We start from the raw sequence: 144,179 nt of genomic DNA, 5'->3' as shown, positions 1-144,179 counted from the left end.
GAGAATTTGCATCGAATATTTGCTGGAATTCATACTCACATTTGCTCATATTCACATACGCAAAGATCAAGATTGACCAAAAGTTGACCAGATTTAACCACGGTTGACTTGAGTTGACTAGTTTTGAGAGTTTTTTTGAAATAATTAAACAAAATTATTTAAGTAAATGGAGTACTTACTTCTAATTAATTAAACAAAGTTATTTAATTAAATTAGAAGCCATTCTTATTTAATTAAATGAAGTGATTTAATTAAATAAGAAAAGTGTCTCTAATTAATTAAAGATTATTTAATTAAATAGAAAAAGTAATTATGACAGCATATCTCATTTTATTAAATTAAATATCTCAATAAAATCTCTCTTCAGTTCAAAAAGAGAAATTTCCAGTTCACTATTGATCAAAAATGAGTTAAATCAGTTAACTCCTTTTTCTACTCAATTGAATCAGTTAACTCCTTATTTTACTCAAATTAAATCTGTTTACTCCCTTTAATTTGAAAATCTCCCTTTATGACTGAACTTCACCTTTAATCCTGACCGTTGATAGAAATCAATCTCAACTGTTGATGAATTCCAGGAAAGTCTATTTAAGAGACCCTCATCTCTTCATTTTGAAAGGTTGAATGAGAATTTGCATCGAATTGTTGTTGGAATTCATACTCACATTTGCTCATATTCACATACGCAAAGATCAAGTTTGACCAAAAGTTGACCAGATTTAACTACGGTTGACTTGAGTTGACTAGTTTTAAAAAGAATTTTGAAAAAATTAAACAAAATTATTTAATTAAATGGAGTACTTACTTCTAATTAATTAAACAAAGTTATTTAATTAAATGGAGTACTTACTTCTAATTAATTAAACAAAGTTATTTAATTAAATGAGAAGCCATTCCTAACTCATTAAATGAAGTTATTTATTTAAATAAGAAAAGTGTCTCTAATTAATTAAAGATTATTTAATTAAATAGAAAAACTAATTATGAGAGCATATCTCATTTTATTAAATTAAATATCTCAACAAAATCTCTCTTCAGTTCAAAAAGGGAAATTTTCAGTTCACTATTGATAAAAAAATGAGTTAAATCAATTAACTCCGTTTTCTACTCAAATTGAATTAGTTAACTCCTTATTTTACTCAAATTAAATCTGTTAACTCCCTTTAATGTGGAAATCTCCTTTTATGACTGAACTTCACCTTTAATCCTGACCGTTGATTTAAATCGATCTCAACCGTTGATGAATTCTAGGAAAGTCTATTTAACAGACCCTCATCTCTTCATTTTGAAAGGTTGAATGAGAATTTGCATCGAATATTTGCTGAAATTCATACTCACATTTGCTCATATTCATATACGCAAAGATCAAGATTGACCAAAAGTTGACCAGATTTAACCACGGTTGACTTGAGTTGACTAGTTTTGAGATTTTTTTTGAAATAATTAATCAAAATTATTTAATTAAATGGAGTACTTACTTCTATTTAATTAAAAAAAGTTATTTAATTAAATGAGAAGCCATTCCTAACTAATTAAATGAAGTTATTTAATTAAATAAGAAAAGTGTCTCTAATTAATTAAATATTATTTAATTAAATAGAAAAAGTAATTATGAGAGCATATCTCATTTTATTAAATTAAATATCTCAACAAAATCTCTCTTCAGTTCAAAAAGGGAAATTTTCAATTCACTATTGATGAAAAATGAGTTAAATCGGTTAACTCCCTTTAATTTCAAAATCTCCCTTTATGACTGAACTTCACCTTTAATCCTGACCGTTGATTGAAATCGATCTCAACTGTTGATGAATTCCAAGAAAGTCTATTTAAGAGACCCTCATACCTTCATTTTGAAAGGTTGAATGAGAATTTGTATCGAATTATTGCTGGAATTCATACTCACATTTGCTCATATTCACATACACAAAGATCAAGTTTGACTAAAAGTTGACCAGATTTAACCACGGTTCACCTGAGTTGACTAGTTTCGAAAAGAATTTTGAAATAATTAAACGAAATTATTTAATTAAATGAAGTACTTACTTCTAATTAATTAAATAAACTTATTTTAATAAATGTGAACCCATCCCTAATTAATTAAATGATGTTATTTAATTAAATTAAAAAATTGTCTCTAATTAATTAAAGATTAGTTAATTAAATAGAAAAAGTAATTATGAGAGCATATCTCATTTTATTAAATTAAATATCTCAACAAAATCTCTCTTCAGTTCAAAAAGGGAAATTTTCAGTTCACTATTGATAAAAAATGAGTTAAATCAGTTAACTTGTTTTTTTACTCAAATTGAATCAGTTAACTCCTTATTTTACTCAAATTAAATCTGTTAACTCCCTTTAATTTGAAAATCTCCATTTAGAAGGGAATAATGTTTGGATGGATGGCGTCTGCAACTCGTTGCCGAGCTAGGGCAGTCGTGCCCTAGCTCCTTTTTGTTGTGACTGTGACTGCGTAGGTGGGGGGTGGTTGATCGAGTGTGGGGGGGAGTCATTTTCTACTGTCTATGGTTCTGGGTATCCTTTTCTGGTCACTGTTCTGTGCTGAGACAATTTTTTTTGTCTGTGTTTGCGTGAGGGGGTTTTGCGTATGTGTTTAACAGCTCTATTCTCACCTTTTTGGCCTGTGAATCTGTGCAACGTTTGTGATTTGATTGCTGTGTTGTTGTGACAGGTCGGGGCTGTGCTGGGCCCGAACGGATCCCATTGTTGTGGGGTGTCCAAGGCTAGGCAGGTTAATGGCCAAAGGAGAGCCCTCTAGTGTGGTGCTTGGTACAAAATTTAAAGAAACAATGGGTATGAATATGCGGGGTCCAGAAGCAAGGGTTTTTGAAAATGCCCTCTTCTCTTAGAATACAGGGGCTACGGATCCAGGCTCGCCTGTTGGATCTCGGATCATGAAGATTAACAGATGTCTCGAAAGGTGCAAAGATAGACCCAAACTGGTAATTCCCTTTGAAATGATTGTTGAAGATGTTGAATATTACTCTAAACATTCGTTGTGTTGCAAGTTCTTGGGTTTAAGAGTTTCCCTCCAATTTCTAGAGAACTGGGCTCAGAAAGTGTGGGAACCAGAGGGCGAAATGGAGGTTACGCTACTAGCAAACAATTTTTTCATGGTAAATTTTGTTTGTATGGCTGATCAGAATAGGGTTTTTGAGTGTGGACCCTATTTTTATAACCAAGTAGGGCTATTTGTCAAACCATGGCATGCAGACTTTAATCCTTCTGAGGAGCTTCCAAATCGGGTTTCAGTGTGGGTTCGGTTACCCAGATTTCCTATAGAATGTTATTGCGAGGATGTTCTCCATATGCTTGCATCGATGCTCGAGAAGTCGGTGGGTCCTTCAACACAAACCTTGGGTAAGAAAGTTATGACTTTTGCTCGAATTTGTGTGGAACTTGATTTGAGTAGACCACTGCCTGATGCGGTGGAGATGTGTGTGGGCTCACATTCCTGGGTGCAACAACTGGATTATGAGACGCTTCCTTTTCGATGCCACCTTTGTCATGAATATGGCCATCTTGTGAGAAGATGCCCAAAGGCCAAGTCAGTGGAACAACAACTTTCACCTCCTCCTCGTGATATTCCTGGTGCGAACAAAGGGAAGAAGCCTGTTGTTGGGGAGGGCAAGGATGCTGAGGGCTTTGTTCAGGTTAAGAATCGAAATTGAAATAGAGGCCAGAAGCGGACTCTAAGGGAGCGACAGGAAGAAGATACCTTTAACAGGTTCGAGATTTTGGATGAATTGGGTCAGCCAGAAGTTAATCTTGGATTAATTATTGAGGATCAACATGCAGAGGATTCTAGAATGGAGACTACTTTGCCCATTCCTCCTGTGGATTCTAATGTGGAGCCTTCCAGGCCTATGGTCATGGATGGGCAGATAGGGGTTCAGATGATATTAGAGCCAAATGTTGAATTGGGACAGGGGGTAGAGAAAGTTTCTATTCTTGCACACACTCCAGCTCCAGATTCAGATAAGCAAGGTAAATCTTCTCCTCATTTGGGCATTCTTCAAAAAGATGGTAAGAAGGGGGTCTCAGAGAAAAATGTTAAGACGGGACGAAAAAAGGACCTAGAGAAGATTAAGATGATCGGGGAGACATTGGTGGAGTCAAGTTCTGTGAAGGCCTTGGATTCCCACTTTTTGACTCCTTCGAAATGATAGTTATTTCATGGAATGTAACGGGCTTGAACAGCAGCCCTAGACAAAAGGCTGTTCAGGAATTAGTTAGGAGTCATTCTCCTGATGTTCTCTTCCTTTAGGAGACTAAGGGTTCTATGGAATGCATGATGAGTATTGCATCTAAGCTGTGGAGGAATGGTCTATGTCATTGTATTGGAGCTCAGGGATCTTCAAGGGGTGTGGCATGTCTCTGGAACCCACAAAAGATCCATCCTGTGTCCTGGATTTTCTTTAAGTCCTCCTTATCCTTGGTTGCTCTGTGCACTGAGTCAGGGGAATCTGTCCTTTTTTCTAATATCTACGCTCCTATTGATTTCCAAGGTAAGCTCCTTGTTTGGAATAATATTTTTTTGGTTTGTAGTTTATTTCCTTACTTGCCATGGATTATTGCTGGGCACTTTAATGCTATTCTTGATCTCGCAGAAAAATGAGGAGGTAATACAAGACTGGATCCATCTTCTTTCTTGCTCCGAGATAATATCTTAGCACTCAATCTTGTGGATATCAAGCCTAACAATGGCTGCTTCACTTGGAATAATAGAAGGGAGGGTGACAGGTGCATTGCGGAACGCTTAGACTGCTTCATGGTTTCCTATTTTTGGGTGGGTGGATTGTGGTCTTCCAGCTCTAAGATATTAGATTGGAGAGGCTCGGATCATTGGCCAATAAAGCTTGTCATTTCTTCACCTCGCTTGCCTTAGAAGCCACCTTTTAAGTTGAATGAGAATTTCCATCGAATTGTTGCTGGAATTCATACTCACATTTGCTCATATTCACATACGCAACGATCAAGTATGACCAAAAGTTGATCAGATTTAACCACGGTTGACTTGAGTTGACTAGTTTTGAAATGAATTTTAAAATAATTAAACGAAATTATTTAATTAAATTTAGTACTTACTTCTAACTAATTAAACAAAGTTATTTAATTAAATGAGAAGCCAATCCTAATTAATTAAATGAAGTTATTTAATTAAATAAGAAAAGTGTCTCTAATTAATTAAAGATTATTTAATTAAATAGAAAAAGTAATTATGAGAGCATATCTCATTTTATTAAATTAAATATCTCAATAAAATCTCTCTTCAGTTCAAAAAGGGAAATTTTTAGTTCACTATTGATCAAAAATGAGTTAAATCAGTTAACTCCTTTTTCTACTCAAATTGAATCAGTTAACTCCTTATTTTACTCAAATTAAATCTATTAACTCCCTTTAATTTGAAAATCTCCCTTTATGACTGAACTTCACCTTTAATCCTGACCGTTGATTGAAATCGATCTCAACAGTTGATGAATTCCAGGAAAGTCTATTTAAGAGACCCTCATCTCTTCATTTTGAAAGGTTGAATGAGAATTTGCATTGAATTGTTGTTGGAATTCATACTCACATTTGCTCATACTCACATACGCAAAGATCAAGTTTGACCAAAAGTTGATCAGATTTAACAATGGCTGACTTGAGTTGACTAGTTTCGAAAAGAATTTTGAAAAAATTAAATGAAATTATTTAATTAAATGGAGTACTTACTTCTAATTAATTAAACAAAGTTATTTAATTAAATGAGAAGCCATTCCTAACTAATTAAATGAAGTTATTTATTTAAATAAGAAAAGTGTCTCTAATTAATTAAAAATTATTTAATTAAATAGAAAAAGTAATTATGAGAGCATATCTCATTTTATTAAATTAAATATCTCAACAAAATCTCTCTTCAGTTCAAAAAGGGAAATTTTTAGTTCACTATTGATAAAAAATGAGTTAAATCAGTTAACTTCGTTTTCTACTAAAATTGAATTAGTTAACTCCTTATTTTAATCATATCAAATCTGTTAACACCCTTTAATTTGGAAATCTCCCTTTATGACTGAACGTCACCTTTAATCCTGACCGTTGATTGAAATTGATCTCAAACGTTGATGAATTCCAGGAAAGTCTATTTAACAGACCCTCATCTCTTCATTTTGAAAGGTTGAATGAGAATTTGCATCGAATTGTTGCTGGAATTCATACTCACATTTGCTCATATTCACATACGCAAAGATCAAGATTGACCAAAAGTTGACCAGATTTAACCACGGTGGACTTGAGTTGACTAGTTTCAAATTTTTTTTGAAATAATTAAACGAAATTATTTAATTAAATGGAGTACTTACTTCTAATTAATTAAACAAAGTTATTTAATTAAATGAGAAGCCATTCCTAACTAATTAAATGAAGTTATTTAATTAAATAAGAAAAGTGTCTCTAATTAATTAAAGATTATTTAATTAAATAGAAAAAGTAATTATGAGAGCATATCTCATGTTATTAAATTAAATATGTCAACAAAATCTCTCTTCAGTTCAAAAAGGGAAATTTCCAGTTCACTATTGATCAAAAATGAGTTAAATCAGTTAACTCCTATTTCTACTCAAATTGAATCAGTTAACTCCTTATTTTACTCAAATTAAATCTGTTAACTCCTTTGAATTTGAAAATCTCCCTTTATGACTGAACTTCACCTTTAATCCTGACTGTTGATTGAAATCAATCTCAACCGTTGATGAATTTGAAAAAAGTCTATTTAAGAGACCCTCATCTCTTCATTTTGAAAGGTTGAATGAGAATTTGCATCGAATTGATGCTAGAATTCATACTCACATTTGCCCATATTCACGTACGCAAAGATCAAGTTTGACCAAAAGTTGACCAGATTTAACCACGATTGACTTGAGTTGACTAATTTCGAAAATAATGTTGAAATAATTAAAGGAAATTATTTAATTAAAAGGAGTACTTACTTTTAAATAATTAAACAAAGTTATTTAATTAAACATGAAGCCATTCGTAACTAATTAAATGAAGTGATTTAATTAAATAAGAAAAGTGTCTCTAACTTATTAAAGATTATGTAATTAAATAGAAAAAGTAATTATGAGAGCATATCTCATTTTATTAAATTAAATATGTCAACAAAATCTCTCTTCAGTTCAAAAAGGGAAATTTCCAGTTCACTATTGATAAAAAATGAGTTAAATGAGTTAACTCCTTTTTCTATTCAAATTGAATCAGTAAACTCCTTGTTTTACTCAAATTAAATCTGTTAACTCCCTTTAATTTATAAATGTCCCTTTATGACTGAACTTCACTTTTAATCCTAACCGTTGATTGAAATCGATCTAAACCGTTGGTGAATTCCAAGAAGGTCTATTTAAGAGACCCTCATCTCTTCATTTTGAAAGGTTGAATGAGAATTTGAATCGAATTGTTGCTGGAATTCATACTCACATTTGCTCATATTGAGATACACAAAGATCAAGTTTGACCAAAAGTTGATCAGATTTAGCCATGATTGACTTGAGTTGACTAGTTTCAAAAAGAATTTTGAAATAATTAAACAAAATTATTTAATTAAATGGAGTACTTACTTCTAATTAATTAAACAAATTTATTTAATTAAATGAGAAGCCATTCCTAACAAATTAAATGAAGTTATTTAATCAAATAAGAAAAGTGTCTCTAATTAATAAAGATTATTTAATTAAATAGAAAAAGTAATTATAAGAGCATATCTCATTTTATTAAATTAAATATCTCAACAAAATCTCTCTTCAGTACAAAAAAAAAAATTTTCAATTCACTATTGATAAAAAATGAGTTAAATCAATTAACTCCTTTTTCTACTCAAATTGAAACAATTAACTCCTTATTTTACTCAAATTAAATCTGTTAACTCCCTTTAATTTGGAAATCTCCCTTTATGACTGAACTTCACCTTTAACCCTGACCGTTGATTGAAATCGATCTCAACCATTGATGAATTCCAGGAAGGTCTATTTGAGAGACCCTCATCTCTTCATTTAAAAAGGTTGAATGAGAATTTGCATCGAATTGTTACTTGAATTCATACTCACATTTGCTTATATTCACATATCCAAATATCAAGTTTGACCAAAAGTTGACCAAATTTAACCACGGTTGACTTGAGTTGACTAGTTTCGAAAAGAATTTTAAAATAATTAAACAAAATTATTTAATTAAATGGAGTACTTCCTTCTAACTAATTAAATAAAGTTATTTAATTAAATGAAAAGCCATTCCTAATTAATTAAATGAAGTTGTTTAATTAAATAAGAAAAGTGTCTCTAATTAATTAAGGATTATTTAATTAAATAGAAAAAGTAATAATGAGAGCATATCTCATTTTATTAAATTAAATATCTCAAAAAAATCTCTCTTCAGTTCAAAAAGGGAAATTTCCAGTTCATTATTGATAAAAAATGACTTAAATCTGTTAACTCCCTTTAATTTGGAAAGCTCCCTTTATAAATGAACTTCACCTTTAATCCTGACCGTTGATTGAAATCGATCTCAATCGTTGATGAATTCTAGGAAAGTCTATTTAAGAGACCCTCAACTCTTCATTTTGAAAGGTTGAATGAGAATTTGCATCGAATTGTTGCTAGAATTCATACTCATATTTGCTCATATGCACATATGCAAAGATCAAGTTTGACCAAAAGTTGACAAAATTTAACCACGGTTGACTTTAGTTGACTAGTTTCAAAATTTGTTTTGAAATAATTAAATGAAATTCTTTAATTAAATGGAGTACTTTCTTCTAATTAATTAAACAAAATTATTTAATTAAATGAGAAGCCATTCCTAACTAATTAGATGAAGTTATTTTATTAAATAAGAAAAGTGTTTCTAATTAATTAAAGATTATTTAATTAAATAGAAAAAGTAATTATGAGAGCATATCTCATTTTATTATATTAAATATCTCAAAAAAATCTCTCTTCAGTTCAAAAAGGGAAATTTTTAGTTCACTGTTGATAAAAAATGAGTTAAATCAGTTAACTCCTTTTTCTACTCAAATTGAATCAGTTAACTTCTTATTTTACTCAAATTAAATCTGTTAACTTCCTTTAATTTGGAAATCTCCCTTTATGACTGAACTTCACATTTAATCCTGACAGTTGATTGAAATCAATCTCAACCGTTGATGAATTCTAGAAAAGTCTATTTAAGAGACCCTCATCTCTTCATTTTGAAAGGTTGAATGAGAATTTGCATCGAATTGTTGCTGGAATTTATACTCAGATTTGCTCATATTCACATACGCAAAGATCAAGATTGACCAAAAGTTGACCAGTTTTAATCACGGTTGACTTGAGTTGACTAGTTTCGAAAAGAATTTTGAAATAATTAAACGAAATTATTTAATTAAATGGATTACTTACTTCTAATTAATTAAACAAAGTTATTTAATTAAATGAGAAGCCATTCCTAACTAATTAAATGAAGTTATTTAATTAATTAAGAAAAGTGTCTCTAATTAATTAAAGATTATTTAATTAAATTGAAAAAGTAATAATGAGAGCATATCTCATTTTATTAAATTCAGTATCTCAACAAAATTTCTCTTCAGTTCAAAAAGGGAAATTTCCAGTTCACTATTGATCAAAAATGAGTTAAATCAATTAACTCCTTCTTCTACTCAAATTGAATCAGTTAACTCCTTATTTTACTCAAATTAAATCTGTTAACTCCCTTGAATTTCCAAATCTCTCTTTATGACTGAACTTCACCTTTAATCCTGACCGTTGATTGAAATCGATCTCAACCGTTGATGAATTTCAAGAAAGTCTATTTAAGAGACCCTCATCTCTTCATTTTGAAAGGTTGAATGAGAATTTGCATCAAATTGTTGCTAGAATTCATACTCACATTTGCTCATATTCACATAAGTAAAGATCAAGTTTGAGCAAAAGTTGACCAGATTCAACCACGGTTGACTTGAGTTGACTAGTTTCGAAAAGAATTTTGAAATAGTTAAACGAAATTATTGAATTAAATAGAGTACTTACTTCTAAATAATTAAACAAAGTTATTTAATTAAATGAGAAGCCATTCGTAATTAATTAAATGAAGTGATTTAATTAAATAAGAAAAGTGTCTCTAATTTATTAAAGATTATTTAATTAAATAGAAAAAGTAATTATGAGAGCATATCTCATTTTATTAAATTAAATATCTCAAAAAAATCTATCTTCAGTTCAAAAAGGGAAATTTCCACTTCACTATTGATCAAAAATGAGTTAAGTCAGTTAACTCCTTTTTCTATTCAAATTGAATTAGTTAACTCCTTGTTTTACTCAAATTAAATCTTTTAACTCCCTTTAATTTGGAAATCTCCCTTTATGACTGAACTTTACCTTTAATCCTGACCGTTGACTGAAATCGATCTAAACCGTTGGTGAATTCCAAGAAAGTCTATTTAAGAGACGCTCATCTCTTCATTTTGAAAGGTTGAATGAGAATTTGTATCGAATTGTTGCTAAAATTCATACTCACATTTTCTCATATTGACATACACAAAGATCAAGTTTGACCAAAATTTGATCAGATTTAGCCATGATTGACTTGAGTTGAATAGTTTCAAAAAGAATTTTGAAATAAATAAATGAAATTATTTAATTAAATGGAGGACTTACTTCTAATTAATTAAACAAAGTTATTTAATTAAATGAGAAGCCATTCCTAACTAATTAAATGAAGTTATTTAATCAAATAAGAAAAGTGTCTCTAATTAATAAAGATTATTTAATTAAATAGAAAAAGTAATTATAAGAGCATATCTCATTTTATTAAATTCAATATCTCAAAAAAATCTCTCTTCAGTTCAAAAAGGAAAATTTCCAATTCACTATTGATAAAAAATGAGTTAAATCAGTTAACTCCTTTTTCTACTCAAATTGAAAGAATTAACTCCTTATTTTACTCAAATTAAATTTGTTAACTCCTTTTAATTTGGAAATCTCCCTTTATGACTGAACTTGACCTTTAACCCTGACCGTTGATTGAAATCGATCTCAACCATTGATGAATTCCAGGAAGGTCTATTTGAGAGACCCTCGTCTCTTCATTTAAAAACGTTGAATGAGAATTTGCATCGAATTGTTGCTAGAATTCATACTCACATTTGCTCATATTTACATACGGAAATATCAAGTTTGACCTAAAGTTGACTAGATTTAACCACGGTTGACTTGAGTTGACTAGTTTCAAAAAAAAATTTGAAATAATTAAACGAAATTATTTAATTAAATGGAGTACTTACTTCTAACTAATTAAACAAAGTTATTTAATTAAATGAAAAGCCATTCCTAATTAATTAAATGAAGTTATTTAATCAAATAAGAAAAGTGTCTCTAATTAATTAAGGATTATTTAATTAAATAGAAAAAGTAATAATGAGAACATATCTCATTTTATTAAATTAAATATCTCAACAAAATCTCTCTTCAGTTCAAAAAGGGAAATTTCTAGTTGATTATTGATAAAAACTGAGTTAAATCTGTTAACTCCCTTTAATTTGGAAATCTTCCTTTATGACTGAACTTCACCTTTAATCCTGACCGTTGATTGAAATCGATCTCAACCGTTGATGAATTCCAGGAAAGTCTATTTAAGAGACCCTCATCTCTTTATTTTGAAAGGTTGAATGAGAATTTGCATCGAATTGTTGCTAGAATTCATAGTCACATTTTCTCATATTCACATACGCAAAGATCAAGTTTGACCAAAAGTTGACCAAATTTAACCACGGTTGACTAGACTTCTCTAGTTTCGAAAAGAATTTTGAAATAATTAAACAAATTTATTTAATTAAATGGAGTACTTACTTCTAATTAATTAAACAAAATTATTTAATTAAATGAGAAGCCATTCCTAACTGATTAAATGAAGTTATTTAATTAAATAAGAAAAGTGTCTCTAATTAATTAAAAATTATTTAATTAAATAGAAAAAGTAATTATGAGAGCATATCTCATTTTATTAAATTAAATATCTCAACAAAATCTCTCTTCAATTCAAAAGGGGAAATTTCTAGTTCGTTATTGATCAAAAATGAGTTAAATCAGTTAACTCCTTATTTTACTCAAATTAAATCTATTAACTCCCTTTAATTTGGAAATCTCCCTTTATGACTGAACTTCACCTTTAATCCTGACCGTTGCTTGAAAATGATCTCAACCGTTGATGAATTCAAGGAAAGTCTATTTAAGAGACCCTCATCTCTTCATTTTGAAAGGTTGAATGAGAATTTGCATCAAATTGTTGCTAGAATTCATACTCAGGTTTTCTCATATTCACATACGTAAAGATCAAGTTTGACCAAAAGTTGACCAGATTTAACCATCGTTGACTTGTGTTGACTAGTTTTGAAAAGAATTTTGAAATAATTAAACAAAATTATTTAATTGAATGGAGTACTTAGTTCTAATTAATTAAACAAAGTTATTTAATTAAATGAGAAGCCATTACTAATTAATTAAATGAAGTTATTTAATTAAATAAGAAAAGTGTCTCTAATTAATTAAAGATTATTTAATTAAATAGAAAAAGTAATTATGAGAGCATATCTCATTTTATTAAATTAAATATCTCAACAAAATCTCTTTTCAGTTCAAAAAGGGAAATTTCTAGTTCACTATTGATCAAAAATGAGTTAAATCAATTAACTCCTTTTTCTACTCAAATTGAATCAGTTAACTCCTTATTTTACTAAAATTAAATCTGTTAACTCCCTTTAATTTGGAAATCTCCCTTTATGACTGAACTTCACCTTTAATCCTGATCGTTGATTGAAATTGATCTCAACCATTGATGAATTCTAGGAAAGTCTATTTAAGAGACCCTCATCTCTTCATTTTTAAAGGTTGAATGAGAATTTGCATCGAATTGTTGCTGGAATTCATACTCACATTTGCTCATATTCACATACGGAAAGATCAAGTGTCATGCCTGACCCTACTTCTTCTTGTTTCTCTTTATTCACTTTAGATGTTTTTTTTACACAAGTTCTGTCGCTAGGAGATTTTATATTTTGAACATTGTTTTGTTATATCAGATAGGTTAGTTTTCGTTTTATGAGATACATATATTTTGGATACTGCTTTTGAATTGCAATTGGACTATTCTGTGGTTTACAGCTGATCTGTTTTAGTTGTAGTGTTGATTTTGAAATACATCATTTGATCTCTGAACTGAATCAGGTTTTAATTAGAATTAATGTTTTGATGGAATTCTTGTTACAGGATTGTAATTGTAGAATTTCTAGTTATGGCTATGCTTGTGAAAATCAAAATTGGTATCTTCAAGTTGATCTGGTGTAACTTATGTATTGGTACATTTGATTTTTATATTCTTTTGTAGGTATATTAGATTGTGAGCATAATGTTAAAAGGATGTTTGTAAAACTCTTTTTTGTTTTTATGTAACTGTGTATATGGAAAGAAAACATATCTGGTACATGTATGACAAATGCATTATGGTATTATTAGGAATTTCTCATGTATATTGCTATCTTTATTATTTTCGAGAAATTCATTCCATGCCTTTAATTTTTTGACTTGTGAATATATTTATATAAAGGGATAATTTGATAAGTCACACACAAAATTGATATAAATATAGGTATGAGATATTCGCATATATATTCACATAAATTCTTATGCTGAGTAATGGTTTTGGGAGCTTGCAATGTTTAAATACTATGGCAATAACCATTGGGGGTGATTTTGTTATGCAGTTATTATTTAGATTTGAGTAAAACCATTTACCATAAAACCCTAGAGGGTTTTGCATGATTTGGTAAAAAAAAATGTTTATTATTTTTTTCAGGCTATTAGGAAAGGTGTATGCACAACTCTTTGGGAGTTGCAGATTTATTAAATGCTCTTTTATGGAAGCTTTATTATCCTTGAAGGAATGTCATCCTTTTCTTTTTGAAAGAGGATTTCGATGGAAATGACCTGAATTTGGGCCTTTTTCCTCTGTTTCGAGTAACACCTGTGTGTGTTGTTGCTGGGTTTCAAGCAAGATGTGGGGTTTCTATTGGAAGGATTTTCTTGCTTATGTAATTGAGCAAAAGGGAACTCAATGAAAGTTTTCTTGCGGTTGGAAATTCAGTATCAGTTGTTTTACATTGTGGAGATTTTGTTCTGATTGGGGCTTCGAAGTCGAGTAGAATTTTGGAACTCTAAGTTGAACGTTTTTATTCATCTGCTGAGTTTTGAGGTAGGGGGCAGTTCCTAACCTTTACCCTTTTACTGTTATGGGTGTTAATTTTGTTTTAAGGAAATTGGGAAGTTCAGTTTTAAGTTACACTTGTCGATACCCAAGTGTGGGTATATGTAGGGTTGGACAATTGGAGTCAACCTCTGCACGTATCCGTATTTGGATATCGAGCAATATGAGTTTTCAAACTTTGTGTTGTTGGGATTTTGTGTTTATGTTATCCATGAATTAATACGATGTTCACCGTATGTATTTAGGATGTCAAAATCTTAGTGCATAGCGGTTATAGTCCATTCGTAGATGGTGAGGTTTTGTTTTTGAATTATTATTAGTAGGAATTGAAGGCAACGACATTTTGTCAAACATTTTTCTTGTGTCGCAAATGAAATTTGATTTGGAAATTCTATTATTAAATTGAGGTTCGATGATATTGTATACAGTTGGTTTTAATGTCAATATGGAACTATAGGTTGTAGTTAATTTCAATAAGAACAGTCGGCAGTAAATATGTTAAAAGCATTAGTCAATCTTTGTTAAAGATTTTCAAAGGAAGTTTTATTCTGTTCATTTTTTATCACTGACAGGAATAATATTTTGACATAACGTATAAATTGTAATTTTGAAAACAAACATATATATATAATCAAGGTATTGACATATTGTTAAATAGTTGTGCAAAATGCTAAAAGATTTACATGAAAACTTTTTGTGAAACAAAATAATTTGCATTAGGATGATATATATATATAGATGTTAAGTCGACATCATTGTCTTTGATCTCTGTATAAATATTGAATAAACCTTGAAGATAGGTAATCTGTCAAGAATGCGTAAATGGATAAGAATTATTTCATTAGCTTTAATACATTTTCGTTGAAATTAAATGTTTTAAAATAGAAGTCTTTTATTTCGAAAGATGTAATTTGTTACATATTTGCTTACAGAACTGTTAGAATTCATTGTTGAACAAAAAGTTGTTTTCAAATAAAAAGGTGAATTTATGATATTTGATTAATGAAATTTCATTATTATCATAAATTACTTTAATATCTTAGTCATTACAAAGGATAAGTTAGTTTGTTATATCAGCGGTATTCAATTGTATAGTATTAAGGTTCGATAAATGTCATTAAATGGTTAAGTCAGTTTAATTATATTTATGAGATCTTCATATTATAATTTTTGTTTCTGTTGTTGTAATGACCTAAGTTTACTTTTGAAATTGGCAGAAGAGGATGTGTTTTGATTTGATAAGGAATGTAGTATTACAGGTTATATTGAATAGTTATTCATTACATGTGCATTCTTAGTAAATCTATTTGAAGTGTGTTTAAGAATAGCTGTGATGAACGTATATCGAGGTGGCTGAATTTGGTTTATCCTATTCAGTTAATTAATTCAGTGATAACTTTAAAATAAATTGGGTGGGTTAATTTCACATAAAAGATAATTGGCCTTACCTATGACTTAAACCTATATGGTTAAGTACGGAGAAAAGGCATGTCTCTATTCAGTCAATGACAAGTAAAATAGAGAATACCATTATATGATGACTAAGTGCATACCATATTTGGATGCAGAAACTTAGTCCCATAACGATGATACCTCAGAATATATATGTTTCATTTATGAGTTATTCTTAGTGTGGGTTTAATTTAGCAATGCAAAGTAATTGTTTACTTCTTGCATATTATTACCAGATTTGCACTATGTTAGATGGATTAGAAATCTTTTTTTGGATATCTATATGTTTGTACTAACATGTATGCAGATGGATTTTGCTTTTAAACTAGGTATGTACTGAGACCCTGTTTGTGTTATGTTGCTTTCTAGGTGGTTTTCAGGTGCTTCGAGTTTCAAGTAGCTAAGGATGTTTATCGAAGTTACTTTTTGAATCAGCATTTAGGATTCCTATATTGGACATAGGTGTCAAGAAATGAAATTGTATTTCATTATAGTTCTGAACTCTTTATGTATTCTTATTGTAATGAAAATGTATTTGGACGATATTCTCTTTCATTGGGACCTTTTTTGTATAAGAGTGATTCAGTCCTTGTATTGGAACTTGTGTTGAGATGATTTATAAAAAAAAATTATTGCGTTTATGGAATTGTATTTTGTTTTAGATTCTTTTAGTTATGTCTTGTGTGGCATTACATTTGGTATGAGAGCAAGGTTTAGAATAACCAGGACTTTTGGGTTATAGGGTTTAACCCGTCATCGATGCGTTATTTATATATTTTTGCTTTTAGGTTGCTATCATGCCTCCTGCCACTAGAGGAATTCGAGGATACGATATCCCTGAGGATGACCTTGCTGGCAGAGGCAGCGGCAGGGGCCGTGGTAGAGGTCCTAGGTACCAGAATGATGCTGGAAATGATCAGTTTGATGAGAATGCTAGGGTTGGTAACAACCAGAATAATCACGTAGACCAGGCTTTGGTACTTCAGAGAATTCTAGAATGTCTTGATAATATTGAGGCTAATAACCAGATTCCTAGTGGGGGAGTGAATGATAGGAGACCTCTTGTGCAGGGCGTTAATCTTCTTGTAGAAGAAGATCCAGTGGCAAGAGTTCAGCTCAAGGACCTATCCAAGATGAGAGGACCATTTTTATATGGTATAGAACAGGGTACAGTGGTAGAATCTTGGCTGCTGAATATTGAGCGATGTTTTGTCTTACACTAGTACCTGAGTAACATGAAGGTCAGATGGACAGTTATGCATTTGAGAGGATTTGGTTCCTTGTGGTGGGAACAGGAGTTGGAAAAGCTTGGCATTGATATCTCCCTGGTCACATGGGAACTTTTTGTTGAGCACTTCAAGGAGAGATTCATGTTTGAATATTGTGTTAGGCCTGTGCTGAGGAGTACTTTTAGATCATGCAGATTGGCTCTATAGTGGAAGCTTACGAATGAAGGTTCTTCGAACTTAAGAAGCTTTTTGGGTGGGCTGAAAATGATAAGGCCATGATACAACATTTCATCAGAGGGCTTATGCCCAAAATTGGGGAGGAAGTGAGAACTTTCCAACATTTGACTATGCAAGAAGCCTTAGAGCGAGAAAAGTTAATTGAGATGAAGTCTGGTTATCATGGGGTTGCTTACAAAACCAGCATGAATTCACCTACTCTGGATGTCAGTAAGAATTAGAAGCCTCCACAGAGTAGTTCAAAAACTGGATTTTCAGGTGGAAAATTCAAGAAGAGGAAGTTTGATAAGAACTCCAAAGGTTCAGAATAGCCTAAGCAATCCCAATCACCTCAGATTGTGCAGAGTAACAAGCCATCTCCTAAACCTTCTAGTCAAAATATGGGATTCAGGAAATCTGTTGAGTGTTTTCATTGTGGATAGTTAGGGCACTATCAGTCTCAGTGTCCTAATTGGGATAAGCTGAATGTTGGACCTAAGCCAGCTAGGTCTGAAGTGACAGTTGGTGATTCTGCCAAGAACCATCGTATCTTTGCAATTTTGGATCAGAAGCAGGCCGAACACTAGAACTTGGTTATAGAAGCTTAAGGTAATACTCAAGGTACGAACGTTTCTATCTTATTCGACTCAGGAGCTATAGACTCATTCATTTCTTCTGCTTTAGTTGCACATTGTGATATACCTATGGTTAAGGCAAGGAATAGATGGCAAGTGGAGTTAGCGTCAGGGTCTAAGGTAAACGTTGATATTATTGCTCCTGACTATAAGATTTGTATGAAATCTTTCTCAACTTTAGTGAACTTTAGGGTTATACCTTTAGGATCGTATGACACAGTTTTGGGTATGGATTGGTTAGAACAACATCAAGCTATTTTGGAGTGCAAAGATAAGTCAATCTATTGCGTTGATGATTCTGGATCAGCCAGAGTTATCACAAGAATCAAGAGACCTATCTCTTTGCGGACAATTTCTGCCAAGCAATTGGCAAGGTGTGCTCGGAAAGGCTATAGTTTGTTTGCCATTTTGGTAAAAAACTTAGAAGATTCAGTAGTTAAGTGTTCTTCTCTTGATCATCCTATTTTGTGGAACTTTTTAGATGTTTTTGTTAAGGAGATTCCTGGGATACTTTCGAAGAGAGAAATTGATTTTCAGATCGATTTAGTGCCAAGAATGGAACCAATTTCCAAGAATCCTTATAGAATGACAGCTCAAGAGCCAGTTGAACTTAAGTTTTAGTTGGAAGAGCTTTTGGAAAAAGGTTTGATTCATCCTAGTGTTTCACCTTGGGGTGCTCCAGTGATCTTTGTCAAGAAGAAAGATGGTTCTTTAAGACTTTGTATCGATTATAGATAGTTGAACAAAGTCACTATTAAGAATAGGTATCCTTTGCCTCGAATTGATGACTTTTTTTGACTAGGTCAAGGGTGCCCGAGTCATTTCTAAGATTGATCTAAAATTTGGATATCATCAGCTGAGAATCCAAGAAGCTGTTATCCATAAGACAGCTTTTCGCACCAGGTATGGACACTTTGAGTTCACAGTGGTACCTTTTGGGTTAACTAATGCACCTTCTGTGTTCATGAGTCTGATGAATGGTGTGTTCAAAATTTATCTTGACAAGTTCATGGTGGTTTTTCTGGATGATATTTTTGTTTACTCCAACTCTGTTGAGGAGCACAAGCAGGATTTAGAGCAGGTTTTGGAATGCCTTCGTAGGAACAGATTGTATGCCAATCCTGAAAAGTATGAATTCTTCAAATCGAAGATTTGTTACTTAGGGCATATTATTTCTGGTGATGGAATTTCTGTGGATCCATCCAAAATTTGGGCTATTGTAGATTGGTCAGCACCTACGAATGTATCTAAGGTTCAAAGTTTCATGGGCTTAGCAAGCTATTACCATAGATTTGTATTAAATTTCTCCAGAATAGCGCATCCTATCACATCTCTTCAGAGAAAAGGGAAGAAATTTGTGCGGACAGTTGAGTGTGAGGCAACATTTCAGAAATTAAAGGAATGTTTGACCAGCGCACCAGTTCTAGTGGTCCCTAATTCAGCTAAGGAGTTCGTGGTTTGCACTGATGCATCATTGGATGGCATAGGGGCAATTTTAATTCAAGAGGGATGTGTTATAGCTTATGAGTCTAGAAAACTTAAGAGTCATGAGGTGAATTACCCTACTCATGATCTCGAACTTGCTGCGATTATGCATGCTTTTACCAAGTGGCAGCATTTTCCTCTGGGTCAACATTTTGAGTTACATTCGGATCATCGAAGTCTTCAATATCTTTTGATGCAACCAGACCTCAATGCTAGGCAGCAAAGATGGATGGAATTCCTGTGTGAATACGACTTCGAGATTAAATATGTGCAAGGGAAGGAGAACGTGGTTGCCGATGCTCTTAGCAGAAGGCAACATGAACTATCTTCTTTGATTCTTTCAGTGGATCTTAAGGATAGGATCTTACAGAACCTTTTCGAAGATCATTGGTTTCAAGATGTTAAGGCTGTTATGGATAGTGGCAGCGTCTTGGAAGGACGTTTTGAGGGGTATTCTATGAATCCTAAAGGTTTGCTACTATATAGAGGGAATGTGTACATTCTTGAGCTAGGGGATTTGAGAAATCTAATTATGGTTGAAGCACACAAGGCACCATATTCGGCTCATCCGGGTGTCAAGAAAATGCATGCTGACCTTAAGAAGCATTATTATTGGCCTGGAATGAAAAGAGACATAGCAGACTTTGTGGCTAGATGCTTGGAATGTCAGCGTGTTAAGGCTGAACATCAGCACCCTACAGGTTTATTGCAGCCACATAATATTCTAGAATGGAAATGGGACACCATTTCGATAGATTTTATTACTGGATTGCCTATGAAAGCTCGAAGGCATGATGCTATCATGGTGGTTGTGGACCGTTTATCTAAGGTTGCTCATTTTATTCCAGTTAGATCATCTTATAATGCAGTAACAGTTGCCAAAGTATATATGGAACAAATAGTTAAGTTACACAGAATTCCTAAAAAGATTATTTCTGATAGGGATCCAGTGTTTACTTCGTCTCTTTGGAAATCCATGCAGTGAGAGTTAGGTACTCAGCTGAATTTCAGTTCAGCCTATCACCCTGAGATGGACGGACAAACTGAACGTGTCAACCAAATTTTGGAAGACATGCTTAGGATGTACTTAATGGATAGAAAGAATAAATGGGAGGAGTATCTACACTTGGTTGAGTTCGCGTATAAAAATGGATATCACAATTCCATAAGTATGGCACCATTTCAAGAATTGTATGGAAGACCTTGTAGGACTCCTCTCAGCTGGGACAATTTGGAGGATAGGACTCTTCTAGGACCTGATATGTTGTTAGATTTGGAGCTGCAGGTTAAGAGGATCAGAGAGCACCTTATTACTGCTTAGGATAGGCAGAAGAAATATGCTGATAAGCATAGAATCGATCGTCAATTCTTGGTTGGTGATAAAGTATTTCTCCGAATTAGACCGCGTAAGAGTCCGATTCGTTATGGAAAGGGGTCCAAGTTAGCACCACGATTTGTTGGTCCGTTTGAAATTCTGGAAAGGATTGGACCTATTGCCTACAAACTTGCCTTGCCACCGAATCTTTCATGCATTCATAATGTTTTTCATGTTTCAGTTTTGCATAAGTATATTCCTGACATTGCTCACGTGATGGATTGGAAACATTTGCAGATTTTGGATGGGTAGGTCATGCTGGAACCAGTGCTGATCACGCAAAGTAGAACTATGAGTTTAAGAGGAAGAGAAATAAGGCAGGTAAAAGTCTTATGGGACTCCAATGATGAAGCATCTACTACTTGGGAGGATATTGAAATGATGAGAGCCGCTCATCTACATATATTTGCTGACTTCCAGGAGAAAGTCGAACCTTAGTGGGGGAGGGTGTCATGCCTGACCCTACTTCTTCCTGTTTCTCTTTATTCACTTCAGATGTTGTTTTGACACAAGTTCTATGGCTGGGATATTTTATATTTTGAACATTGTTTTGTTATATCAGATAGGTTAGTTTTGGTTTTATGAGATACATATATTTTGGATACTGCTTTTGTATTGCAATTGGACTATTGTCGGGTTTACAGCTGATCTGTTTTAGTTGTAGTGTTGATTTTGAAATACATCATTTGATCTCTGAACTAAATCAGGTTTTGATTAGAATTAATGTTTTCATCGAATTCTTGTTACAAGATTGTAATTGTAGGATTTCTAGTTATGGCTACGCTTGTGAAAATCAAAATTGGTATCTTCAAGTTGATCTGGTATAACTTATGTATTGGTACATTTGATTTTTATATTCTTCTGCAGGTATATTAGATTGTGAGCATAATCTTAAAAGGATGTTTGTAAAACTCTTTTGTGTTTTTATGTAACTATGTATATGGAAAGAAAACATATCTAGTACATGTATGAAAAATGCATTCTGGTATTATTAGGAATTTCTCAGGTATATTGCTATCTTTATTATTTTCGAGAAATTCATTCCATGCCTTTAAGTTCTTGACTTGTGAATATATTTATATAAAGGGATAATTTGATAAGTCACACACAAAATTGATATAAATATAGGTATGAGATATTCGCATATATATTCACATAAATTCTTGTGTGGAGTAATGGTTTTGGGAGCTTGCAATGTTTAAATACTATGGCAATAACCATTGGGGGTGATTTTGTTATGCACTTATTACTTATATTTGAATAAAACCATTTACCATAAAACCCTAGAGGGTTTAGCATGATTTGAATACGTAAAAAAAAATGTTTATTATTTTTTTTAGGCCAAAATGGTGGAGGCTATCAGTAAAGGCGTATGCACAACTCTTTGGGAGTTGCAGATTTATTAAATGCTCTTTTATGGAGGCTTTACTATCCTTGAAGGAATGTCGGCCTTTGCTGTTTGAAAGAGGATTTCAATGGAAATGACCTAAATTTGGGCCTTTTTCCTCTATTTCAAGTAACACCTGTGTGTGTTGTTGCTCAGTTTCTTGCAAGATGTGGGGTTTCTGTTGGAAGGATTTTCTTGCTTATGTAATTGAGAAAAAGGGAACTCAATGGAAGTTTTCTTGTGATTGGAAATTTGGTTTCAGTTGTTTTGCATTGTGGAGATTTTGTTCTGATTGGGGCTTCGGAGCCGAGTAGAATTTTGGAGCTCTGAGTTGAACGTTTTTATTCATCTGCTAAATTTTGAGGTAGGGGGCAGTTCCTAACCTTTACCCTTTTACTGTTATGGGTGTTAATTTTGTTTTAAGGAAATTGGGAAGTTTAGTTTTAAGTTACACTTGTCGATACCCAAGTGTGGGTATATGTAGGGTTGGACAATTGGAGTCGAGCTCTACACGTATCCATATTTGGATATCGAGCAATATGAGTTTTCAAACTTTGTGTTGTTGGGATTTTGTGTTTATGTTATCCATGAATGAATACGATGTTCACCGTATGTATTTAGGATCACAAAATCTTAGTGCATAGCGGTTATAATCCATTCGTAGATGGTGAGGTTTTGTTTTTGAAGTATTGTTAGTAGGAATTGAAGGCAAAGACATTTTGTCAAACATTTGTCTTGTGTCGCAAATGAAATTTGATTTGGAAATTCTATTATTAAATTAAGGTTTGATGATATTATATATAGTTGGTTTTAATGTCAATATGGACCTATAGGTTGTAGTTAATTTCAGTAAGAACAGTCGGCAGTAAACATGTTAAAAGCATTAGTCGATCTTTGTTAAAGATTTTCAAAAGAAGTTGTATTCTGTTCATTTTTTATCACTGACAAGAATGATATTTTGACATAACGTATAAATTGTAATTTTGAAAACAAACATACATATATAATCAAGGTATTGACATATTGTTAAATAGTTGTGTAAAATACTAAAAGATTTACATGAAAACTTTTCATGAAACAAAATAATTTGCATTAGGATGATATATATATATATATATATATATATACAGATGTTAAGTCGACATCATTTTCTTTGATCTCTGTATAAATATTGAATAAACCTTGAAGATAGGTAATCTGTCAAGAATGTGAAAATGGATAAGAATTATTTCATTAGCTTTAATACGTTTTTCGTTGAAACTAAATGCTTTAAAATAGAAGTCTTTTATTTTGAAAGATGTATTCTGTTACATATTTGATTACAGAACTGTTAGAATTCATTGTTGAACAAAAAGTTGTTTTCAAATAAAAAGGTGAATTTATGATATGTGATTAATGAAATTTCATTATTACCATAAATTACTTTAATATCTTAGTCATTACGAAGGATAATTTAGTTTGTTATATCAGCGGTATTCAATTTTATAGTATTAAGGTTCGATAAATGTCATTAAATGGTTAAGTCAATTTAATTATATTTATGGGATCTTCATATTATAGTTTTGGTTTCTGTTGTTGTAATGACCTAAGTTTACTTTCGGAATTGGTAGAAGAGGATGTGTTTCAATTTGATAAGGAATGTGGTATTATAGGTTATGTTGAATAGATATTCATTACATGTGCATTCTTAGTAAATTTGTTTGAAGTGTGTTTAAGAATAGCTGTGATGAACGTATATTGAGGTGTCTGAATTTGGTTTATCCTATTTAGTTAATTAATTCAGTGATAACTTTAAAATAAATTGGGTGTGTTAATTTCACATAAAAGATAATTGGCCTTACCTATGACTTAAACCTATATGGTTAAGTATGGAGAAAAGGCATGTCTCTATTCAGTCAATGACAAGTAAAATAGAGAATACCGTTATATGATGACTAAGAGCATACCATATTTGGATGCAAAACCTTAGTGCCATAACGATGATACCTAAGAATATATATGTTTCATTTATGAGTTATTCTTAGTGCAGGTTTAATTTAGCAATGTAAAGTAATTGTTTACTTCTTGCATATTATTACCAGATTTGCACTATGTTAGATGGATTACAAATATGTTTTTGGATATCTATATGTTGGTACTAACATGTATGTAGATGGATTTCGCTTTTAAACTAGGTATGTACTGAGCCCCTGTTTGTGTTATGTTTCTTTCTGGGTGGTTTTCAGGTGCTTCGAGTTTCAAGTAGCTAAGGATGTTTATCGAAGTTACTTTTTGAATTAGTATTTATGATTCCTATATTGGGCATAGGTGTCAAGAAATGAAATTGTATTTCATTATAGTTCTGAACTCTTTATGTATTCTTATTGTAATGAAAATGTATTTGGACGATATTCTCTTTCATTGGTAACTTTTCGGTATAAGAGTGATTAAGTCCTTGTATTGGAACTTGTTTTGAGATGATTTTATAAAAAAAAAATTATTGCATTTATGGAATTGTATTTTGTTTTAGATTCTTTTAGTTATGTCTTCTGTGGCATTACATCAAGTTTGACCAAAAGTTGACCAGATCTAACCACGGCTGACTTGAGTTGATTAGTTTCGAAAAGAATTTTGAAATAATTAAACGAAGTTATTTAATTAAATGGAATACTTACTCCTAATTAATTAAACAAACTTATTTAATTAGATGAGAAGCCATTCGTAATTAATTAAATGAAGTTATTTAATTAAATAAAAAAAGTGTCTCTAATTAATTAAAGATTATTTAATTAAATAGAAAAAGTAATTATCAGAGCATATCTCATTTTATTAAATTAAATATCTTAACAAAATCTTTCTTCAGTTCAAAAAGGGAAATTTCCAATTCACTATTGATAAAAAATGAGTTAAATGAGTTAACTCCTTTTTCTACTCAAATTGAATCAATTAACTCCTTATTTTAATCAAATTAAATCTATTAACTCCCTTTAATTTGGAAATCTCCCTTTATGACTGAACTTCACCTTTAATACTGACAGTTGATTGAAATCGATCTCAACCGTTGATGAATTCCAGGAAAGTCTATTTAAGAGACCCTCATCTCTTCATTTTGAAAGGTTGAATGAGAATTTGCATCGAATTGTTGCTAGAATTAATACTCACATTTGCTCATATTCACATACGCAAAGATCAAGTTTGACCAAAAGTTGACCAAATTTAACCACAGTTGACTTGAGTTGACTAGTTTCGAAAAGAATTTTGAAATAATTAAACGAAATTATTTAATTAAATGAAGTTATTTAATTAAATAAGAAAACTGTCTCTAATTAATTAAAGATTATTTAATTAAATACAAAATGTAATTATGAGAGCATATCTCATTTTATTAAATTAAATATCTCAACAAAATCACTCTTCAGTTCAAAAAGGGAAATTTCCAGTTCACTGTTGATCAAAAATGAGTTAAATGAGTTAACTCCTTTTTCTACTCAAATTGAATCAGTTAACTCCTTATTTTACTCAGATTAAATCTGTTAACTCCCTTTAATTTGAAAATCTCCATTTATGACTGAACGTCACCTTTAATCCTGACCATTGATTGAAATTGATCTCAACCGTTGATGAATTTTAGAAAAGTCTATTTAAGAGACCCTCATCTCTTCATTTTGAAAGGTTGAATGATAATTTGCATCGAATTGTTGCTGGAATTCATACTCACATTTGCTCATATTCACATACAGAAAGATCAATTTTTACAAAAAGTTGACCAGATTTAACCACGGTTGACTTGAGTTGACTAGTTTCGAAAAGAATTTTGCAATAATTAAACGAAATTATTTGATTAAATGGAGTACTTACTTCTAATTAATTAAACAAAGTTATTTAATTAAATGAGAAGCCATTCCTAATTAATTAAATGAAGTTATTTAATTAAATAAGAAAAGTGTCTCTAATTAATTAAAGATTATTTAATTAAATAGAAAAAGTAATTATGAGAGCATATCTCATTTTATTAAATTAAATATCTTGACAAAATCTCTCTTCAGTTCAAAAAGGGAAATTTTCAGTTCACTATTAATCAAAAATGAGTTAAATCAGTTGACTCCTTTTTCTACTCAAATTGAATCAGTTAACTCCTTATTTTACTCAAATTAAATTGGTTAACTCCCTTTAATTTGGAAAGCTCCCTTTATGACTGAACTTCACCTTTAATCCTGACCATTGATTGAAATCGATCTCTACCATTGATGAATTTCAGGAAAGTCTATTTAAGAGACCCTCATCTCCTCATTTTGAAATGTTGAATGAGAATTTGCATCGAATTGTTGCTGGAATTGATACTCACATTTTCTCATATTCACATACACAAAGATCAAGTTTAACCAAAAGTTTACCAGATTTAACTACAGTTGACTTGAGTTGACTAGTTTCGAAAAGAATTTTGAAATAATTAAACAAAATTATTTAATTAAATAGAGTACTTACTTCTAATTAATTAAACAAAGTTATTTAATTAAATGAGAAGCCATTCCTAATTAACTAAATGAAGTTATTCAATTAAATAAGAAAAGTGTCTCTAATTAATTAAAGATTATTTAATTAAATAGAAAAAGTAATTATGAGAGCATATCTCATTTTATTAAATTAAATATCTCAACAAAATCTCACTTCGGTTCAAAAAGGGAAATTTCCAGTTCACTATTGATAAAAAATGAGTTGAATCAATTAACTCCTTTTTCTACTCAAATTGAATCAGTTAACTCTAAATTTTACTCAAGTTAAATATGTTAACTCCCTTTAATTTAAAAATCTCCCTTTATGACTGAACTTCACCTTTAATCCTGACCATTGATTGAAATCGATCTCAACCGTTGATGAATTCTAGGATTGTCTATTTAAGAGACCCTCATCTCTTCATTTTCAAAGGTTGAATGAGAATTTGCATCGAATTGTTGCTGGAATTCATACTCACATTTGCTTATATTCACATACGTAAAGATCAAGTTTGACCAAAAGTTCACCAAATTTAACCACGGTTGACTTGATTTGACTAGTTTCGATAAAATTTTTGAAATAATTAAAAGAAATTATTTAATTAAATAGAGTACTTACTTCTAATTAATTAAACAAAGTTATTTAGTTAAATGAGAAGCCATTCCTAATTCATTAAATGAAGTTATTTAATTAAATAAGAAAAGTGTCTCTAATTAATTAAAGATTATTTAATTAAATAGAAAAATTAATTATGAGAGCACATCTCATTTTATTAAATTAAATATCTCAACAAAATCTCTCTTCAGTTCAAAATGGGAAATTTTCAGTTCACTATTGATCAAAAATGAGATAAATCAGTTAACTCCTTTTTCTACTCAAATTGAATAAGTTAACTCCTTATTTTACTCAAATTAAATCTGTTAACTCCCTTTAATTTGGAAATCTCCCTTTATGACTGAACTTCACCTTTAATCTTGACCGTTGATTGAAATCGATCTCAACCATTGATGAATTCCAGGAAAGTCTATTTAAGAGACCCTCATCTCTTCATTTTGAAAGGTTGAATGAAAATTTGCATCGAATTGTTTCTAGAATTCATACTCACATTTGCTCATATTCACATACGCAAAGATCAAATTTGACCAAAAGTTGACCAGATTTAACCACAATTGACTTGAGTTGACTAGTTTCGAAAAGAATTTTGAAATAATTAAACAAAATTATTTAAGTAAATGGAGTACTTACTTCTAATTAATTAAACAAATTTATTTAATTAAATGAGAAGCCATTCCTAATTAATTAAATGAAGTTATTTAATTAAATAAGAAAAGTGTCTGTAATTAATTAAAGATTATTTAATTAAATAGAAAAAGTAATTATGAGAGCATATCTCATTTTATTCAATTAAATATCTCAACAAAATCTCTCTTCAGTTCAAAAAGGGAAATTTCTAGTTCACTATTGATAAAAAATGAGTTAAATCAATTAACTCCTTTTTCTACTCAAATTGAATCAGTTAACTCCTTATTTTACTCAAATTAAATCTGTTAACTCCCTCTAATTTGGAAATCTCCCTTTATGGCTAAACTTCACCTTTAATCCTGACTGTTGATTGAAATCGATCTCAACAGTTGATGAATTCCAGGAAAGTCTATTTAAGAGACCCTCATCTCTTCATTTTGAAAGGTTGAATGAGAATTTGCATCAAATTGTTGCTGGAATTCATACTCACATTTTCTCATATTCACGTACGCAAAGATCAAGTTTGACCAAAAGTTGAGCAGATTTAACCATGGTTGACTTGAGTTGACTAGTTTCGAAAAAAATTTGAAATAATTAAATGAAATTATTTAATTAAATGCAGTACGTATTTCTAATTAATTAAACAAAGTTATTTAATTAAATGAGAAGTCATTCCTAACTAATTGAATGAAGTTATTTAATTAAATAAGAAAAGTGTCTCTAATTAATTAAAGATTATTTAATTAAATAGAAAAAGTAATTATGAGAGCATATCTCATTTTATTAAATTAAATATGTCAACAAAATCTCTCTTCAATTCAAAAAGGAAAATTTTCAGTTCACTATTGATCAAAAATGAGTTAAATTAGTTAACTCCTTTTTCTACTCAAATTGAATCAATTAACTCCTTATTTTACTCAAATTAAGTCTGTTAACTCCCTTTAATTTGAAAATCTCCCTTTATAACTGAACTTCACCTTTAATCCCGACCGTTGAATTAAATCGATCTCAACCATTGATGAATTCTAGGAAAGTCTATTTAAGAGACCCTCATCTCTTCATTTTGAAAGGTTGAATGAGAATTTGCATCGAATTGTTGCTGGAATTCATACTCACATTTGCTCACATTCACATACGCAAAGATCAAGTTTGACCAAAAGTTTACCAAATTTAACCACGGTTGACTTGAGTTCACTAGTTTCGAAAAGAATTTTGAAATAATTAAACAAAATTATTTAATTAAACGGAGTACTTACTTCTAATTAATTAAACAAAGTTATTTAATTAAATGAGAAGCCATTCCTAACTAATTAAATGAAGTTATTTACTTAAATAAGAAAAGTGTCTCTAATTAATTAAAGATTATTTAATTAAATAGAAAAAGTAATTATGAGAGCATATCTCATTTTATTAAATTAAATATGTCAACAAAATCTCTCTTTAGTTCAAAAAGGGAAACTTTTAGTTCACTATTGATCAAAAATGAGTTAAATGAGTTAATTCTTTTTTCTACTCAAATTGAATCAGTTAACTCATTATTTTACTCAAATTAAATCTGTTAACTCCCTTTAATTTGGAAATCTTCCTTTATGACTGAACTTCACCTTTAATATTGACCGTTGATTGAAATCGATCTCAAACGTTGATGAATTCCAGAAAAGTCTATTTAAGAGACCCTCATTTCTTCATTTTGAAAGGTTGAATGAGAATTTGCATCGAATTGTTGCTGGAATTCATATTCATATTTGCTCATATTCACATACGCAAATATCAAGTTTGACCAAAAGTTGACAGATTTAACCACGGTTGACTTGAGTTGACTAATTTCAAAAAGAATTTTGAAATAATTAAATGAAATTATTTAATTAAATGTAGTACTTACTTCTAATTAATTAAACAAAATTATTTAATTAAATGAGAAGCCATTCCTAACTAATTAAATGAAGTGACTTAATTAAATAAGAAAAGTGTCTTTAATTAAATAGAAAAAGTAAGAATGAGTTGACTAGTTTAATGGAAATCTCTTCATTTTGAAAGGTTGAATTAGAATTTGCATCGAATTGTTGCTGGAATTCATACTCACATTTGCTCATATTCACATACGCAAAGATCAAGTTTGACCAAAAGTTGACCAAATATAACCACAATTGACTTGAGTTGACTAGTTTCGAAAAGAATTTTAAAATACTTAAACGAAATTATTTAATTAAATGGATTACTTACTTATAATTAATTAAACAAAGTTATTTACTTAAATGAGAAGCTATTCTTAATTAATTAAATGAAGTTATTTAATTAAATAAAAAAAGTAATTATGAGAGCATATCTCATTTTATTAAATTAAGTATGTCAACAAAATCTCTTTGCAGTTCAAAAAGGGAAATTTCCAATTCACTATTGATCAAAAATGAGTTAAATTAGTTAACTCCTTTTTCTACTATAATTGAATCAATTAACTCCTTATTTTACTCAAATTAAATCTGTTAACTCCCTTTAATTTTGAAATCTCCCTTTATGACTGAACTTCGCCTTTAATCCTGACCGTTGATTGAAATCGATCTCAACCGTTGATGAATTCCAGCAAAGTCTATTTAAGAGACCCTCATCTCTTCATTTTGAAAGGTTGAATGAGAATTTGCATCAAATTGTTGCTGGAATTCGTACTCACATTTGCTCATATTCACATACTATCAGAGCCTAGTTTTCAACACTAGGAACCTTAAACCATTGTGCTTCCTAAACTTAACTCAAACTTTTAATTGTATAGATGCCGCCTGTTACTTGTAGCTCACGATGCAGTGGTCGTAGGGCTAGGGGTGGTAGAGCAGGACAGCAGGATGGACCACCTCCACCACCACCACCTCCACCACCATTGAAACTGAACCAGGACATTATAGATGCACTTCAAACTTTAATCGGTGTAGTTCAGCAGAGAGTAGTACATGTAGTTTAGTCAGTTCAGCAGATTCCAGTAGTGGAAGCAGAGGGACCCGGAGGAGGCAGGCCCAGAGTCAGAGAGAGGACTAGGAGTCCCCCACCGAGGTAGTTAGAGGGTCAGGGTGAACACAAGGAAGAGTCCATACAATAGAGAGGACCCCCATTTGACAGACCTCCTAGACATGTAGGAGATGATATTAGGGAATTGATTCGACTTGGGCCACCATTATTTACCGATTCCACTAAGGGAACAATAGCAGAGGCATGGTTGCAGAGCCTACAGCAGTGCTTTGGGTTACACCCTTATAGGAGTAATGTAAAAGCATGCCTAGCAGTTCATCAGTTGAGAGGGGATGCCTCCAACTGGTGGCATCAGGAGGAGATCATAGGTGGAGTGAGGGTGGACACCCTCACATGGGAATATTTCTTAGAAATATTTCGAGAGAGGTACTTTTCAGAGTATTTTTGATAGAAACAAATTGAGGAGTTCCATTCTCTTTATCAGAGAGGCCTTATAGTGGCACAGTACAAGAGCAGGTTTCTCGAGCTCCTTCCTTATGTGGAATACATGAAGGACGAGAAACTACGGGTGCATTGCTTTATCATGGGGCTGAATTTCTCTCTTCAGGGACCAGTTCGGATGGCCTTCCCTACCACCTTTAGATAGGCAGTGGAGATAGCACTAGTTGTTGAGGATACTTGAGGTAGGCAGGAGTCATGAGATCGGTCTCAGTACCAAAACTCCTCCCAGCAAAAACATCCTTGGAAAGGGAACTAGAACTATACAGCAGGGTCCTTTAAGGGCCAACAGTCTCAGGAGCCAAAACCCCAGCAGCAGTAGCAATAGAAACCTTCTCAGGGTTATCAAGGCTCCAAGCCCAAGCAGTGGCAGTCACAGGGACCTAGGCAGGATCAGAAAGTATAGGCCCCACAGTCACAGTCAGTGAAGACTCAACAGTCTTCTAGGGGTGGATACAACAGATCTACTAGGTCAGGAGGCCCACAGTAGTATGGGTCATAGGGTGCATGATCTTATACTCACAGACCATTCTACACTTGTGGTGGCATGGGTCATATGGCTAGGGAGTGTCCGCAGGGACAGACATCTAGTGGTTAGAGCAGGGCTTTTTCAGAGCTGACAGTTGGTGACATGGGTAGATCCCATAGAGTTTTCTTAGTGGTTAACAATTTCTAGGCTGAGCATTAGGCCATAGTTATCGAGGCTACTGGTATTATATAGGGTCGTATGGTTGTAGTTTTATTTGATTCTAAGGCTACTGACTCTTTTATATCTCCATTTGTGGTGGAGCGTTGCGGGCTAGTGGCAGTTAGACAAGATGTTAGTTGGGAGGTAGAGTTAGCCTCAGGAGCCAGAGTGCCAGTTAGTTCCTTGGTGCAGAGTTGTCAGATACAGATTAGAGACATGTCCACTAGGACTGATCTACACATTACCCCTCTAGGTTCTTATGATGTTGTTCTTGGCATGGATTGGCTTTATGCCCACAACGCCAAGATGGATTGTCGACAGAAGAGGGTGGAATGTGTGGATGATGATGATATCTTTAGGGAGATCTTTAGAGTGAAGAGGCCAGTGTCCCTTCGTATAATTTTTGCTATGCAGCTTAGACGGTGCATGCGAAAGGGTTGTCAATTGTTTTCTATCACTATTAGTGACAGAGAGGAAGATTCAGAGATGGAGCCATCCCTTGATGATTTTCCAATCCTTCAGGAGTTTGCAGATGTGTTTCCTTTAGAGCTTCCTGGTATGCCTCCACCTCGAGCAGTGGATTTTCATATAGACCTAGTGCCAGGAGCCGAGCCAGTTTCCAGAGCACCGTACAAGATGACTACTCATGAGCTTAGTGAGCTAAAAGCTCAATTGGAGGAACTCTTAGATAAGGGGAATATTCAACCTAGTGTGTCACCTTGGGGTGCACCAGTGATCTTTGTAAAGAAGAAGGATGGATCACTTAGGTTGTGTATCGATTATTGGCAATTGAACAAAGTGACCATCAAGAACCGATATCCTCTTCCCAGAATCGATGACCTCTTTGATCAGTTGTAGGGTGCCTGAGTATTTTCAAAGATTGACCTAAAGTCGGGTTACCATCAGTTGAGGATTATGGATAGTGATATCCTGAGGACAACTTTTCATACTAGGTATGGCCACTACGAGTTCATCATGGTACCTTTTGGCCTTATGAATGCTCCAGCTGTATTCATGAGCCTCATGAATGGAGTATTTCATACCTTTTTGGATAAGTTTGTGGTTGTGTTTCTTGATGACATTCTGATTTATTCTCATAATGAGAGAGAGCATGAAGAGCACCTGAGACAGATATTGAAGAGGTTGAGAGAGAATTAGTTGTTTGGTAGCTTGTCAAAGTGTGCATTCTTCAGACCTGAGATACATTATTTGGGTCATGTTATATCAGGTGATGGTGTCTCAGTAGACCCATCAAAGATTAGGGCTATCATGGATTGGCCAGTACCCACCAGTGTTACTAAAGTGAGGAGGTTTATGGGGCTAGTAGGATATTACCGACACTTCATTTTAGGATTCTCTAGATTGGCACACCCCATCACATCTCTTCATAAAAAGGGGAAGAAGTACTAGTGGACAGAAAAGTGTGATAGAGCTTTTCAAGAGCTCAAGAGAGCCCTCACGAGTGCACCGATTCTTGCAGTACCAGATCCTATTGCAGATTTTGTGGTGTGCACCGATGCATCTTTAGATGGTTTAGGGGTAGTCCTTATGCAGGAAGGACGACCTATTTCCTTTGAGTCTAGGAAGTTGAAGACTCATGAACTCAATTATCCTACTCATGACCTAGAACTAGCGGCAATGGTTCACGCCTTGGTGAGATGGTGACATTTCCTTCTGGGTCATAGATTCGAGCTTCATTCCGATCACCAGAGCTTGCAGTACATATTTTCTCAGCCGAACTTTAATGCTAGGCAAAGAAGGTGGATGGAGTTCCTATGTGAGTATGATTTTGATGTTCATTACATCAAGGGAAAGGAGAATGTGGTTGTAGATGCCTTAAGTAGAAGGCACCATGAGCTTTTATCTGTGACTAATTGCACTGACTTGAGAGAGCGGATCTTACAGCACTTACCAACTGATGAGCTTTATGCAAAAGTTAGTCAGTTACTACTTTCTCAGAGACCCTTGGAAGGGAAGTTTGTAGAGTATTCCTTGGAGTTCGATTGACTTTTGCGTCATAGGGGACGTATGTATGTAACTTCCATTGGGGGTTTGCGCGAGGTCATTGTACTGGAGGCTCACAGAGCACCTTATGTAGCTCATCCTAGTGTTAAGAAGTTACATGCAGATTTGAGGGAGTTATATCATTGGCCAGGCATGAGAGTTCAGATTGCTAGCATAGTTGTGAGATGCCTTGAGTGCCAAAGGGTGAAGACGGAGCATCATAACCCTAGTGGGCTTCTCCAGCCGCATGAGATTGCAGTGTGGAAATGGGACACTATATCTATGTATTTTATTGTTGGTCTTCCTATGTCATCTCGTTGCCATGATGTCATTTTGGTTATAGTTGACACATTGACCAAGGTTGCCCATTTCTCACCCATGCATACTACATTCACAGCACAAGATATAGCCCAGGTGTTCTTGCAGGACATTGTTAGACTTCATGGTGTTCCCCATAATATCATCTCCAATAGAGACTCATTGTTGACTTCTTCATTTTGGAGAGAGTTGCAGTTAGCTTTGGGCACTAGGCTCAATTTTAGTACAGCGTACCATCCTCAGAATGGTGGCTAGATCAAGCGAGTGAATCAGGTTTTGGAGGACATGCTACGTATGTATGTGATTGATCATCAGGTCAAATGGGAGGAATACCTACATCTTGTCGAGTTTTCCTATAACAATGGGCATCATTCTTCCATAGGAATGTCGCCTTATGAGGCCTTGTACGGGAGACCATGCAGAACACCCTTGAGTTGGGACAGGATCGAGGATTAAGTATCTATTGGTCCCCAGTTAGTAAAGGAGATGGAGTAGCAGGTGGCCTTGATTAGATAGTGCCTGAGAGAGGCACATGATAGGCAGAAGAAATATGCTGATTCGAAGAGGACATATCAAGAGTATCAGGTTGATGATAGAGTGTTCTTGAGGGTGCGACCACACAAGAGTCTGATTTGATTTGGAAAGGGTTCTAAGTTGCACCTTGTTTTGTTGGGCCGTTCGAGATCCTTGAGAGGATAGGACCTGTTGCATACTGTTTAGCTTTGTCACCTAGCCTGTCATGCATCTACGATGTGTTTCATATTTTAGTACTTAGAGGATACATTTATGATGAGTCTCATATTATAGATTGGGATGCTTTATAGGTGGAGTCAGATGGACAACTAGCACTGGAGCCTATCCACATTATTGCCCGATGGACCCTAGCACTTCAAGGCCAAGAGCTAGACCAAGTTAGGGTTCAATGGAATTGTTACGATGAGGTCACAACTTCATGGGAGGATGTAGCGCATATGCGATCTCAGTACTCATATCTTTTTGATGAACTCCAAGAGGAAGTTCATGCCTAGTGGGGGAGGATGTGAAGCCTTACCCCGACCCATCGTAGCATAGTGATACATTACTATTATTTTGATATTCATGACTCGAGATGTCGAGACATTATCTGATGCTTAGAACATACTTTATTATTTCATGTTGTGTGATGTTACTTTCAGATATATTTGATGATTGTCATTTAATGTTTCATGTATATGTATGTTGATGAAATCAGTAAATGTAAGATTGAGACTTTGATTTAAGAGATTTTAAATGATCAAGAATTAAGTAGGATGAAGAAACCCTTATTGATGTATGTTTTAATTTATGTGAATTTCTGATACGTATACATTATGTACATGTGATTTTACAGGACTAATGATGTATGCATTGAGTGTATAGATATTTAGCCAAGAAACCCTACGGAGGAATAGAACTGATCTGCTTGTGCTAATTTTGGAGACCTTGTTGTTCGTAATTCACGTATTGTCTTGTGAGATATATGTATGTATCTTCTTTGTTCAGTGAATGTTAATGTTCGTGATTATGTTCTTTTAGTGTTGCTTGACACTCATAAAATGTTTATGTGCTTTAGTGTGCTGTTTAGGGTTAGTTGTTTAACCTTTGGACCCAAGTTGGTTTAGTTGGTGTCAGTTTGCTATTGGGTTCTTAATCGAGGTTAGTCATCCCTTAATCCAGATTAGTGTTTAATCTGCAAAGTTAGAGTAGTTAGATGGTCCTATTTTATTCCTAAATTTTATTTGGCTCTAAACCTCTTTCCTAAGGCTTAAAACTTGATATAATTATGCCCAAAGGGTATGGGTATGGGTTAGGGGTCTTTTCCAACCCCTAAGCCCCTTTTATTGACTTTTAAGGTCACTCAAAAAGTCTCTTTTTGCCTTTGTGCAAAAATTGACCATGGTTATCTTGAGTTACTTCACCTAATCTCCACTTAGGGTTTAATCATAGTGTAGGTTGAGTTAGGAGTTTCTAGAATTGCAAGTGGGTGGGGTAGTTATTGAGCCCTTGGGTGGTTGAGTTGGAGGCCTATTTAGAGGCCCTTCTTGGTCTTGTGGAGGTTGTTACCCAATCTCTACATTTAGAGAGGAGTTTTGAAGATTGAAGGAAGGAAGTGGAAACTCTACTCAAACTTGTTCTTTGCCATTACCTCTTTGTGAAGGTAAAAAATTCTCATCTCCCTTATTCAGTTTTCATGTTTGTTTCATGCTTTTGCTACTTTATTTTTGTTTCAATGTTTGTATGTTTGTGGGTATGTTGGGAAGATTTGAAAACCTTGTTATTGTGGATGTTTTCCTTTCTTGTTTATGTTTGCAATTTTGAGATTTTTCTTGCATGGGTGTTTTGGTATTACTCACCCTTGGAGAGGGCAGAAGTGAACAATTTTGCGAAAGGTCTATTTAGTTGGACTCCAACCAGTGCAGAGTCTCTTCTCAGGATGAGAAGAGGGAGAAAGGATAGGGTTTTATTAGCCCCTACCCGTCAACACAAACCTCGTATGAGTATGGCATTTTTAAATGGAAGAACGGAAGTTCTTGGTTAATAGCCTCGATTGGGCATCTGATTTGGTGTTGTGCTCGACTTCTCCTAGTTGGAAGAATCCACCTTATTGTAGATCTTGTTGTGAAAACCTTGTATAAATATGCATGTTTTGAATTGTTCTTGTTCATGCTTTTGGTCACCTGATCAGATTTTGTTTCCTCCATGGTTCTAGAAATGAGTTGCAAAAAACTTTATAAATCCCTTGAATAGGGTCATTAAGAAAATTTGATTTAATTGTTAAAATTTGGGATTGAGATCCTATTGTAAATTGTATTTTAAACCTTGTTGTAATTGGCAACGAAGCCGGGTTTTCTTCCTGATTCTTTCTCGGCTGAGCCTTGAATCAGGTTTGCCAATAAAATTGGTGTTGAGTATAATTGCTTGTCATGTGATGTAATTTTGTAAACTTTATTTTGGATGGATGTACATCAAAATAAGATGGAAATGGTGTTGATTTAATTAGGCAAATTTCAAGTTTACTTCTATGTTGGAAACGAAAATTATATCATGGATGTAGATTTAGTTGGATTAAGCAAATTTTTTATTTCTTTATATGTTCCTTATATGTTCAAATGATAACTATGTTCAGGAAAGGAATTAACGTCTATGGTTGTTTTATTGCAATGCAAGTTACATAGGAGTTCATATTAAATATGGTTTTAATATACCTTAAACTTTTGTATCAATGTGTAAAGCCTTTCAAAAAAAAAAATATACACCCTTGAAAAAAAATACATGGCTTGAAATCTATACTTAGAAATTCTCATCAAAAAAAAAAAGTGTTGCAAGAGAGTAAAACTCTCTGCCTTTTGTATGGGAGGAAATTTAAATGCCTCCTTGCAACAAAGAATATTCCCCAAAATATTCTTATTTTTAAAATTCAAAATAAAACAAAATAAAAAGAAAATATAGATATTAATGTTCAAAATTCAAAAGAAATTCAAGGAAAACATATATATAATCATCTAACTAAATATCCTACTCTTACCAAATTAACTTTTAAATTTAATACTTACCTCCCATCCTACTCTCCCTAGGTGATGGGATTGACAGGGTCATCATGTCCATCGATGACGTCACCTGTCCCCATAAATGTTTCACCCATCTCCTTTATCCCTTACTGAGCGCTCACGTTGGTTGGTTTGCTTATGGCAAGTTGTTTAAATTAAATCAATGCATTTGACCTTGTTGTTTGGCACCTCCCTTCCTCTTTGGGTCTGTGCTCATCTCATTTGGTAGAGCGTTGTCCCAAGGAAAACTCTTGGGAAGTGCTTCCTTGGGAAGCACTGCCCAAGTGGGAGGGTTGGTAGGTGGGGTTTAGGGTAGAGGGTTAGTTTGGAGTAGGGTTTAAACTGTTGAGTTATGTTTAGTTAGTCTGTTAGTAGTTTTTTATTAAATGTAATTTGTGTTTTTTTTAATGTTAAAAATAAGATAAGTTTAGTTATTTATGTTAGTTAGTTTATTGGTTATTTTAAATTGTGTTTTATTAAATGTTTTAAATGTAGTTAGTATTAGATGTTAGTTTATATTAAGATAAGTTAGTTGATTTGTTTTAATTTAATTATTTTATTCTTGTCATGTAAATTGTTAAGTTATTGTTTACATTTTATAATTATATTTCTTCATGTAATTATATTTATTTTGTAATATAATTTTATAATTATATTGTTTACCTTTAATTTAAGTCTGAGATTTATGGTTTGGTTTTAATTATTAGAATTGTTTTAGTTCGTTCTAAGTAGATAAAGTATGAAAGGTTAATTGGCTATTTTGATATAGGATTAAAATCAGGTTTATTGATTTGGACTTTCCGATTTATCTAAACCCAATTTCATTTGGATTGTTATTAAAATAATTTTCACTTGATTGTTTAAGCAATATAATAATGAATTAAGTAAACATTGATTTCAATCTAATAACAAAGTACTTCAAAATCCTGATGATGCATTCCTTCACAAAAGTTTTAAACTAAGATGATGTAGAGAACCTTTACTTAAACTCTAATCAATCATTTCAAAACTTATAGCAATCTAATTATTTAAAAAAAAAAAAACTGTGTGTTTTTGCCCTCCTAGATTGGGCGTGACACATACGCAAAGATCAAGTTTGACCAAAAGTTGACCAAATTTAACCACGGTTGACTTGAGTTTACTAGTATTGAAAAAAATTTTGAAATAATTAAACGAAATTATTTAATTAAATGGAGTACTTACTTCTAATTAATTAAAACAAGTTATTTAATTAAATGAGAAGCCATTCCTAATTAATTAAATGAAGTTATTTAATTAAATAAGAAAAGTGTCTCTAATTAATTAAAGATTATTTAATTAAATACAAAAAGTAATTATGAGAGCATATCTCATTTTATTAAATTAAATATCTCAACAAAATCTCTCTTTAGTTCAAAAAGGGAAATTTCTAGTTCACTATTGATCAAAAATGAGTTAAATTAGTTAACTCATTTTTCTACTCAAATTGAATCAGTTAACTCCTTATTTTACTCAAATTAAATCTATTAACTCCTTTTAATTTGGAAATCTCCCTTTATGACTGAACTTCACCTTTAATCTTGACCGTTGATTAAAATCGATCTCAGCCATTGATGAATTTCAGAAAAGTCTATTTCAGAGACCCTCATCTCTTTATTTTGAAAGGTTGAATGAAAATTTGCATCGAATTGTTGCTAGAATTCATACTCACATTTGCTCATATTCACATACGCAAAGATCAAGTTTGACCAAAAGTTGACCAAATTTAACCACGGTTGACTTGAGTTGAGTTGATTTCAATTTAATAACAAAGTTCTTCAAAATCCTGATGATGCATTCCTTCACAAGAGTTTTAAACTAAGATGATGTAGAGAACCTTTACTTAAACTCTAATCAATCATTTCAAAACTTATAGCAATTTAATTATTTAAAAAAAAAAAAAAAACTGTGTGTTTTTGCCCTCCTAGATTGGGCGTGACACATACGCAAAGATCAAGTTTGACCAAAAGTTGACCAGATTTAACAATAGTTGACTTGAGTTGACTAGTTTCAAAAAGAATTTTGAAATAATTAAACGAAATTATTTAATTAAATGGAGTACTTACCTCTAATTAATTAAACAAAGTTATTTAATCAAATGAGAAGCCATTCCTAATTAATTAAATGAAGTTATTTAATTAAATACGAAAAGTGTCTCTAATTAATTAAAGATTATTTAATTAAATAGAAAAAGTAATTATGAGAGTAAATCTCATTTTGTTAATTTAAATATCTCAACAAAATCTCTCTTCAGTTCAAAAAGGGAAATTTCCAATTCACTATTGATCAAAAATGAGTTAAATCAGTTAACTCCTTTTTCTACTCAAATTGAATCAGTTAACTCTTTTTTCTACTAAAATTGAATCAGTTAACTAATTATTTACTCAAATTAAATCTGTTAACTCTCTTTAATTTGGAAATCTCCCTTTATGACTAAACTTCACCTTTAATCCTGACCGTTGATTGAAATCGATCTCAATCGTTGATGAATTCAAAGAAAGTCTATTTAAGAGACCCTCATCTCTTCATTTTGAAAGGTTGAATGAGAATTTGCATCAAATTGTTGCTGGAATTCATACTCACATTTTCTCATATTCACATACGCAAAGATCAAGTTTGACCAAAAGTTCACCAAATTTAAGCACTATTGACTTGAGTTGACTAGTTTCAAAAAAAATTTTGAAATAATTAAATAAAATTATTTAATTAAATAGAGTACTTACTTCTAATTAACTAAACCAAGTTATTTAATTAAATGAGAAGCCATTCCTAATTAATTAAATGAAGTTATTTAATTATATAAGAAAAGTGTCTTTAATTAATTAAATAGAAAAAGTAATTATGAGAGCATATCTCATTTTCTTAAATTAAATATCTCAACAAAATCTCTCCTCAGTTCAAAAAGGGAAATTTCCAGTTCACTATTGATCAAAAATGAGTTAAATAAGTTAACTCCTTTTTCTACTCAAATTGAATCAGTTAACTGCTTATTTTACTCAAATTAAATCTATTAACTCCCTTTAATTTGGAAATCTCCCTTTATGACTGAGCTTCACCTTTAATCCTAACCGTTGATTGAAATCGATCTCAACCGTTGATGAATTCTAGGAAAGTCTATTTAAGAGACCCTCATCATTTCATTTTGAAAGGTTGAATGAGAATTTCAATCGAATTGTTGCTGGAATTCATACTCACATTTGCTCATATTCACATACGCAAAGATCAAGTTTGACCAAAAGTTGACAAAAAATTTTTACGGTTGACTTAAGTTGACTAGTTTCGAAAAGAATTTTGAAATAATTAAATAAAATTATTTAATTAAATGGAGTACTTACTTCTAATTAATTAAAAAAAGTTATTTAGTTAAATGAGAAGCCATTCCTAATTAGTTAAATGAAGTTATTTAATTAAATAAGAAAAGTGTCTCTAATTAATTAAAGATTATTTAATTAAATAGAAAAAGTAATTATGAGAGCATATCTCATTTTATTAAATTAAATATCTCAACAAAATCTCTCTTCAGTTCAAAAAGGGAAATTTTCAGTTCACTATTGATAAAAAATGAGTTAAATCAATTAACTCATTTTTCTACTCAAATTGAATCAGTTAAATCTTTATTTTACTCAAATTAAATCTGTTAACTCCCTTTAATTTGGAAATCACCCTTTATGACTGAACTTCACCTTTAATCCTGACCGTTGATTGAAATCGATCTCAACCTTTGATGAATTCTAGGAAAGTCTATTTAACAGACCCTCATCTCTTCATTTTGAAAGGTTGAATGAGAATTTGCATCGAATTGTTGCTGGAATTCATACTCACATTTGCTCATATTCACACACCTAAAGATCAAGTTTGACCAAAAGTTGACTAGATTTAACCACGGTTGACTTGAGTTGACTAGTTTCGAAAAGAATTTTGAAATAATTAAACGAAATTATATATTTAAATGGAGTAATTACTTCTAATTAATTAAAAAAAGATTTTTAATTAAATGAGAAGCCATTCCTAATTAATTAAATGAAGTTATTTAATTAAATCAGAAAAGTGTCTCTAATTAATTAAAGATTATTTAATTAAATAGAAAACGTAATTATGAGAGCATATCTCATTTTATTAAATTAAATATCTGCACAAAATCTTTCTTCAGTTCAAAAAGAAAAAATTTCAGTTCACTATTGATCAAAAATGAGTTAAATCTGTTAACTCTTTTTTCTACTCAAATTGAATCAGTTAGCTCCTTATTTTACTCAAATTAAATATCTTAACTCCCTTTAATTTGGAAATCTCTCTTTATGACTGAACTTCACCTTTAATCCTGACCGTTGATTGAAATCGATCTCAACCATTGATGAATTCCAGGAAAGTCAATTTAAGAGACCCTCATCTCTTCATTTTGAAAGGTTGAATGAGAATTTGCATCGAATTGTTGTTGGAATTCATACTCACATTTGCTCATATTCACATACGCAAAGATCAAATTTGACCAAAAGTTGACCAGATTTAACCACGGTTGACTTGAGTTGACTAGTCTCGAAAAGAATTTTGAAATAATTAAACAAAACTATTTAATTAAATGGAGTACTTACTTCTAATTAATTAAACAAAGTTATTTAATTAAATGAGAAGCCATTCCTAATTAATTAAATGAAGTTATTTAATTAAATAAGAAAAGTGTCTCTAATTATTTAAAAATTTATTTAATTAAATAGAAAAAGTAATTATGAGAGCATATCTCATTTTATTAAATTAAATATCTTGACAAAATTTCTCTTCAGTTCAAAAAGGAAAAATTTCAGTTCACTATTGATCAAAAATGAGTTAAATTAGTTAACTCCTTTTTCTACTCAAATTGAATCATTTAACTCCTTATTTTACTCAAATTAAATCCTATAACTCCCTTTAATTTGGAAATCTCCCTTTATGACTGAACTTCACCTTTAATCCTGACTGTTGATTGAAATCGATCTCAACCGTTGTTGAATTCTAAGAAAGTCTATTTAAGAGACCCTCATCTCTTCATTTTGAAAGGTTGAATGAGAATTTGCATCGAATTGTTGTTGTAATTCATACTCACATTTGCTCATATTCAGATACTCAAACATCAAGTTTGACCAAAAGTTGACCAGATTTAACCACGGTTGAGTTGAGTTGACTAGTTTCGAAAAGAATTTTGAAATAATTAAACAAAATTATTTAATTAAATGGAGTACTTACTTCTAATTAATTAAAAAAGGTTATTTAATTAAATGAGAAACCATTCCTAATTAATTAAATGAAGTTATTTAATTAAATAAGAAAAGTGTCTCTAATTAATTAAAGATTATTTAATTAAATAGAAAAAGTAATTATGAGAGCATATCTCATTTTATTAAATTAAATATCTGAACAAAATCTCTCTTCAGTTCAAAAAGGGAAATTTCAAGTTCACTATTGATCAAAAATTAGTTAAATCAATTAACTCATTTTTCTACTCAAATTGAATCAGTTAACTCCTTATTTTACTCAAATTAAATCTGTTAACTCCCTTCAATTTGGAAATCTCCCTTTATGACTGAACTTCACATTTAATCCTGACCGTTGATTGAAATCGATCTCAACCTTTGATGAATTTCAGGAAAGTCAATTTAAGAGACCCTCATCTCTTCATTTTGAAAGGTTGAATGAGAATTTACATCGAATTGTTGCTGGAATTCATACTCACATTTGCACATATTCACATACGCAAAGATCAAGTTTGACCAAAAGTTGACTAGATTTAACCACGGTTGACTTGAGTTGACTAGTTTCGAAAAGAATTTTGAAATAATTAAACAAAATTATTTAATTAAATGGAGTACTTCAAATTAATTAAACAAAGTTATTTAATTAAATGAGAAGCCATTCCTAATGAATTAAATGAAATTATTTAATTAAATAAAAAATGTGTCTCTAATTAATTAATGATTATTTAATTAAATAGAAAATGTAATTATGAGAGCATATCTGATATTATTAAATTAAAGATCTCGACAAAATCTTTCTTCAGTTCAAAAAGGGAAATTTTCAGTTCACTATTGATCAAAAATGAGTTAAATCAGTTAACTCCTTTTTCTACTCAAATTGAATCAGTTAACTCCTTATTTTACTCAAATTAAATCTGTTAACTCCCTTTAATTTGGAAATCTCCCTTTATGAATTAACTTCACCTTTAATCCTGACCGTTGATTGAAATCGATCTCGACCGTTGATAAATTTTAGGAAAGTCTATTTAAGAGACCCTCATCTCTTCATTTTGAAAGGTTGAATGAGAATTTGCATCAAATTGTTGTTGGAATTCATACTCACATTTGCTCATATTCACATACGCAAAGATCAAGTTTGACCAAAAGTTGACCAGATTTAACCACGGTTGTCTTGAGTTGACTAGTTTTGAAATAAATTTTGAAATAATTAAACGCAATTATTTAGTTAAATAGAGTACTTCCTTCTAATTAATTAAACAAAGTTATTTAATTAATTGAGAACCCATTCTTAATTAATTAAATGAAGTTGTTTAATTAAATAAGAAAAGTGTCTCTAATTAATTAAAGATTATTTAATTAAATAGAAAAAGTCATTATTAGAGCATATCTCATTTTATTAAATTAAATATCTCGACAAAATCACTCTTTAGTTCAAAAAGGGAAATTTCCAATTCACTATTGATAAAAAATGAGTTAAATCGGTTAACTCCTTTTTCTACTTAAATTGAATCAGTTAACTCCTTATTTTACTCAAATTAAATCTGTTAACTCCTTTTAATTTGGAAATCTCCTTTTATGAAGGAACTTCACCTTTAATCCTGACTGTTGATTGAAATCGATCTCAACCTTTGATGAATTCCAAGAAAGTTTATTTCAGTTACCCTCATCTCTTCATTTTGAAAGGTTGAATGAGAATTTGCATTGAATTTTTGCTAGAATTCATACTCAAATTTGCTCATATTCACATACGCAAAGATTAAGTTTGACCAAAAGTTTACCAAATTTAACCACGGTTGACTTGAGTTGACTAGTTTCGAAAAGAATTTTGAAATAATTAAATGAAATTATTTAATTAAATGGAGTACTTACTTCTAATTAATTAAACAAAGTTATTTAATTAAATGAGAAGCCATTCTTAATTAATTGAATGAAGTTATTTAATTAAATAAGAAAAGTGTCTCTAATTAATTAAAGATTATTTAATTAAATAGAAAGAGTAATTATGAGAGCAAATCTCATTTTACTAAATTAAATATCTCGACAAAATCTCTCTTCAGTTCGAAAAGGGAAATTTTCAATTCACTATTGATAAAAAATGAGTTAAATCAGTTAACTCCTTTTTCTACTTGAATTGAATCAGTTAACTCCTTATTTTTCTCAAATTAAATCTGTTAACTCTCTTTAATTTGGAAATCTCGCTTTATGACTGAACTTCACCTTTAATCCTGACCGTTGATTGAAATCGATCTCAACCTTTGATGAATTCCAAGAAAGTCTATTTAAGAGACCCTCATCTCTTCATTTTGAAATGTTGAATGAGAATTTGCATCGAATTGTTGCTGGAATTCATACTCACATTTACTCATATTCAAATACGCAAAGATCAAGTTTGACCAAAAGTTGACCAGATTTAAGCACGGTTGACTTGAGTTGACTAGTTTCGAAAATAATTTTGAAATAATTAAACGAAATTATTTAATTAAATGGAGTACTTACTTCTAATTAATTAAACAAAGTTATTTAATTAAATGAGAAGCCATTCCTAATTAATTAAATGAAGTTATTTAATTAAATCAGAAAAAGTGTCTCTAATTAATTAAAGATTATTTAATTAAATAGAAAAAGTAATTATGAGAGCATATCTCATTTTATTAAATTAAATATCTCAACAAAATCTCTCTTCAGTTCAAAAAGGGAAATTTTCAGTTCACTATTGATCAAAAATGAGTTAAATCAGTTAAGTTCTTTTTCTACTCAAATTGAATCGGTTAACTCCTTAGTTTACTCAAATTAAATCTGTTAACTCCCTTTAATTTGGCAATCTTCCTTTATGACTAAACTTCACCTTTAATCCTGACCGTTAGTTGAAATCGACCTCAACCATTGATGAATTTCAGGAAAGTCTATTTAAGAATCCCTCATCTCTTCATTTTGAAAGGTTGAATGAGAATTTGCATCGAATTGTTGTTGGAATTCATACTCACATTTGCTCATATTCACATATGCAAAGATCAAGTTTGACCAAAAGTTGACTAGATTTAACCACGTTTGACTTGAGTTGACTAGTTTCGAAAAGAATTTTGAAATAATCAAACGAAATTATTTAATTAAATGGAGTACTTACTGCTAATTAATTAAATAAAGTTATTTAATTAAATGAGAAGCCATTCCTAATTAATTAAATGAAGTTATTTAATTAAATAAGAAAATTGTCTCCAATTAATTAAAGATTAGTCAATTAAATTGAAAAAGTAATTATGAGAGCATATCTCATTTTATTAATTTAAATATCTCAACAAAATTTCTCTTCAGTTCAAAAAGGGAAATTTCTAGTTCACTATTGATCAAAAATGAGTTAAATCACTTAACTCCTTTTTCTACTCAAATTGAATCAGTTAACTCCTTATTTTTCTCAAATTAAATCTGTTAACTCCTTTTAATTTGGAAATCTCCCTTTATGACTCAACTTCACCTTTAATCCTGACCGTTGATTAAAATCGATCTCAACTTTTGATGAATTCCAGGAAAGTCTATTTAAGAGACCCTGATCTCTTCATTTTGAAAGGTTGAATGAGAATTTGCATCGAATTGTTGCTAGAATTTATACTCACATTTGCTCATATTCTTTAGTGCCTACCCTCATTCACATCTTTTCTGGACATTGTTGTTATTATCAAACTATGATGGACTAGGTTTATGTTGATGGATTAGTTGTATTATTTTGACACTATGAGACATTATGTTATGGATTCAGAGGTTATGAGATGAGATCATTTAGACTTTACATTTCATGCATACATGATGATCATTATACTGTTTTCAATTATTATTGATGATTAGTTGATGATTATTATCTCATGTGTTTGATTATGTATACTTACCCCATACTTGCATGTGTATGGTGTGCGTGTTTTCTTATTGTATGGCATTTCTGATGTGGTTAAGGAAGGGAGTCGTAATCACCTACTTAGTCAGGATCTACACGATGCACCACTTCTTGCCATTGTTTTTTAGCTTAGCATATATATATATATATATTGTATGTATATGCATAGTTTTTCTACAGGTTGCAGGTACCGTGTATCGACTTCCCTGAATTGCCAGGATGAATGTACCCTATTATAATATCTCAATGATAAGAGAAGGGAGATAAATTTTCAAGTCCAAATCCCAAACCCTTAAACCAATTGTCCTAGTGAGGTAGGACAAGTATCTGGATATTTTACCCACCGAATATGTCGGATGACATAATTTGTGATTTTTAACCCTTTAGACTGATTTTGAGTGATTTGCTCTATAATGGGATTTCATATTTTATCTTGGAAGTCTATGGTGAATTTTCTATTAATTAAGTCTTAATAAATAGATTTAATTAAAAAATTAATTATTTGAGAAAATTAATATAAAATATCATGTTATTTGATATTTTGATTATAATTAATTGAATGGGAATTAATTGAGAAAAAAGAATTTAAAAAAAAAAATTAGAAATTAAAATTAATAATAATAATAAAATAATAAATAAATAATAATAATAAAAGTTATAAAAATTAAAATAAAAGTTATAAATATTTAAATAGAAATTATATTAAAGTGAATTGGAGTGATAAGCTTGCATGAGAATTAACGCACTTCTCTATTTCTCATGTGTCAACAACACGGGGGTTAGTGCATCAATTAAGCACATGGTGTCTACAACCCTATGGCTCATCTTGAAGGTTGGAAAAGACCCATGCTTAGTTGGTGACACCTTCCAGCTGTTTCTAGAAGCATTCTAGATATTTCTTGAAAGCTTTTTATATTCAAGCATTCATAGAAGCTTAGACACAACGTTGGGAGAGCAATTGGAGCATTGGAGGACTCGAGAATTCTGAAGAAGGGAGGAGCTTGCTTTGTGGATTTTCTGAGGAAGAGTGATTTAGCATTAGAAACCGGGTAGATTCTTATGATTTTAATTATACTCTTTTCGCATCACACATTCTCTATCTTCTTCATGTCTTCCATATGTCTTCTGAGAAGTTTCATATTTATATGCATTCTCAATATGGGTAGATTAATTTATTGGAGAATTTTATATGCATTCTATAATGCAAATATTTTATTCTTAAATTGTAGATATAATCTTTGTGAAAAAAAAAATATACATGGTTATATATTCAGATCAGCATATATATATATGTATGTATGTATGTATACATTTATTATGAATCTATTATAAAATTCAAATATATATATATATATACATACATATATGTGTATATATATACTAATATATATAATATAATACGTCGAATAAGCGATTGATAAATCGCAGTGGAGAAATTTAATAAATCACATCACGATTTATATCACATGAATCAATGTATATAATGAAATGCCGTGGGCACGAATTGTACCCACACCTGCGGAAGGCAAAGACCTACTGTCGCAGGTCTGCGGCGACAAGGGTACTGCGTACCCGCTCTCAGCGCAGTGCCTACGACTGTAGGTACTCCGTACCACAACAAGTGTTTGGGGGGGTAAATTAACGTTAATGTGATGAAAAAAAAATGTTTATGTTAAAACATTTATAAACAATCGATTCTCATTGCTATATAATATGGTGTCAATCGAAATTGTTAAATCGATTTTATGAAAACGTATATATATATATATATATATATATATATATATATATATATATATATATATATATATATATATATATGTAATATGTAAACATGTTATTTATAAATTTAAGTTATTATTATTTGATAAATGATTTATATTGAAGGTTTATTTTCATAAAGGTGACTCTTTAATAACTTTCAACTATTTAATAATTTAATTGTTTTAAATTATTAAATAAAGAATTGATAGTTTGGTGTGTAATGTATCAAACAAATATTATTAATTTGAAAATGGATTTTTTAGAGTTCTAATAAGGAAAACTTTTATCCAAAAACAATATATGTGTTCCTCCATTCAAACTTGGAATCTAAAACTAAGATCTCTACATTTTGTAAACTTGGTATAACCAAAACATGTGTTTGCATTGTGTATTCTTTAAGCTATTATTTTGGGTTTTGGGTTGACTATTGTTGACCAGTATAGGACGTCTACCAGAGGCTTGGGGGTTATGTGATTGTGGTGACATGATGATGTTTTAATCTCGATCTTTATAAACCCAACCATGGTTATGTGATGGTATGCTCTATGTATTGGTTGTGATTACTGATTTTTATAGTTGAGATTTTTATGTATGAGACACTTGACTTAACCATTATTTTGGTCATTGATCAGTTATCCTTGGTTATTTTCTAGTCACCATGATGGGACTGTAATGTGGATTTATTTTTTATGATGTCATGTTGTGACATGTTTGACTCAATCATTTTTGGAGTCTTCGATCAGTATGATTGAGACATATATTTAGGTTATTGAGAACCATTGGATATTTGATTATTAGTGATACTTCAGTTGCCAATAAAGAGCTATTGTGTTCATGATTTTCTATGGATGATAGGTCATGGAGATTTGATACTTTTTATACATATTTGATGATTTTATTATGGATTATCTTTTGTGATTTTGAGATTTATGATTCCATGAGCATTAGGGTAGGATATCTGCATGTAGTGACAGGAAGTGGCTTGCAATGGGGGTCGGGGCCCTAAGAGGCTGCCAGGGTAACTCATTGTAAGTTGGATTAATAAGTGATAACATTCACACCTAATACTAACTGAATGAACCTAAAAAGATAAGTGTTTTTTTATTTCCCATGCCTTGAGTACTTGTACAGGCTAGGATGGGAGTAGTGAGATGCATGGTTGCGACCTTGCATTTCGTAGTTTGCCTCGTTAGTATGAGAGGATACTAGTGGCCGCATGAAATCAATATGGACCCGTGGAGTTTAGCTAACTGCCAGGGTAACTTGTACGTGATAATTGCGATGACACTTTTTCACTTACATAGTAGGTTCCTACATGTCATTGTGTGCCTCTAGGATTAGATGTCAGATTTTGTTTTGGAACCTTTGAGTTAGTATACTTTTAGGATTCCTGGACTTATAAAGAATGTGCTATGTTAATTTGATAGCCTGATTGGGACTTGAGGTTATCTCCTTAGCACGGTGGGAGTGGACCACTTAGGTACCACACGATCGAGTGGTAGTGTATTTTCCACTCTTATCATTTTGAGATTCATTGAGATATCGTGGTTGATGCATCCTTCATGATGGTGGATATGTATCCTTTTTCATTGATGATTAGCATATGTTAGATGATGTTATCTTATGCTTTTATTTGCATGTTAGATTACTTCTACATATGATGTTGTATTTATTAGGAGTGACATTCCTACTATGTAATACCGATGATCTCTTCGATGATTTGGAATGTTACGCACGGAGGGATGGCTAGGATCCATGATGGTCTAATGATGCTATTAATGGTTGGGAGGAACCGTGCACTTAGTTTATTATGTTTGATCTTTATGATGGATGTATATGACTTTTATGGTGATGTATCATGTGTATCATGTGATTATCTCTACTTTGATGTATCATGGATTACAATAGGATGATGTATCTTATTCTATGTATGTATATTCTTTTGAGCTTGTCATACCCTGTTACATGTACAGTGGATGATTGAGTATTTGAAATGTAATGAATAAACATTGGACTTATCATTATTATTTCATGTGGATGTTGTACTAAATGGATTCATGTATGTAATTCAACGTTAGGGGATCTTAAAGAATGTAATCTGTTATTTATGTTATGTTTATTTTCAGATGGACATTACTATTGCTTCCATTACTGTGCATTAGTTATATGTGGTATTTGGTTTCAAAAAAAAAAAAAATGCTACTAAACTTAGGGAAATTCTAGGTTAATTCTTTGGATCCCTCGATGGGGCATTACATTTGGTATCAGAGCCCGAGTTTCTACATTGGGAGCTCTGGGTAATTTGGAATAACTAGAACTTTGAACTATTAATTGTAACTTTCTAAACTTGATCTAATTGAATTGTTACTTGAATATTTTTCATACTTCAACACTTAGCTTAAAAACTAGAAATTTTACTTAAACCTAGACATAGAACTAAACTTAGTGCCTTGTACTATTGTAGGATGGTATCTGCGACTAGGTCTTCTGTTAGAGGTCATGGTCGCGACAGAACTATCAATGTCCATGAGTCTGCCCATGAGGGATCGGCTCATGTAGAGAGCAGGGAAGAACACTCTAGTAGGCAGTAAGAAGAGAGCCATAGAGAGGATCAAGCTGTGTCTGAAGAGGTCGGTTTGAGATAGATGATGCAGACTATTCTAGAACGTCTACCTCCTATTCAAGAATAGCCTAAAGTGCATCAGACAGAACAAGAGCATAGACCTAGATCTAGAGGTCCTTGTAAGGATCGTCAGAGGTCCATCGTGTCCACTCAGATGAAGGATCTTTCAAGATCCAAGGTTACGCCTTTCAATGGGCAAGGTTCTAGTTACATCACCGAGCATTGGCTTATTTCCCTCGACAGAATTTTTGCCATGCAGGAGTTTGACAAAAATGTTAAGGCAAGATTTGCGATCACTAATTTAGAGAATTTTGGGGCCACTTGGTGGACAATAGAGGAGAAGAAGTTGAGAATTGATATGAGCAGTGTTACATGGGAGTTATTCCTAGAGAGTTTCCGTGAACGATTCCTACCAGAGGAATGGAAATAGCAAAGGGCTGATGAATAGCGTAAGGTTTATGAGCTTATGTCTTTTTCAGGGTTCAGTGAAAATTTAGCTTAGTTGACACAACATTTTGTGAAGGGATTGAATAACTGTATTATTGGGGGAGTTAAGGTATTTGAGCCAAAAACCCTCAAGGATGCAGTGCATCGAGCTATCCTTGTTGAGAAAAGCATCAACCTTGGTCAAGGTAGTTTTGTAGGAGTGCCAGCGGTATCAAGATCGAAAAGCAACTACAATTTAGGTGGTAACAAGAAGTTTTCTTTCTCTAAGGGGAAACAATATCAGCAGCAGTCTCAGCAGACACAGCAATAGAAAGGCTCAAATTCTCAAGCTCAAGGTGGTGGAAAAGGTTCTAACACCAAGAACAACCACAATGCTCAACCCAATAAACATAATCAAACCAATCAGCCAGCTCAGAGTAGCCAATCTTTTGTGAGCAGGAACAGTCGTCAGCAATCTAATGTACCACCTATGGGAAGAGGTTTCGACAAAAATATGGAATGTTTTTCATGTGGTCAGATTGGAAATTATGTAGCTCAGTGTCCTCAGTGAGCACTTTAGTTCTCAGGACCTAGACGTATAGTTTCAGAGCCTACAGCGGGTGATGCGGGTAGAGCTCATAGAGTTTTTGCAGCAGTTGATCAGCATCAGGCAGATCATCAAGGAATAGTGGTTGAGACCACAGGTGCTATTAGAGGTATATCTCTTTCAGTATTGTTTGATTCAAGAGCTATAGATTTATTTATTTCACCATCTATAGTTTTTAAGTGTAAGCTGGATGCGGTGAAGCAAGATCGTGTTTGGCAAGTGGAACTAGCCTCAGGCATTAAGGTTTCCAAAGACGTTATAGTTCATAAGTGAGGGCTTATCTTAGGAACCTTTGATACGACAGTGTATCTTTGAGTCATACCCCTTGGTTCCTATGATGTGGTTCTAGGCATGGACTGGCTTGGATCTCATAGAGCCAGTATAGATTGTAGGAAGAAGATTATTATGTGCCAAGATGACCAAGGGAATGATGTACAGATAGTTGGGATACCGAGGCATATATCTCTTCAAGTGATTTTTGCTATGCAATTGAAGCAAAGTTTTCATAGGGGATGTCATATATTTGTTGTTATGGTAAATGATCTTGATGAAGAATATCCCATGATGGAGACTTTGGATCACCCAATTTTGCAGGAGTACGCAGATGTCTTTCCAAGTGAGATTCCAGGCATGCCTCCAAATAGGGACATTGACTTTAGTATTGATCTGATTCCTAGAGAGAATCCTATCTCTAAAGCTCCTTATCGCATGACTACTCAGGAATTGGGTGAGCTACGTATTTAGCTAGAGGAACTTCTGGCCAAAGGGAGCATTCGACCTAGTGTATCACCATGGGGAGCTCCAGTGCTCTTTGTGAAGAAGAAAGATGGTTCTTTGTGCCTTTGTATTGACTATAGACGGTTGAATAAGGTGACTATTAAGAACAAGTATCCTTTACCTAGGATTGATGACTTATTTGATTCGATCAAGGGAGCTACAGTATTCTCTAAGATTGACCTTAAGTCAAGATACCACCAGCTTCGCATTAAGGAAGAGGATATTCACAAGACTGCTTTTCAAACTCATTATGGGAATTATGGGTTCACGGTGGTACCTTTTGGATTAACTAATGCTCCATCAATTTTCATGAGTTTGATGAATGGTGTGTTCCGATCTTATCTGGACAGGGTTGTACTCGTGTTTCTTGATGACATATTGGTACATTCTAGGACTCAAAAGGAGCATGAGGAACACCTGCGATTGGTATTGCAGTGTTTGAGAGGAAATTGGCTTTATGCTAATGCAGCTAAGTGAAAATTCTTCAAAATGGAGATTTAGTATTTAGGGCATGTTATTTCAAGTGATGGTATTTCAGTGGATCCTGCAAAGATTTAGGCGATAATAGATTGGCCTACACTGACTAATGTGTCAAAAATTCATAGCTTCATGGGTTTAGACAGTTATTATCGCAGATTTATCCAGAACTTCTCTAGGATAGCACATCCTATTTGTTAGAAATGGAAAAAGAAATCTGTAAATAAACAATACCAGGAAAGAATCTAAGTGAGTAAATGCATGAAAAGATATTACCATAAAATAGGAGAGAGAAAGCTTCAAGCTCCAACACCATGAGACAAGATATTTGGAAAGGGAAAAGAAAAAAAAACCCCTTGTGACATTATGAATGAGGCATGAAAAGCCTAAGAAGGAAGAGAGGGGGAGAGAGAGAGCAATGGCTCATACAATAATTGAGAAGAGGAAGAAACCTCATTGTTAAATGAGAGAAGAGGGTCATCTCTTAAATAGAGATGAGAGAGAGGAGTTGGAATGTAACTCCCATGTCTATGAATGCCACCATTCATAAGTGTGTGAGGCCAAGTGTGAGATTCCTCTTAAGGAGGAATGATCTAAAATTAGAAATTATAATATATATTTGTCCTTACATATTCCACTAGATGACAAAATAAGATGTAGTGGAAAAAGGACAAAAAAGAAATATATTAGGATACCTTGGCTTATATCCTAATATATTACAACAATAAAGAAAGGAGTTCTAACCTTGGTTTATAAATACACCAAGGAAAGATTACAACTTCTAACACCCCCCTTTAATCTTTACTTGGGGTAATTACATCAAAGGGTATTAAACCCATAATTTACAAAAATCTGCAACTTAATCTTCAATATGAAGTAATTTGATTGTCTTCAAGCCATATGGAACATTTGTAGATCCAAGAGAAGTACATGAGTCCTTTGAATGTGATCAACTGGAAGCATAGACACCTCTTCATATGTGGAAAACCAAGAAGGTTCCTTGATGGGTCACCTGAAAACAAGACAACTATCCACAAGTAGAATGCCATCATATATGCAAATTCGAAATCCTTTTGAATAAGGATAAAATTCTCATAGAGAAATAGAGGAAAATAAAACATGTTACCACAAAACAATGGAGATAACCTGATATCAAGATAAAGTATATGCTCAAAAAATTGTCAACAAGGACAAATTGAGTAAAAAGCTTGATCAATGCTCTCATGAAAAGTATATTATACTAATGCACAAATGACCACAGACAAGGCCAACTAATGATACTTGCATCAATCTTGCATCAATCACGTGGATATAGATAGTCCACTTAATGAATCATCCCACTGCAAGTTAATGGGCTGCAGTACCATAACTTAGATGACTCACAATCTAAGAAATGAAGTATGCAAATCATTATCACATTAATATATGAAAATAACATAAAGGAGAGACATGCTGTTCAAATTAGAATTATCATGATTTGTGTTAGGATAATCAAAAGAATGGATTATGTTAGAAATGGAAAAAGAAATCTGTAAATAAACAATACCAGGAAAGAATCTAAGTGAGTAAATGCATGAAAAGATATTACCATAAAATAGGAGAGAGAAAGCTTCAAGCTCCAACACCATGAGACAAGATATTTGGAAAGGGGAAAGCAAAGAAAACCCCTTGTGACATTATGAATGAGGCATGAAAAGCCTAAGAAGGGAGAGAGAGAGAGAGAGAGAGAGAGAGAGAGAGAGAGAGAGAGAGAGAGAGAGAGAGAGAGAGCAAACAGAATTTAATCAGGTTTGGCGGTAAACCAGCCAAACCCAAAAAAAATTCAATTTCTTCCATCTTAAAAAGATTAAAGAAGAAATTAGTGAAATCTCTCTCAAGAGTCTTCTTTGAATCGTACCTTCATGCAAACACTCAAAACAAAGATTAAACTGCTCTGATACCATGTTAGAAATGGAAAAAGAAATCTGTAAATAAACAATACCAGGAAAGAATCTAAGTGAGTAAATGCATGAAAAGATATTACCATAAAATAGGAGAGAGAAAGCTTCAAGCTCCAACACCATGAGACAAGATATTTGGAAAGGGGAAAGCAAAGAAAACCCCTTGTGACATTATGAATGAGGCATGAAAAGCCTAAGAAGGAAGAGAGAGAGAGAGAGAGAGAGAGAGAGAGAGAGAGAGAGAGAGAGAGAGAGAGAGAGAGAATGGCTCATATAATAATTGAGAAGAGGAAGAAACCTCATTGTTAAATGAGAGAAAAGGGTCATCTCTTAAATAGAGATGAGAGAGAGGAGTTGGAATGTAACTCCCATGTCTATGAATGCCACCATTCATAAGTGTGTGAGGCCAAGTGTGATATTCCTCTTAAGGAGGAATGATCTAAAATTAGAAATTACAATATATATTTGTCCTTACATATTCCACTAGATGAGAAAATAAGATGTAGTGGAAAAAGGAAAAAAAAGAAATATATTAGGATACCTTGGCTTATATCCTAATATATTACAACAATAAATAAAGGAGTTCTAACCTTGGTTTATAAATACACCAAGGAAAGATTACAACTTCAAACACTATCACTTCTCTTCAAAGGAAAAGAAAGAAGTTCATATGGACAGAAAAATGTGAGGAAGCTTTTCAAAAGCTCAAAGAGCTTTTGACCAGTGCACCAATTCTAGCTGTACCTGATCCAGAAGGTTATTTCATGGTATGTACAGATGGTTCTCTTGAAGGGATTAGGGCAGTGTCGATGCAGAATGGATGGGTGATTGCATATGAATCACGCAAGCTCAAGGATCATGAGTTAAATTATCCTACGCATGATCTTGAGTTAGCAGCAGTAGTTCATGCTTTGACAAGGTGGAGACATTTCCTGTTGGGGCACATATTTGAGCTACATAGCGATCATCGTAGTCTTCAGTACATTTTTACTGAGTCTAATTTGAATGCCCACCAGAGGTGATGGATCGATTTTCTATGCGAGTATGATTTTGAGGTTAAGTACATTTAGGGTAAGGAGAATGTGGTGGCGAATGCTTTGAGTCGCAGGAGACATGTGTTATCATCGATGACTCTTAGTGTGGGTTTGAGGAGTCGAATTCTTCAGGCACTTCCTACGGATTCCTGGTATCAGGAAGTGTGTAGAGAGATTGATTCAGGAAGATCTCTGGAAGGTAAGTTTGCAGGTTATGTTCGAGAGTTAGATGGTCTTTTGAGACATTTGGGGAGGATTTATGTGCCATTTTTGGATGAGCTTCGTACCTTGATACTAGCAAAAGCCCATTATACACCTTACTCAGCACATCCAGGTGTCAAGAAGATGCATGCTGATTTGAAACGTTTGTTCTTTTGGTCTGGAATGAAGCGAGATATTGCTGATTTTGTGGCTAGGTGCCTTGAGTGTCAGAGAGTTAAGGCAGAACATTAGCACCTGGCTAGACTTTTGCAGCCTAATCTTATTCCTTCTTGGAAGTGGGATATCATCTCCATGGATTTCATTGTGGGATTACCTATGACAGTCTGACGTCATGATGCTATCATGGTCACCATTGATTGGTTGACTAAGGTGGTGCATTTTTCACTGATTAGGTCTTCCTACACAGTAGCTTCTGTAGCTAATGTCTTTATGCGTGATATTTGTGAGGTTACATGGTATTCCTAGAAAGATCATTTTTGATAGGGATCTTGTATTTACATCTGCATTCTGGACATTGCTGCAGCATGAGCTTGAAGCACAGTTAAACTTTAATTTGACATATCATCCAGAGACTGATGGTCAGATAGAGAGGATGAATCAGGTTTTGGAGGATATGTTACAGATGTATGTGATGGATAGGCAGACACATTGGGAGGATTATCTCTACCTAGTGGAGTTTTCTTACAACAACGGGTATCATAGTTCTATTGGCATGGCACCATTTTAGGCATTATATGGACATCCTTGTCGTACACCATTGACTTGGGACAGTCTTGAGGATCACATCCATTTGGGTCCTAAGATGCTTCGCGATATGGAGCAACAGGTAGTGCGTATCCGTGAGCACTTGACTACAGCACAAGTTAGGCAGAAGAAGTATGTCGATGCTCATACAATTAATAAGCAGTTTGTTGTGGGTGATAAGGTTTTCTTGAGAGTGCAATTGCAAAAGAGTCTGATCCAATATGGAAAGGGTTCTAAGCTAGCACCTCGCTTTGTGGGACCATTCGAGATTTTGGAAAGGATTGGCCCGGTTGCTTACCGCCTTGCTCTACCGCCCAGCTTAACTCGTATTCATGATTTTTTCATGTTTCAGTAATTCGGCAGTATATTCCTGATATTGTACATGTTCTTGATTGAAATGCATTGCAAGTAGAGGACGGGCAGCTGGCTTTGGAGCCGGTTCATATTCTGGAGCAGCAGGAGTTGACCCTCAGGGGTCGAACCATCGAGTAGGTAAGGGTCCAGTGGGACCCTACTGATGATTCTTCACCTACTTCAAAGGATGCAGCTAGATTGAGGGAGTTATATCCCTACTTATTTTTAGGCTTCCAAGAGTAAGCCTAACCCAAGGGGGGGTGGATGTAGTGCCTACCCTCATTGACATATTTTCTGGACATTGTTGTTATTATCAGACTATGATGGACTAGTTTTATGTTGATGGATTAGTGGTATTGTTTTGACACTATCAGACATTATGTTATGGATTCAGAGGTTATGAGATGAGAACTGAGTTGCTTCAAGGGGCATCTACAACCTTCAGGATCACACACGATATATTATAACCACCCATTGTGATTTGAACCAACTGTTCTTATCATTATTATTATTATGAAAACACAACCAGAGATACCTTAGACTCAACTCATAAGACTCCTATAACCATCCACTAGATTCAATAAACAAAACTTTGGAAATAAATCCTCCCAAAAGTTTCTTCTTGCTGCCTCTAGATAGACCTGTACTCAGACATGAATAAATTTTGAACCAAAAAAGATTTACTCAATCCAACCATTAAGATTTGGTGAAACTAGGTTTCAAAAAACATATAAATTTTTTATAGAAATCCAACAATTCAAACCCAAGTTATTTACCATGCATCAGAGTACATTTTTCTGCAAAACATTGCTTCTTGTTGTCTCTAGATAGACCTGTGAACAGACATGTATAACTTTTGAACCAGAAAATATTTTCTCAATCCAACCATTGATATTTTCCGTAAGTTTCAAACAACATATAAAAATTTGAGAGAAATCCAACAATTCAAACTTGAGATATTGACCCTGCATCAGAGTACATTTTTCTGCAAAACATTGCTTCTTGCTGTCTCTAGATAGACCTGTGAACAGACATGTATAACTTTTGAACCAGATCAAAACTCTTCGATCCCTCTAGTGAAGATGGGCATAATTAGGCCTATAATTACATATCCAAAGCTCATGAAAATCCAATGATTCATTTGGGAAATATTACCCACGCACTAAGATTAATTTTCTGCAAACATACCGAATTCAACCCAAAACTAAATTTTTTTAATCTTCTACAAACTATCAACTTGTTTCTAGTGAGAAGATAAAAAAAATCCGTTCAAAACTCAGACCATCGAAAACTTGCACAAAGAAAAAATGAAAAAACATTCCATATCTCTCCAAATTCGATTCCTCTCTTACATAGCCAACTGGCTTTTTTTTTAAACTGACTCTCTTTTTCTAATTAAAGGATGTGAAACGTTTTCTTTCTATCTAGAAAAGAAAAACGTTTTCTATCCAAAAAAAGGATAAGAATCTGAAACGTTCTTTTCCTACCAATATTAGATAGTCTAAATCAGGAATATTCCAAAAAACTACGTACTACCTATTATTGGATTCTGGAAATCATTAAATATTCCACCTACGAATTAAAAAACTATTCTAATTTAAAAACCACACACCTGGTCCTAGGTGGCTATATCTGGAGAGCTTATCGAACTGCTACTCTAGGTATGCCACCACATGTAGGACGTTATTACAAACTTCAAAAACTAAAAGCATTTAAAACATAACATTAAATTTCCTATTACATTTTCAACAATGTTGCCTCCTATAGCGTTTCTCTTCTCTGCCACTACAGCATACTCCCTTGTAGAATGAATCTCAAGTCCTCTTGAGATGATGTGTTGTAGAAATGAGTCTCATTCTTCTTTCAAACTTTTCAATTTCTTTGAACTAGGATGAGCATATCTACAAGAAAAACAAAGATAATATCCAACTTCTCCACATTGTAGCTTTGATTCTTTAATGTTGTAAATGTCACAGAAAATTCTCCAGCATGATTCACTATACATGAAATCTGCATCCCTGCATAAACATTATTAGAAGAAAACATATCATCAGCATTAAGATTATTTGAGTTCTCTTTTTGAATATGAGCTTCCTTATACACCATGTAATGTGCATCATATCTATCTTCATCAATAGTAACCATAAACTTATCTACTTCTTGACTATCAACCAGTTTCACATCTTGAATCTTAAGAATCGTATTTATCTCTTCTTCCTTTATTAAACATTTATCATCATCTTGATCTTCTATAGTAATCTCACTTTCAAATATCTCTTTCTTATTACAACTTTGCTCAAGAACAATAACAGTATTGCACTCTTTCTTTTCTTCTTCAAGTTGAGTTTCCGTACTACCGCCATGCCTTTTTCATTCTCCCACAATGGCTGCAAATTTTTCCCATAAATCAGATTCTTCTTTAGAACTTGCTGTTACACATTCCTTAGCTTCATCTTCATGCCATTCCTCTTGACATTTTTCTTCATTATACATATTTAAGGCTTTATCAGTTGCCTCCAAAATCTTTTCCATAGGAGTACCTTCCAACATTGTACTCTTCTCTATTTTCAAAGGACACATTATTATTTCAACCATAACTTTATCACACTCAAATCCCATAGGACTTTCCTCTTTATTCTTCTCATCAACATTTACTTGTTGCACTCCTTCTTTCTGCATTTTATTTTCTCTCAACTTAGCTTCATTCTCTTCACGTTTCCTTCTCAAACTTTTTATTTCCTCTTCTATCTTGCTTACCTCTTCTCTTTGTTTTCTCATTTCTTCTTTCTCTCTTTTCTTCTTTTCTATCACTTCCACCTTCAAGTTTCAAGACTCCATCTCTGAATTTTCTTCCTCAGTCTGATTTTCAGCATCATTCTATAATTTTTCTTTGAGTACAGGAACTAGTGCAAAGAGTGGGCTCTTCTTTCCTTTCACCTCTTTCAAGAATTCTTTCTTACCCATCATCATAACTTTGGCTTCTGCGATTTTGGATTCTTCTTGACTTGGCTCAACCAAAGGTATCAATTCAATGACCTTTCCATTCTTTGTAATGGTATACGTATTCTTCACTCCATCATGATGTGCCCTGAGATCATATTGCCATGGTCTGCCGAAAAGTAAATGGCATGCATCCATATTAACAATATCAAACAATAATCTATCTTTATAGGCTCCAATCTGAAATTCCACCCTTGCTCTTCCACTATAGTATGCTGCCCTTTATTTAACCAAGATATTTTGTAAGGATACGGGTGTTGTATTCTTGGTAGCTTTAACTTTTCCACCATTTCACGAGACACAAATTTTTTTGTAGAACCAGAGTCTACTAGTATCTTACAAACTTTTCCCCCAGATTTACAGGTAGTTCTGAAAATGGACTTCCTTTGTGGTGGTTCTTCTTTGACAGGCATTTTCAATAGTGTTCATTTCATCATAAGTGCTTCCCCCTTTTATGGATAACCATAACTTTCTGAATCTTCTTGTAAATCCGCTTCTTGTGCCAGGTGTATTCTCTTTTCGCCATGAGTACTAGAGCTTGCTTTTGTTGGACATTTGTGTGCCATATGACCTTCCTGATTATAGTTGTAGCATCTTATTGGTCTATTCGTCCTTCCTAGTGATCTTCCTCTAAAATTTGGCCTTCTATCTATGAAACTTCCTCTGAAATTATCAAACTTATTATCTTCATTATGCATCTCTATTTGTGGCTGAAAATTTGGACTCCCTCCACTAAATGTACCTCTTCCTCTGAATGGTTGTCTTTCTCTACCTCTATTATTATTTTCTTATCTCCTTTTGATTTTCTCTTCCACCTTTAAAGCCAACTGATAGCACTTAGCTACGGTGTTAGGACTCAACAACTGCAACTCTTATTGTATGTTCATCCTCAAACCATTTAGGTATCTTGCTACCTTGATACTCTCAGGTTCTGCAAATTTTGACCTTAGACTTAACTTCTGAAACTCTTCTGTATAAGTACAAACATCCATATCCCTTTTTCTAAGATTTTGCCTCTTCTGATGCAACTATACCTCATAGTCTTCAGGGAGATACATCTCTCTTATCATTGACACCATCTTCTTCCAGGAACAAATCTTCCTTTTATCCTCTTTTACCCTTTCTTCTTGCACAAAATTCCACCATGTAAGGGCTGCTCCCTTCATTCTGGACTTAGCCAATTTAACTTGCTATGATTTTGAAACTTTCTCACATTCAAAATGATTCTCTAAGGCTTCAATCCATTCCAACACTAATTCAGCATCAATCTTTCCTGTAAACATAGGTAACTCCACAGGTTTTCCTCCCAAAGCCTTTAAAGCTTTTAAAAATGGCTTCTCATTCTCAGATATTTTATCCTCTTCACTGTCGGGTACGTCTTCCTCTTCTTCTATTCCTTTTTTCATTTCTTTCTTCTCAACTACATTCTGCATATATTCCAACTTGTTGGCTAGTTCTGCCACTATCCCCTTCAACTCTCTATTCTCTTTCTGGATAAGTTCTTCTTGCTCCTCGACTTTCTTCACTAACTCTGCATTGGTCATTATCTTGCTTGACCCTATTGAGGAATCTTGATAAGGGGTGTTCAACATATAACTTCACAACCTGCAACTCTCAATCTCTGATACCAAAAATGATGCAGAGCCACACCTTGGAAAACTCAGGAAGAATCAGTCACTCAACTGAGTTGCTTCAAGGTGCATCTACAACCTTCAGGATCACACACAATATATTATAACCACCCATTATGATTTGAACCAACTGTTCTTATCATTATTATTATTATGAAAACACAACTAGAGATAACTTAGACTCAACTCATAAGACTCCTATAACCATCCACTAGATTCAATAAACAAAACTTTGAAAATAAATCCCCCCAAAAGTTTCTTCTTGCTGCCTCCGGATAGACCTGCACTTAGACATGAATAACTTTCGAACCAAAAAATATTTACTCAATCCAACTGTTGAGATTTGGCAAAACTAGGTTTCAAACAACATATAAATTTTTTAGAGAAATCCAATGATTCAAACCCGAGTTATTGACCATGCATCGGAGTACATTTTTCTGCAAAACATTGCTTCTTGCTGTCTCTAAATAGACCCATGAACAGACATGTATAACTTTTGAACCAGAAAATATTTTCTCAATCTAACCATTGATATTTTGTGTAACTAGTTTTCAAACAACATATAAAAATTTGAAAGAAATCTAAAAGTTCAAACCCGAGCTATTGACCCGGCATCAGAGTACATTTTTTTGCAAAACATTGCTTCTTGCTGTCTCTAGATAGACCTGTGAACAGACATGTATAACTTTTGAACCAGATCAAAACTCTTCAATCTCTCTAGTGAAGATGGGAATAATTAGGCCTATAGTTACATATCCAAAGCTCATGAAAATCCAACGATGCATTTGGGAAATATTACCCATGCACTGAGATTAATTTTCTGCAAACATACCGAATTCAACCCAAAACTATAATTTTTTAATCTTCTGCAAACTATCAACTTGTTTCTAGTGAGAAGATAAAAAAAATCCGTTCAAAACTCAGACCATCGAAAACTTGCACAAAGACAAAATGAAAAAACATTCCATATCTCTCCAAATTCAATTCCTCTCTTACATAGCCAACTGACTTTTTTTTTAAACTGACTCTCTTTTTCTAATTAAAGGATGTGAAACGTTTTCTTTCTATCTAGAAAAGAAAAATGTCTTCTATCCAAAAATAGGATAAGAATCTGAAACATTCTTTTCCTACCAATATTAGGCAATCTAAATCAGGAATATTCCAAAAAACTAGCTACTACCTATTATTGGATTCTGGAAATCATTAAATACTCCACCTACAAATTAAAAAACTATTCTAATATAAAAACCACACACCTGGTCCTAGGTGGCTATATCTGGAGAGCTTATCGAACTGCTACTCTAGGTATGCCACCACATGTAGGACGTTATTACAAACTTCAAAAACTAAAAGTATTTAAAACATAACATTAAATTTTCTATTACATTTTCAACATCGTTGCCTCCTATAGCGTTTCTCTTCTCTACCACTGCAGCAATTTAGACTTTACATTTCATGCATACATGATGATCGTTATACTGTTTTCAATTATTATTAATGATTAGTTGATAATTATTATCTCATGTGTTTTATTATGGATACTTACCTCATACTTGCATGTGTATGGTGTGCGTGTTTTCTTATTGTATGGCGTTTCTGATGTGGTTAAGGAAGGGAGTCGTAGTCACCTGCTTAGTCGGGATCTACACAATGCACCACTTCCTGCTATTGTCTGTTTATCTTAGCATATATATATATTATATGTACATGCATAGTTTTTCTGCAGGTTGCAGGTACCGGGTATCGACTTCCCTGAATTGCCAGGATGAGCGTACCCTATTATACTATCTCAATGATAAGAGAAGGGAGATAAATTCTCAAGTCCAAATCCCAAACCCTTAAACCAATTGTCCTAGTGAGGTAGGACAAGTATCTAGATATTTTACCCACTAAATGTGTCAGATGACATAATTCGTGATTTTTAACCCTTTAGACTGATTTTGAGTGATTTGCTCTATGATGGGTTTTCATATTTTATCTTGAAAGTCTATGGTGAATTTTCTATTAATTAAGTCTTAATAAATAGATTTAATTAATAAATTAATTATTTGATAAAATTAATATAAAATATCATGTTATTTGATATTTTGATTATAATTAATTGAATGGAAATTAATTGAGGAAAAAGAATTAAACAAAAATAAATTAGAAATTAAAATTAATAATAATAATAAAATAATAATAAAGTAATAAATAAATAATAATAATAAAAGTTATAAAAATTAAAATAATAGTTATAAATATTTAAATAGAAATTATATTAAAGTGAATTGGAGTTATAAGCTTGCATGGGAATTAATGCACTTCTCTATTTCTCATGTGTCAACAACACGAGGGTTAGTGCATCAACTAAGCACATGGTGTCTACAACCCTATGGCTCATCTTGAAGGTTGGAAAAGACCGATGCTTAGTTGGTGACACCTTCTAGCTGTTTCTAGAAGCATTCTAGATGTTTCTTGAAAGCTCTTTATATTCAGGCATTCATAGAAGCTTAGACATAGCGTTGGGAGAGCAATTGGATCATTGGAGGACTCGAGAATTCTGAAGAAGGGAGGAGCTTGCTCTGCGGATTTTCTATGGAAGAGTGATTTAGCATCAGAATCTGGGTAGATTCTTGTGATTTTAATAATGCTATTTTCGCATCACACATTCCCTATCTTCTTCGTGTCTTCCATATGTCTTCTGAGAAGTTTCATATTTATATGCATTCTCAATATGGGTAGATTAATTTATTAGAGAATTTTATATGCATTCTATAATGCAAATATTTTATTCTTAAATTGTAGATATAATCTTTGTGAAAAAAAAAAAACATACATGGTTATATATTCAGATCAGGATACATATACATATATATATTTATATATATGCATATGTATACATTTATTATGAATCTATTATAAAATATATATATATATATATATATATATATATATTGATATATATATATATATACACACACACACACACATATATATATACTAATATATATATATATGTGTGTGTATATTTATATATAATACACCGAATGAGTGATTGATAAATTGCAGTGGAAAAAATTAATAAATTGCATTGCGATTCATATCGCATGAATCAATGTATATAATGAAATGCCATGGGCACAAATTGTACCCACGCTTGTGAAAGGAAAAGACCTTTCATCGCAGGTCTGTGACGACAAGGGTATTATGTACCTGCTATCGACGTAGTGCCTACGACCACAGGTAGTGCGTACCTACTGTCGATGCAGTGCCTACGATCGTAGGTACAATGTACCGCAGCAAGTACTTGGGGGGGTAAATTAATGTTAATGTGATGCAAAAAAATGTTTATGTTAAAATGTTTATAAGCAATCGATTCTCATTGCTATATAATATGGTGTCAATCGAAATTGTTAAATTGATTTTATGAAAACGTATTAACTATTTATATATTTACATATGTATATATATATTTAATATGTAAACATGTTGTTTATAAATTTTAGTTATTATTATTTGATAAATGATTTATATTGAAGGTTTATTTTCATAAAGGTGACTCTTTAATAACTTTCAACTATTTAATAATTTAATTGTTTTAAATTATTAAATAAAGAATTGATAGTTTGGTGGGGAATGTATCAAACAAATATTATTAATTGGAAAATGGATTTTTTTTAGTTCTATTAAGGAAAACTTTTATCCAAAAACAATATATGTGTTCCTCCATTCAAACTTGGAAACTAAAACGGAGATCTCTACATTTTGTAAACTTGGTATAACCAAAACATGTGTTTGCATTATGCATTCTTTAAGCCATTGTTTTGAGTTTTGGGTTGACTAGTGTTGACCAGTATAGGACATCTACCAAAGGCTTGGGGGTTATGTGATTGTGGTGACATGATGATGTTTTAATCTCGAACTTTATAAACCCAACCATGGTTATGTGATGGAATGCTCTATATATTGGTTGTGATTACTAATTATTATAGTTGAGATTTTTATGTATGAGACACTTGACTTAACCATTATTTTGGTCATCGATCAGTTATCCTTGGTTATTTTCTAGTCGCCATGATGGGACTGTAATGTGGATTTATTTTTGATGATGTCATGTTGTGATATGTTTGACTCAACCATTTTTGAAGTCTTCGATCAGTATGATTGAGATATATATATTTTGGTTATTGAGAACCATTAGATATTTGATTATCAGTGATACTTCAGTTGCCAATAGAGAGCTATTATGTTCATGATTTTCTATGGATGATAGCTCATGGAGATTTGATGCTTTTTATGCATATTTGATGATTTTATTATGGATTATCTTTTGTGATTTTGAGATTTATGATTCCATGAGCATTAGGGTAGGATATCTATATGTAGTGACAGGAAGTGGCTTGTAATGGGGGCCGGGGCCCTAAGAGGTTGCCAGAGTAACTCATTGTAAGTTGGATTAATAAGTGATAACATTCACACCTAATACTAACTGAATGAACCTAAAAAGATAAGTGTTTTGTTCTCGCCCATGCCTTGAGTGCTTGTACAGGCTAGGATGGGAGTAGTGAGATGCATGGTTGCGACTTTTCATTTCGTAGTATGCCTCGTCAGTATGAGAGGATACTAGTGGCCGCATAAAATTAGTATAGACCCGTGGAGTTTAGCTAACTACAAGGATAACTTGTATGTGATAATTGCGATGACAATTTCCTACTTGTATCGTACATTCCTACATGTCATTGTGTGCTTCTAGGATTAGATGTTAGATTTTGTGTTGAAACTTTTGAGTTAGTATACTTTTAAGATTCTTGGACTTATAAAGATATGTGCTATGTGAATTTGATAGCCTGTTTGGGACTTGAGGTTATCTCCTTAGCACGGTGGGAGTGGACCACTTAGGTACCACGCGGTCGGGTGGTAGTATATTTTCCACTCTTATCATTTTGAGATTCATTGAGATATCGTGGTTGATGCATCCTTCATGATGGTGGATATGTATCCTTTTTCATTGATGATTAGCATATGTTAGATGATGTTATCTTATGATTTTATTTGCATGTTAGATTACTTCTACATATGATGTTGTATTTATTAGGAGTGACATTCCTACTATGTAATACCGATGATCTCTTCGATAATTTGGAACGTTACGCACAGAGGGATGACTAGGATCCACGATGGTCTAATGATGCTATTAATAGTTGGGAGGAACCGTGCACTTAGTTTATTATGTTTGATCTTTATGATGGATGTATATGACTTCTATGATGATGTATCATGTGTATCATGTGATTATCTCTACTTTGATGTATCATGGATTAGAATAGGATGATGTACCTTATTCTATGTATGTATATTCTTTTGAACTTGTCATACCCTGTGACATGTACAGTGGATGATTGAGTATTTGAAATGTAATGTATAAACATTGGACTTATCATTATTATTTCATGTGGATGTTGTACTAAATGGATTCATGTATGTAATTCAACGTTAACAGATCTTAAAGAATGTAATCTGTTATTTATGTTATGTTTATATTCAGATCGAAATTATTATTGCTTCCGTTATTGTGCATTAGTTATATGTGGTATTTCTTTTCAAAAAAAAATGCTATTAAACTTAGTAAAATTCTACGTTAATTCTTTAGATCCCTTGGTGGGGCATTACATATTCACATACGCAAATATCAAGTTTCACCAAAAGTTGACCAGATTTAACCACGGTTGACTTGAGTTGACTAGTTTCGAAATTTTTTTTGAAATAATTAAACGAAATTATTTAATTAAATGGAGTACTTACTTCTAATTAATTAAACAAAGTTATTTAATTAAATGAGAAGCCATTCCTAACTAACTAAATGAAGTTATTTAATTAAATAAGAAAAGTGTCTCCAATTAATTAAAGATTATTTAATTAAATAGAAAAAGTAATTATGAGAGCATATCTCATTTCATTAAATTAAATCTCTCTTCAGTTCAAAAAGGGAAATTTCCAGTTCACTATTGATCAAAAATGAGTTAAATCAGTTAAATCCTTCTTCTACTCAAATTGAATCAGTTAACTCCTTATTTTACTCAAATTAAATCTGTTAACACCCTTTAATTTGGAAATCTTTCTTTATGACTGAACTTCACCTTCAATCCTGACCGTTGATTGAAATCAATCTCAACCATTGATGAATTCCAGGAAAGTCTATTTAAGAGACCCTCATCTCTTCATTTTGAAAGGTTGAATGAGAATTTGCATCGAATTGTTGCTGAAATTCATACTCCCATTCGCTCATATTCACATACGCAAAGATCAAGTTTGACAAAAAGTTGACCTGATTTAACCACGGTTGACTTGAGTTGACTAGTTTCGAAAAGAATTTTGAAATAATTAAATGAAATTATTTAATTAAATGGACTACTTACTTCTAATTAATTAATAAAAGTTATTTAATTAAATGAGAATCCATTCTTAATTAATTAAATGAAGTTATTTAATTAAATAAGAAAAGTGTCTCTAATTAATTAAAGATTATTTAATTAAGTGGAAAAAGTAATTATGAGAGCATATCTCATTTTATTAAATTAAATATCTCAACAAAATCTCTCTTCAGTTCAAAAAGGGAAATTTACAGTTCACTATTGATAAAAAATGAGTTAAATCAGTTAAATCCTTTTTCAACTCAAATTGAATCAGTTAACTCATTATTTTACTTAAATTAAATCTCTTAACTCTCTTTAATTTGGAAATCTTCCTTTATGACTGAACTTCACCTTTAATCCTGACCGTTGATTGAAATCGATCTCAACCGGTGATGAATTCTAGGAAAGTCTATTTAAGAGACCCTCATCTCTTCATTTTGAAAGATTGAATGAGAATTTGCATCGAATTGTTGTTGGAATTCATACTCACATTTGCTCATATTCACATACGCAAAGATCAAGTTTGACAAAAAGTTGACCAGATTTAACCACGATTGACTTGAGTTGACTAGTTTCGAAAAGAATTTTGAAATAATTAAACGAAATTATTTAATTAAATAGAGTACTTAATTCTAATTAATTAAACAAAGTTATTTAATTAAATGAGAAGCCATTGCTAATTAATTAAATGAAGTTATTTAATTAAATAACTAAACTGTCTCTAATTAATTAAAGATTATTTAATTAAATAGAAAAAGTAATTATGGGAGCAAATCTTACTTTATTAAATTAAATATCTCAACAAAATCTCTCTTCAATTCAAAAAGAGAAATTTTCAGTTCACTATTGATCAAAAATGAGTTAAATAAGTTAACTCCTTTTTCTACTCAAATTCAATCAGTTAACTCCTTATTTTACACAAATTAAATCTGTTAACTCCCTTTAATTTGGAAATCTCCCTTTATGACTAAACTTCACCTTTAATCTTGACCGTTGATTGAAATCGATCTCAACCGTTGATGAATTCTAGGAAGGTCTATTTAAGAGACCCTCATCTCTTCATTTTGAAAGGTTGAATGAGAATTTGCATTGAATTGTTGCTAGAATTCATACTCACATTTGCTCATATTCACATACGCAAAGGTCAATTTTGACCAAAAGTTGACCAGATTTAACCACGGTTGCCTTGAGTTGACTAGTTTCGAAATTTTTTTTGAAATAATTAAACAAAATTATTTAATTAAATGAGAAGCCATTCCTAATTAATTAAATGAAGTTATTTAATTAAATAAGAAAAGTGTCTCTAATTAATTAAAAAATATTTAATTAAATAAAAAAAATAATTATGAGAGCATATCTCAATTTATTAAATTAAATATCTCAACAAAATCTCTCTTCAGTTCAAAAAGGGAAATTTCCAGTTCACTATTGATCAAAAATGAGTTAAATCTGTTATCCCCTTTTTCTACTCAAATTGAATCAGTTAACTCCTTCTTTTACTCAAATTAAATCTATTAACTCCCTTTAATATTGAAATCTCCCTTTATGACTGAACTTCACCTTTAATCTTGACCGTTGATTGAAATCAATCTCAACCGTTGATGAATTCCAGGAAAATATATTTAAGAGTCCCTCATCTCTTCATTTTGAAAGGTTGAATGAGAATTTGCATCAAATTGTTGCTAGAATTCATACTCACATTTGCTCATATTCACATACGCAAAGATCAAGTTTGACAAAAAGTTGCCCAGATTTAAGCACGGTTGACTTGAGTTGAATAGTTTTGAAAAAAATTTTAAAATAACTAAACATAATTATTTAATTAAATGGAGTATTTACTTCTAATTAATTAAATAAAGTTATTTAATTCAATGAGAAACCATTCCTAATTTTTTTTTTTTTTTTTTTTTTTTTTTTTTGTAAGAGGGGTAAACGCTTTAACCTGGAGCTATGAACCAGTGAGGCCACAAATGGGGGACCTCATCCCCATGAGATTTGAACCTTGATGGCAAGGATAACAACACAACGACTTAACCATCGAAACATGCCACTATTGGCCAAAGGGTTTGTGGTAAATTTTAAAACATAACTTATACTCATTAATTAAATAAGAAAAGTGTCTCTAATTAATTAAAGATTATTTAATTAAATCGAAAAAGTAATTATGAGAGCATATCTCATTTTTTTAAATTAAATATTTCAACAAAATCACTCTTCAGTTCAAAAAGGGAAATTTTCAGATCACTATTGATCAAAAATGAGTTAAATCAGTTAACTCCTTTTTCTACTCAAATTGAATCAGTTAACTCCTTATTTTACTCAAATTAAAGCTATTAACTCCCTTTAATTTGGAAATCTCCCTTTATGACTGAACTTCAACTTTAATCCTGACTGTTGATTGAAATCGATGTCAACCGTTGATGAATTCAAGGAAAGTCTATTTAAAATACCCTCGTCTCTTCATTTTGAAAGGTTGAATGAGAATTTGCATCGAATCGTTGCTGGAATTCATACTCACATTTTCTCATATTCACATACGCAAAGATCAAGTTTGACAAAAAGTTGACCAAATTTAACTACGGTTGACTTGAGTTGACTAGTTTCGAAAAGAATTTTGAAACAATTAAACAAAATTATTTAATTAAATAGAGTACTTACTTCTAGTTAATTAAACAAAGTTATTTAATTAAATGAGAAGCTATTCTTAATTAATTAAATGAAGTTATTTAATTAAATAAGAAAAGTGTCTTCTATTTAATTAAAGATTATTTAATTAGATAGAAAAAGTAATTATGAGAGCATATCTCATTTTATTAAATTAAATATCTCAATAAAATCTTTCTTCAATTCAAAAAGATAAATTTTCAGTTCACTATTGATCAAAAATGAGTTAAATCAGTTAACTCTTTTTTCTACTCAAATTGAATCAGTTAACTCGTTATTTTACTCAAATTAAATCTTTTAACTCCCTTTAATTTGGAAATCTTCTTTTATGACTGAACTTCACCTTTAATCCTGACCGTTGATTGAAATCGATCTCAACCGTTGATGAATTCTATGAAAGTCTATTTAAGAGACCCTCATCTCTTTATTTTGAAAGGTTGAATGAGAATTTGCATCGAATTGTTGCTGGAATTCATACTCACATTTGCTCATATTCACATATGCAAAGATCGAGTTTGACCAAAAGTTGACCAGATTTAACCACAGTTGACTTGAGTTGACTAGTTTCGAAAAGAATTTTGAAATAATTAAATGAAATTAATAAATTAAATGGAGTGCTTAATTCTAATTAATTAAACAAAGTTATTTAATTAAATGAGAAGCCATTCCTAATTAATTAAATGAAGTTATTTAATTAAATAAGAAAAGTGTCTCTAATTAATTAAAGATTATTTAATTAAATAGAAAAAGTAATTATGAGAGCATATCTCATTTTATTAAATTAAATATCTTAACTAAATCTCTCTTCAGTTCAAAAAGAGAAATTTTCAGTTCACTATTGATAAAAATGAGTTAAATAAGTTAACTCTTTTTTCTACTCAAATTGAATCAGTTAACTCCTTATTTTACTCAAATTAAATCTGTTAACTCCCTTAATTTGGAAATCTCCCTTTATGACTGAATTTCACCTTTAATCCTGACCGTTGATTGAAATCGATCTCAACCGTTGATGAGTTCTAGGAAAGTCTATTTAAGAGACCCTCATCTCTTCATTTTGAAAGGTTGAATGAAAATTTGTATCGAATTGTTGCTAGAATTCATACTCACATTTGCTCATATTCACATACGCAAAGATCAAGTTTGACAAAAAGTTGAACAAATTTAAGCACGGTTGACTTGAGTTGACTAGTTTCGAAAAGAATTTTGAAATAATTAACGAAATTATTTAATTAAATGAGAAGCCATTCTTAATTAATTAAATGTAGTTATTTAATTAAATAAGAAACGTGTCTCTAATTAATTAAAGATTATTTAATTAAATAGAAAAAGTAATTATGAGAGCATATCTAATTTCATTAAATTAAATATCTCAACAAAATCCTTCTTCAGTTCAAAAAGGGAAATTTCCAGTTCACTATTGATAAAAAATGAGTTAAATGAGTTAACTCTTTTTTCTACTCAAATTCAATCAATTAACTCCTTATTTTAGTCACATTAAATCTGTTAACTCCTTTTAATTTGTAACTGTCCCTTTATGATTGAACTTCACCTTTAATTCTGACCGTTGATTGAAATCTATCTCAATCGTTGATGAATTCTAAGAAAGTCTATTTAAGAGACCCTCATCTCTTCATTTTGAAAGGTTGAATGAGAATTTGCATCGAATTGTTGCTGGAATTCATACTCACATTTCCTCATATTCACATATGGAAACATCAAGTTTGAGAAAAAGTTGACCAAATTTGACCATGGTTGACTTGAGTTGACTAGTTTTGTAAAGAATTTTAAAATAATTAAATGAAATTATTTAATTAAATGGAGTACTTACCTTTTATTAATTAAACAAAGTTATTTAATTAAATGAGAAGACATTCCTAATTAATTAAATAAAGTTATTTAATTAAACAAGAAAAGTGTCTCTAATTAATTAAAGATTATTTAATTAAATAGAAAAAGTATTTATGAGAGCATATCTCATTTTATAAAATTAAATATCTCAACAAAATCTCTCTTCAATTCAAAAAGGGAAATATTCAGTTTGCTATTGATTAAAAATGAGTTAAATCAGTTAACTCCTTTTTCTACACAATTTGAACCAGTTAACTCCTTATTTTACTCAAATTAAATCTCTTAACTCCCTTTAATTTGGAAATCTCCCTTTATGACTAAACTTCACCTTTTATTCTGACCGTTGATTGAAATCGATCTCAACCGTTGATGAATTCCAAGAAAGTCTATTTAAAAGACCCTCATCTCTTCATTTTGAAAGGTTGAATGAGAATTTGCATCGAATTGTTACTAGAATTCATACTCACATTTGCTCATATTCACATACGTAAAGATCAAGTTTGAGAAAAATTTGACCAAATTTAACCATAGTTGACTTGAGTTGACTAGTTTCAAAAAGAATTTTAAAATAATTAAATAAAATTATTTAATTAAATGGAGTACTTACTTCTAATTAATTAAACAAAGTTATTTAATTAAATAAGAAGCCATTCCTAATTAATTAAATGAAGTTTTTTAATTAAATAAGAAAAGTGTCTCTAATTAATTAAAGATTATTTAATTAAATAAAAAAAGTAATTATGAGAGCATATCTCATTTTATTAAATTAAATATCTCAAAAAAATCTCTCCTCAGTTTAAAATGGGAAATTTTCAGTTCACTATTGGTAAAAAATGAGTTAAATCAGTTAACTCCTTTTTCTACTCAAATTGAATCAGTTAACTCCTTATTTTAATCAAATTAAATCTAGTAACTCCCTTTAATTTGAAAATCTCCCTTTGTGACTGAACTTCACCTTGAATCCTGACCGTTGATTGAAATCAATCTCAACCGTTGATGAATTCTAGGAAAGTCTATTTAAGAGACCCTCATCTCTTCATTTTGAAAGGTTGAATGAGAATTTGCATCGAATTGTTGCTGGATCTTATACTCACATTTGCTCATATTCACATATGCAAAGATCAAGTTTGACAAAAATTTGATCAGATTTAACCACGGTTGACATGAATTGACTAGTTTCAAATTTTTTTTAAAAATAATTAAACAAAATTATTTAATTAAATGGAGTACTTACTTCTAATTAATTAAACAATGTGATTTAATTAAATGAGAAGCCATTTCTAATTAATTAAAGGAAGTTATTTAATTAAATAAGAAAAGTATCTCTAATCAATTAAAGATTGTTTAATTAAATGGAGAAAGTAATTATGAGAGCATTTCTCATTTTATTAAATTAAATATCTCAACAAAATCTCTCTTCTGTTCAAAAAGGGAAATTTTCAGTTCACTATTGATAAAAATGAGTTAAATCAGTTAACTCCTTTTTCTACACAAATTGAATCAGTTAACACCTTATTTTACTCAAATTAAATCTGTTAACTCCCTCTAATTTGCAAATCTCCCTTTATGACTGAACTTTACCTTTAATCCTGACCGTTGATTGAAATCGATTTCAACTGTTGATGAATTCTAAGAACGTCTATTTAAGAGACCCTCATCTCTTCATTTTGAAAGGTTGAATGAGAATTTGCATTGAATTGTTACTGGAATTCATACTCACATTTGATCATATTGACATACGCAAAGATCAAGTTTGAGAAAAAGTTGACCAGATTTAACCACGGTTGACTTGATTTGACTAATTTCGAAAAGAATTTTGAAAGAATTAAACAAAATTATTTAATTTAATGGAGTACTTACTTATATTTAATTAAACAAAGTTATTTAATTAAATGAGAAGCCATTCCTAATTAATTAAATGAAGTTATTTAATTAAATAAAAAAAGTGTCTCTAATTAATTAAAGATTAGTTAAATTAATAAAAAAAGTAATTATGAGAGCATATCTCATTTTATTAAATTAAATATCTAAACAAAATCTCTTTTCAGTTCAAAAAGGGAAATTTTCAGTTCACTATTGATAAAAAAATGAGTTAAATCAATTAACTCTTATTTCTACTCAAATTGATAAAGATAACTCCTTATTTTACTCAAATTAAATCTGTTAACTCACTTTAATTTTGAAATCTCCCTTTATCACTGAACTTTACCTTTAATCCTAACCATTGATTGAAATTGATCTCAACCATTGATGAATTCTAAAAAAGTTTATTTAAGAGACCCTCATCTCTTCATTTTGAAAGGTTGAATGAGAATTTGCATCGAATTGTTGCTTGAATTCATACTCACGTTTGCTCATATTCAGATATGCAAAGATCAAGTTTGACCAAAAAATGATTAGATTTAACCACAGTTGACTTGAGTTGACTAGTTTCGAAAAGAATTTTGAAACAATTAAATGAAATTATTTAATTAAATGGAGTACTTAATTCTAGTTAATTAGACAAAGTTATTTAATTAAATGAGAAGCTATTCTTAATTAATTAAATGAAGTTATTTAGTTAAATAAGAAAAGTGTCTTCTAATTAATTAAAGATTATTTAATTAAATAGAAAAAGTAATTATGAGAACATATCTCATTTTATTAAATTAAATATCTCAATAAAATCTTTCTTCACTTCAAAAAGGAAAATTTTCAGTTCACTATTGATCAAAAATGAGTTAAATCAGTTAACTCCTTTTTCTACTCAAATTGAATTAGTTAACTCGTTATTTTACTCAAATTAACTCTGTTAACTCCCTTTAGTTTGGAAATCTCCATTTATGATTGAACTTCACCTTTAATCCTAACCGTTGATTGAAATCGATCTCAACCGTTGATGAATTACATGAAAGTCTATTTAAGAGACCCTCATCTCTTTATTTTGAAAGGTTGAATGGAAATTTTCATCGAATTGTTGATGGAATTCATACTCACATTTCCTCATATTCACATACGCAAAGATCAAGTTTGACCAAAAGTTGACTAGATTTAACCACGGTTGACTTGAGTTGACTAGTTTCGAAAAGAATTTTGAAATAATTAAACAAAATTAATAAATTAAATGGAGTACTTACTTCTAATTAATTAAAAAAAGTTATTTAATTAAATGAGAAGCCATTCCTAATTAATTAAATGAAGTTATTTAATTAAATAAGAAAAGTGTCTCTAATTAATTAAAGATTATTTAATTAAATAGTAAAGGTAATTATGAGAGCATATCTAATTTTATAAAATTAAATATCTCAACAAAATCTCTCTTCAGTTCAAAAAGGGAAATTTTCAGTTTGCTATTGATTAAAAATGAGTTAAATCAGTTAACTCCTTTCTCTACACAATTTGAATCAGTTAACTCCTTATTTTACTCAAATTAAATCTGTTAACTCCCTTTAATTTGGAAATCTCCTTTTATGATTGAACTTCACCTTTAATCCTAACCGTTGATTGAAATCGATCTCAACCGTTGATGAATTCCATGAAAGTCTATTTAAGAGACCCTCATCTCTTTATTTTGAAAGGTTGAATGAAAATTTTCATCGAATTGTTGATGGAATTTATACTCACATTTTCTCATATTTACATACGCAAAGATCAAGTATGACAAAAAGTTGACCAGATTTAACTATGGTTGACTTGAGTTGACTAGTTTCGAAAAGAATTTTGAAATAATTAAACAAAATTATTTAATTAAATGGAGTACTTACTTTTAATTAATTAAAGAAAGTTATTTAATTAAATAAGAAGCCATTCCTAATTAATTAAATGAAGTTATTTAATTAAATAAGAAAAGTATCTCTAATTAATTAAAGATTATTTTATTAAATAGAAAAAGTAATTATGAGAGCATATCTCATTTTATTAAATTAAATATCTCAACAAAATCTCTCTTCAGTTCAAAAAGGGAAATTTTTAGTTCACTATTGATCAAAAATGAGTTAAATCAGTTAACTCTTTTTCCTACTCAAATTGAATCAGTTAACACCTTATTTTAATCAAATTAAATTTGTTAACTCTCTTTAATTTGGAAATCTCCCTTGATGACTGAACTTCACCTTGAATCCTGACCGTTGATTGAAATTGATCTCAACCGTTGATGAATTCTAGGAAACTCTATTTATGAGACCCTCATCTCTTCATTTTGAAAGGTTGAATGAGAATTTTCATCGAATTGTTGCTGGAATTTATACTCACATTTGCTCAAATTCACATTCACAAAAATCAAGTTTGACCAAAAGTTGATCAGATTTAACCACGGTTGACTTGAGTTGACTAGTTTCAAATTTTTTTTAAAATAATTAAACGAAATTATTTAATTAAATGGAGTACTTACTTCTAATTAATTAAACAATGTGATTTAATTAAATGAGAAGCCATTTCTAATTAATTAAAGGAAGTTATTTAATTAAATAAGAAAAGTGTCTCTAATTAATTAAAGATTATTTAATTAAATAGAAAAATTAATTATGAGAGAATACTTCATTTTATTAAATTAAATATCTCAACAAAATCTCTGTTCAATTCAAAAAGAGAAATTTCCAGTTCACTACTGATTAAAAATAAGTTAAATAAGTTAACTCTTTTTTCTACTCAAATTGAATCAGTTAACTCCTTATTTTACTCAAATTAAATCTGTTAACTCCCTTTAATTTGGAAATCTCCTTTTATGACTAAACTTCACCTTTAATCCTGACCATTGATTAAAATCGATCTAAACCGTTGATGAATTATAGGAAAGTCTATTTAAGAGACCCTCATCTCTTCATTTTGAAAGGTTGAATAAGAATTTGCATCGAATTGTTACTAGAATTCATACTCACACTTGCTCATATTCACATACGCAAAGATCAAGTTTGACCAAAACTTGACCAGATTTAACCACATTGACTTGAGATGACTAATTTTGAAAAGAATTTTAAAATAATTAAATGAAATTATTTAATTAAATGGAGTATTTACTTCTAATTAATTAAAAAAAGTTATTTAATTAAATGAGAGGCCTTTCCTAACTAATTAAATGATGTTATTTAATTAAATAAGAAAAGTTTCTCTAATTAATTAAAGATTATTTAATTAAATACAAAAAGTAATTATGAGAGCATATGACATTTTATTAAATTAAATATCTTAACAAAATCTCTCTTCAGTTCAAAAAGGGAAATTTTTAGTTCAGTATTGATAAAAAATGTGTTAAATCATTTAACTTCTTTTTCTACTCAAATTGAATTAGTTAACTCCTTATTTTACTCAAACTAAATCTGTTAACTCTCTTTAATTTGAAAATCTCCCTTTATGACTGAACTAAACCTTTAATGTTGACTGTTGATTGAAATTGATCTCAACCGTTGATGAATTCCAGGAAAGAATATTTAAAAGACCCTCATCTCTTCATTTTGAAAGGTGGAATGAGAATTTCCATCGAATTGTTGCTAGAATTCATACTCACATTTGCACATATTCACATACACAAAGATCAAGTTTGACCAAAAGTTGACCAGATTTAACCACGGTTGACTAGTTTCAAAAAAGAATTTAAAATAATTAAACCAAATTATTTAATTAAATGGAGTTTTTACTTGTAATTAATTAAGCAAAGTTATTTAATTAAATGAGAAGCCATTCCTAATTAATTAAATGAAGTTATTTAATTAAATAGGAAAAGTGTCTCTAATTAATTAAAGATTATTTAATTAAATGTAATTATGAGAGCATATCTCATTTTATAAAATTATATATCTCAACAAAATCTCTCTTCAGTTCAAAAAGAGAAATTTCCAGTTCACTATTAATCAAAAATGAGTTAAATTAGTTAACTCCTTTTTCCACTCAAATTGAATAAGTTAACTCCTTATTTTGCTCAAAGTAAATCTATTAACTCCCTTTAATTTGAAAATATCCCTTGATGACTGAACTTCACCTTTAATCCTGACCGTTGATTGAAATCAATCTCCACCGTTGATGAATTTAGGAAAAGTCTAATTAAGAGACCCTCATCTCTTCATTTTGAAAGGTTGAATGAGAATTTGCATCGAATTGTTGCTAGAATTCATACTCAGATTTGCTCATATTCACATATGCAAATATCAAGTTTGACCAAAAGTTGACTAGATTTAACCACGGTTGACTTTAGTTGACTAGTTTCAAATTTTTTTTTGAAATAATTAAATGAAATTATTTAATTAAATAGAGTACTTACTTCTAATTAATTAAACAAAGTTATTTAATTAAATGAGAAGCCATTCCTAATTAACTAAATGAAGTTTTTTAATTAAATAAGAAAAGTGTCTCTAGTTAATTAAAGATTATTTAATTAAATAGAAAAAGTAATTATGAGAGCATATCTCATTTTATTAAATTAAATATCTCAACAAAATATCTCTTTAGTTCAAAAAGGAAAATTTTCAGTTCACTATTGATAAAAAATGAGTTAAATTAGTTAACTCCTTTTTCTATTCAAATTGAATCTGTTAACTCCTTATTTTATTCAAATTAAATATGCTAACTCCCTTTAATTTGGAAATCTCCCTTTATGACTGAACTTCACCTTTAATCTAGACCGTTGATTGAAATCGATCTCAACCGTTGATGAATTCCAGGAAAGTCTATTTAAAAGATCCTCATCTCTTCATTTTGAAAGGTTGAATGAGAATTTGCATCAAATTGTTGTTGGAATTTATACTCACATTTGCTCATATTCACATACGCAAAGATGAAGTTTGACCAAAAGTTGACCAGATTTAACCACGGTTGTCTTGAGTTGACTAGTTTTGAAAACAATTTTAAATAATTAAATAAAATTATTTAATTAAATGGAGTACTTACTTCTAATTAATTAAACAAAGTTATTTAATTAAATGAGAAACCATTCCTAATTAATTAAATGAAGTTATTTAATTAAATAAGGATAGTGTCTCTAAGTAATTAAAGATTATTTAATTAAATAGAAAAAGTAAGTTTGAGAGCATATCTAATTTTATTAAATTAAATATCTCAACAAAAAAAATTTTCAATTCAAAAAGAGAAATTTCTAGTTCACTATTGATCAAAAATGAGTTAAATCAGTTAACTCCTTTTTCTACTCAAATTGAATCAGTTTGTAGTGCCTGCCCCTAGTTCTCATTTTGCTAACATTGTTAAACTCTTTTAGAGCTAGTTTAATATTGTTGGTTAGCAGCATTCTTTTAAGATTATCAGATATTGTGCTATAGATTTAGTTTATTATGTAATGAGATTACTTAGATTCTACATTTCATGTATGTATGATGATTATTTTTAGTCTTCGCAATTATTGATGATGATTATTACATTGCTTTCAGTTATTAATGATGGTTAGTAAGATGATTTATTATCATATATGTTTTCTTATGAATATTTACTCCATACTTGCATGTGTGTGGCGTGTGTATTTGCTTTGCGTGTTTAATTTTGTATGGCGTGTCTGATGTGGTTAAGGAAGGGAGTCGTAGTCACCTGCTAGTCGAGATCTACATGATGCACCACTTCCTGCGATTGCCTATTTAGTTTAGTATATATTGTGTTTGTACATGCATGATTTTTATGCAGGACACAGGTACCAGGTATCGACTTCCCTGAATTGTCAAGATGAGCGTACCCTATCACATTATCTCAATGATAAGAGAGGAAAGATAAATTCTCAAGTCCAAATTTCAACCCTTTAAGCCATTTGTCCTAATTGAAAAATTAAGACAAGTATTTGAGTTGAGTACGCTGTAATACGTTGCATGACGTAATTCGTGATATAAACCCTTGATTTGATTTTGTATATATTTTGATTATGATGGATTTTATTATTTTTACCTTATGAGTCTTTGATATATTTTCTATTAATTAAGCCTAATTAAAAGATTTAATTAATGGCTTAATTAAATGAAAAATTAATATGATATTTTAATATTTATTTTATTTAATTAATTGAAAAATTAATTAAATAAAATAATTAAATTTAGAATTAAAAAGTTAAAAATTTAAATTTGGAATGTTACAATATTTATTTTAATAATAATATATTTGGAATTCATTTTTAAATAAATGACTAAATAATAATATTATTAAAGCTAATAAATATTTTAGCAATTAAGTTTTGGGAAATAAAATTTAAAAATAGAAAATATATTTAAAATTATTAAAAGATTCTATATTTCATGTGATTAAAATATAAATATATTAAGATTGAAAAGTGGAATTATTAAAGTTAGTGCATGAGATTTAATAAATAAATAAATAAAACTAGAAAGGGTTAAGTACATGTTATATTAATGATTGTGCATTATTTTAATATTGAAGAGTTTGTAAATTGTCGAGAGTTGTCATGTAGACAACACAGAAGTTTGCACTCTAAAAATGCACTAGTTGTCTATACTTGGGAGTTAGCATTTTGTAACGCCCCGCTCGGGAACCCAAGAGAAATAAACCTAACATGTTACAATGTTTACTGAACCTTTTTTTTTTTTTTTAAAGTTTAAACAACATCAAGATAACATTAATGCGGAAGCAATATGAACATACACAACAAATACACATTTGCAATTACAGATATAGTTTCAATTCCTCAAGAGTTCCTTTACGTTGAGTCACATTTAATGTTTTAAAATTAATTAGTTTAAGTTCTAAGTACAATGTCTCAAGATCATAAAGGAATAACAGATACATAACTGCATAAGCAAATGCATAAGTATAAACAATACAACGAAAGTACATCCAATCAATAACATCCACTGCACATGTCGCAGGGTATGTGAGAATAGATACAATACATCAGAATACATGATAACATATATACTTCATCTGAAAAGAAGTCTCTGAGATAAGAAATAAGAATGATAAAGGTACATCTTCTACAACAAACATCCAACAGCTGGCAATGTGAAGGGGAACCCAAATGGTAAGAAGGCACTACCTCCCGACCGCGTGGTTACCTAGTCAGGCTTCCACTCCCACCGTGCAGGGAAGATAATGAACGATCCACAAACAGCTATCAAACATAAAACATTCCTAGGCAAGGTACCCCTAATAGCCAAAACTACCTCAAAGGTAACACATACTACTTAAGAAGATAAAATAATCCAAAAGTAAGAACACTCAAACCAATACTGACACCACATAACCAAACATCATACACGAACCAAGTATAAACCAAATACCAAGATCATAAGATAAAGTCAATGAAAGATAATCATCTCAAGTCAAAAGCCACATGTCAAAAGTACAACATCCATGAATCACCAATTATCATCAAGGAAAGTAAATAACCATAATAGACTCATCCGACAATAGATACAACACATCCAAAAATAAGTACAACACATCCAACAATAAGTACACCACCAGAGATACACAAAAACTACAGAGGAGACTTAGGCTACATACTAGGGAGTGTCATCACATGGCTGCTTGAGTTACCCTGGACTGATCTCTTAATAGACCCCGGACCCTCAAGCATTGAGTTACCCTGGACTGGTTACTCTAAACTTCGGACCCTCAACATCACACATATGGAACTAGAAAGCCCTCTCAAAAAGACGAGGCACTCATCTCATTCCCACCCTTAGTCTATACAAGCACTCAAGGCATGGGTAGATCAAAAATCTCTAACTTATCTTTTTAGTGTGTTTTCCCCCCATAAATTTTACTTACTAGATTATCACTTATTACATAACTTGTATTAGGTTACCCTGGTACTGACCACTTTGGGTCCCGGACCCCTATGCAAGCCACTCCCAAGTCACATACCTAGACAACCTCTCCTAAGCACATAAAAACACAGTTGTGTCCCATACCACAACACCCATAAAAATCAAACTTGGTTCCTTAACAAGCAACTTGATAACAAGATGGATCAAACTAAATCCAAATATACATAAATGCTCACAAAACAAATCTCATAAGTATAAACTCCAATTTGAATCACAAGAATCATCATAACATCTAGCCACATAATAATATCCAAGAAATCTCACAAAACCTCTGGTGTACATCCTAGACTGGTCGACATCTAAACGACACCAAAATCCAAAAAGAAATATAGACAGTATATAGAAAACATCATAGTCTCACAGTTGGATTTGATTGATAATATATTGTTGAATTAATGTAAGGCTTCAATTTTCGTTTTTTTTTTTTTTTTTTTTTTTTTTTAAATTTTTATTATTATTTTTTAAATTAATTTTTTTTTTTTTTTGTTTAAATTTTATTATTATTATTATTATTATTATTATTATTATTATTATTAACTAAGTCAAATTTCAATAATTTTGTTTATTAGAAGAACAACCCTTCTAATAAATTTAGATAAATTATTATATATGAAAATTTTAAGAATTGTATTATAATTCTATATTCTTTATTTTATAATATTTTTCTCAACGAACTTCATAACAATATTATTTTAATATATACATATTTTAATAACATTTACGGTATTAAACTGATAGGAAAAATAAATTGAACCCTTCGAATTTTCAATCCTAAGATTTTCATTTCCAAAAACAAACCCCTTCCAAATTTAAATTTCTTAATTCCATTTTAATTCAAAACCCAAATTTCAATTTAATACTAAATTTCTTTCAGAAGTAAAACAAGGTTTTCTAAATATTTTTTTTTTCAATCTCGATTCCCAGAAGAAATCAAATCGCAAAAGATTCAGAAGAAAGGTAGCAAGATTCATTCAATAAAATTTGAGAAAGCAATTTCCAACAAGCACAAAGAAGACAAAGATCCGAAAGTGTTTCTAGAATGGTTCACAAACCCTACCTTGATCTGATGCTAACAATCTGGTGAAACCCTTGCTAATCCGAACCCTTCCAAGCTTCCAAAGATTTCTTTGCTCCCCTTTCCAAAAGTGTGTTCCCTAAAAACCTGTGTGTGCAATAATGACCCAAAACCCTCTAATATAGAATCTAATTACCTTTTAGGGCTTCTGTCCCCACAACTCTAAAATAATAATTACTTTATTTAATTAATTCATTCATGCATAATTAATTTCCCTTTTAATTAAAATTATTATTTTATTATTCCTTTCATGCACGTTAAGTGAATTGTTAAATTACTTTATTTAACTTTTCACTTTACTTTAATAAATTTATAACTTTTTAAATCTCATGTGCACATTATTAAAATATCTTTATTCAAGTTCACATTTTTATTATTTTTTTAAAATTAATTTTATTTTTAACTCATGCATAATTCATGCGAACTATAATCTTTATGATAATTAAATATCTTTTCACTTTTAATTTCATTTTTAGAAACTTAATTGATAAAATATTTATTAACTTAAATAACAATAATATTTAGCATTTATTTAAAAATGCACTCTAAATATATTATTATTAAATTAAATAAATATAATCACGTTCTAAATTTAAACTTTAACTTTTATCTCCAATATTTAATTCTCTCTTATTTAATTAATTCATTCATGCACAATTAATTTTCTTTTTAATTAAGATATTCTTTTATTAATCCTTCATGCACTTTAAGTGAATTGTTAAATTACTTTATTTAACTTTCCACTTTGACTTTGCTTTTAAAGTTAATTTATAATTTTAATCTCATGCGTACTTTATTAAAATACCTTTATTCAAGTTCACATGTTTTTATCTTTTAAATTAATCTCTTATATTTAAAACTCATTCATGCGAACTTAAATCTTTTCCATAAATTAATATCTTTTTCTTTTCTTTTCTTTTTTCCTTTTTAATATATTTTTGAACGTTTTAATTTGATAAATATTTATTAACTTAAATAACAATAATATTTAGCATTTATTTAAAAATGAACTCTAAATATATTATTATTAAATTAATAAATATTATTACGTTCTAAATTTAATCTTAAAACTTTTATCTTCAATTTAATTCTTTATATTTAATTAATTTCTCAATTAATTAAATATAATTAAATATTCATAATATCATAATAATTTTCCATTAAATTAAATTATTAATTTAATCTATTAATTAGACTTAATTAATAGAAAATACATCAAACACTCACAAAACAACATACACACAAAAATACTCACGGGTTTAAAAAGGGTAGACAGTCTGCTACGAGTCCTCCTTGCAGGACAAGTATTATAGGCTTATGGCTAGGATTGGATCTGATCATTATCTTCCCATTCTCACCATTTGAGTATTTGTAATAGGGCACGCTCATCCTGGCAATTCAGGGAAGTCGATGCCCGGTACCTGCATCCTGCATAAAAGCCAAGCATGTACATGTATATAATATATCTAAACTAAACAGACAATGGCAGGGAGTGGTTCATCGTGTAGATTCCGACTAGCAGGTGACTACGACTCCCTCCCTTAACCACATCAAACATGTCAGACAGAAAGATAAAATAAACACACACACCATACACATGCAAGTATGAGGTAAGTATAATAATCACAAATCTAAGATCAAATGCGTACATAAAATAATGCATCTCTATCAATACAACATAATCATCATTAAAGACATCATGTTAACATTTTTATGAAAGAAACCACATTTACTAACTAGGATCATCAAAATACCATTAACAACAAATGAATGAAATCAACTAAGCAATAATAACCGATGCATTTGTAATCAAAGTCATGAAATAATATCATAATAATGTAAATCTAGTATCTCTAAAACTAATCAATGCATAAAATTAGCTTAAAATAATTTGACAATTATAATAGAATGTGAACTAGGGGCAGGCACTACACATTTTATTTGAGCACATGGTGTCTACAACCTTAAGATTCATTTAAAATGTTGGAGAAGACCCATGCTTGGTTGTCATGCTTATTTTTTAGTTATTTCTAGAGACACTCTAGATGCATCTTAGAGGCCTTTAAATAGAAGCTCTCCTAGTGTGTTTGGACAAGCTTAATGGAAGCTACAAGCTTCAAGCTTAAATGGAAGCTACAAGTTACAAGCTTAATGGAAGCTACAAGCTACAAGCTAAATTGGAAGCTTCAACGCTTACATGCATTAGAGAAGCTCATATTCTCATATGTTTCTACATGCTACTATGCTCCTTCTAGCACTTCTAATCACTTGGAGGTTTTCAGTTGGCTTTGATCTTGAAAGAATTGTGAATGATGGAGAAGGAAGAGATTTTCTATGGACTTCTGAAGTATGACAAAATTAGCATTAGTGTTCAGGTGCACTCGTGATATTCTCATATTCTCTTTGCACTATTTCTCTTCTTATTTTCATCGTGTCTGTTATATGTGTTTGATTATATTCCATGAATGAATTTACAATTTAAATTGGAACCTAGATGTTTTATTTGGTTGAAAAGAAAACAATAGAAAACACTAGATCCAATTGAGGAAGAAATTAGATCTTAAACGGGTTTGGGTACGAATTTATATTAATTTAGAAAGACAAGATTTGGAATTAAAATATAAATTTTATGGTAAAAATTCGAATGGTTAGATGTAATCTTTCTAACAAATTTTATTTTTAGATGTGTATGAACAAACCCTTTTATTTAATGATTAAATTTAGAGAACAAATATTTTAAGAGAAAATTTTAAATTTATCACAAACTACCATGTAACTGCCTCTTGGATAGACCCAAACTCAGTCATTCATAACTTTTTATTATGATCGAATTTATTCGATCGCTCCAGTCAGAATTTACGAAACTTGGCCCTCTCCAACATATTTTAATTTCAGCTTGATCCAACAGTTCATTTGGGAGATATGGCCATCTTACTAAGACTATTTTATTCAAGGATAGATATTTCTCCATTTCCCATAATCAAAAGTTCTTTATGCTTAAACTTCACAAAAATAATATATTAAAGCATGGAATGAATTAAAGATATTATTGAAATCTTCCTTTATTAGAATTTTATTAATATGCATTAGTTTTATATGGTTTATTATCTAATCTAATTAAATCAAATTTAATTAAAATAAGTTAATAGTAAACGAAGTGTAATAAATTATTAGTCAATCTAAGTAAATGAATTCTTAAATGAGAGAAAATTAAAAGAAAAGATATTTTAATATAGTTTATATAGTGGAATTTTTATAATGTATATTAAATACTATTTAATATATATTAAATGGTTAAGAGATGATAATTATAAAGATGTTTAATGATGATTATTAAGAGACGCAAATTTTAATGATATTGGACAATGGGTTATTGTTATATTTTGACCTTGTTATAACATAGCTACGATTTGAATTATTGTTATGATTAATACATTATGTATTATTGATATACCTTAATTGTATTAAGAGTTAGCTAATGAAGTTTATGTAAAGGTTCTCTAGATCGATTATTTATAGTTTTGATGAGTTTATTATTTATTAATGTTTGTTGGGTCTAACAAATTATTAATAAATAATAATATAAATAGTTTAAATAGCTATCAATTAATTCGATTAGAATAATCTAGTGGAGATTATTTATTAATTGAAATTTTTAAAAGATAATAATTTTTGGATTTGGATTATAATTGATTTTAATTAATTAATGTTCATTGAGTTGATAATATGATTATATGCAATAGAGTTTTAACTTGAAATGATTATCACGATGAATGTGATCTATTAAAAAGATTCCCAATATAGCTTGTTATTAATATTGACAAGTTGTTATTATTGAATTATTAATATGATCATTTGAGTATTGAATTATAGTTAACTTTTAACTTACAGAATTCTAGTTAGTTATTAGTCAACTGATGTTAATTGGAACATTGTTATGGTTATGTAATTATTAATTAAATCAATTAATGAGAGTTAATTAGATTTAATTAATAATTAAGTTAAGTAATGGAGATTTAATTGATATAATTCTTTTAATGAAATACTGATATCAAAATTGATAGGTCTTATTCCGATGACTTGAATAACGACTTTAGATATTTTAATGGTGAGGACTTAGTAATATATAATTGAGAATTATTAGGATAATAAAAGGTCAAAGATTGTGAACCGATATTAATTGATCATTCTAATAAAGTTATGATCTCTTATTCGAAGAATGATAATTGGTCCTCTTATAATGTAACGAATAATGATTTTAAAAAATTTAAAAGGTTAATCAATTAGAATATGGATCATGCTTAATATAGAAGACAATTTAATTAAAAGTTAGTGATGATTAGTTTAGAGAATATTTATCCTTAAGTTATTCTTAGAATGTAATTCTTAATAATGGAAGGATAATGCTATCGAGGAACAATTGGGTTGACTTGTAGGTCAAATGATGAAACTTAAGACACTTGAAAGTATACTTGCAAATAGAAAACTAGAAACCCCTACACATTATTCAACTATATGAATTTAGTAAACCAAAACATGTGTTTGCATTGTGTATTCTATATGCTTCTTATTTTGAATTTGTTGAGTTGACTAGTGCTGACCAGTCTTAGGTTGTTACCAGAGGCTCAGGGGTTATGAGATGTGATGACATGTTGGTTTTATTTGGTCTCGATCTTTATAAGCTCAACAATGGTAATGTGATCATGTGCTCTATGAAATGTTTGTATTTACTGATTGTTATTGTTCATCAGTCTTCATGTGTGAAGCTGAGATGTATATGTATCTAAGACACTTGAGCTAATCATTTTTGAGTCATCGATCAGTTATCCTTAGATTACTTTCTAGTCGCCATGATGGGACTGAAATGTTGGCTTATTTCTTGATGATGTCATGTTGTGACATCTTTGACTCAACCATTTTGGAGTCTTCGATCAGTATGATTTTGAGATATTCTTGGTTGCTTCTTGAGAACCAATGGATATTGTGATTTATTTTGAGATATATTTCAATTATTGAGAACCAATGGATACTTATGATTATCAGTGATGCCTTCAGTTGCCAATAGAAAGCTGTTGTGGTCATGATTTTCTATGGATACTTTTCCAGATACTCATAGAGATTTGATGATACTTATCTCAAAAATTTGATGATTCTTATTATGGATATTTGATGCTTTTATCATAGATATTTGATGATTCTTCTTTATGGAATATCTTTTGAATTTTTTTTACAATCACTTGTACATGACTATGGTGATTTATGATTCCATGAGCTTAGGGTAGGTAACTCATTGTAAGTTTTGTTAATAAGTGATAACATTTACACACTAAATGGGGATTAAATGAACCTTAAAAGATAATTGTTTTGATGTTCTCACCTATGCCTTGAGTGTTTGTATAGGCTAGGATGGGAGTAGTGAGAACACATGGTTGCGACCGTACATTCTGTAGTATGCCTCGTCAGTATGAGAGCATACTAGTGGCCGCATGAGATCAGTATGGACCCGTGGAGTTTAACTAACTTCCAAGGTAACTTGTACGTGATAAATGCGATGACACTTTCTCGCTTGCAGAGTAGGTTTCTTACATGTCATTGTGTGCTTCTAGGAAGTAGATGTCAATTTTGTGTGATTGGAACCTTTGAGTTAGTATACTTTTAGGATTCTTGGACTTATAGAGATTTATGCTTTGTGATTTTGATAGCCTATTTGAGACTTGAGATTATCTCCTCAGCACGGTGGGAGTGGACCACTTAGGTTCCACGCGGTCAGGTGGTAGTGTATTTTCCACTCTTATCATTTGAGATCCGTCTCAGACACCGTGGCTGGAGTATTCTTGGTTGGTATTTATCTTCATCATTATGATAGATGATATACCCTATGATGGATGTATTTACTGGTATATTTTTTATATTAATAATTTCCATATGTTAGATGATGTTATCCTATGATTTACTTTTCATGTTAGTAGGATATTTTTAAGAGTGACATTCTTACTATGATAATACCGATGATCTCTTCGGTGCTTTGTAATGTTATGCATGGAGGGATGGCTAGGATCCACGATGGTCTAATGATGTTATTTAGGATTGGGAGGAACCGTGCTCTTAGTATTTATGTTTGTGATATATGGTTATCTTTTATAATGGATGTTTACATATTTTGTGATGTTGTATCATGTATGACATTTGGTTTCATTTATGTTATTTCATCATGGATTAATATTGGATGATGATGTTCTTTATTTACATAGATGTATGTTCTTTTAAGCTTTTCATACCATGTGTCATGTACAGTGGATGATTGAGGAATTGAAATGTAATTTATGAATATTGGATGTATCATGGTTATTTCATATGGATGTGATGTTAGATGAATGGTTGATTTAGATGTAATTTTGAATTGAGTTGACTTGAGTTGACTAGTTTCGAAAAGAATTTTAAAATAATTAAACGAAATTATTTAATTAAATGGAGTACTTACTTCTAATTAATTAAACAAAGTTATTTAATTAAATGAGAAGCCATTCCTAATTAATTAAATGAAGTTATTTAATTCAATAAGAAAAGTGTCTCTAATTAATTAAAGATTATTTAATTAAATAAAAAAAGTAATTATGAGAGCATATCTCATTTTATTAAATTAAATATCTCAACAAAATCTCTCTTCAGTTCAAAAAGGGAAATTTCCAATTCACTATTGATCAAAAATGAGTTAAATCAGTTAACTCCTTTTTCTACTCAAATTGAATTAGTTGACTCCTTATTTTACTAAAATTAAATCTATTAACTCCTTTTAATTTGGAAATCTCCCTTTATGACTAAACTTCACCTTTAATCCTGACTGTTGATTGAAATTGATCTCAACTATTGATGAATTCCAGGAAAGTCTATTTAAGAGACCCTCATCTCTTCGTTTTGAAAGGTTGAATGAGAATTTGCATCGAATTGTTGCTAGAATTCATACTCACATTTACTCATATTCACATACGCAAAGATCAAGTTTGACCAAAAGTTGACCAAATTTAACTACGGTTGACTTGAGTTGACTAATTTTGAAAATAATTTTGAAATAATTAAATAAAATTATTTAATTAAATGGAGTACTTACTTCAAATTAATTAAACAAAGTTATTTAATTAAATGAGAAGGCATTCATAGTTAATTAAATGAAGTTATTTAATTAAATAAGAAAAGTGTCTCTAATTAAATAAAGATTATTTAATTAAATAGAAAAAGTAATTACGAGAGCATATCTCATTTTATTAAATTAAATATCTCAACAAAATCTCTCTTCAGTCCAAAAAGGGAAATTTCCAGTTCACTATTGATAAAAAATGAGTTAAATCAGTTAACTCCTTTTTTTACTCAAATTTAATCAGTTAACTCCTTATTTTACTCAAATGAAATCTGTTAACTCCCTTTAATTTAAAAATCTCCTTTTATGACTGAACTTCATCTTTAATCCTGACCGTTGATTGAAATAGATCTAAACCGTTGATGAATTCCAGGAAAGTTTATTTAAGAGACCCTCATCTCTTCATTTTGAAAGGTTGAATGAGAATTTGCATCGAATTGTTGCTGGAATTCATACTCACATTTGCTCATATTCACATATGCAAAGATCAAGTTTGACCAAAAGTTGACAAGATTTAACCATAGTTGACTTGAGATGACTAATTTTGAAATAATTAAACGAAATTATTTAATTAAATGGAGTACTTACTTCTAATTAATTAAACAAATTTATTTAATTAAATGAGAAGCCATTCCTAATTAATTAAATGAAGTTATTTAATTAAATAAGAAAAGTGTCTCTAATTAATTAAAGATTATTTAATTAAATATAAAAAGTAATTATGAGAGCATATGACACTTTATTAAATTAAATATCTTAACAAAATCTCTCTTCAGTTCAAAAAGGGAAATTTTCAGTTCAGTATTGATAAAAAATGTGTTAAATCATTTAATTACTTTTTCTACTCAAATTGAATCAGTTAACTCCTTATTTTACTCAAATTAAATCTGTTAACTCCCTTTAATTTGAAAATCTCTCTTTATGACTGAACTTCACCTTTAATCCTGACCGTTGATTGAAATCGATCTCAACCGTTGAATTCCAGGAAAGTCTATTTAAAAGACCCTCATCTCTTCATTTTGAAAGGTGGAATAAGAATTTGCATTGAATTGTTGCTAGAATTCATACTCACATTTGCTCATATTCACATACAAAAAGATCAATTTTGACCAAAAGTTGACCAGATTTAACCACGGTTGACTTGAGTTGACTAGTTTCAAAAAAAATTTAAAATAATTAAACAAAATTATTTGATTAAATAGAGTTTTTACTTGTAATTAATTAAACAAAGTGATTTAATTGAATGAGAAGCCATTCCTAATTAATTAAATAAAGATATTTAATTAAATAGAAAAAGTGTCTCTAATTAATTAAAGATTATTTAATTAAATAGAAAATGTAATTATGAGAGCATATCTCATTTTATAAAATTAAATATCTCAACAAAATCTCTCTTAAGTTCAAAAAGGAAAATTTCCAGTTCACTATTGATAAAAAATGAGTTAAATCAGTTAACTCCTTTTTCCACTCAAATTGAATCAGTTAATTCCTTATTTTGCTCAAATTAAATCTATTAACTCCTTTTAATTTGAAAATCTTCCTTGATGACTGAACTTCACTTTAATCCTGACCGTTGATTGAAATCGATCTCAACTATTGATGAATTCTAGAAAAGTCTAATTAAGAGACCCTCATCTCTTCATTTTGAAAGGTTGAATGAGAATTTGCATCGAATTGTTGCTAGAATTCATACTCAGATTTGCTAATATTCACATATGCAAATATCAAGTTTGACCAAAAGTTGACTAGATTTAACCACGGTTGAATTTAGTTGACTAGTTTCAAATTTTTTTTCAAAATAATTAAATAAAATTATTTAATTAAATGGATTACCTACTTCTAATTAATTAAACAAAGTTATTTAATTAAATGAGAAGCCATTCCTAATTAATTAAATCAAGTTTTTTAATTAAATAAGAAAAGTGCCTATAATTAATTAAAGATTATTTAATTAAATAGAAAAAGTAATTATGAGAGCATATCTCATTTTATTAAATTAAATATCTCAACAAAATATCCTTTTAGTTCAAAAAGGGAAATTTCCAGTTCACTATTGATAAAAAATGAGTTAAATTAGTTAAGTCCTTTTTCTACTCAAATTGAATCAGTTAACTTCTTATTTTATTCAAATTAAATATGCTAACTCCCTTTAATTTGGAAATCTCCCTTTATGACTGAACTTCACCTTTAATTCAGACCGTTGATTGAAATCGATCTCAACCGTTGATGAATTCTAGGAAAGTCTATTTAAAAGACCCTCATCTCTTCATTTTGAAAGGTTGAATTAGAATTTGCATCGAATTGTTGTTGGAATTTATACTCACATTTGCTCATATTCACATATGCAAAGATGAAGTTTGACCAAAAGTTGACCAGATTTAACCACGGTTGTCTTGAGTTGACTAATTTTGAAAAGAATTTTAAAATAATTAAATTAAATTATTTAATTAAATGGAGTACTTACTTCTAATTAATTAATCAAAGTTATTTAATTAAATGAGAAGCCATTCCTAGTTAATTAAATGAAGTTATTTAATTAAATAAGGATAGTGTCTCTAATTAATTAAAGATTATTTAATTAAATAGAAAAAGTAAGTATGAGAGTATATCTAATTTTATTAAATTAAATATCTCAACAAAATCTTTCTTCAGTTCAAAAAGGAAAATTTTTAGTTCACTAATGATCAAAAAAGAGTTAAATCAGTTAACTCTTTTTGCTACTCAAATTGAATCAGTTTGTAGTGCATGCCCCTAGTTCGCATTTTGCTAACATTGTTGAACTCTTTTAGAGCTAGTTTAATGTTGTTGGTTAGCAGCATTCTTTTAAGATTATCAGATATTGTGCTATAGATTCAGTTTATTATGTAATGAGATTACTTAGATTGTATATTTCATGTATGTATGATGATTATTTTTAGTCTTCGCAATTATTGATGATGATTATTACATTGCTTTCAGTTATTAATGACTATTAGTAAGATGATTTATTATCATATATGTTTTCTTATAAATATTTACCCCATACTTTCATGTGTATGGCGTGCGTATTTGCTTTGCATGTTTGTTTTTGTATGGCGTGTCTGATGTGGTTAAGGAAGGGAGTCATAGTCACCTGCTAGTCGGGATCTACATGATGCACCACTTTCTGCGATTGCCTATTTAGTTTAGTATATCTTGTGTTTGTACATGCATGATTTTTATGTAGGACGCAGGTACTAGGTATCGACTTTTCTGAATTATCAAGATAAGCGTACCCTATCACATTATCTAAATGATAAGAGAGAAAAGATAAATTCTCAAGTCCAAATTCCAACCCTTTAAGCCATTTGTCCTAATTGAAAAATTAGGACAAGTATTTGAGTTGAGTACGCTCTGAATACGTTGCATGACGTAATTCGTGATATAAACCTTTGGTTTGATTTTGTATATATTTTGATTATGATGGATTTTCATATTTTTACCTTATGAGTCTTTGATGTATTTTCTATTAATTAAGCCTAATTAAAATATTTAATTAATGGTTTAATTAAATGAAAAATTAATATGATATTTTAATATTTATTTTATTTAATTAATTAAAAAATTAATTAAATAAAATAATTAAATTTAGAAATAAAAATTTTAAATTTTAAATTTGGAATGTGACAATATTTATTTTAATAATAATATATTTGGAATTCATTTTTAAATAAATGACTAAATAATATTATTATTAAAGCTAATAAATATTTTAGCAATTAAGTTTTGAGAAATAAAATTTAAAAGTGGAAAATATATTTAAAATTATTAAAAGATTCTATATTTCATGTGATTAAAATATAAATATATTAAGATTGAAAAGTGGAATTATTAAAGTTAGTGCATGAGATTTAATAAATAAATAAATAAAACTAGAAAGGGTTAAGTAAATATTATATTAATAATTGTGCATTATTTTAATATTGAGGAGTTTGCAAATTTTCGACAGTTGTCATATAGACAACACAGAAGTTTGCACTCTAAAAATGCACTAGTTGTCTATACTTAGGAATTAGCATTTTATTTGAGCACATGGTGTCTACGACCTTAAGATTCATCTAGAAGGTTGGAGAAGACCCATGCTTGATTGTCATGCTTATTTTTGAGTTATTTTTAGAGACACTCTAGATGCATCTTAGATGCCTTTAAATAGAAGCTCTCCTAGTGTGTTTGGACAAGCTTAATGGAAGCTACAAGCTTCAAGCTTAAATGGAAGCTACAAGTTACAAGCTTAATGGAAGCTACAAAGCTTATATGCATTGGAGAAGCTCATATTCTCATATGTTTCTACATGCTACTATGCTCCTTCTAGCACTTCTAATGACTTGGAGATTTTCAGTTGGCTTTGATCTTGGAGGAATTGTGAATGATGGAGAAGGAAGAGATTTTCTATGGACTTCTAAAGTATGACAAAATTAGCATTAGTGTTCAGGTGCACTCGTGATATTCGCATATTCTCTTTGCACTATTTCTCTTCTTATTTTCATTGTGTCTGTTATATGTGTCTGATTATATTCTATTAATGAATTTGCAATTTAAATTGGAAACTAGATGTTTTATTTGGTTGAAAAGAAAACAATAGAAAACACTAGATCCAATTGAGGAAGAAATTAGATCTTAAACGGGTTTGGGTTCGAATTTATATTAATTTAGAAAGACAAGATTTGGAATTAAAATATAAATTTTATGGTAAAAATTCGAATGGTTAGATGTAATCTTTCTATCAAATTATATTTTTAGATGCGTATGAACAAACCCTTTTATTTAATGATTAAATTTAGAGAACAATTATTTTAAGAGAAAATTTTTAATTCATCACAAACTACCATGTCACTGCCCCTTGGATAGACCCAAAATCAGTCATTCGTAACTTTTTATTATGATCAAATTTATTCGATCGCTCCAGTCAGAATTTACGCAACTTGGCCCTCTCCAACATATTTCAATTTCAACTCGATCCAATGGTTCATTAGGGAGATATGGCTATCGTACTGAGACTATTTTATTCAAGGACAGATATTTTTTCATTTTCCATAATCAAGAGTTCTTTATGCTTAAACTTCACAAAAATAATATATCAAAGCATAGAATGAATTAAAAATATTATTATAATCTTCCCTTATTAGAATCTTATTAATATGCATTTGTTTTATATGGTTTATTATCTAATCTAATTAAATCAAAATTTAATTAAGATTACTTAATAGTAGAAGAAGTGTAATTAATTATTAGTCAATCTACGTAAATAGATTTTTAAATGAGAGAAAATTAAAAGAAAAGATATTTTAATATAGTTTATATAGTGGACATTTTATAATGTATACTAAATACTATTTAATATATATTAAATAGTTAAAAGGTGATAATTATAAAGATGTTTAATGATGATTATTAAGTGACGTAAATTTTAATGATATTGGACAATGGGTCATTGTTACAGTTTGACCTTGTTATAACATAGCTACGATTTGAATTATTGTTATGATTAATACGTTATGTATTATTGATATACTTTAATGGTATTAAGAGTTAGCTAATGAAGTTTATATAACGATTTTCTAAATCGATTATTTATAATTTTGATGAGTTTATTATTTATTAATGTTTGTTGGGTCTAACAAATTATTAATAAATAATAATATAAATGATTTAAACAGCTATCAATTAATTCGATTAGAATAATCTTGTGGAGATTATTTATTAATTAAATTTTTTAAAAGATAATAATTTTTGAATTTGGATTATAATTGATTTTAATTAATTAATGTTCATTGAGTTGATAATATAATTATATGCGATAGAGTTTTAACTTGAAATGATTATCATGATGAATGTGGTCTATTAATAAGATTCTCAATATAGCTTGTTATTAATATTAATAACTTATTATTATTGAATTATTAATATGATCATTTGAGTATTGAATTATAGTTAACTTTTAACTTACAGAATTCTAGTTAGTTATTAGTCAACTGATGTTAATTGGAACATTGCTATGGTTATGCAATTATTAATTAAATCAATTAATGAGAGTTAATTAGATTTAATTAATAATTAAGTTAAGTAATGAATATTTAATTGATATAATTCTTTTAATGAAATACTGATATCAAAATTGATAGGTCTTATTTTGATGACTTGAATAATGACTTTAGATATTTTAATGGTGAGGACTTAGTAATATATAATTGAGAATTATTAGGATGATAAAAGGTCAAGAATTGTGAATCGATATTAATTGATCATTCTAATAAAGTTATGATCTCTTATTCAAAGAATGATAATTGATCTTCTAATAATATAATGAATAATGATCTTAGAAAAGTTGAAAGGTTAATCAATTAGAATATGGATCATGGTTAATATAAAGGACAATTTAATTAAAGGTCAGTGATGATTAGTTTAGTGAATATTTATCTTTAAGTTATTCTTAGAATGTAATTCTTAATAATGGAAGGATAATGCTATCGAGGAACAATTGGGTTGACTTGTAGGTCAAATGATGAAACTTAAGACACTTGAAAGTATACTTGCAAATAGAAAATTGAAAACCCCTACACATTATTCAACTATGTGAATTTAGTAAACCAAAACATGTGTTTGCATTATGTATTCTATATGCTTCTTGTTTTGGGTTTTTGGGTTGACTAGTGCTGACTAGTCTTAGGTTGTTACCAAAGGCTCAGGGGCTATGAGATGTGATGGCATGTTGATTTTATTTGGTCTTGATCTTTATAAGCCCAACCATGGTAATGTGATCATGTGCTCTATGAAATGTTTGTATTTACTGATTGTTATTGTTCATCAGTCTTCATGTGTGAAGCTGAGATATATATATATATATCTGAGACACTTGAGCTAATTTTTTTTGAGTCATCGATCAATTATCTTGTGATTACTTTCTAGTCACCATGATGGGACTGAAATGCTAGCTTATTTCTTGATGATGTCATGTTGTGACATGTTTGACTCAACCATTTTAGAGTCTTCGATCAGTATGATTTTGAGATATTCTTGGTTGCTTGTTGAGAACTAATAGATATTGTGATTTATTTTGAGATATATTTCGGTTATTGAGAACCAATAGATACTTATGATTATCAATGATGCCTTCAGTTGCCAATAGAGAAATTTTGTGGTTATGATTTTCTATAGATGTTTTTCCAGATGCTCAAAGAGATTTGATGATTCTTATCTTGGAGATTTGATGATTCTTATTATGGATATTTGATGCTTTTATCATGGATATTTGATGATTCTTTTTTATGGATTATCTTTTGGATTTTCTTTACAGTCGTTTGTACAGGACTGTGGTTATTTATGATTCTATGAGCTTAGGGTAGGTAATCTACTTGTAGTGTCGGGAAGTGGCTTGCAATGGGGGCCGAGGCCCTAAGTGGCTGTCAGGGTAACTCATTGTAAGTTTTGTTAATAAGTGATAACATTTACACACTAAATGGAGATTAAATGAACCTAAAAAGATAATTGTTTTGATGTTCTCACCCATGCCTTGAGTGCTTGTACAGGCTAGGATGGGAGTAGTGAGAATGCATGGTTGCAACCGTGCATTCCATAGTATGCCTCCTCAGTATGAGAGGATACTAGTGGCCGCATGAGATCAGTATGGACCCGTGAAGTTTAGCTAATTGCCAGGGTAACTTGTACATGATAAATGCGACGACACTTTTCCGCTTGTAGAGTAGGTTTCTTACATGTCATTGTGTGCCTTTGGGAATTAGATGTCAGTTTTGTGTGATTGGAACCTTTGAGTTAGTATACTTATAGAATTTATCAACTTATAGAGATTTATGCTTTGTGATTTTGATAGCCTGTTTGGGACTTGAGATTATCTCCTCAGTACGGTGGGAGTGGACCACTTAGGTTCCACGCGATCAGGTGGTAGTGTATTTTTCACTCTTATCATTTGAGATCCGTCTAAGACACCATGGCTGGAGTATTTTTGGTTGGTATTTATCTTCATCATTATGATAGATGATATACCCTATGATGGATGTATTTACTGATATGTTTCTTATATTGATGATTTGCATATGTTAGATGATGGTATCCTATGCTTTACTTTGCATGTTAGTAGGATGTTTTTAAGATTGACATTCCTACTATGATAATATTGATTATCTCTTCAATACTTTGTAATGTCACGCATGGAGGGATGGCTAGGATTCACAATGGTTTAATGATGCTATTTACGATTGGGAGGAACCGTGCACTTAGTATTTATGTTTCTGATATATGGTTATCTTTTATGATGGATGTTTACATCTTTTGTGATGTTTTATCATGTATGACATATGGTTTCATTTATGTTATTGCATCATAGATTAATATTGGATGATGATGTTCTTTATTTACATAGATGTATGTTCTTTTAAGCTTTTCATACCATGTGTCATGTACAGTGGATAATTGAGCAATTGAAATGTAATTTATGAATATTGGATGTATCAGGGTTATTTCATAAGGATGTGATGTTAGATTAATGGTTGATTTAGATGTAATTCAACGATAAAGGATCTTTAAGGAATATAATCTGTTATGTATGTTATGTTTTACTTTCAGTTGGATGTTCTATTGCTTCTGCGAATGTTATGAATGGTTTATCTTTCATGTTTAAAAAAAAAAAAAAAATTTAGCAAACTTAGTGAAATTCTTTAAATCCCTTGGTGGGCATTACATTTGGTATCAGAGCCCGAGTTTCAACATTGGGAGCTCTGGGTATATTTGAATGCCACTAGTTTTAGCTAGCTCAACAAAATAAAAACTTCGAACTATCATGTGTATCTCTTTCAAACTAAAATTTGAAAATAGGTGAACTGAAACAGAACTTAAACTAATACTTGCATATTTTTCATACTTCAACACTTAGCTTTCAAAATTAAAAATTCTACATAAACCTAAACATGAGCAAAAATGAATGTTGGATCAATATGGTTTTTGGTTTACCATTAAACCAAAATCATATTGCTCTAAAAGTGTTGTAATGTCTTCAATGGTATCATGTTTCTTCCAGTAGGCAGGAAAAGGGTTCAATGGGACCCACATAGTGAGTATCTTAAATTTTTCATTCTTGTAGGCTTCCAGGAGTAAGCCTAATCCCAGGAGGGGGTGGATGTAGTGCCTGCCCCTAGTTCGCATTTTGCTAACATTGTTGAACTCTTTTAGAGCTAGTTTAATGTTGTTGGTTAGGAGCATTCTTATAAGATTATCAGATATTGTGCTATGGATTCAATTTATTATGTGATGAGATTACTTAGATTCTACATTTCATGTATGTATGATGATTATTTTTCGTGTTCGCAATTATTGATGATGATTATTACATTGCTTTCAGTAATTAATGATGATTAGTAAGATGATTTACTATCATATGTGTTTTCTTATGAATACTTACCCCATACTTGCATGTATATGGTGTGTGTGTTTGCTTTGCATATTTGCTTTTGTATGATGTGTCTGATGTGGTTAAGGAAGAGAGTCATAGTCACCTGCTAGTCGAGATTTACACGATGCACCACTTTCTGCCATTGCCTATTTAATTTAGTATATATTGTATTTGTACATGCATGATTTTTATGCAAGATGCAGGTACCGGTTATCGACTTTCTTAAATTGTGAAGATGAGCGTACCCTATCATATTATCTCAATGCTAAGAGAGGAGAGATAAATTCTCAAGTCCAAATCCCAACCCTTTAAGCCATTTGTCCTAATTGAAAAATTAGGACAAGTATCTAAGTTGAGTACCCTCTGAATACGTTGCATGACGTAATTCATGATATAAACCCTTGGTTTGATTTTGTATGTATTTTAGTTGTGATGGATTTTCATATTTTTACCTTATGAATCTTTGATGTATTTTCTAATAATTAAGCCTAATGAAAAGATTTAATTAATAATTTAATTAAATAAAAAATTAATATGATATTTTAATATTTATTTTATTTAATTAATTGAGAAATTAATTAAATAAAATAATTAAATTTGAAAATAAAAAGTTAAAAGTTTAAATTTGGAATGTGATAATATTTATTTTAATAATAATATATTTGGAGTTCATTTTTAAATAAATGACTAAATAATAATATTATTAAAGCTAATTAATATTTTAGTAATTAAGTTTTGGAAAATGAAATTTAAAAGTGGAAAATATATTTAAAATTATTAAAAGATTTTAGATTTCATGTGATTAAAATATAAATATATTAAGATTGAAAAGTTGAATTATTAAAGTTAGTGCATTAGATTTAATAAATAAATAAATAAAATTGGAAAGAGTTAAGTAAATATATTATTAATGATTGTGCATTATTTTAATATAGAGGAGTTTGCAAATTCTCGAGAGTTGTCATGTAGACAACACAGAAGTTTACACTCTAAGAATGCACTAGGTGTCTATACTTAGGAGTTAGCATTTTATTTGACCACGTGGTGTCTACAACCTTAAGACTCATCTAGAAGGTTGGAGAAGACCCATGCTTGGTTGTCATGCTTATTTTCTAGTTATTTCTAGAGACACTCTAGATGCATCTTAGAGGCCTTTAAATAGAAGCTCTCCTAGTGTGTTTGGATAAGCTTAATGGAAGCTACAAGCTTCAAGCTTAAATGGAAGCTATAAGCTACAAACTTAATGGAAGCTACAAGCTATATGCTAAATTGGAAGCTTCAAAGCTTACATGTATTGGAGAAGCTCATATGCTCATATGTTTCTACATGCTACTATGCTCCTAGCACTTCTAGTCACTTGAAAGTTTTCAGTTGGCTTGGATCTTGGAAAAATTGTGAATGATGGAGAAGGAAGAGACTTTCTATGGACTTCTGAAGTATGACAAAATTAGCACCAGTGTCTAGGTGTACTCATGCTATTCACATATTCTCTTTACACTATTTCTCTTCTTGTCTTCATCGTGTCTATTATATGTGTCTGATTATATCCCATGAATGAATTTGCAATTTAAATTGGAACCTAGATGTTTTATTTGGTTGAAAAGAAAATAATAGAAAACACTAGATCCAATTGAATAAGAAATTATATCCTAAACGAGTTTGGGTTCAAATTTATATTAATTTAAAAAGATAAATTTTGGTATTAAAATAGAAATTTTATGGTGCAAATTCGAATGGTTAGATGTAATCTTTCTATCAAATTATATTTTTAGATGCGTATGAACAAACCCTTTTATTTAATGATTAAATTTAGAGAACAATTATTTTAAGAGAAATTTCTTAATTCATCGCAAACTGCCCTGTCGCTGCCCCTTGGATAGACCCAAACTCAGTCATTCATAACTTTTTATTATGATTGAATTTATTTGATCACTACAATTAGAATTTGCACAACTTAGCCCTCTCCAACATATTTTAATTTCAGCCCGATCCAACAGTTCATTAGGGAGATATGACCGTCGTACTGAGACTATTTTATTCAAGGATAGATATTTCTCCATTTCCCATAATCAAAAGTTCTTTATGCTTAAACTTCACAAAAATAATATATTAAAGCATGGAATGAATTAAAGATATTATTGCAATCTTCCTTTATTAGAATTTTATTCATATGCATTAGTTTTATATGGTTTATTATCTAATCTAATTAAATCAAATTTAATTAAGATAAGTTAATAGTAAAAGAAGTGTAATTAATTATTAGTCAATCTAAGTAAATAAATTTTTTAATGAGAGAAAATTAAAAAAAAATATATTTTAATATAGTTTATATAGTGGACTTTTTATAATGTATATTAAATACTATTTAATATATATTAAATAGTTAAGAGATGATAATTATAAAGATGTTTAATGATGATTATTAAGAGACGCAGATTTTAATGATATTGGACAATGGGTTATTGTTACATTTTGACCTTGTTATAACATAGCTACGATTTGAATTATTGTTATGATTAATACATTATGTATTATTGATATACCGTAATGGTATTAAGAGTTAGCTAATGAAGTTTATGTAAAGGTTCTCTAAATCGATTATTTATAGTTTTGATGAGTTTATTATTTATTAATGTTTGTTGGATCTAACAAATTATTAATAAATAATAATATAATTGGTTTAAATAGCTATCAATTAATTCAATTAGAATAATCTAGTGGAGATTATTTATTAATTGAAATTTTTAAAAGATAATAATTTTTGGATTTGGATTATAATTGATTTTAATTAATTAATGTTCATTGAGTTGATAATATGATTATATGCGATAGAGTTTTAACTTGAAATGATTATCACGATGAATGTGATCTATTAAAAAGATTTCCAATATAGCTTGTTATTAATTTTGACAAGTTATTATTATTGAATTATTAATATGATCATTTGAGTATTGAATTATAGTTAACTTTTAACTTACAGAATTTTAGTTAGTTATTAGTCAACTGATGTTAATTGGAACATTGTTATGGTTAAGCAATTATTAATTAAATCAATTAATGAGAGTTAATTAGATTTAATTAATAATTAAGTTAAGTAATGGAGATTTAATTGATATAATTCTTTTAATGAAATACTGATATCAAAATTGATAGTTCTTATTCCGATGACTTGAATAACGACTTTAGATATTTTAATGGTGAGGACTTAGTAATATATAATTGAGAATTATTAGGATAATAAAAGGTCAAAGATTGTGAACCGATATTAATTGATCATTCTAATAAAGTTATGATCTCTTATTTGAAGAATAATAATTGGTCCTCTTATAATATAACGAATAATGATCTTTAAAAAGTTGAAAGGTTAATCAATTAGAATATGGATCATGGTTAATATAGAAGACAATTTAATTAAAAGTCAGTGATGATCAGTTTAAAGAATATTTATCCTTAAGTTATTCTTAAAATGTAATTCTTAATAATGGAAGGATAATGCTATCGGGGAAAAATTGGGTTGACTTGTAGGTCAAATGATGAAACTTAAGACACTTGAAAGTATACTTGCAAATAGAAAACTAGAAACCCCTACACATTATTCAACTATGTGAATTTAGTAAACCAAAACATGTGTTTGCATTGTGTATTCTATATGCTTCTTATTTTGAGTTTTTTGGGTTGACTAGTGCTGACCAGTCTTAAGTTGTTACCAGAGGCTCGAGGGTTATGAGAAGTGATGGCATGTTGGTTTTATTTGATCTCGATCTTTTTAAGCTCAACAATGGTAATGTGATCATGTGCTCTATGAAATGTTTGTATTTACTGATTGTTATTGTTCATCAGTCTTCATGTGTGAAGCTGAGATGTATATGTATCTAAGACACTTGAGCTAATCATTTTTGAGTCATCGATCAGTTATCCTTAGATTACTTTCTAGTCACCATGATGTGACTGAAATGTTGGCTTATTTCTTGATGATGTCATGTTGTGACATCTTTGACTTAACCATTTTGGAGTCTTCGATTAGTATGATTTTGAGATATTCTTGGTTGCTTCTTGAGAACCAATGGATATTGTGATTTATTTTGAGATATATTTCAGTTATTGAGAACCAATGGATACTTATGATTATTAGTGATGCCTTCAGTTGCCAATAGAAAGCTATTGTGGTCTTGATTTTCTATGGATGCTTTTCCAGATGCTCATGGAGATTTGATGATTCTTATCTCGGAGATTTGATGATTCTTATTATTGATATTTGATGCTTTTATCATGGATATTTGATGATTCTTTTTTATGGAATATCTTTTAAATTTTTTTTACAATCACTTGTACATGACTATGGTGATTTATGATTCCATGAGCTTAGTGTAGGTAATCTACTTATAGTGTCGAGAAGTGGCTTGCAATGGGGGCCAGGGCCCTAAATGGCTGCCAGGGTAACTCATTGTAAGTTTGTTAATAAGTGATAACATTTACACACTAAATGGGGATTAAATGAACCTAGAAAGATAATTGTTTTGATGTTCTCACCCATGCCTTGAGTGCTTGTATAGGCTAGGATGGGAGTAGTGAGAACGCATGGTTGCGACCGTACATTCTGTAGTATGCCTCGTCAGTATGAGAGGATACTAGTGGCTCCATGAAATCTATATGGACCCGTGGAGTTTTGCTAACTGCCAGGGTAACTTGTACGTGATAAATGTGAAGATGCTTTCTCGATTACAGAGTAGGTTTCCTACATGTCATTGTGTGCCTCTAGGAATTAGATGTCGATTTTGTGTGATTGGAACCTTTGAGTTAGTATACTTTTAAGATTCTTGGACTTATAGAGATTTATGCTTTGTGATTTTGATAGCCTATTTGAGACTTGAGATTATCTCCTCAGCACGGTGGGAGTGGACCACTTAGGTTCCACGCGGCCAGGTGGTAGTGTATTTTCCACTCTTATTATTTGAGATCCGTCTAAGACACCGTGGCTAGAGTATTCTTGGTTGGTATTTATCTTCATCATTATGATAGATGATATACCCTATGATGGATGTATTTACTGGTATGTTTTTTATATTGATAATTTTCATATGTTAGATGATGTTCTCCTATGCTTTACTTTGCATGTTAGTAGGATATTTTTAGGAGTGACATTCTTACTATGATAATACTGATGATCTCTTTGGTGCTTTGTAATGTTATGCATGGAGGGATGGCACGGATCCACGATGGTCTAATGATCCTATTCACGATTGGGAGGAACCGTGCACTTAGTATTTATGATTCTGATATATGGTTATCTTTTATGATGGATGTTTACATCTTTTGTGATGTTGTATCATGTATGACATGTGGTTTCATTTATGTTATTGCATCATGGATTAATATTGGATGATGATTTTCTTTATTTAAATAGATTTATGTTCTTTTAAGCTTTTCATACCATGTGTCATGTACAATGGATGATTGAGCAATTGAAATGTAATTTATGAATATTGGATGTATCATGGTTATTTCATAAGGATGTGATGTTAGATGAATGGTTGATTTAGATGTAATTTTGACTTTAGTTGACTTGAGTTGACTAGTTTCGAAAAGAATTTTGAAATAATTAAATGAAATTATTTAATTAAATGGAGTACTTACTTCTAATTAATTAAACAAAGTTATTTAATTAAATGAGAAGCCATTCCTAATTAATTAAATGAAGTTATTTAATTCAATAAGAAAAGTGTCTCTAATTAATTGAAGATTATTTAATTAAATAGAAAAAGTAATTATGAAACCATATCTCATTTTATTAAATTAAATATCTCAACAAAATCTCTCTTCAGTTCAAAAATGGAAATTTCCAGTTCACTATTGATCAAAAATGAGTTAAATGAGTTAACTCCTTTTTCTACTCAAATTGAATCAGTTGACTCCTTATTTTACTCAAATTAAATCTGTTAACTCCCTTTAATTTAGAAATCTCCCTTTATGATTGAACTTCACCTTTAATCCTGACCGTTGATTGAAAATGATCTCAACTGTTGATGAATTCCAGGAAAGTCTATTTAAGAGACCCTCATCTCTTCATTTTGAAAGGTTGAATGAGAATTTGCATCGAATTGTTGCTGGAATTCATAATCACATTTGCTCATATTCACATACGCAAAGATCAAGTTTGACCAAAAGTTGACCAAATTTAACCACGATTGACTTGAGTTGACTAATTTTGAAATTATTAAACAAAATTGTTTAATTAAATGGAGTACTTACTTCCAATTAATTAAACAAAGTTATTTAATTAAATGAGAAACCATTCATAGTTAATTAAATGAAGTTATTTAATTAAATAAGAAAAGTGTCTCTAATTAATTAAAGATTATTTAATTAAATAGAAAAAGTAATTACGAGAGCATATCTCATTTTATTAAATTAAATATCTCAATAAAATCTCTCTTCAGTTCAAAAAGGGAAATTTCCAGTTCACTATTGATCAAAAATGAGTTAAATCAGTTAACTCCTTTTTCTACTCAAATTTAATCGGTTAACTCCTTATTTTACTCAAATTAAATCTGTTAACTCCCTTTAATTTGAAAATCTCCCTTTATGAGTGAACTTCAGCTTTAATCCTGACCGTTGATTGAAATCGATCTAAACCGTTGATGAATTCCAGGAAAGTCTATTTAAGAGACCCTCATCTCTTCATTTTGAAAGGTTGAATGAGAATTTGCATCGAATTGTTGCTGGAATTCATACTCACATTTGATCATATTCACATACACAAAGATCAAGTTTGACCAAAAGTTGACAAGATTTAACCACAGTTGACTTGAGTTGACTAGTTTCAATTTTTTTTTTAAATAATCAAACGAAATTATTTAATTAAATGGAGTACTTACTTCTAATTAATTAAACAAAGTTATTTAATTAAATGAGAAGCCATTCCTAATTAATTAAATGAAGTTATTTAATTAAATAAGAAAAGTGTCTCTAATCAATTAAAGATTATTTCATTAAATAGAAAAAGAATTATGAGAGCATATCTCATTTTATTAAATTAAATATCTCAACAAAATCTCTCTTCAGTTCAAAAAGAGAAACTTTTAGTTCACTATTGATAAAAAATGAGTTAAATCAGTTAACTCCTTTTTCTACTCAAATTGAATCAAATAACTTCTTATTTTATTCAAATTAAATCTGTTAACTCACTTTAATTTGAAAATTTCCCTTTATGACTGAACTTCACCTTTAATCCTGATCGTTCATTGAAATCAATCTCAACCGTTAATCAATTTCAAAAAAATCTATATAAGAAACCCTCATCTCTTCATTTTGAAAGGTCGAATGAGAATTTGCATCGAATTGTTGCAGGAATTCATACTCACATTTGCTCATATTCACATACGCAAATATCAAGTTTGACCAAAAGTTGATCAAATTTAACCAAAGTTGACTTGAGTTGACTAGTTTCGAGAACAATTTTAAAATAATTAAATAAAATTATTTAAATAAATTGAGTACTTACTTCTAATTAATTAAACAAAGTAATTTAATTAAATGAGAAGCCATTCCTAATTAATTAAATGAAGTTATTAAATATAATAAGAAAAGTGTCTCTAATTAATTAAATATTATTTAATTAAATAAAAAAGTAATTATGAGAGCATATCTCATTTTATTAAATTAAATATCTCAACAAAATCTCTCTTTAGTTCAAAAAGGGAAATTTCTAGTTCACTATTGATAAAAAATGTGTTAAATCAGTTAACTCCTTTTTCTACTCAAATTGAATCAGTTAACTCCTTATTTTACTCAAATTAAATCTGTTAACTCTCTTTAATTTGGAAATCTCCCTTTATCACTAAACTTCACCTTTAATCCTGACCGTTGATTGACATCGATCTCAACCATTGATGAATTTTATGAAAGTCTATTTAAGAGAACTTCATCTCTTCATTTTGAAAGGTTGAATGAGAATTTGCACCGAATTGTTGCTGAATTTCATACTCACATTTGCTTATATTCACATATGTAAAGATCAAGTTTGACCAAAAGCTGACTAGATTTAACCACGGTTGACTTGAGTTGACTAGTTTCAAAATTTTTTTTGAAATTATTTAATTAAATTATTTAATTAAATGGAGTACTTACTTTTAATTAATTAAACAAAGTTATTTAATTAAATTAGAAGCCATTCCTAATTAATTAAATAAAGTTATTTAATTAAATAAGAAAAGTGTCTCTAATTAATTAAAGATTATTTAATTAAATAAAAAAAGTAATTATGAGAGCATATCTCATTTTATTAAATTGAATATCTCAACAAAATCTCTCTTTAGTACAAAAGGAGAAATTTTCAGTTCACTATTGATAAAAAAAGAGTTAAATCAGTTAACTCCATTTTTTACTCAAATTGAATCAGTTAACTCTTTATTTTACTCAAATTAAATTTGTTAACTCGCTTTAATTTGGAAATCTCTCTTTATGACTGAACTTCACCTTTAATCCTGACCATTGATTGAAATCGATCTCAACCGTTGATGAATTCCAGAAAAGTCTATTTAAGAGACCCTCATCTCTTTATTTTCAAAAGTTGAATGATAATTTGCATTGAATTGTTGCTGAAATTCATACTCACATTTGCTCATATTCACATACGAAAAGATAAAGTTTGACCAAAAGTTGACCAGATTTAACCACAGTCGACTTGAGTTGACTAGTTTTGAATTTTTTTTAGAAATAATTAAATGAAATTATTTAATTAAATGGAGTACTTACTTCTAATTAATTAAACAAAGTTATTTAATTAAATGAGAAGTCATTCCTAATTAATTAAATGAAGTTATTTAACTAAATAACAACAGTTTCTCTAATTAATTAAAGATTATTTAATTAAATAGAAAAAGTAATTACGAGAGCATATCTCATTTTATTAAATTAAATATCTCAACAATATCTCTCTTTAGTTCAAAAAAGAAAATTTTCAGTTCACAAGTGATAAAAAATGAGTTTAATCAGTTAACTCCTTTTTCCACTCTAATTGAATCAATTAAATACTTATTTTACTGAAGTTAAATATGTTAATTCCCTTTAATTTGGAAATCTCGCTTTATGACTGAACTTCACCTTTAATCCTGACCGTTGATTGAAATCGATCTCAATCATTGATGAATTCCAGGAAAGTCTATTTAAGAGACCCTCATCTCTTCATTTTGAAAGGTTGAATGAGAATTTACATCGAATTGTTGCTGAGATTCATACTCGCATTTGCTCATATTCACATACGCAAAGATCAAGTGTGACCAAAAGTTGACCAGATTTAACCATGGTTGACTTGAGTTGACTAGTTTTAATTTTTTTTGAAATAATTAAACAAAATTATTTAATTAAATGGAGTACTTACTTCTAATTAATTAAACAAAGTTATTTAATTAAATAAGAAGCCATTCCTAATTAATTAAATGATGTTATTTAAATAAATAAGAAAAGTGTCTCTAATTAATTAAAGATTATTTAATTAAATAGAAAAAGAATTATGAGAGCATATCTCATTTTATTAAATTAAATATCTCAACAAAATCTCTCTTTAGTTCAAAAAGAGAAATTTTTAGTTCACTATTAATCAAAAATGATTTAAATGAGTTCACTCCTTTTTCTACTCAAATTGAATCCGTTAACTCCTTATTTTACTCAAATTAAATCAGTTAACACCTTTTAATTTGGAAATCTCCCTTTATGACTAAACTTCACCTTTAATAATGACCGTTGATTGAAATCAATCTCAACCGTTGATGAATTTTAGAAAAGTCTATTTAAGAGACCCTCATCTCTTCATTTTGAAAAGTTGAATGAGAATTTGCATCGAATTCTTGCTAAAATTCATACTCACATTTGCTCATATTCACATACGCAAAGATCAAATTTGACCAAATGTTGACCAGATTTAACCATAGTTGACTTGAGTTGACTAGTTTCGAAAAGAATTTTGAAATAATTAAACAAAATTATTTAATTAAATGAAGTACTTACTTCTAATTAATTAAAACAAGTTATATAATTAAATGAGAAACCATTCCTAATTAATTAAATGAAGTTATTTAATTAAATAAGAAAAGTGTCTCTAACTAATTAAATATTATTTAATCAAATAGAAAAAGGAATTATAAGAGTATATCTCATTTTATTAAATTAAATATCTCAACAAAATCTCTCTTCAGTTCAAAAACAGAAATTTCCAGTTCACTATTGATAAAAAATGACATAAATCAGTTAACTCCTTTTTCTACTCAAATTGAATCAGTTAACTCCTTATTTTACTCAAATAAATCTCTTAACTTCCTTTAATTTGAAAATCTCCCTTTATGACTAAACTTCACCTTTAATCCTGACCGTTGATTAAAATCGATCTCAACTGTTGATGAATTTCAGAAAAGTCTATTTAAGAGACCCTCATCTCTTCGTTTTGAAAGGTTGAATGAGAATTTGCATCGAATTGTTGCTGGAATTCATACTCACATTTCTCATATTCACATACGAAAAGATCAAGTTTGACAAAAGTTGACCAGATTTAACCACGGTTGACTTGAGTTGACTAGTTTCTAAATTTTTTTTTGAAATAATTCAACGAAATTATTTAATTAAACGGAGTACTTACTTCTAATTAATTAAACAAAGTTATTTAATTAAATGAGAAGGCATTTTCAATTAATTAAATGAAGTTATTTAATTAAATAAGAAAAGTGTCTCTAATTAATTAAAGATTATTTAATTAAATAGAAAAAATAATTATGAGAGCATATATCATTTTATTAAATTAAATATCTCAACAAAATCTCTCTTCAATTCAAAAAGGGAACTTTCAAATTCACTATTGATAAAAAATGAGTTAAATCTGTTGACTCCTTTTTCTACTCAAATTGAATCTGTTAACTCCTTATTTTACTCAAATTAAATATGTTAACTCCCTTTAATTTAGAAATCTCCCTTTATGACTGAACTTCACCTTTAATCCTGACCATTGATTGAAATCGATCTCAACCGTTGAAGAATTCTAGGAAAGTCTATTTAAGGGACTCTCATATCTTAATTTTGAAAGGTTGAATGAGAATTTGCATCAAATTGTTGCTAGAATTCATACTCAGATTTTCTCATATTCACATATGCAAAGATCAAGTTTGACCAAAATTTGACCAGATTTAACCATGGTTGACTTGAGTTGACTAGTTTCGAATAGAATTTTGAAATAAATAAACAAAATTATTTAATTAAATGGATTACTTACTTCTAATTATTCAAACAAAGTTATTTAATTAAATGAGAAGCCATTCCTAATTAATTAAATTAACTTATTTAATTAAATAAGAAAAGTGTCTCTAATTAATTAAAGATTATTTAATTAAATAGAAAAAGTAATTATGAGAGCATATCTCATTTTATTAAATTAACTATCTCAACAAAATCTCTCTTCAGTTCAAAAAGGGAAATTTTCAGTTCACTATTGATAAAAAATGAGTTAAATGAGTTAACTCCTTTTTCTACTCAAATTGAATCAGTTAACTCTTTATTTTACTCAAATTAAATCTGTTAACTCCCTTTAATTTGGAAATCTCCCTTTATTACTGAACTTCACCATTAATCCTGACTGTTGATTGAAATCGATCTCAACCATTGATGAATTTCAAGAAAGTCTATTTAAGGGACCCTCATCTCTTCATTTTCAAAGGTTGAATGAGAATTTGCATCGAATTGTTGATGGAATTCATACTCACATTTTCCCATATTCACATACGCAAAGATCAAGTTTGAAAAATATTTGACCAGATTTAACCACGGTTGACTTGAGTTGACTAGTTTCAAAATTTTTTTTGAAATAATTAAACAAAATTATTTAATTAAATGAAGTACTTACTTCTAATTAATTGAATAAAGTTATTTAATTAAATGACAAGCCATTCCTAATTAATTAAATGATGTTATTTAGTTAAATAAGAAAAGTGTCTCGAATGAATTAAAGATTATTTAATTTAATAAAAAAAGTAATGATGAGAGCATATCTCATTTTATTAAATTAAATATCTCAAAAAAATATCTCTTCAATTCAAAAAGGGAAATTTCCAGTTCACTATTGATCAAAAATGAGTTAAATCAGTTAACTCCTTTTTCTACTCAAATTGAATCAATTAACTCCTTATTTTACTCAAATTAAATCTATAAACTCTGTTTAATTTGAAAATATCCCTTTATGACTGAACTTCACCTTTAATCTTGACCGTTGATTGAAATTGATCTCAACTGTTGATGAATTCCAAGAAAGTCTATTTAAGAGACTTTCATCTCTTCGTTTTGAAAGGTTGAATGAGAATTTGCATTGAATTGTTGTTGGAATTCATACTCACATTTTACTCATATTCACATACGCAAAGGTCAAGTTTGACCAAAAGTTGACCAAATTTAACCACAGTTGACTTGAGTTGACTAGTTTTGAAAAAAAATTTGAAATAATTAAACAAAATTATTTAATTAAATGCAGTACTTACTTCTAATTAATTAAACAAAGTCATTTAATTAAATGAGAAGCCATTCCTAATTATTTAAATAAAGTTATTTAATTAAATAAGAAAATTGTCTCTAATTAATTAAAGATTATTTAATTAAATAGAAAAAGTAATTATGAGAGCATATCTCATTTTATTAAATTAAATATCTCAACAAAATCTCTCTTCAGTTGAAAAAGAGAAATTTCTAGTTCACTATTGATCAAAAATGAGTTAAATCAGTTAACTCCTTAATTTAGTCAAATTAAATCTATAAACTCTATTTAATTTGGAAATCTCCCTTTATGACTGAACTTCACCTTTAATCCTGACCGTTGATTGAAATCGATCTCAACCGTTAATGAATTCCAGGAAAGCCTATTTAAGAGACTCTCATCTCTTCGTTTTGAAAGGTTGAATGAGAATTTGCATCGAATTGTTGTTGGAATTCATACTCACATTTGCTCATATTCACATAAGCAAAGATCAAGTTTGACCAAAAGTTGATCAGATTTAACCACAATTGACTTTAGTTGACTAGTTTCAAAAAAAAATTGAAATAATTAAATGAAATTATTTAATTAAATGGAGTACTTAGTTCTAATTAATTAAACAAAGTAATTTAATTAGATGAGAAGCGATTCCTAATTAATTAAATGAAATTATTTAATTAAATAAGAAAAGTGTCTCTAATTAATTAAAGATTATTTAATTAAATAAAAAAAGTAATTACGAGAGCATATCTCATTTTATTAAATTAAATATCTCAACAAAATCTCTCTTTAGTTCAAAAAGGGAAATTTTTATTTCACTATTGATCAAAAATGAGTTAAATAAATTAAGTGCTTTTTCTACTGAAATTGAATCAGTTAACTGCTTATTTTACTCAAATTAAATCTGTTAACTCCCTTTAATTTGGAAATCTGCCTTCATGACTGAACTTCACCTTTAATCCAGACTGTTGATTGAAATCGATTTAAATAATTTTGAAAAAAAATTTAAATAATTAAACGAAATTATTTAATTAAATGGAGTACTTACTTCTAATTAATTAAACAAAGTTATTTAATTAAATGAGAAGCCATTCATAATTAATTAAATCAGGTTATTTAATTAATAAGAAAAGTGTCTCTAATTAATTAAAGATTATTTAATTAAATAGAAAAGGTAATTATGAGAGCATATCTCATTTTATTAAATTAAATATGTCAACAAAATCTCTCTTTAGTTCAAAAATGGAAATTTCTAGTTCACTGTTGATCAAAATTGAGTTAAATGAGTTAACTCCTTTTTCTACTCAAATTGAATCAGTTAACTCTTTATTTTACTCAAATTAAATCTGTTAAGTCCTTTTAATTTGGAAATCTCCATTTATGACTGAACTTCACCTTTAATCCTGACCGTTGATTGAATTCAATCTCAACCATCGATGAACTCTAGGAAAGTCTATTTAAGAGTCCCTCATCTCTTCGTTTTTAAAGGTTGAATGAGAAGTTGCATCGAAATTTTTCTAGAATTCATACACAAATTTTCTCATATTCACATATGCAAATATCAAGTTTGACCAAAAGTTGACCAGATTTAACCACGGTTGACTTGAGTTCACTAGTTTTGAAAAGAATTTTGAAATAATTAAACAAAATTATTTAATTAAACGGGTTACTTACTTCTAATTAATTAAACAAAGTTATTTAATTAAATGAGAAGCCATTCCTAATTAATTAAATGAAGTTATTTAATTAAATAAGAAAAGTGTCTCTAATTAATTAAAGATTATTTAATTAAATAGAAAAAATAATTATGAGAGCATATCTCATTTTATTAAATTAAATATCTCAACAAAATGTCTCTTCAGTTCAAAAAGGGAAATTTCTAGTTCACTATTGATCAAAAATGTGTTAATTCAGTTAACTCCTTTTTCTACTCAAATTGAATCAGTTAACTCCTTATTTTACTCAAATTAAATCTATTAACTCCCTTTAATTTGGAAATCTCCCTTTATCACTGAACTTCACCTTTAATCTTGACCGTTGATTGAAATCAGTCTCAACCATTGATGAATTCTATGAAAGTCTATTTAAGAGACCCTCATCTCTTCATTTTGAAAGGTTGAATGAGAATTTGCATCAAATTGTTGCTAGAATTCATACTCACATTTTCTTATATTCACATACGCAATGATCAAGTTTGACCAAAATTGACCAGATTTAACCACGGTTGACTTGAGTTGACTAGTTTCGAAAAGAATTTTGAAATAATTATTATACCTATATATATTTATATATAATATGCCGAATGAGCGATTGATAAATCGCATCGAAATTCATATTACATGAATCAATGTATATAATGAAATGCCATGGGCACGAATTGTAACCATGCTTGCGGAACGCAGAGACCTACCATCGCAGGTGAGCATCGACAGGGGTACTACATATCGGTTGTCGACGCAGTGCCTGCGACCGCAGGTACTGCGTACCGAAGCAAGTGTTTGGGGGGTAAATTAATGTTAATGTGATGCAAAAAAAACTTTTGTGTTAAAACGTTTATAAACAATCGATTCTCATTGCTATATAATATGGTGTCAATCGAAATTGTTAAATCGATTTTATGAAAACATATTAACTATATATATATATATAAAATATGTAAACATGTTATTTATAAATTTATGTTATTATTATTCGATAAATGATTTATATTGAAAGTTTATTTTCATAAAGGTGACTCTTTAATAACTTTCAACTATTTAATAATTTAATTGTTTTAAATTATTAAATAAAGAATTGATAGTTTGGTGGGGAATGTATCAAACAAATATTATTAATTGGAAAATAGATTTTTTTTAGTTCTAATAAGAAAACTTTTATCCAAAAACAATATATGTGTTCCTCCATTCAAACTTGGAAACTAAAATTGAGATCTCTACATTTTGTAAACTTGGTCTAACAAAAACATGTGTTTGCATTGTGTATTCTTTAAGCTATTGTTTTTGGTTTTGCGTTGACTAGTGTTGACCAGTATAGGACGTCTACCAGAGGCTTGGGGGTTATGTGATTGTGGTGACATGATGATGTTTTAATCTCGATCTTTATAAACCCAACCATGGTTATGTGATGGAATGCTCTATGTATTGGTTCTGATTACTGATTGTTATAGTTGAGATTTTCATGTATGAGACACTTGACTTAACCATTATTTTAGTCATCGATCAGTTATCCCTAGTTATTTTCTAGTCGCCATGATGGGACTATAATGTGAATTTATTTTTGATGATGTCATGTTGTGACATGTTTGACTCAACCATTTTTGGAGTCTTCGATCAGTATGATTGAGATATATATTTTGGTTATTGAGAACCATTGGATATTTGATTATCAGTGATACTTTAGTTGCCAATAGAGAGCTGTTGTGTTCATGATTTTCTATGGATGATAGCTCATGGAGATTTGATGATTTTTATGCATATTTGATGATTTAATTATGGATTATCTTTTGTGATTTTGAGATTTATGATTCCATGAGCATTAGGGTAGGATATCTACATGTAGTGACAGGAAGTGGCTTGCAATGGGGGCCGGGGCCCTAAGAGGCTACCAAAGTAACTCATTGTAAGTTGGATTAATAAGTGATAACATTCACACCTAATACTAACTGAATGAACCTAAAAAGATAAGTGTTTTGTTCTCGCCCATGCCTTGAGTGCTTGTACAGGCTACGATGGGAGTAGTGAGACACATGGTTGTGACCTTACATTCTGTAGTATGCCTCGTCAGTATGAGAGGATACTAGTAGCCGCATGAAATCGGTATGGACCCATGGAGTTTAGCTAACTGCCAAGGTAACTTGTACGTGATAATTGCCATGACACTTTCTCGCTTGCATAGTAGGTTCCTCCATTTCATTGTGTGCGTCTGGGATTAGATGTCAGATATTGTGTTGGAACCTTTGAGTTAGTATACTTTTAAGATTTTTGGACTTATAAAGATATGTGCTATGTGAATTTGATAGCCTATTTGGGACTTGAGGTTATCTCCTTAGCACGGTGGGAGTGGACCACTTAGGTACCATGCGGTCGGGTGGTAGTGTATTTTCCACTCTTATCATTTTGAGATTCATTGAGATATCGTGGCTGATGCGTCCTTTATGTTGGTGGATATGTATCTTTTTTCATTGATGATTAGCATATGTTAGATGATGTTATCTTATTTTTTTATTTGCATATTAGATTACTTCTACATATGATGTTGTATTTATTAGGAGTGACATTCCTACTGTGTAATACCGATAATCTCTTTGATGATTTTGAATGTTACGCATGGAGGGATGACTAGGATCCACGATGGTCTAATGATGCTATTAACGGTTGGCAAGAACTGTGCACTTAGTTTATTATGTTTGATCTTTATGATGGATGTATATGACTTCTATGATGATGTATCATGTGTATCATGTGATTATCTCTACTTTGATGTATCATGGATCAGAATAGGATGATGTACCTTATTCTATGTATGTATAATCTCTTGAGCTTGTCATACCCTGTGACATGTACAATGGATGATTGAGTATTTGAAATGTAATGTATAAACATTGGACTTATCATTATTATTTCATATGGATGTTGTACTAAATGGATTCATGTATGTAATTCAACATTAAGGGATCTTAAAGAATGTAATCTGTTATTTATCTTATGTTTATTTTCAGATGGACATTACTATTGCTTCAATTATTGTGCATTAGTTATATGTGATATTTGCCTTCAAAAAAAAAATGCTACTAAACTTAATGAAATTCTAGGTTAATTCTTTGGATCCCTTGGCGTAGCATTACATATTCACATATGCAAAGATCAAATTTGACCAAAAGTTAACAAGATTTAACCATGGTTGACTTGAGTTGACTAGTTTCAATTTTTTTTTAAAAATAATTAAACGAAATTATTTAATTAAATGGAGTACTTACTTCTAATTAATTAAACAAAGTTATTTAATTAAATGAGAAGCCATTCCTAATTAATTAAATGAAGTCATTTAAGTAAATAAGAAAAGTGTCTCTAATTAATTAAAGATTATTTAATTAAATAGAAAAAGTAATTATAAGAGCATATCTCATTTTACTAAATTAAATATCTCAAAAAAATCTCTCTTCAGTTCAAAAAGGGAAATTTTCAGTTCACTATTCATAAAAAATGAGTTAAATGAGTTAACTCCTTTATTTACTCAAATTGAATCAGTTAACTCCTTATTTTACTCAAATTAAATATGGTAACTCCTTTTAATTTAAAAATCTCCATTTATGACTGAACTTCACCTTTGATCCTGACCGTTGATTGAAATTGATCTCAACAATTGATGAATTTCAGGAAAGTCTATTTAAAAGACCCCCATCTCTTCATTTTGAAAGGTTGAATGCGAATTCGCATCAAATTGTTGCTGAAATTCATACTGACATTTGCTCATATTCACATACGCAAAGATCAAGTTTGACCAAAAGTTGACCAGATATAACCACGGTTGACTTGAGTTGACTAGTTTGAAAAAGAATTTTGAAATAATTAAATAAAATTATTTAATTAAATGGAGTACTTACTTATAATTAATTAAGCAAAGTTATTTATTTAAACGAGAAGCATTTGCTAATTAATTAAATGAAGTTATTTAATTAAATAAGAAAAGTGTCTTTAATTAATTAAAGACAATTTAATTAAATAGAAAAAGTAATTATGAGAGCATATCTCATTTTATTAAAGTAAATATCTCAACAAAATCTCTCTTCAGTTGAAAAAGAGAAATTTTCAGTTCACTATTGATCAAAAATGACTTAAATCAGTTAACTCTTTTTTATACTCAAATTGAATCAGTTAACTCCTAATTTTACTCAAATTAAATCTGTTAACTCCCTTTAATTTGGAAATCTCCCTTTATGACTAAACTTCACCTTTAATCCTGAGCGTTGATTGAAATCGATCTCAACCATTGATGAATTCCAGGAAAGTCTATTTAAGATACCCTCATTTCTTTATTTTGAAAGGTTGAATGAGAATTTGCATCGAATTGTTGTCAGAATTCACACTCACATTTGCTTATATTCACATACGCAAAAATCAAGTTTCACCAAAAGTTGATCAAATTTAACCACGGTTCACTTGAGTTGACTTGTTTCGAAAAGAATTTTTAAATAATTAAATAAAATTATTTAATTAAATGGAGTACTTACTTCTAATTAATTAAACAAAGTTATTTAATTAAATGAGAAGCCATTCCTAATTAATTAAATGAAGTTATTTAATTAAATAAGAAAGTGTCTCTAATTAATTAAAGATTATTTAATTAAACAGAAAAAATAATTTTAAGAGCATATCTCATTTTATTAAACTAAATATCTCAACAAAATCTCTCTTCAGTTCAAAAAGAAAAATTTCCAGTTCGCTATTGGTCAAAAATGAGTTAAATCAGTTAACTCCTTTTTCTACTCAAATTGAATTAGTTAACTCCTTATTTTACTCAAATTAAATCTGTTAACTCCTTTAATTTGGAAATCACCCTTTATGACTGAACTTCACCTTTAATCCTGACCGATGATTGAAATCGATCTCAACCGTTGATGAATTTCAAGAAAGTCTATTTAAGAGACCCTCATCTGCTCATTTTGAAAGGTTTAATAAAAATTTGCTTTGAATTGTTGCTGAAATTAATACTCACATTTGCTCATATTAACATACGCAAAGATCAAGTTTGACCAAAAGTTGACAAAATTTAACCATGGTTGACTTGAGTTGACTTGTTTCAAAAAGAATTTTGAAATAATTAAATGAAATTATTTAATTAAATGGAGTACTTACTTCTAATTAATTAAACAAATTTATTTAATTAAATAAGAAGCCATTACTAATTAATTAAATGAAGTTATTTAATTAAATAAGAAAAGTGTCTCTAATTAATTAAAGATTATTTAATTAAATAGAAAAAATAATTATGAGAGCATATCTCATTTTATTAAATTAAATATCTCAAAAAAATCTCTCTTCAGTTCAAAAAGGGAAATTTTTTGTTCACTATTGATAAAAAATGAGTTAAATCAGTTAACTCCTTTTTCCGGTCAAATTGAATCAGTTAACTCCTTATTTTACTCAAATTAATTCTGTTAACTCCCTTTAATTTGGAAATCTCCCTTTATGACTGAACTTCACCTTTAATCTTGACCGTTGATTGAAATCGATATCAACCGTTGATGAATTCCAAGAAAGTCTATTTAAGAGACCCTCATCTCTTCATTTTGAAAGGTTGAATGAGAATTTGCATCGAATTGTTGCTGGAATTCATACTCACATTTGCTTATATTCAGATACGCAATGACAAAGTTTGACCAAAATTTGACCAGATTTAACCACGGTTGACTTGAGTTGACCAGATTATTTAATTACATAGAAAAAGTAATTATGAGAGCATATCTCATTTTATTAAATTAAATATCTCAACAAATTCTCTCTTCAGTTGAAAAAGAGAAATTTCTAGTTCACTATTCATCAAAAATGAGTTAAATTAGTTAATTTCTTTATCTACTCAATTTGAATCAGTTAACTACTTATTTTACTCAAATTAAATCTATTAACTACCTTTAATTTGGAAATCTTCCTTTATGACTGAACTTCACCTTTAATCCTGACCAGTGATTGAAATCGATCTCAACAATGATGAATTCTAGGAAAGTCTATTTAAGAGACCCTCATCTCTTCGTTTTGAAAGGTTGAATGAGAATTTGCGTCGAATTGTTGCTGAAATTCATACTCACATTTGCTCATATTCACATATGCAAAGATCAAGTTTGACCAAAAGTTGACCAGATTTAACGATGACTGACTTGAGTTGACTAGTTTCGAAAAGAATTTTGAGATAATTAAACAAAATTATTTAACTAAATGGAGTACATACTTCGAATTAATTAAATAAAGTTATTTAATTAAATGAGAAGCCATTCCTAATTAATTAAATGAAGTTATTTAATTAAATAAGAATAGTGTCTCTAATTAATTAAAGATTGTTTAATTAAATAGAAAAAAGTAACTATGAGAGCATATCACATTTTATTAAATTAAATATCTCAACAGAATCTCTCTTTAGTTCAAAAAGAGAAATTTCCAGTTCACTATTGATAAAAAATGACTTAAATCAGTTAACTCCTTTTTCTACTCAAATTGAATCAGTTAACTCCTTATTTTACTCAAATTAAATCTGTTAACTCCCTTTAATTTGGAAATCTCACTTTATGACTGAACTTCACCTTTAATCCTGACCGTTGATTGAAATCGATCTCAACCATTGATGAATTTTAGGAAAAGTCTATTTAAGAGACCCTCATCTCTTCATTTTGAAACATTGAATGAGAATTTGCATCAAATTGTTGCTGAAATTGATACTCACATGTGCTCATATTCACATATGCAAAGATCAAGTTTGACCAAAAGTTGACCAGATTTAACCAAGGTTGACTTGAGTTGACTTGTTTCAAAAATTTTTTTGATATAATTAAACGAAATTATTTAGTTAAATGGATTAACTACTTCTAATTAATTAAACAAAGTTATTTAATTAAATGAGAAGTCATTCCTAAATATTTAAATAAAGTTATTTAGTTAAATAAGAAAAGTGTCTCTAATTAATTAAAGATTATTTAATTAAATAGAAAAAGTAATTATGAGAGCATATCTCATTCTATTAAATTAAATTTCTCAACAAAATCTCTCTTCAGTTCAAAAAGGGAAATTTCTAGTTCACTATAGATCAAAAATGAGTTAAATCAGTTAACTCCTTTATCTACTCAAATTGAATTAGTTAACTTCTTATTTTACTCAAATTAAATCTGTTAACTACCTTTAATTTGGAAATCTTCCTTTATGACTGAACTTCAGCTTCAATCTTGACCATTGATTGAAATCGATCTCAATCTTTGATGAATTTCAGGAAAGTCTATTTAAGAGACCCTGATCTCTTCGTTTTGAAAGGTTGAATGAGAATTTGCATCGAATTATTGCTGGAATTCATACTCAAATTTTATCATATTCACATACGCAAAGAACAAGTTTGACAAAAACTTGACCAGATTTAACCACGATTGACTTGAGTTGACTAGTTTTGAAAAAAAATTTGAAATAATTAAAAAAAATTATTTAATTAAATGGAGTACCTACTTCTAATTAATTAAAAAAAGTTATTTAATTAAATGAGAAGCCATTCCTAATTAATTAAATGAAGTTATTTAATTAAATAAGAATAGTGTCTCTAATTAATTAAAAATTGTTTAATTAAATAGAAAAAGTAACATTGAGAGCATATCTCATTTTATTAAATTAAATATCTCAACAAAATCTCTCTTCAATTCAAAAAGAGAAATTTCCAGTTCACTATTCATCAAAAACGAGTTAAATCAGTTAACTCCTTTATCTACTCAATTTTAATCAGTTAACTCCTTATTTTACTCAAATTAAATCTGTTAACTACCTTTAATTTGGAAATCTTCCTATATGACTAAACTTCACCTTTAATCCTGACCATTGATTGAAATTGTTCTCAACCGTTGATGAATTCCAGGAAAGTCTATTTAAGAGACCCTCATCTCTTCGTTTTGAAAGGTTGAATGAGAATTTGCATCGAATTGTTGCTAGAATTCATAATCACATTTGCTCATATTCACATACGCAAAGATCAAGTTTGACCAAAAGTTGATGATATTTAACCACGATTGACTTGAGTTGACTAGTTTCAAAAATAATTTTGAAATAATTAAACAAAATTATTTAATTAAATGGAGTACTTACTTCTAATTCATTAAACAAAGTTATTTAATTAAATGAGAAGCCATTCCTAATTAATTAAATGAAGTTATTTAATTAAATAAGAATAGTGTCTCTAATTAATTAAAGATTGTTTAATTAAATAGAAAAAGTAACTATGAGAGCATATCACATTTTATTAAATTAAATATCTCAACAGAATCTCTCTTCAGTTTAAAAAGGGAAATTTCTAGTTCACTATTTATCAAAAATGAGTTAAATCAGTTAACTTTTCTTTCCACTCAAATTGAATTAGTTAACTCGTTATTTTATTAAAATTAAATCTATTAATTCTCTTTAATTTAGAAATCTCCCTTTATGACTGAACTTCACCTTTAATCCTGACGGTTGATAGAAATCGATCTCAACCGTTGATGAATTCCAAGAAAGTCTATTTAAGAGACCCTAATCTCTTCATTTTGAAACGTTGAATGAGAATTTGCATCGAATTGTTGCTGAAAATCATACTCACATTTGCTCATATTCACATACGCAAAGATCAAGTTTGACCAGATTTAACCACGATTGACTTGAGTTGACTAGTTTCGAAAAGAATTTTGAAATTATTAAATAAAATTATTTAATTAAATGGTGTACTTACTTCGAATTAATTAAATAAAGTTATTTAATTAAATGAGAAGCGATTCCTAATTAATTAAATGAAGTTATTTAATTAAATAAGAAAAGTGTCTTTAATTAATTAAAGATTAAGTTTCACCAAAAGATGACCAAATTTGACCACGGTTGACTTGAGTTGACTAGTTTTAAAAAGAATTTTGAAATAATTAAAAAAATTTATTTTATTAAATGGAGTACTTACTTCTAACTAATTAAACAAAGTTAGTTAATTAAATGAGAAAGCTACTCCTAATTAATTAAATAAAGATATTTAGTTAAATAAGAAAAGTGTCTCTAATTAATTAAAGATAATTTAATTAAATGGAAAAAGTAATTATGAGAGCATATCTCATTTTATTAAATTAAATATCCCAACAAAATCTTTCTTTAGTTCAAACAGAGAAATTTTCAGTTCACTATTGATCAAAAATGAGTTAAATCAGTTAACTCCTTTTTCTACTCAAATTGAATCAGCTTAGTCCTTATTTTACTCAAATTAAATCTATTAACTCCCTTTAATTTGGAAATCTCCCTTTATGACTGAACTTCACCTTTAATCCTGACCGGTGATTGAAATCGATCTCAACCGTTGATGAATTCTAGAAAAGTCTTTTTAAGAAACCCTCATCTCTTCATTTTGAAAAGTTGAATGAGAATTTGCATCGAATTGTTGCTGGAATTCATACTCACATTTGCTCATATTCACATACGCAAAGATCAAGTTTGACCAAAAGTTGACCAGATTTAACCACGGTTGACTTGAGTTGACTAGTTTCAATTTTTTTTTGAAATTATTTATTTAAATGGAATACTTACTTCTAATTAATTAAACAAAGCAATTTAATTAAATGAGAAGCCATTGCTAATTAATTAGATGAAGTTATTTAATTAAATAAGAAAAAGTGTCTTTAATTAATTAAAGATTATTTAATTAAATAGAAAAAGTAATTGTGAGAGCATATCTCATTTTATTATATTAAATATCTTGAAAATATCTCTCTTCAGTTCAAAAAGGGAAATTTCAAGTTCACTAATGATAAAAAATTAGTTAAATCAGTTAACTCTTTTTTCAACTCAAATCGAATCAGTTAACTCCTTATTTTACTCAAATTAAATCTGTTAACTCCCTTTAATTTGGAAATCTCCCTTTATGACTGAACTTGACTTTTAATCCTGACTGTTGATTGAAATTGATCTCACCCGTTGATGAAAAGTTGATGAAAAGTTTCACCAAAAGTTGATCAGATTTAACCGCGGTTAACTTGAGTTGACAAGTTTTGAAAAGAATTCTAAAATAATTAAACAAAATTATTTGATTAAATGGAGAACTTATTTCTAATTAATTAAACAAATCTATTTAATTAAATGAGAAGCCTTTCCTAATTAATTAGATGAAGTTATTTAATTAAATAAAAAAAGTGTGTATAATTAATTAAAAATTACTTAATTAAATAGAAAAAGTAATTATGAGAGCATATCTAATTTTATTAAATTAAATATCAAATTAAATATCTCAACAAAATCTCTCTTCCGTTCAAAAAGGAAAATTTATAGTTCACTATTGATAAAAAATGAAGTAAATCAGTGAACTCCTTTTTCTACTCAAACTAAATCAGTTAACTCCTTATTTTACTCAAATTAAATCTATTAACTCCGTTTCATTTGGAAATCTCCCTTTATGACTGAAGTTCACCTTTAATCCTGTCCGTTGATTGAAATTGATCTCACCCGTTGATGAATTTAAGGAAAGTCTATTTAAGAGACCCTCATCTCTTCATTTTGAAAGGTTGAATTAGAATTTGCATTGAATTGTTGCTGGAATTCATACTCACATTTGCTCATATTCACATACGCAAAGATCAAGTTTGACCAAAAGTTGACCAAATTTAACCACGGTTGACTTGAGTTGACTAGTTTCGAAAACAATTTTGAAATAACTAAATGAAATTATTTAGTTAATTGGAGTACTTACTTCTAATTAATTAAACAAATTTATTTAATAAAATGAGAAGCCATTCCTAATTAACTAAATCAAGTTATTTAATTAAATAAGAAAAGTGTCTCTAATTAATTAAAGATTATTTAATTAAATAGAATAAGAAATTATGAGAGAATATCTCATTTTATTAAAATAAATATCTCAACAAAATCTCTCTTCAGTTCAAAAAGGGAAATTTTCAGTTCAGTTTTGATAAAAAATGAGTTAAATCAGTTAACTCTTTTTTCTAATCAAATTGAATCAGTTAACTCCTTATTTTACTCAAATTAAATATGTTAACTCCCTTTAATTTGAAAATATCCCATTATTATTGAACTTCACCTTTAATCATGATCGTTGATTGAAATCGATCTCAACCGTTGATGAATTCCAAGAAAGTCTATTTAAGAGACCCTCATCTCTTCATTTCGAAAGGTTGAATGAGAATTTGCATCGAATTGTTGCTGGAATTCATACTCACATTTGCTCATATTCACATATGCAAAGATCAAGTTTGACCAAAAGTTGACCAGATTTAACCACGATTGACTTGAGTTGACTAGATTCAAAAAGAAATTTGAAATAATTAAACGAAATTATTTAGGTAAATGGAGTACTTACTTCTAATTAATTAAACAATGTTATTTAATTAAATGAGAAGCCATTCCTAATTAATTAGATGAAGTTATTTAATTAAATAAGAAAAGTGTCTCTAATTAATTAAAGATTATTTAATTAAAAAGAAAAAGTAATTATGAGAGCATATCTAATTTTATTAAATTAAATATCTCAACAAAATCTCTATTTAGTTCAAAAAGAAAAATTTATAGTTCACTATTGATCAAAAATGAAATAAATCAGTTAACTCCTTTTTCTACTCAAATTGAATTAGTTAACTCCTTATTTTACTCAAATTAAATCTGTTAACTCTGTTTAATTTGGAAATCTCTCTTTATGACTGAACTTCACCTTTAATCCTGACCGTTGACTGAAATCGATCTCAACCGTTCAGGAAAGTCTATTTAAGAGACCCTCGTCTCTTCATTTTGAAATGTTGAATGAGAATTTGCATCGAATTGTTGCTAGAATGCATACTCACATTTGCTCATATTCACATACGCAAAGATCAAGTTTGACCAAAAGTTATCCAAATTTAACAACAGTTGACTTGAGTTGACTAATTTTGAATTTTCTTTTGAAATAATTAAACAAAATTATTTAATTAAATGGAGTACTTACTTCTAATTAAATAAACAAAGTTATTTAATTAAATGAGAAGACATTCCTAATTAATTAAATGAAGTTATTTAATTAAATAAGAAAAGTGCCTCTAATTAATTAAAAATTATTTAATGAAATAAAAATAATAATTATGAGAGCATATCTCATTTTATTAAATTAAATATCTCAACAAAATCTCTCTTCAGTTCAAAAAGGGAAATTTTTAGTTTACTATTAATAAAAAATGAGTTAAATCAGTTAACTCCCTTTTCTACTCAAATTGAATTAGTTAACTCTTTATTTTACTCAAATTAAATCTGTTAAATCCCTTTAATTGGGAAATCTCTCTTTATGACTGAACTTCCACTTTAATCCTGACCGTTGATTGAAATCGATCTCAACCTTTGATGAATTTTAGGAAAGTCTTTTTAAGAGACCCTCATCTCTTCATTTTGAAAGGTTGAATGAGAATTTGCATCGAATTGTTGCCGGAATTCATACTCACATTTGCTCATATTCATATGTGCAAAGATCAAGTTTGACCAAAAGTTGACCAGATTTAACCACAGTTGAGGTGAGTTGACTAGTTTCGAATTTTTTTTTGAAATGATTAAAAAAATTATTTAGTTAAATAGAGTACTTACTTCTAACTAATTAAATAATGTTATATAATTAAATGAGAAGCCATTCCTAATTAATTAAAGATTATTTAATTAGATATAAAAAATAATTATGAGAGCATATCTCATTTTATTAAATTAAATATCTCAACAAAATCTCTCTTCAGTTCAAAAAGAGAAATTTCCAGTTCAATATTGATAAAAAATGAGTTAAATCAGTTAACTCCTTATTTTACTCAAATTAAATCTGTTAACTCCCTTTAATTTGGAAATCTCTCTTTATGACTAAACTTTCCCTTTAATCCTGATCGTTGATTGAAATCGATCTCAACCGTTGATGAATTTCAGGGAAGTCTTTTTAAGAGACCCTCATCTCTTCATTTTGAAAGGTTGAATGAGAATTTGCATCGAATTGTTGGTGGAATTCATACTCACATTTAGTCATATTCACATACGCAAAGATCAAGTTTGACCAAAAGCTGACTAGATTTAACAATAGTTGACTTGAGTTGACTAGTTTCAAAATTTCTTTTGAAATAATTAAATGAAATTATTTAATTAAATGAAGTACTTACTTCTAATTAAATAAACAAAGTTATTTAATTAAATGAGAAGTCATTCCTAATTAATTAAATGAAGTTATTTAATTAAATAAGAAAAGTGTCTCTAATTAATTAAAGATTATTTAATTAAATAGAAAATATAATTATGAGAGCATATCTCATTTTATTAAATTAAATATCTCAACAAAATTTCTCTTCAGTTCAAAAAGGGAATTTTTGAATTCACTATTGATCAAAAATGAGATAAATTAGTTAACTCTTTTTTCTAATCAAATTGAATTAGTTAACTCTTTATTTTACTCAAATTAAATCTCTTAACTCCCTTTAATTTGGAAATCTCCCTTTATGACTGAACTTCACCTTTAATCCTGACCGTTGATTGAAATCGATCTCAATCGTTGATAATTTCCAGATAAGTCTATTTAACAGACCCTCATCTCTTCATTTTGAAAGGTTGAATGAGAATTTGTATCGAATTGTTGGTGGAATTCATACTCACATTTGCTCATATTCACATACGCAAAGATAATGTTTGACTAAAAGTTGACTAGATTTAACCACGGTTGACTTGATTTGACTAGTTTTGAAAAGAATTTTGAAATAATTAAACAAAATTATTTAGTTAAATGGAGTACTTACTTCTAAGTAAATAAATAAAGTTATTTAATTAAATGAGAAGCCATTCTTAATTAATTAATTGAAGTTATTTAATTAAATAGGAAAATTGTCTCTAATTAATTAAAGATTATTTAATTAAATGGAAAAAGTAATTATGAGGTCATATCTCATTTTATTAAATTAAATATCTCAACAAAATCTCTCTTCAGTTCAAAAAGAGAAATTTCTAATTCACAATTGATCAAAAATGAGTTAAATCAGTTAACTTCTTTTTCTACTCAAATTGAATAAATTAACTCCTTATTTTACTCAAATTAAATCTGTTAACTCCCTTTAATTTGGAAATCTCCTTTTATGACTAAACTTCACCTTTAATCCTGACCGTTGATTAAAATCGATCTCAACTATTGATGAATTCTAGGAAAGTCTATTTAAGAGACCCTCATCTCTTCATTTTGAAAGGTTGAATGAGAATTTGCATCGAATTGTTGCTGGAATTCATACTCACATTTGCTCATATTCACATACACAAAGATCAAGTTTGACCAAAAATTGACCAGATTTAACCACGGTTGACTTGACATGATTAGTTTCGAAAAGAATTTTGAAATAATCAAACGAAATTATTTTTTTAAATGGAGTACTTTACTTCTAACGAATTAAACAAAGTTATTTAATTAAATGAGAAGCCATTCCTAATTAATTAAATGAAGTTAGTTAATTAAATAAGAACAGTGTCTCTAATTAATTAAAGATTATTTAATTAAAGAGAAAAAGTAATTATGAGAGCATATCTCATTTTATTAAATTAAATATCCCAACAAAATCTCTCTTCAGTTCAAAAGGAGAAATTTTCAGTTCACTATTGATAAAAAATGAATTAAATCAGTTAACTCCTTTTTCTACTCAAATTGAATCAGTTAACTCCTTATTTTACTCAAATTAAATCTGTTAACTCCCTTTAATTTGGAAATCTCCCTTTATGAATGAACTTCACCTTTAATCCTGACCGTTGATTGAAATCGATCTCAACCATTGATGAATCTCAGGAAAAGTCTATTTAAGAGACCCTCATCTCTTCATTTTAAAAGGTTGAATGAGAATTTGCATCGAATTGTTTCTGAAATTCATACTTACATTTGCTCATATTCACATACGCAAAGATCAAGTTTGACTAAAAGTTGATCAGCTTTAAATACGATTGACTTGAGTTGACTAGTTTCGAAAAGAATTTTGAAATAATTAAACGAAATTATTTAATTAAATGAAGTACTTACTTCTATCTAATTAAACAAAGTTATTTAATTAAATGAGTAGCCATTTCTAATTAATTAAATGAAGTTATTTAATTAAATAAGAAAAGTGCCTCTAATTAATTAAAGATTATTTAATTAAATAAAAAAATTAATTATGAGAGCATATCTCATTTTATTAAATTAAATATCTCAACAAAATCTCTCTTCAGTTCAAAAAGGGAAATTTCTAGTTCACTATCGATAAAAAATGAATTAAGTTAATTAACACTTTTTTCTGCTCAAATTGAATCAGTTAACTCCTTATTTTACTGAAATTAAATTTGTTAACTCCCTTTAATTTGAAAATCTCCTTTTATGACTGAACTTCACCTTTAATCCTAACCGTTGATTGAAATCAATCTCAACCGTTCATGAATTCCTAAAAAGTTTATTTAAGAGACCCTAATCTCTTCATTTTGTAAGGTTGAATGAGAATTTGCATCGAACTGTTGCTGGAATTCATACTCACATTTTCTCATATTCACATATGCAAAGATCAAATTTGACCAAAAGTTGACCAGATTTAACCACGGTTAAATTGAGTTGACTAGTTTCGAAAACAAATTTGAAATAATTAAACAAAATTATTTAATTAAATGGAGTAATTACTTCTAATTAATTAAAAAAAGTTATTTAATTAAATGAAGTTATTTAATTAAATAAAAAAAGTAATTATGAGAGCATATCTCATTTTATTAAATTAAATATCTCAACAAAATCTCTCTTCATTTCAAAAATGGAAATTTCCATCTCAGTATTGATAAAAAATAAGTTAAATCTATTAACTCCTTTTTCTACTCAAATTGAATCAGTTAACTCCTTATTTTACTCAAATTAAATCTATTAACTCCCTTTAATTTGGAAATCTCCCTTTATGACTGAACTTCACCTTTAATCCTGACCGTTGATTGAAATCATTGTCAATCATTGATGAATTCCATAAAAGTCTATTTAAGAGACCCTCATCTCTTCATTTTGAAAGGTTGAATGAGAATTTGCATCAAATTTTTTCTGTAATTCATACTCACATTTTCTCATATTCACATATGCAAAGATCAAGTTTGACCAAAAATTGACCAGATTTAACCACTGTTGACATGAGTTGACTAGTTTCGAAAAGAATTTTGAAATAATTAAATGAAGTTATTTAATTAAATGGAGTACTTACTTCTAATTAATTAATAAAAGTTATTTAATTAAATGAGAAGCCATTCTTAAGTAATTAAACGAAGTTATTTAATTAAATGAGAAATGTGTCTCTGATTAATTAAAGATTATTTAATTAAGTAGAAAAAGTAATTATGAGAGCATATCTCATTTTATTAAATTAAATATCTCAACAAAATCTCTCTTTAGTTCAAAAAGGGAAATTTTCAGTTCACTATTGATCAAAAATGAGTTAAATCAGTTAACTCCTTATTTTACTCAAATTAAATCTTTTAGCTCCCTTTAATTTGAAAATCTCTCTTTATGACTAAACATCACCTTTAATCCTAACCGTTGATTGAAATCGATCTCAACAATTCACGAATTTCAGAAAAGTGTTTTTAAGAGACCCTCATCTCTTCATTTGGAAAGGTTGAATGAGAATTTGCATCAAATTGTTGCTGGAATTCATACTCACATTTGCTCATATTCACATACGCAAAGATCAACTTTGACCAAAAGCTGACCAGATTTAACCACGATTGACTTGAGTTGACTAGTTTCGAAAAGAATTTTAAAATAATTAAATAAAATTATTTAATTAAATGAAGTACTTACTTCAAATTAATTAAACAAAGTTATTTAATTAAATGAGAAGCCATTCCTAATTAATTAAATGAAGTTATTTAATTAAATAAGAAAAGTGTCTCTAATTAATTAAAGATTATTTAATTAAATAGAAAAAGTAATTATGAGAGCATATCTCATTTTATTAAATCAAATATCTCAGAAAAATCTCTCTTCAGTTCAAAAAGGAAAATTTTCAGTTCACTATTGATAAAAAATGAGTTAAATCAGTTAACCCCTTTTTCTACTCAAATTGAATCAGTTAACTCTTTATTTTACTCAAATTAAATATGTTAACTCCATTTAATTTAGAAATCTCCCTTTATGACTGAACTCCACCTTTAATCTTGATCGTTGATTTAAATCGATCTCAACCGTTGATGAATTCCAGGAAAGTCTATTTAAGAGACTCTGATCTCTTCATTTTGAAAGGTTGAATAAGAATTTGCATCAAATTGTTGCTAAAAAAATACTCACATTTACTCATATTCACATACGCAATGATCAAGTTTGACCAAAAGTTGACCAGATTTAACCACGGTTGACTTAAGTTGAGTAGTTTCGAAAAGAATTTTGAAATAATTAAACAAAATTATTTAATTAAATGGAGTACTTACTTCTAATTAATTTTAAAAAGTTATTTAATTAAATGAGAAGTCGCCAATAGTGGCATGTTGTGATGGTTAAGTTGTTGTATTGTTATCCTTGCCATCAAGGTTCAAATCTCATAGGGATGAGGTCCCCCGTTTGTGGCCTCACTGGTTCATAGCTCCAGGTCAAAGCGTTTACCCCTCTTAAAAAAAAAATTAAATGAGAAGCCATTCCTAATTAATTAAATGAAGTTATTTAATTAAATAATAAATCTGTCTCTAATTAATTAAAGATTATTTAATTCAATAGAAAAAGTAATTATGAGAGCATATCTCGTTTTACTAAATTAAATATCTCAACAAAATCTCTCTTCAGTTCAGAAAGGGAAATTTCTAGTTCACTATTGATAAAAAATGAATTAAATTAATTAACTCTTTTTTCTACTCAAATTGAATCAGTTAACTCCTTATTTTACTCAAATTAAATCTGTTAACTCCCTTTAATTTGGAAATCTCCCTTTATGACTGAACTTCACCTTTAATCCTAACCGTTGATTGAAATTGATCTCAACCGTTGATGAATTCCTGGAAACTCTATTTAAGAGACCCTCATATCTTCATTTTGAAAGGTTGAATGAGAATTTGCATCGAATTGTTTCTAGAATTCATACTCACATTTGCTCATATTCACATACGCAAAGATCAAGTTTGACCAAAATTTGACCAGGTTTAACCATGGTTAACTTGAGTTGACTAGTTTCGAAAAAAAAATTGAAATAATTAAACGAAATTATTTAATTAAATGAAGTACTTCTAATTAATTAAACAAAGTTATTTAATTAAATGAGAAGCCATTGCCAATTAATTAAACGAAGTTATTTAATTAAATAGTAAAAGTAATTATGAGAGCATATCTCATTTTATTAAATTAAATATCTCAAAAAAATCTCTCTTAAGTTCAAAAATGGAAATTTCCATTTTAGTATTGATCAAAAATAAGTTAAATCTATTAACTCCTTTTTCTACTCAAATTGAATCAGTTAACTCCTTATTTTACTCAAATTAAATCTGTTAACTCTCTTTAATTTGGAAAGCTCCCTTTATGACTGAACTTTACCTTTAATCTTGACCGTTGATTGAAATCGTTCTCAATCGTTGATGAATTCTAGAAAAGTCTATTTAAGAGACCCTCATCTCTTCATTTTGAAAAGTTGAATGAGAATTTGCATCGAATTGTTTCTGAAATTCATACTCACATTTTCTCATATTCACATATGCAAAAATCAAGTTTGACCAAAAGTTGACCAAATTTAACCACGGTTGACATGAGTTGACTAGTTTCGAAAAGAATTTTGAAATAATTAAATGAAATTATTTAATTAAATGCAGTACTTACTTCTAATTAATTAAACAAAGTTATTTAATTAAATGAGAAGCCATTCCTAATTAATTAAACGAAGTTATTTAATTAAATAAGAAAAGTGTCTCTGATTAATTAAAGATTATTTAATTAAATAGAAAAAGTAATTATGAGAGCATATCTCATTTTATTAAATTAAATATCTCAACAAAATCTCTCTTTAGTTCAAAAAGGAAAATTTTCAGTTCACTATTGATAAAAAATGAGTTAAATCAGTTAACTCCTTATTATACTCAAATTAAATCTTTTAGCTCCCTTTAATTTGGAAATCTCTCTATATGACTGAACTTCACCTTTAATCCTAACCGTTGATTGAAATCAATCTCAACCATTGACGAATTTCAGGAAAGTCTATTTAAGAGACCCTCATCTCTTCATTTTGAAAGGTTGAATGAGAATTTGCATCAAATTGTTGCTGGAATTCATACTCACATTTGCTCATATTCACATACGCAAAGAATAAGGTCGACCAAAAGTTGACCAAATTTAACCATGGTTGACTTGAGTTGACTAGTTTCAAAAGAATTTTGAAATAATTAAATGAAATTATTTAATTAAATGGAGTACTTACTTCTAATTAATTAAACAAAGTTATTTAATTAAATGAGAAGCCATTCCTAATTAATTAAATGAAGTTATTTAATTAAATAAGAAAAGTGTCTATAATTAATTAAAGATTATTTAATTAAATAGAAAAAGTAATTATGAGAGCATATCTCATTTTATTAAATTAAATATCTCAACAAAATCTCTCTTCAGTTCAGAAAGGAAAATTTCCAGTTCACTATTGATAAAAAATGAGTTAAATCAGTTAACTCCTTTTTCTACTCAAATTGAATCAGTTAACTCTTTATTTTACTCAAATTAAATCTGTTAACTCCTTTTAATTTGAAAATCTCCCTTTATGACTGAACTTCACCTTTAATCCTGACCGTTGATTCAAATTGATCTCAACCATTGATGAATTCTAGGAAAGTCTATTTAAGAGACCCTGATCTCTTCATTTTGAAAGGTTGAATAAGAATTTGCATCGAATTGTTGCTAAAATTCATACTCACATTTTCTCATATTCACATACGCAAAGATCAAGTTTGATCAAAAGTTGACCAGATTTAACCTTGGTTGACTTGAGTTGACTAGTTTCGAAAAGTATTTTGAAATAATTAAGCAAAATAATTTAATTAAATGGAGTACTTACTTCTAATTAATTAAACAAAATTATTTAATTAAATGAGAAGCTGCCAATAGTGGCATGTTGTGATGGTTAAGTTGTTTTATTGTTATCCTTGCCATCAAGGTTCAAATCTCATGTGAATGAGGTCCCCCATTTGTGGCCTCACTGGTTCATAGCTCCAGGTCAAAGCGTTTAGCCCTCTTTAAAAAAAATTAAATGAGAAGCCATTCCTAATTAATTAAATGAAGTTATTTAATTAAATAAGAAATGTGTCTCTAATTAATTAAAGATTATTTAATTCAATAGAAAAAGTAATTATGAGAGCATATCTCATTTTACTAAATTAAATATCTCAACAAAATCTCTTTTTAGTTTAAAAACGGAAATTTCCTGTTCACTATTGATCAAAAATGAGTTAAATGAGTTTAACTCTTTTTTCTACTAAAATTTTATGAGTTGACTCATTATTTTACTCAAATTAAATATGTTAACTCCCTTTAATTTAAAAATCTCCCTTTATGAGTGAACTTCACCTTTAATCCTGACCGTTGATTGAAATTGATCTCAACCATTGATAAATTTCAAGAAATTCTATTTAAGAGACCCTCATCTCTTTATTTTGAAAGGTTGAATGAGAATTTGCATCGAATTGTTGTTGGAATTCATACTCACATTTGCTCATATTCACATACACAAATATCAGGTTTCACCAAAAAGTTAACCAGATTTAACCACGGTTGACTTGAGTTGCCTAGTTTTGAAAAGAATTTTGAAATAATTAAACAAAATTATTTATTTAAATGGAGTACTTACTTCTAATTAATTAAACAAAGTTATTTAATTAAATGAGAAGCCATTCCTAATTAATTAAATGAAGTTATTTAATTTAATAAGAAAAGTGTCTCTAATTAATTAAAGATTATTTAATTAAATATAAAAAGTAATTATGAGAGCATATCTCATTTTATTAAATTAAATATCTCAACAAAATCTTTCTTCAGTTCAAAAAGGGAAATTTTCAGTTCTCTATTGATAAAAAATGAGTTAAATTAGTTAACTCTTTTTTCTACTCAAACTGAATCAGTTAACTCTTTATTTTACTCAAATTAAATCTATTAACTCCCTTTAATTTGGAAATCTCCCTTTATGACTGAAATTCACCCTTAATCCTGACCGTTGATTGAAATTGATCTCAACCGTTGATAAATTTCAGGAAAGTCTATTTAAGAGACACTCATCTCTTCATTTTGAAAGGTTGAACGAGAATTTGCAAGGAATTGTTGTTGAAATTCATACTCACATTTGCTCATATTCACATACGCAAAGATCAAGTTTGACCAAAATGTGACCATCTTTAACTACGGTTGACATGAGTTGACTAGTTTCGAAAAGAATTTTGAAATAATTAAACGAAATTATTTAATAAAATGGAGTACTTACTTCTAATTAATTTTTAAAAAGTTATTTAATTAAATGAGAAGCCATTCCTAATTAATTAAATGAAGTTATTTAATTAAATAAGAAAAGTGTCTCTAATTAATTGAAGATTATTTAATTAAACAGAAAAAGTAATTATGAGAGCATATCTCATTTTATTAAATTAAATATCTCAACAAAATCTCCCTTCAGTTCAAAAAGGAAAATTTTCAGTTCACTATTGATCAAAAGTGAGTTAAATCAGTTAACCCCTTTTTCTACTCAAATTGAATCAGTTAACTCTTTATTTTACTCAAATTAAATCTGTTAACTCCCTTTAATTTGAAAATCTCCCTTTATGACTGAACTTCATCTTTAATCCTGACCGTTGATTCAAATTGATCTCAACCATTGATGAATTCTAGGAAAGTCTATTTAAGAGACCCTGATCTCTTCATTTTGAAAGGTTGAATAAGAATTTGCATCGAATTGTTGCTAAAATTCATACTCACATTTGCTCATATTCACATACGCAAAGATCAAGTTTGACCAAAAGTTGACCAGATTTAACCATGGTTGACTTGAGTTGACTAGTTTCGAAAAGTATTTTGAAATAATTAAGCAAAATAATTTAATTAAATTGAGTACTTACTTCTAATTAATTAAACAAAATTATTTAATTAAATGAGAAGCTGCCAATAGTGGCATGTTGTGATGGTTAAGTTGTTGTATTGTTATCCTTGCCATCAAGGTTCAAATCTCATATGAATGAGGTCCCCCATTTGTGGCCTCACTGGTTCATAGCTCCAGGTCAAAGTGTTTAGCCCTCTTTAAAAAAAATTAAATGAGAAGCCATTCCTAATTAATTAAATGAAGTTATTTAATTAAATAAGAAATGTGTCTCTAATTAATTAAAGATTATTTAATTCAATAGAAAAAGTAATTATGAGAGCATATCTCATTTTGCTAAATTAAATATCTCAACAAAATCTCTCTTTAGTTTAAAAACGGAAATTTCCTGTTCACTATTGATCAAAAATGAGTTAAATGAGTTTAACTCTTTTTTCTACTAAAATTTTATGAGTTGACTCATTATTTTACTCAAATTAAATATGTTAACTCCCTTTAATTTAAAAATCTCCTTTTATGAGTGAACTTCACCTTTAATCTTGACCGTTGATTGTAATTGATCTAAACCATTGATGAATTTCAGGAAATTCTATTTAAGAGACCCTCATCTCTTTATTTTGAAAGGTTGAATGAGAATTTGCATCGAATTGTTGTTGGAATTCATACTCACATTTGCTCATATTCACATACACAAAGATCAGGTTTCACCAAAAAGTTAACCAGATTTAACCACGGCTGACTTGAGTTGCCTAGTTTTGAAAAGAATTTTAAAATAATTAAATGAAATTATTTATTTAAATGGAGTACTTACTTCTAATTAATTAAACAAAGTTATTTAATTAAATGAGAAGCCATTCCTAATTAATTAAATGAAGTTATTTAATTTAATAAGAAAAGTGTCTCTAATTAATTAAAGATTATTTAATTAAATATAAAAAATAATTATGAGAGCATATCTCATTTTATTAAATTAAATATCTCAACAAAATCTTTCTTCAGTTCAAAAAGGGAAATTTCCAGTTCTCTATTGATAAAAAATGAGTTAAATTAGTTAACTCTTTTTTCTACTCAAACTGAATCAGTTAACTCCTTATTTTACTCAAATTAAATCTATTAACTCCCTTTAATTTGGAAATCTCCCTTTATGACTGAAATTCACCCTTAATCCTGACCGTTGATTGAAATTGATCTCAACCGTTGATGAATTTCAGGAAAGTCTATTTAAGAGACACTCATCTCTTCATTTTGAAAGGTTGAACGAGAATTTGCAAGGAATTGTTGTTGAAATTCATACTCACATTTGCTCATATTCACATACGCAAAGATCAAGTTTGACCAAAATTTGACCAGCTTTAACTACGGTTGACATGAGTTGACTAGTTTCGAAAATAATTTTGAAATAATTAAACGAAATTATTTAATAAAATGGAGTACTTACTTCTAATTAATTTTTAAAAAGTTATTTAATTAAATGAGAAGCCATTCCTAATTAATTAAATGAAGTTATTTAATTAAATAAGAAAAGTATCTCTAATTAATTGAAGATTATTTAATTAAACAAAAAAAGTAATTATGAGAGCATATCTCATTTTATTAAATTAAATATCTCAACAAAATCTCCCTTCAGTTCAAAAAGGAAAATTTCCAGTTCACTATTGATCAAAAGTGAGTTAAATCAGTTAACTTCCTTTTCTACTCAAATTGAATCAGTTAACTCCTTATGTTACTCAAATTAAATCTGTTAACTCCCTTTAATTTGGAAATCTCCCTTTATGACTGAACTTCACCTTTAATCCTGATCGTTGATTGAAATCGATCTCAACCGTTGATGAATTTCAGGAAAGTCTATTTAAGAGACCCTCATCTCTTCATTTTGAAGGGTTGAATAAGAATTTGTGTCGAATTATTGCTAGAATTCATACTCACATTTGCTCATATTCACATACGCAAAGATCAAGTTTGACCAAAAGTTGACCAGATTTAACCACGGTTGACTTGAGTTGACTAGTTTCGAAATTTTTTTTGAAATAATTAAACAAAATCATTTTACTAAATGGAGTAATTATTTCAAATTAATTAAATAAAGTTATTTAATTAAATGAGAAGTCATTCCTAATTAATTAAATAAAGTTATTTAATTAAATAAGAAAAGTGTCTCTAATTAATTAAAGATTATTTAATTAAATAGAAAAAGTAATTATGAGAGCATATCTCATTTTGGTAAAATCACAAACCTATGTCACCTTTTATAAAGAAACGTGATATCAGAATGTGACAGTTCAACATTAGTGACAAAAAAAATGGTATTTTTATTTAAAATATGAAGATGATGTAAACTGATAAAATGTGTAGAATTGGATAAAATTTATGCCTATAATTTTTATAATTTTTTTGAGTACAAATTTATTCATTTTATTTTATTTTGAAGTCCCTCTTTTAACTATAAAAAATATAGGGTGTAGTTCCCGTCAAACAAGTATATGCAAATCATATTTTTTTGTTCTAATTTGAAAATATCTTATAGATGACATGTATAGCTAGTGCACAAATAAAGAAATAATTATTTTTTATGTATATTTTCTTTGTTATAAGTACTCATGTTCGATCTTATCAGAATCCAACCATTTTTTTTTCCCGTCAAAACTTTCCTATCAAATCTATACCTTCTTTTTTTGAGGGAGCATCTTCTGAAATGTTGAAATATTGACTTATAATACTTTGAGATTATAACATATTATAACTAATCAAAACACTAAAAAATTTATATAATGATGATATTGAATCTAAGATCTATAAAAGGGTATTTTTAGTTTTTGAAAAAAATTGAGTTTTGATAGAGAAATGAGATTTGACCAAAACAGGTTTTTGTATCACAAACGGTGACACAGATCCGTGCTTTTACCCATTTTATTAAATTAAATATCTCAACAAAATCTCTCTTCAGTTCAAAAATGGAAATTTCAAGTTCACTATTGATAAAAAATAAGTTAAATCAGTTAACTCCTTTTCCTACTCAAATTGAATCAGTTAACTCCTTATTTTACTCAAATTAAATTTGTTAACTCTCTTTAATTTGGAAATCTCCTTTTATGACTTAACTTCATCTTTAATCTTGATAGTTGATTGAAATCGATCTCAACCGTTGGTGAATTTTAGGAAACTATATTTAAGAGACCCTCATCTCTTCATTATGAAAGGTTGAATGAGAATTTACGTCGAATTGTTGCTGGAATTCATACTCACATTTGCTTATATTCACATACGCAAAGATAAAGTTTGACCAAAAGTTGACCAGATTTAACCACGGTTGAATTATTTAATAAAATAAGAAAAGTGTCTCTAATTAATTAAAGATTATTTAATTAAATAGAAAAAGTAATTATGAGAGCATATCTCATTTTATTAAATTAAATATCTCAAAAAAATCTCTCTTCAATTCAAAAAGGGAAATTTCTAGTTCACTATTGATCAAAAATGAGTTAAATGAGTTAACTCTTTTTTCTACTCAAATTGAATCAATTATCTTCTTATTTTACTCAAATTAAATCTGTTAACTCCGTTTAATTTGGAAATCTCCCTTTATGACTGAACTTCACCTTTAATCTTGACCGTTGATTGAAATCGATCTCAACTGTTGATGAATTCAAAGAGAGTCTATTTAAGAGACCCTCATCTCTTCATTTTGAAAGGTTGAATGAGAATTTGCATCGAATTGTTGCTGGAATTTATACTCACATTTGCTCATTCACATATACAAAGATCAAGTTTGACCAAAAGTTGACCAAATTTAACCACAGTTGACTTGAGTTGACTAGTTTCAAAAAGAATTTTGAAATACTTAAACAAAATTGTTTAATTAAATCGAGTACTTCTAATTAATTAAACAAAGTTATTTAATTAAATAAGAAGCCATTCCTAACTAATTAAATGAAGTTATTTAATTAAATACGAAAAGTGTCTCAAATTAATTAAAGATTATTTAATTAAATAGAAAGAGTAATTATGAGAGCATATCTTATTTTATTAAATTAAATATCTCAACAAAATCTCTCTTCAGATCAAAAAAGAAAATTTCTAGTTCACTATTGATCAGAAATGAGGTAAATTAGTTAACTCCATTTTTTACTCAAATTGAATCAGTTAACTCCTTATTTTACTCAAATTAAATTTGTTAAGTCCGTTTAACTTGGAAATCTCCCTTTATGACTAAACTTCACCTTTAATCCTAACCACTGATTTAAATCGATCTCAACCATTGATGAATTACTAGAAAGCTTATTTAAGAGACCCTCATCTCTTCATTTTGAAAGGTTGAATGAGAATTTGCATCGGATTGTTGCTGGAATTCATACTTACATTTGCTCATATTCACATACGAAAAGATCAAGTTTGACCAAAAGTTGACTAGATTTAACAACGGTTGACTTGAGTTGACTTGTTCCAAAAAGAATTTTGAAATAATTAAATAAAATTATTTAATTAAATGGAGTACTTACTTCTAATTAATTAAACAAAGTTATTTAATTAAATGAGAAGCCATTCTTAATTAATTAAATGAAGTTATTTAATTACATAAGAAAAGTGTCTCTAATTAATTAAAGAGTATTTAATTTTAATAAAAAAAGTAATTATGAAAGCATATCTCATTTTATTAAATTAAATATCTCAGCAAAATATTTCTTCAGTTCAAAAAGGGAAATTTGTAGTTCACTATTGATCAAAAATGAGTTAAATGAGTTAACTCCTTTTTCTACTCAAATTGAATCAGTTAACTCCTTATTTTACTCAAATTAAGTTTGTTAACTCCCTTTAATTTGAAAATCTCCCTTTATGACTGAACTTCACCTTTAATCCTGACCGCTGATTGAAATCGATCTCAACCGTTGATGAATTCCAGGAAAGTCTATTTAAGAGACGCTCATCTCTTCATTTTGAAAGGTTGAATGAGAATTTGGATCGAATTGTTGCTGGAATTCATACTCACATTTTCTCATATTCACATACACAAAGATCAAGCTTGACCTAAAGTTGACCAGATTTAACCACGGTTGACTTGAGTTGACTAGTTTCAAAAAGAATTTTTGAATAATTAAACAAAATTATTTATTGAAATGGAGTAATTACTTCTAATTAATTAAACAAAGTTATTTAATTAAATGAGAAGTCATTCGTAATTAATTAGATGAAGTTATTTAATTAAATAAGAAAAGTGTCTGTAATTAATTAAAGATTATTTCATTAAATAGAAAAAGTAATTATGAGACCATATTTCATTTTATAAAATTAAATATCTCAACAAAATCTCTCTTCAGTTTAAAAAGGGAAATTTTCAGTTCACTATTGATAAAAAAATGAGTTAAATGACTTAATTCCTTTTTCTACTCAAATTTAATCAGTTAACTCCTTATTTCACTCAAATTAAATCTCTTAACTTCCTTTAATTTGGAAATCTCTCTTTATGACTGAACTTCACCTTCAATCCTGTCCGTTGATTGAAATCGATCTCAACCGTTGATGTATTCCATGAAAGTCTATTTAAGAGACCCTCATCTCTTCATTTTGAAAGGTTGAATGAGAAATTGCATCGAGTTGTTGGTGGAATTCATACTCACATTTGCTCATATTCACATACGCAAAGATCAAATTTGACCAAAAGTTGACCAAATTTAACCATGGTTGACTTGAGTTGACTAGTTTTGAAAAGAATTTTGAAATAATTAAACGAAATTATTTAATTAAATGGATTACTTACTTCTAATTAATTAAACAAAGTTATTTAATTAAATGTGAAGCCATTCCTAACTAATTAAATGAAGTTATTTAATTAGATAAGAAAAGTGTCTCAAATTAATTAAAGATTATTTAATTAAATAGAAATAGTAATCATGAGAGCATATCTCATTTTATTAAATTAAATATCTCAACAAAATCTCTCTTCAGATCAAAAAGGGAAATTTCCAATTAACTATTGATCAAAAATGAGTTAAATCAGTTAACTCCTTTTTCTACTCAAATTGAATCAATTAAGTCCTTATTTTACTCTAATTAAATATGTTAACTCCCATTAATTTGGAAATCTCCCTTTATGACATAACTTCACCTTTAATCCTAACCGCTGATTAAAATTGATCTCAACCATTGATGAATTCTAGGAAAGTCTATTTAAGAGACCCTCATCTCTTCATTTTGAAAGGTTGAATGAGAATTTGCATCGAATTGTTGCTGGAATTCATACTCACATTTGCTCATATTCACATACGTAAAGATTAAGTTTGACCAAAGATTGACCAGATTTAACCACGGTTGACATGAGTTGACTAGTTTCAAAAAGAATTTTGAAATAATTAAACGAAATTATTTAGTTAAATGGAGTACTTCTAATTAATTAAACATAGTTATTTAATTAAATGAGAAGCCATTCCTAATTAATTAAATGAAGTTATTTAATTAATTAAAGATTATTTAATTAAATAGAAAAAGTAATTATGAGAGCATATCTCATTTTATTAAATTAAATATCTCAACAAAATCTCTCTTCAGTTCAAAAAGGAAAATTTTTAGTATACTATTGATAAAAAATGAGTTAAATCAGTTAACTCTTTTTTCTACTCAAATTGAATCAGTTAACTCCTTATTTTACTCAAATTAAATCTGTTAACTCCCTTTAATTTGGAAATCTCCCTTTATGACTGAACTTCATCTTTAATCCTGACCGCTGATTGAAATCAATCTCAACCGTTGATGAATTTTCTGAAAGTCTATTTAAGAGACCCTCATCTCTTCATTTTGAAAGGTTGAATGAGAATTTGCATTGAATTGTTGCTAGAATTCATACTCATATTTTCTCATATTCACATACGCAAAGATCAAGTTTGACCAAAAGTTGACCAGATTTAACCACGGTTGACTTGAGTTGACTAGTTTTAAATTTTTTTTTGAAATAATTAAACAAAATTATTTAATTAAATGGAGTACTTACTTCTAATTAATTAATGAAAGTTATTTAATTAAATGAGAAGCCATTCCTAATTAATTAAATGAAGTTATTTAATTAAATAAGAAAAGTGTCTCTAATTAATTAAAGATTATTTA

Source organism: Cupressus sempervirens, chromosome 9 (genome assembly GCF_028749045.1).
Source record: "Cupressus sempervirens isolate cs-2001-9-10 chromosome 9, ASM2874904v1, whole genome shotgun sequence".
NCBI classification, from domain to species: domain Eukaryota; kingdom Viridiplantae; phylum Streptophyta; class Pinopsida; order Cupressales; family Cupressaceae; genus Cupressus; species Cupressus sempervirens.
This window is presented reverse-complemented; position numbering follows the sequence as displayed.